This window comes from Epinephelus moara, chromosome 10 (assembly GCF_006386435.1).
Source record: "Epinephelus moara isolate mb chromosome 10, YSFRI_EMoa_1.0, whole genome shotgun sequence".
NCBI lineage: Eukaryota > Metazoa > Chordata > Actinopteri > Perciformes > Serranidae > Epinephelus > Epinephelus moara.
The window spans coordinates 15,484,559-15,621,938 of record NC_065515.1 but is presented as its reverse complement, the minus strand read 5'-3'; the positions used below and the strand labels follow the sequence as shown (position 1 = coordinate 15,621,938).

At 40.9% G+C, this 137,380-nt stretch overlaps 5 protein-coding genes across 17 annotated transcripts in view; all 5 read left to right on the top strand.

Annotated features, from left to right (window-relative positions):
* Positions 1 to 7,450, top strand: part of LOC126396941 (voltage-dependent R-type calcium channel subunit alpha-1E) — a 151,831-nt gene extending 144,381 nt beyond the window's left edge. The window contains exons 42-48 of the mRNA XM_050055329.1: positions 557 to 657; positions 1,067 to 1,173; positions 1,346 to 1,511; positions 2,705 to 2,833; positions 3,059 to 3,206; positions 3,919 to 4,088; positions 4,762 to 7,450. Of these exons, the coding sequence (XP_049911286.1) occupies positions 557 to 657; positions 1,067 to 1,173; positions 1,346 to 1,511; positions 2,705 to 2,833; positions 3,059 to 3,206; positions 3,919 to 4,088; positions 4,762 to 5,316 (1,376 nt within the window). The 3' untranslated portion in view covers positions 5,317 to 7,450. The remainder of the gene's footprint in view (positions 1 to 556; positions 658 to 1,066; positions 1,174 to 1,345; positions 1,512 to 2,704; positions 2,834 to 3,058; positions 3,207 to 3,918; positions 4,089 to 4,761) is intronic.
* An 8,632-nt stretch (positions 7,451 to 16,082) lies between these two features.
* On the top strand, positions 16,083 to 53,166 carry si:dkey-21p1.3 (collagen alpha-1(I) chain). Its single transcript, XM_050055268.1, has 52 exons — positions 16,083 to 16,154; positions 18,578 to 18,679; positions 21,122 to 22,417; positions 23,117 to 23,170; positions 25,311 to 25,430; positions 27,038 to 27,091; positions 27,186 to 27,239; positions 28,562 to 28,669; positions 28,811 to 28,864; positions 29,111 to 29,164; positions 29,715 to 29,768; positions 29,884 to 29,928; positions 30,041 to 30,094; positions 30,318 to 30,371; positions 32,527 to 32,571; positions 32,674 to 32,727; positions 32,830 to 32,874; positions 33,264 to 33,371; positions 33,467 to 33,520; positions 33,621 to 33,674; positions 34,990 to 35,051; positions 37,656 to 37,700; positions 37,810 to 37,854; positions 38,472 to 38,579; positions 39,253 to 39,306; positions 39,422 to 39,467; positions 39,665 to 39,718; positions 40,184 to 40,291; positions 40,572 to 40,625; positions 40,740 to 40,847; positions 41,120 to 41,170; positions 43,138 to 43,193; positions 43,319 to 43,372; positions 43,478 to 43,531; positions 43,664 to 43,771; positions 44,609 to 44,666; positions 44,852 to 44,905; positions 44,990 to 45,043; positions 45,193 to 45,246; positions 45,958 to 46,011; positions 46,113 to 46,166; positions 46,544 to 46,597; positions 46,692 to 46,745; positions 46,821 to 46,874; positions 46,956 to 46,973; positions 47,231 to 47,293; positions 47,860 to 48,045; positions 48,181 to 48,316; positions 48,409 to 48,515; positions 49,421 to 49,501; positions 49,607 to 49,816; positions 52,690 to 53,166. Exons 1-52 carry the CDS (start codon positions 16,116 to 16,118, stop codon positions 52,840 to 52,842), a joined length of 4,953 nt encoding a protein of 1,650 aa, XP_049911225.1. The 5' UTR covers positions 16,083 to 16,115; the 3' UTR covers positions 52,843 to 53,166.
* Positions 53,167 to 57,548: 4,382 nt separating this feature from the next.
* soat1 (sterol O-acyltransferase 1) lies at positions 57,549 to 69,471 on the top strand. Of its 2 annotated transcripts, none has more exons than XM_050054837.1 (16): positions 57,549 to 57,689; positions 58,124 to 58,275; positions 60,092 to 60,150; positions 60,957 to 61,105; positions 61,395 to 61,454; positions 61,593 to 61,700; positions 62,444 to 62,729; positions 62,889 to 62,967; positions 63,151 to 63,235; positions 63,321 to 63,366; positions 63,470 to 63,599; positions 63,724 to 63,821; positions 63,920 to 64,018; positions 66,847 to 66,982; positions 67,172 to 67,317; positions 67,461 to 69,471. In XM_050054837.1, the coding sequence occupies exons 2-16, from the start codon at positions 58,125 to 58,127 to the stop codon at positions 67,533 to 67,535; spliced, it is 1,707 nt and encodes a 568-aa protein (XP_049910794.1). In that variant the 5' UTR covers positions 57,549 to 57,689; position 58,124; the 3' UTR covers positions 67,536 to 69,471. The 2 variants fall into 2 exon arrangements, with proteins under 2 accessions (XP_049910794.1, XP_049910793.1); XM_050054836.1 differs by lacking the exon at positions 57,549 to 57,689 and adding an exon at positions 57,704 to 57,835.
* Positions 69,472 to 69,830: 359 nt separating this feature from the next.
* On the top strand, positions 69,831 to 100,083 carry abl2 (c-abl oncogene 2, non-receptor tyrosine kinase). Of its 4 annotated transcripts, none has more exons than XM_050054803.1 (11): positions 69,831 to 70,603; positions 83,419 to 83,580; positions 87,942 to 88,237; positions 88,379 to 88,651; positions 88,832 to 88,916; positions 89,337 to 89,514; positions 89,658 to 89,842; positions 89,955 to 90,107; positions 90,435 to 90,524; positions 91,707 to 91,889; positions 94,247 to 100,082. In XM_050054803.1, the coding sequence occupies exons 1-11, from the start codon at positions 70,387 to 70,389 to the stop codon at positions 96,079 to 96,081; spliced, it is 3,657 nt and encodes a 1,218-aa protein (XP_049910760.1). In that variant the 5' UTR covers positions 69,831 to 70,386; the 3' UTR covers positions 96,082 to 100,082. The 4 variants fall into 4 exon arrangements, with proteins under 4 accessions (XP_049910760.1, XP_049910759.1, XP_049910762.1 ...); XM_050054802.1 differs by having other exon boundaries at positions 69,832 to 70,603; positions 83,416 to 83,580; XM_050054805.1 differs by lacking the exon at positions 69,831 to 70,603 and adding an exon at positions 82,874 to 83,061 and having other exon boundaries at positions 94,247 to 100,083.
* A 1,968-nt stretch (positions 100,084 to 102,051) lies between these two features.
* Positions 102,052 to 137,380, top strand: part of osbpl9 (oxysterol binding protein-like 9) — a 50,434-nt gene continuing 15,105 nt past the window's right edge. For 2 of the 9 annotated variants that reach the window (XM_050055748.1, XM_050055747.1), the window contains exons 1-11: positions 102,052 to 102,185; positions 104,618 to 104,668; positions 108,827 to 108,905; positions 120,691 to 120,767; positions 125,336 to 125,431; positions 126,732 to 126,779; positions 128,083 to 128,112; positions 128,205 to 128,255; positions 128,802 to 128,840; positions 134,812 to 134,905; positions 136,497 to 136,601. In XM_050055748.1, coding sequence (XP_049911705.1) covers positions 102,075 to 102,185; positions 104,618 to 104,668; positions 108,827 to 108,905; positions 120,691 to 120,767; positions 125,336 to 125,431; positions 126,732 to 126,779; positions 128,083 to 128,112; positions 128,205 to 128,255; positions 128,802 to 128,840; positions 134,812 to 134,905; positions 136,497 to 136,601 — 781 coding nt within the window. In that variant the 5' untranslated portion in view covers positions 102,052 to 102,074. Of the gene's footprint in view, positions 102,186 to 104,617; positions 104,669 to 108,666; positions 108,686 to 108,826; positions 108,906 to 120,690; positions 120,768 to 121,878; positions 122,285 to 124,125; positions 124,362 to 125,335; positions 125,432 to 126,731; positions 126,780 to 128,082; positions 128,113 to 128,204; positions 128,256 to 128,801; positions 128,841 to 134,811; positions 134,906 to 136,496; positions 136,602 to 137,380 lie in introns of those variants that run through there. The other 7 variants (XM_050055749.1, XM_050055750.1, XM_050055755.1 and 4 more) reach the window with 7 other exon arrangements.

Genomic DNA, 137,380 nt, shown 5'->3' with positions numbered 1-137,380 from the left:
ATACTACTCAGAACCATGATATTTTCATTGGTATCATACAGTGGGATCCAATTTTGGTACCGTGACAACACTAATCTGGAGGGGGTTCATCTGCAAAAACTAATGAAAAACTAAACAACAATATTCGGTATTCAGTACTCGGTATTCGGCCAAGCGCTTAATATTATTCGGCTTCGGCTTCGGCCACAAATCTTTATTTCGGTGCATCCCTAGTTCCTGGTAGAACCTTTTTATAAACATCATACCTAGAAGTATCTGTGAAACCTGTACCTAGAACTGTCTTTGGGGGTTTTCTGCCGAACCTTTTCACCTCTGAGGACATCAGAAAAAATCAGAAATCAGAAAAAAATGACTCAGTGTGCAAAGGCCTTTAGTCTTACGTTGAAGATCCCTTTTTTAAAAAAAACGGTTCTTCAGAAGCTGATGGTGCTGGATAAAACTCAGTCCTTCAGAGAGAACCCTTATTTCTAAGAGCATATTAGTGAATGGTGTTTCATTTGATAATGTACTCCTGAAGGGTCATGTGTTTACAGTCTGATGGTTTCACTCTTTTCAGCCAGTGACATGACCATTGGGAAGATCTATGCCGCCATGATGATCATGGACTACTACAAGCAGAGCAAGGCCAAGAAGCTCCGACAGCAACTGGAGGAACAGGTACTCTTCTTTTTAAATTATAGGTGTATTGTGACAAATTTTAAGTCAAAATAAATTCCCATGAAGCACCCAGCAACCACAGATGTGCAGTATATTATTACATAATTCTACTCTTTTCACATTGGTTATTGTTTAACATTTTAGATTATGCATGATTTATCTTTGGTTCAGAATTAAGACTAAATTATTTGTACCAGGAACCAGTCAGATTTAGATTGAACTGAGTACAACTTGTACTAACTTTGTATTAACAAACTGAAGAGACAGCATGTTCATCCAAAATTTGATGTAAACTTGAGAAGCACCTGGCCACTGACAATAATATTGTGTCACTGACATTTAGCTGTATTTACAGGAGACAATTTGTTTTAATTTCCCCTCTCCCCCTTGTGTTTTTCTCTTGCCATAGAAACATGCTCCCATGTTCCAGCGTATGGATGCCTCCTCTCTGCCACAAGAAATCCTATGCAATGCTAAATCCCTTTCATTCCTCAGACACAGTGCCGGATCTGCTCTGTAAATATTCAGCTTTTCCTCACACGGTTATTTATATTGATTTGTGTTTATTTATGTTGGTAGGAACAGAAAAACCTTGTTTTCTGTAGCTGGAATCTTGGTCATTAACAATAATTGATTTTAAGGGTAAGTAATGCAGTTGCCCCGTCTGTGTCTGTTTGGGCTCCTTCAGCACCAGAGGAGGTTTTGTGGCACTCAGCCCCATTTCTCCACAAGAGATGTTCCTGCAGCCACTGTCCCGCTCCAGGGAGGAGAAGGAGGAGGAGGAGGATGATGAATACCGTTCACCCTACCATCCCTATCTCCACCCACATCACCACCATCATTTACACACGCTGGTAATCACATATATCTTTGCATTCAGTCTGCGTAAATGTCAGCAGCAAGTGAATCTGAAGCTGACTGGAGGTGATCATAAGGTCAACAAAACCCAGTCAGTCATACAGTAGCCTAGTGGAAAGTTGCACAGTTATGTAATTTCTCAGCCTGTTATATGCAAGTTTTACTAATAAGATAATACAATTTAAAGTGGAAATAAACAAGTTTTATTGCTTTAACTTACCACGATGAGGTAAATGTTGTTTCAATCCAATGGCTCTAAAATAATGACAACATCAGCGTTCAGACTGGTTCCCTGTAAGCCTCACAATTATTATGTAATTCTGCCTGCCATCGGGTATTATCTCCCAGGAAATTGAGGCCAAAACAGGACGATAATAGCACTTTTGTTTTCAGGTTTGATTTTTTCTTGTAGCTATTGATAGCTATCCCCAGATACCAAATAGTTTCATTTTACTTTTTTCACTTTCCCCAGTAGCAGAAATGGTGTATGGTGAAGAATTGTAGGTACTTGGTACTTGCTGACAGGCTCTGATGAAAATGGAAAGCAATTTGGTTGTCTTCACGAGGGCAACAACAATACCACTTCTAAGCCCTAGTCAAGGCAAAACAGCTTTATTTGTATAGCACATTTCATACACAAGGGCAATTTAAAGTGCTTTACAGAGCAAAAGAATATAAAACATAATAATGGATACAGAAAAGTGTAAAAAGAAAAAAAGATGTGAAAGGTCAATTTAATTACTAAATAATTTACAATACAAGTGCAGACAAGAGGTGCAAAGATAAAAAGATAATTTAAAATGATTTAAAAGTGAGTTTTAAAATAAGGTTGCAGTCATTACAGGGTGGAGTAGGAAGTGTATGTTTTGTTCTGACACTTCGGACGATCAATAGCCCGGCCCCAGATGTCCTCAGTGTCCTAAAAGGTTCATATGTCATAAGCATGTCAGAATTTTATTTGGGCTAAAGGTCAATGGTCTGAAAAGTTGTCTGTTTCCACTTAAAGTGGACACAAGAACTAAATGCAACAGCTGTACTGAGATACACTGTTTAATGGTTTACTTTGTTGTTAAACCATTATCAGAGCATCATTAGAGAGACTCTAATTTGACTCTAGTTTGATTCTTGAAACTCAAATGAAGAAATAAATGAGAAACAAGCAGCCTCCTTTTCTGTGGTATTTGTGTAGGTGTCAGATGTAGTGGAGTACAACAAAGCGATGCAGCAGGCCAGGCAAGATGCAACAGTTATTAAATCACCTCAGCGGACTGCATCAATCAGAGCGTCCTCCATGCCCCGACTGGCTGTTGATCCACAGGTAATAGAGACTGATAACCTTTATTCAAACGCATACTCAGTACCTAACAAATGTTGGATTTGAAAGTGTTTTTAAAATCAATAAACTGTAGACTTTGCTAAGCACATAATGCAAGCACGTCTATATGTTTGTGTGTGTTTGGTTATGAGAGAGAGTGTTTGCTGATTAGGTCTTACTCATAGTTACTTAAGTGATTTCTCCTCTGGTTGTTCAATGTGTTTGTAGCCTGGGATGTCAGCAGACAGTAAGCTGATGAAGCGCTCCTTCTCCACCATCGGAGACCAGTGTGTGAACGGCCTCTGGCAGGAGCAACACTCTCTGGAGAGAGTCAGTCCTGACGACACATACAGGCCTCGCCAAAGGAGCTACAGAGGTCACTGTACACACATCGCAACACTTCTTATAGTCAGATACATATTCATGGTGATGTTTAGAAGTCAGAGAAGTACAATAGAAGCAAAATACATGTACAGTATCTGCTTCGAGCTATTGCGAATAAATTTAGCTGCTTCAGAATCACAGTTGACTTTAATATCAGGATTAACACATTTTAGCTGCAGTGACCTTAAGGACTGGGTGAAAAGTCCTCATTGCAAACTGAATATTGAGGTTTATTTATACTGATTGAACAACCAGTATGAAAAAGTATTATTAATGGAAATTAGATTTTTCCTGCCGCCTGAAGTGCAAATTTTGAATGGATGTGGACAGTTGGTTATGCAAACTGAAATCATTTAATGACACAGAGATGGATCAGTGATGTTAAGTTTTTGATGTGTTCAAGAGGGGCATTGAGATGGACTAATAGTGAACCAATGTACTAGTCTGTTGAATTAAAACTATAATTAAAAATAGACTGAATTCAATATATTTTAACCTATGTGTTAAATTGATAATGCCAAAATAAGTTTCAATTTCCCTAAATTACATCATCACACCTGCAATTTATAGAGTAAGAAAAATACTCATTGAGCCTTTAAACTGGATAATTGGGTGTTGTACGATATGTTTTACTGTTGGACACCCGAGGTGGTTTTATTCCCTTTAAACTTTTTTGGACTAACAGAAATCTCTCCGCCTCTTAGGTCCCAGAATCAACCATAGAGAAGCAAGCAGTCATGAGAGAGGGCGATCTAAGGAACGACGCCACCTACTGTCTCCGGACGTGTCCCGCTGCAACTCTGAGGAGCGCAGCCGCGACCCATCCTGTGAAAGGAGCAAGTCCCGTTCACCTAGCGAAGGACGCACACACCAGGTAGGATGAAAACAGGGACTGTTTTGTACCTGTGATCGGAAATGAACCCAGTAAACCACCTGGAAAAGAAAACCAACAGTAGGTCCCAGTCAGACGGAGCACGGTTTGCAGGTTGCTGTGTCTTTTTTTGTTGTTGTTAGGCAACCACCTAATCACCTTTCCTTAGCTTAACCCCTTTTTTGTTGTGAAGTAAACTCACTGATCTATAGATTAAAGTCTGCATAAAAAATGGGCAGGCAAAGGGCACTTGGGGACTGGACACAGGGAAACAGATCTGTTTGGGTACATGAGACCCTCTGATCACAGAGAGCCCCACCAGCTGGTCCAGGAGCTTCGCCTGATTGATGATCAGTTCAAGGCTTATTGTAGGATGAATCGGGGACAGTTTGACAATCTGCTGTCAGTTGTCAGCCCTGTTTACGGTTGGTAAAACATTACAAAGTAGTTGAGGTTACAGTTTGTTCAGGTATGTCTAGCAGCCTACTGCTATGAGGAAGGTGAGCTAACGTTAGCTTAACACAAGGCCTGCCTCTGAGTTGAAGTTCTTTTTTGATAAAGACGCAAGGCACTCAGTAACTCAGAAGCAGGGAGCAATACGCTTCACTGTAGGAGGCTGTAGCTGAAAGAGTTTACAATGGTACTTTCCTCACTATGGTGCTTGTGTTGTTTGCAGGTGAACACATCAGGCAGCCCCGTCCACTCAGCCTCAGACTCCGGTACTCCTCGTAATCGGCGCCAGCTGCCACAGACACCCTCTCGCCCGCGGCCATACATCTCCTACTCCCCTCTAGTCTGCCAAGCCCAAAACTCTCCTACACCAGCAGCCTCCTCTGAGGGACAGACCCAGCCTCAGGACGGAGGTGGTGGCTCCACGGAGACCTCATGGAGGGCTGACAAGGAGGGCGCCCCCCTAACTGCAGGTCAGGAGTCATCCAGAGGTCAGGTTTCAGGACCGAGTAACCCGTCTCCTCACCGCTACATCTCAGAGCCCTACCTCCCATTCCATGAGGACATCAGCGGTGGAGAGGCAGGCGACGGGCAGGAGACCCTAACTTTTGAGACTGCCATGGCAACCAGCCTGGGACGGGCCAACGCCATAAGCTCCGCCCCTCAGCTCAGACACTCCTGGCAGGTTCCTAACGGGCATTTCCGGAAGCACTTGGGCCAAGCGAGTCCGGCTGGAGCCAGCGAGCTGCTAAGTGATACAGATGAGGATGACCGCTGCTAAAAACCAGAGATGAAGAGGACGCACAGAGCAACTGGGCACCTCGGAGAAGCTCCACGTGGCACTACAAGGCTTTAGCTCCTCTGTGGCTCTGAGAACTTGTACTCTCAGTACCAGTAGCATAACAGACAGGATTGAACTCCACTGCTGTTTGTCTGGATACTTGGGTGTCTGTCCGAGACGTGCTTTTGTGTGTATGTTGTAGCTGGAGGGATGCTGTGTGTTTGTTTGTGTGTGCGTGTGTGTGTGTGTGCTCTCAATAGAGAAAACTTGCCAAATCAAGAGAACAGCAGAGACTCACTATACTATACGTAGATCACTGCAGGCAAACCCAAGCATTGCCAAGGCTTCCCACACAAGTTAATGTATTGATTGTTATTTGAACAAAATACAGTGAGACGTTGATCTAAGGCGTCCGAACCTCTGTTTGAATCCAAGAAAACCGATCTAAGTGCGTTTGTGTAGGTGAACATAGAGGTAGCATGTACAAATGTAATACGATGAATGTATTATAGCTTTTGGTTCTTACGTTCAGGTCATTTGAGAGGGTTGCTGTTCATCTTGACTGTGCATAGTTGTAAGAGTAGCAATGAAACAGGCTGATTCAGTCAGGTTTTGCCGGTTTGTAACTGGCAACCAGCCACTTCACACAGTTCCTGTTTACAACAAGAGTATCCACATGGTTCATGGGCATTATACAGTCATTTATCAATAGGTAGTCAATACAGGTAATCATGTTCCAGACCTTTAAGTGAGCAGAACTTGTAGTAATGGTTATTTTTCTGTCCTTATGTGAAAACAATGACAATGTACCTTCAGCTGGAGCAGCCCCGTGCAGGTTTTGTTGACACTGTGGTGTGAAAATGTTGCTCAAGATGACAGATTACAGAGTAAGAGATGTTTTGTCTCAGGATACTGGACCACTGAATTTGTAATATATTACATTCTGAAATCTCTTGGATCCAAAATGAAGACGTGTGAGGATCCAAAGTGTCTCCTACAGGCCAGTCAGCATGATATCAACATGATGACATCATCGTGAGGACGAGACCAGAGGAGATTTCACACAGGCCCAGTTGTCTGCATCTACTGTCCATGGACTGTAACAGCTTTGGCCTGAGGTACAACCATCTGTCGGACAGACAGCCTGCGTGGAGGCAAATGGATGCTCGTTTTTCACGTCTCTGTGCTGGATAACCGCTGTCAATGTTGAGTCAGAGATGTGACTAAAGCCATTTTCTCTTGGCTCATAGAGCCAGGGACGTGTCTTCTTCAGGATGTGTTGCCTTCTTTCATGTGACGATGCGAAACTAACGTTCTTTCTACATGTGATGCAACATGGATGCTTTTACAAAAGAGGAATCAAAGGCACAGTATGGTTTGTCTGTGTGTTAGTTGCCACTTTGTTTATGTTACATTTGGTTTGGTCGGTAGAAACAAACATTACGGTATTTCCCGTGCTCCAGAGTTATAGTATTTTCCACATGCATGATCATGGTGAGACGTGTAAGAGAGACGTGTCTTAGAGCTGCCTGATTGTTCTTATTTTAATGTGCTCATGATATTAAATAGGATTTTAACCACTTTACCAACAGAGTTATGATGAACAGCAGGCAGAGAAATGTTTTTTTCAGTCGCAGCATCCACTGTCCATATCTTTGAACATTCCAACTATTTGTTGTTTCCCCTAAATAAGATGTATATTTATATCATGTGCTGTTGTGTTAATGTAATATGTTGAGTTTGACATGTTTCTGAAATGTGAACACAGGACTTATCTGGTCTGAGGATCCAAATGCCAGAAGAGGCCCCCTGCTGGAGTCCCAGACAGAAAGTCCTGAACTGAAAAAGATGTATTTTAGCAGAGCAACCTCCTCTGAAGTGTGTCGACTACAAGGCTGGATTCATACAGTACACAGGTTAGGTTAAGGCTTCAGCCTGTAGTTTATAGGACCATGCTTAACATGTACAGTGCAGCCTAGGACTTAACCTTGATGTCCATCTCTGTACAGAACAACCTAATCTGTGCCTGGGGAAGCTCGCACAAAGACTTCCCTATCAAGCCTGGATTTCATAGATAGAGAAGCTTTCTGGTAAATATGTAGTATAAACTGTACAAAATAAATTCATGTTTAATTTATTGCACCGTTTATATTTCATTTGAATCATGATGCCTGTCTATGACTTTAACAAAAGACGTGTTTACATATCTGTTCAAAGGACCATTAAAGAGAGATCACTTGTCTTTTCTGTACTGGCTGATATTACTACCTTTCAGATACTTCAGAATTTAACTATGTATATACACCGATCAGCCAAAACATTAAAACCACTGACAGATGACGTGAATAATAATGACCATCTCGTTACAATGCAATGTTCTGCTGGGAAATCTTTGGTCCTGGCATTCTTGTGGATGCTACTTGAAGCACTTCACTCATCCAAACACCGCTGTGGACCAAGCCCCCCCCACCATGCCACACCACAACAAATGCTCAGAAATGGCCTGAGGAACATGACAAAGAGTGCAAGGCATCGATCTGGCCTCCAAATTCCCCAGATCCCAATCTGATCGAGCATCCGTGGGACATGCCAGTACCCCACCTCACAACAGACAGGTCTCAAAAGATCCACTGCCAACGCCCTAGTGCCACACTCCAAAGCACACCCCCAGATGTCCTGTGTCCATGCCTTGACAGGTCAGAGCCAAGTCCAGTCCAAGGAGCACCCACCATGGATCGGGGTTACCTCTAGTGTACCAGCACGTCCCACAAATGTTCAATTACTTTGTGATCTGGGGTATTTGGAGGCAAATTCCAACACCTTGAGCTCTTTGTCCCATTCCTGGGGTCATTCCTGAGCAGTTTTTGTGGTGTGGGGGCCACTACCATCGACAAGTGCCGTTGCCATGAGGGGGTTTATTTTGTCTGCAATGGTGTTTGGTGGGTGGAGCGCACCAAGAAGCATCCACATGAATGCCAGGTTCAAAGGTCTCCCAGCAGAACATTGCACTGTAACAAGATGATCAATGTTATTCACTTCACCCACCAATGGTTTTAATGTTTTGGCTGATAGGTGTATATATCTTACACTCTGAGACCACCAGATACCATGTTACTACTGTATACTTAAGTCTTTGAACAGAAAATCCCGCACACTGCTCTTGCGCAGCCTCACGATTTATTAGTAACACTAACGTCTCGTTCAACACTCTTGACCAAGGTCCATGAGGGCCAAAACGTTAGTGTTATTATTGTCTTACACACTGGACCTTTTAAAGGTACAATCTTTAGGATTTAGCGGCATCTATTGGCAGAGATGGCATATCATGTTTATTGCTATGTTTTCATTAGTTCTTAGTCACCTGTAGAGTTTGCAGTGTTTTCTACAGTGGCCCAGAATTGACAAACAAAACACTGGCTCAAGATAGGGCCATTCACATTTTTGCACTGTCTACTGTAGTCCTCCTGTTTGGCAGTGTTTTTTGCAGCTTCAGTTCTACAACGTCACCACTAGATGCCACTAAATTCCCAACATTAGACCTTTAAAGCAAATTTTGTTATCAGATGCATACACTCAGTGACATCCTCAAGGGTATAATGGCCTTCAGAAATTTGATACCGACACATTTGTACTGTCTGCAAACATCCTTCCAACTTTGTAGGCTTCAAAAAAATTCAAAAAAGCAATGCATGATGGTCTTTATCTGCAACAATTACAGTTACATCCAGTGCACTTTAGATAAAAGTGTCAGTGTAATTTAATGACGCTAAGGTATAGTCCATGTTTGGATAAATAACACAGGCTGAGTCTGCATATGCACAGAATTTAATGGTACTGTGATATTTCATGGTTTTCACTGAACCTACTGACTCCTCCAGGAACCTGTGTTTTTGCATTGGTGTGTGTATGTTCACATATTCCCAAAATACGCAGGTGCAAAGGTGTCAGTGCCCTGGAAACAGAGTGGAGACATAGGTGAGATATCTAGTTTGCTGTTGAGAGATCAAAACATGAGCTGAGGGTGTTTGTGAGAAGACAGAGATGCCAGTTAGGCCCGGCCCTCTGGTCCATGTGTATCAGCAGCTGAGATGTTCTCCCAGCACCACTTCTCTCTCTGCAGTCTGCTGAGGACATGATGCCGAGCTCATCTGTGCTCTTGGTGCTCTGCTGGGTTCAAGCCTACTTGTTTATAGTGAAACCAGACACGCTGTCTCGGGATGTGAGCACAGCACAGCAGTGTTATCTCCATCCTAAAGCAAAGGATCATGGGAGGAACAGAGGAGATGTGACACTTGCAGATGTGAAAGGTAAGCAAACTTAGGATGAGGCACATTGATGGCTGTGTGTGGGTAAAATGTTACCAAGAAGTTGCCTGTTACTGAGAGCATTACTCATCCACTTCATCCAGCTGTTTAAGAAGTATTTCACTGCTGGGAAGACGATCTTTTGATAAACTAGGCTGTCTGTGCAGTAGAAAGATGTAAACACCTGTGAAATTGATGCTACAAGACCAGAGAAAACAGAGGAAAAGGGCTGTGCTATTCGCTTTTGCTCAAGAGGCAGAAAACCTACAGCTACCAGATTGCACTACGAGACCAACTATGACACCTGACCAATAAACACTCCCGTTGGTAGATGACGTAATGCAAGCTTTCCCATTTTTCCATATGAGACTAATTGGCTGGTGGCTGGTAACAAACAATCTCGAATTACAGTACAACATGTTGCTGAAAACATTTGAGGTGAGAAATGTTGAACTCAGTATCAGAATCTTTGTTCATATTTGATCAGCTCTGCATAGTTTTACCGTTTGACCTCAGTATTTTCAGCCTCTGTTTTACAATACGGGAAAGAGGAAGGTGCCTACTTCCTGTTTACAAATTCTTTTATTACAGCAAAACAGTGCACTAAAATATGTTTCTGAAGAAATTTTACGCAAGAAATAGGCCATACAGTGACATAATCCTGGTTTATATTTGATCAGCACTGCCTAGTTTTAACGCTTGTCTGAGCTTGGTTTGAGTTTGAGCTTCTACACCCTTTGTGTCCCGGGCATACAAAAATGCCTGGGTACAATATGAAATTTGATACTAAAGTTGTTGCCTTCATATAATAGTAATAATAATCTTTATTTAGCTTCAAAGGCGGGCTTGGGGCCCTGACAGCAAATGCTCTGTCCCCTTAAGTTTTCAGCCGGGCCTCTGGAACAGACAACTTATTTACAACGTTCAAATTCCAAGTGAATAAGCATAAAAATTTGTTAGGATTTGTCTGTATGAGGTGTAAAGCATCCACCAAAACTTCCACATCACCCACAGATAGTTTTGTTTAGTGACAAAAGTTTTATATTATTTATTTATTTATTTTATATATCAAAGTTATGAGTTAGAAAATGTTTTATTTGACCTTTATTTTCCTAACCATTGCAATTAAAAATTCTGGCAGTATCAACCTTGTTAGAAATGTAAGTTAGTGTCAATAATCTTTCATTTTGTGTTTGCAGTAGTGGATCTATTACAGCTCTTGGACATGCAGTCAGCCAGTCATTACAACGTCTCAATAACAGAAGATGACCGAGGATGTCCAGCATATCAGATCGGACAGTATGCTACTCTGAATCTACCAACAGTTACAGTTTTTGGCCCTGTGTAAGTATTATTAATTTTGGTTCATCACAGGAGCTGATGTGAAAACTAAGTGCATTATGTCTAAGGTGAAATTTTCAGTTAGTTAAAAAGGGTTTGGTATCATTAAGTCACAACCACAATATAATGAAAGGTCCTAACAGGAAGTCATGTCAAGCCCATTTCACCTATACTCCTCTACTATACTATACTAACACTATTAGTTTTTTACATTACCAGTCTTTCTAACAAACATGATATGTCAGTATTCATTGTTCATTGTCCATTGATATTCTACAATTCTAATTAATATAATATGTTAAAAATCAAAAACACTTTGTAAAATATTTCTAATTTACAAGTTTCTGCTGTAAATCTTTATCCTTTACTACTAAGGATCATTTTTCATTTCCAGAGAGTTGACAAGGTCACACGTGACTGCAGTGAACCTGTTTATCTAGGGCGTTTGTCTTTTTTCCATGGTGTGTAGGTTGAAAGGATTTAGCTGAAGGCTTTGGTGTTAAACTTGACCTTGGCTGTTTACACACACAGGGTGCTAATGCCGTCTGAATCTGTCAGCTTTGTGATACAGTTTACATTCACTTGTGAGGCGGCTCTCTAGGAGGAAAGTCCTTGGTCTCTCTGTGACACCACGTCCATCGGTTTAAAATCTATACAGTCCTGTTTTCTCATCTCACAACGGTCTGTGTCCACTGAATTCAATGTGCATACGAACACGTGTATGAGCGTGTGTGTGAGAGAGAGAGAGAGAGACAGAGACAGTCTGCTGTATGTGTACATTTATTTGTGAATGTGCTAACGTTTACATGACAGTTTTCCAGATGAGCTGAGTGTGCTGATGCGTCTGCATCTGGGTCGACAGTGGTCAGAGGAGACGCCGCTATTGGTTATTTTAGGGCAGGAAGGGGAGGAGCTTTTTCAGCTGAAGGTGGGGCCGAGACTCTTCTCTGTCGTCAGTGCCTGGGAGCAACACTATGAGTGAGGAAACACAAAAACACTCCACAAAACACTCCACTGAAAGTGTAATAGAGAATATAATAGAAAAACTTGATTCTATTAGAAAATATAACATATAAGGTTGAATGTTAGACCCAGCAGAAGTCACCCCAAATTCCCCTAAAGCCAAAAAGTGAAACTCAAGCCAAAGGAATACTTAGCTTCAAGTCTGACCACACCCAGCAGTGATGTCATTGTGTCCTGACAAAGGTTGCACTATGTGTAAAATTTAAAAATAAATATACACATGCAATTATTAAACTGAACATAGGGTGGAGCACCCATGTGTGAGGGGCATATACGTAAGCTCCATGTAATGAGAATCAGGTGTGTGGAATGGGGAGGCAAACAGTTTTTGACCGTGCTGTGGAAGCATGCTGAAAGGCATCAAAGTTGTAGCGTGTTAAAACTGAATTGCTGAATGGAATAATGATATGGACTATGCTGTCACCTTTCTGTGTTATGATAAGCATGTATACATTGTATGGAGAATAAATGGATCGCCAAATCCAAAGAGAAAAGCGCACTGGACAGTGGTTTATTGTTAGCCCAGAACACGTGTCTGGAGTAAATTCACCCATTTGCCCCTCAGTGGCTTGTTTAGACACATTGTTTTGTTAAAAAGTCACTACACATAGTAACTTTAAAGTTAATGAATTCTACACCTGCAAAATGACCATTTGTATATCAGTTACTCTCGGCATGTCATATTGAATTAGTGAAGACGACTTTGTTTTTCTTGTTTGCCTCCACAGTGAACAAAGAATCCAAAAAAGGCGAACCTAAACTATATCAAAACATTCATTTACAAACTCTCACACAACTCGTGCAGTGTAATCCAAGTCTCATTTATCCAGCAGTATGCTCAGTGCTTCCTAAAGACATGTATTTTTGCTAAAACATCATAATTCAAAACACGTCAGTACAAAGTCTCATGCAAGGCCGAGTAGGGTGCCTGGGCATGTGCGTGCATTTTAATTCTGCTCAAGTGGTGCTCATGTGTGCTCAGGCTTTAGCATGAATACTAAGCATACTGCTGGATAAATGAGACTCATACTGCACAAGTTGTGTGAGAGTTTGTAAACTGATGTTTCAATATAGTTTTGCTGTTGTTAAACACAGCTCCTGCTGACTTCAGTTCATAAAGAATGTTCACCTTTATTACCTCCGCCAAGGAGGTTATGTTTTCGCCGGCGTTAGGGTTAGGGTCTATTTGTTTGTCTGCAAAATAACTCAAAAAGTTTTGAACGGATTTTGATGAAATTTTCAGGAAAGGTGGATAATGGAGCAAGGAACAGATGATCAGCAGCAGTTCCAATTTCTAATGAGATGGTGAAAATAGCGCCATCTGGTGGCCGGAAAGCACGTCTTGTTCTACTTGCTAAATATTGTTGTAATTTTAAAGTTGAAATTAATGTTCTGTATTGGAAAAAAAGAAAGTGAAAAATACAAAAAAACATATTATATTCTGTGTTGGTACAAAATAAAAACGAAATAAATACACCAGAGTGTCTCCATGGTGAAGGCATATATAACCTAATAATGATAGTGATGCAAATAACCTAATTGTGATGCAGGCTGCAAAATCTGATGCAGAGGGGGAGGGAATATCACCTACTTGGTGGAGGTCTGCACTCTCTGAGTGCTTTTCTAGTTGGATTCTATGTTCGCCATGGATAGATCCAAGTTTGTTTCATGAATTTAACGTGACACATGGTGAGTAACTGATATACAAATGGCCATTTTGCAGGTGAAGTGTTATTTAACTTTAAATTTACTGTGTGTAGAATGTAAATGTTACTGTCAGCAAGTTTTAAATTGTTCTGATTGCATTAAAGTTTTGTTGAAAAACTGAATATTCACATATGTGGAGCAGGGAAGTTTCTAATTTTACACATAGTGCAACTCACTCCATGACATCACAGTAAAACGCAGCTTATCAGCCCAGTGTTGAGTTACTCTGTGAGGTAGAGATTTAACAGAAGCATTTTTAAAAACATGAAACAAGTAATCGGCCATGTTTGCTGTATGCGACAGTAAAACTCTCACAGATCTGTCTGACAGGTTTCCTGCTGCTCCTCTGTGGGACGGACTGTGGCACAGCCTCTCCCTGTCCATCTCTTCGTCCAGACTGGAGCTGTATCTGGACTGTTGTCTGCAGGAGAGCACCCCCTGGCGTCTGGGCCTGGGACCGCAGATCGACACTTTGGGCCTGACGCTGCTGGGAGGAGCTTCACGTCCTCACCACACACCCTTTACCGTAAGCCCCATCAGACCTCGGGCAGCAGCCCCTCGCTCTTCTAAGCTTCATGTCACATTCCTCACCTGGGCCTTAGTCCTCCCCTCCTGACCCTGGACAGAAAAGATGGAGGGAGGAGGGCTCAGTGTGAAGTTCAATGGCAGAATAGGCATAACAGTCACCAACTGGTTAATTAGCCATGAACTGAGGGAAAAGTCTGCAGTAGTCGGGTTTAGTCACTTAAATAACTGCACAAACAGCACATGCACATCTTTTAAATGGTTCTTACTTAACCCTTGAAACGGCAAATATATAGATGTAGGTCTTTGGTGTGGACTGATGAAGTTGGAGCAGGAATAAGACAAGAATGAAAGGAGCAGACGACACAACTAAGAGTCCGTCGCAGGGCCGGCCCTAGACCTTTGGGGGCCATAAGTAGGATTTGGTTTGGGGGGGCCCCCTCATTGTAACAACTAAACCAACTTGTGTATTGTATATATTAGTTTAACCACATATCATGTACAAATGAACATGTAAAGACTAAAGTGGGACCTGTTAGCAGCAACACTATCTTTATATGGGCTACAGTAAATGCAGCATTTGTCCATTACCCCCTGACACTATTAATGATCCTCTTAAACCGACACCAGCGCATAGCACTGCCTTTTTTCTTTAGGGCCTGCCCTGATTAGATAGAAGCTTTCTTGATTGTCTTGATCTTACTTGACTGTCTTTTTAACGGTTGCTAGGCAGCCACTTAATCATCTCTCCTTAGCTTAACCCTCACTCACGGATCTGAACCTTAAAATCTGCATAAAAAATGGACTGGCAGAGGGCACTCTGGGACAGGACACTGGGAAATGGATATCTGTGTGGGTACATGAGGTCTTCAGAAAGAGAAGTCACAGCAGGAAGTGACAGCAGGTGGTCCAAGAGCTTCGCTTGGATGAAAGTTGCTTCAAGGCTTATTTTAGGATGAGTCCAGGACGGTTTGACAATCTGCTGTCAATCGTCGGGCCTAATTACGGTTGGTAAAACGGTGTTGAGATGACAGTTTACTCAGATGTGTTTGCAGCTTGCCTCGGGCGACATTGAAAGTGAGCTAACGTTAGCTTCACACAAACCATGGATGCCACTACTTGTTGTCATCGCAACCATAGAAGGTCCACCTCTCGATTTATCTGATTGGACAATGGGGAAAAATACCAATGATGACGGGCACTTTTTCTGCTCTGTTTTTTCAACTTGAGGCGTTCAAGGAGCTCCTGCAAAAATGTAAGACGCATAGAGCAGAAAACCACAAGGTGCTCAGCAACTCAAAAGCAGGGAGCAAAACACTTCGCTCTCATCGAAGCCATTTACAAAAAGCCACCCCAGCTCCGTCTGATCGGGGCCTTCGTCTGCCTAAATTGTCCATTTCAACCGTCTCTGAGCTTGTTGTTTTGTCACTATTTTTTGGCAAAAAAGAAAAGAGTTTTTGTTCAGGAAATTCAATTTATATTTCATTATTATCCCTTGTTAAAAAAAAATCTTTTATAGGGAGCAACTAATTATATTGCGTAATGTTTAGGGCCGACTGTGGTGTTTGTTCACACTCTATTCCAACCTGCTGAGATTTTAGAGTTGGACCCTGAGGTGTCTGGCACTGTGCTGCCACAGGAAGCAGAGGGGATATGTACTGTATATATATGTGTGTGTGTGTGGATGTGTGTTTGTATGAGCCTTTGGCTGTACGACTTGGTCTGTTGGTTTCATCATCTCTCCTCCCTGAGCTGTAAACGTGTGGTCAGCCAGGCCAGCGCTGGGCTCAGTCCTCCAGGGAGGGGTATGTGTGTGTGTTTTTCAAGTTCAGCCCCTGAACTTCAGTGTGTAAGGCAGCTACAGTCAGAGGAGTCCAGCAGTTACCTTTATCAGAAGCCATGCAGGGTGCTGTGGTGGTGCTACTGCTTCTGAGCTGCGTAAGTCTGACTGTCCGTATCACTGGTTAAAATGTCACTGATGGATTCAGGTCAGATTTGTCAAACTTTCTGACTACTTGGGGTAAAACGTAGAGACAGGAAGATTAACTGTGTTGGTCTAGATTTTGAATGTCTGTATAAATTATAAGTGGAAAGAGCTAAAAATGTAATTTATTCAGCATTTAATTACATCAAGATGATTTGGAACTGTTGTCTTTGGAGCTTTATTTTTCTTACACTGTGGGAATTTGTGGTGAATTTAGATGCATCATCTTAAAAGCTTTGGAGTCACAGTTGTCTCTCTTATCTTCAACTCTTCTTTTACATTTAATGGGCTTTAAGCGGTTTTCTGTAAATGTAGGCATTACTAATGGCTGTGCACCAGTTTCATATGAGCTACGTGGTGTTACTACCAGAAGCTGAAATGTTTCTGCATCAGGTTTGGGGTTTTCTTACATGTGCATGTGAGAGGATAAGAGGCAGGAGAAGATTTTCACATCGACAAGTAAATCTCATAAAATGCAGAGTAGAAAATGTCACCATGGGAAACTGAAGAAAGAAGTATTTAACCTCAAACACTCATGTATCTGCACTTTAAGGAGTGATGCATGTATTTCCAAAGCAGTGGATAAACTTACCTAACATACTCAGTGCTACATGTTGACCACTTACAGCTTTTTTGTCATGACTGACTCACAGTCTGCTTAATATCTGCACCTGTTGTTATTTAAATTCAGACTTGGTCATTAAATCTTTTTTCATAATTTCATTACAAGCTAATTTATTTAGAATGTTATTTAGTCAGTCAGGAGTGTTCCTCTCGTACATCAGCAATGAGTCACAGTTACAATAGAGCCTGTTGCCTACATTTATTTTCTCCACTTCTTATTTTACCTCCACTTTCTCTGCATTAACAGGGCTAAATGAAATACCAGTTTTGCATGATCCATAGCGTTAAGAGTTGAAGCTAAGGAAAAAAAATTTTTGTAGTGGCGTTGTATGGTCAATGTCTTACATACAATAGATTGCAGTTGACACGCCCCTAGTTTGGAGTGCCATAATGTACTGTTATTGATGGGGGCAGCAAAACATATTTTAGCCATTTAAAAAAGGCACACCTAAAAAAAATCTATCATTGTTTAGGTATACACTATATTTAGGATATTTTCACTGCTTTACCTCTCTGTTAAGAAAGGATGGCAGGAGAAATACCTGCACACCAATTCATCTGAGCTGTACAGCCACAAAAAAAGGTTCACAGGCTGAGATCAATGCCAACTGAAACCTTTGCTGCTGTTTTTAATCACTTCCTATTATTTTTTGCACTTTGAGCACCCTTACTTTTGTGACATTTTTTGGCATTTATCTCAGCCTGTGAACCTTTTTTGTAGCTGTCCAGCTTAGTTGAATTGGTGTGCGGGTATTTCTCCTGCCATCCTTTCTTGGCTGTCCATTGTACGGCGCACCCAAGATAAACTTTTTTGTTGCCCTATGTAGGCACAATTTCACAGCAGCCCTAAGACTTTACCTCTGTGTCAGACAGCTGTTCTGACGGGGAATTGAAGCAGTTCATGGCATCAGTTCTCCATCTATGCTCTCTTCAAAGCCACCAGACTCCATTGACAAAAATAGTAATTTTGGCTTGCTGAGCACAGGAGCTGCTGGTTTACCACTGCCTCAGTCAGTTACTTAGTTTGTGTTATTGTATGACTTTGGTAAATCCAAATGAATTCTTTTAAATGCCAAAATCACACATTAACACAAACACAAAAACTGATCAAGCCAGAGGTAGACCAGCAGCAGCTCCTGTGTTTAGTAATGTTAAATCACTGTTTTTGTCAATGGGGTTTGGCGCTAAAGAGAGTGATATAACAGAAATTGCTGTCTGACTGTAAGGTACAGCAGTGTAAATATTCTAAATACAGCATACACTTAAACCAATATTGATTTTCTGTGATGGCTAAAATGTGTTTTTGTTGCTTACAACAGCAGTACATTGCTTAGCTTCCATGTTAGTCTCATGTCTGCTTTTCTAAACTGGGGGCAAATACACTGACTATGGATAAGTACCCCATACATTCCCTCTTCAAAAGATCTGAACTACTTTATGCTTCGCTTTATCATCATTTGAATTTAAATGTCTGTATTTGCATTCTGCATTTCAAGTTTCTGCATTTCAAGTTCAGTAAAACATTATAGAGATGTTATGCAACCTCTAAAGCTGTATGTGTAAGATTTGAATGTCCTCTGACCTCTGCGCTTCTTAGTGGGAGTATCAACAAAGACCTTTCAGCAGAGACTAATACACACTAACTACAGTCATAGAATTAAAACTCATTTCACTAAAGCTGTAAGCCACATTTTGGGCTAAAACTCTATAAGCTGGTCATGTTCTGTCTCCTGTGTGTCTGTGGTGTGTTCAGGGCACCATCCAGCAGATGATCTTTGTCTTAGGAGATCCTGTAGCAGCAGAGCAGCACTGTCAAGATCACAGCAGCACCTGCTCGGCTCTCACAAACACACAGGTACAAATAACACACTACATCCTGATGGCCTCTGTTTTATTGACATGTTTCCTTCTATGAGAACTTAACAGCCGAGCACAGAGCTACATCGAGCATAACAAACAATAAACAGTCCAATTAGGAATGGCTTGCTGTTGTGCAAATCCCAAATATCCTTTTTGTTGCTTTTAATGCATAATTAATAACCAAATCTACTATATTATAGATAAAGGCCTGGCACTTCCACATATGTGTTTTCAGTAATAATGGCTGATGAGACCTCTGGGGCCAGTGTTAAGATATTTCACATTGGTCTGTCGTGTTAGGTCAGTCTTATTTACTCTTAGTTTAATGCATATTTCACAGTTTCACAAAAGCAAAGGCTGACTTATTTTAAGCCTAACATGTTAGCCACTCTAAGACGAACACGGTTAGCACTGCATTGAGATTTGAGATGCTATGATCTTTTTTTGTGTTACAGTCTTTTGGGGAAATCATTTTCTGTCATGTTTTTTTTATTATGAAAAAGTCCAGGATTTGTGGCAAGTTGATCCTACTTAAAGGGACAGCTCACCCCAAAATCAAAAATACATATGTTTTCTTTTACCTGTAGTACTATTCATCAATCTAGATTGTTTTGGTGTGAGTTGCCAAATGTTGGAGATATCGGCCATTGAGAAGTCTGCCTTCTCTGGAATATGATGGAATTCGATGACACTCAGCTTGTGGTGCTCAAAGTGCCAAAAAACACATTCAAACAAATTCAGTAAACAGTAATGTTTATTTCCAAAAATCATGACCTGGATACTCAGACAATCCACAGACCTTGTTGTGTGGGGTTAACTGTATCTTTAGGGCAGTCAAGAATGAAACAGAATTGTACAACGAGTGAATTCAGACATCTATCTGAAGTCTGACTTTGATTTGAGCCACAGTCAATGTTTGACTTTATGAAACAAGTTAAAGTTAGGTGGAGCTATGGTAGGAATTATGTGAGGTCATCAAATTTCATGCAACAAAGCAAACAGGCAGTGAGGTATCAGTTAAGCTTAGTTTGTACACGCCCACACAGTCTCATTAGAGGAGGTCTAATTAGGCAAAATAAGTGAGTTGGTGAACTGAGTGTGTATAAGGCCTTTGATAATCTCCCAGCCCCACTCCATCACATCCATCATCCACTGTTTGCAGTTCTGAAGAGTAAGTTTGTTCGACCTGAGATGGTAGCGCTACTGTTTATTTATTGATGGCATGTTAGTGTGAATGTATGAGCCTTCAAAGTGTAAATCCACAGTACTGTACTGTACAGTACTGTCTGTCTGTCTGTCTGTCTGACTGTCTGGCTGTCTGTCTGTTTGTGGAAGCCACACAGGGAATGTTTGTCTCAGAGAGGTTTTCCATCATAAAATGTGATTTGCTTTGGACTCTAACTGCATGTTTTACTTGTGTGTGATTCCACCAAGTCTTTTTCTATGGGACTGTTTACGTTTCTGAACAGACTGTTTTCACTCCACCAAAGAGAGCTCAAAACTAAACTGTGCAATGGAAGCAACGGCTTGGTCTTTGTTCTTGTATGCAGTTTGTTTGTATCATATGCTTTGTGCATTAGTTAATATTATTACTTAACAGCTGTGGTTTATTTGTTTACTTATTGTCCAACAATGGACTAATCCATTCTTGCTTCCAGGGGTGTAGAATTTGGTAGGGACGGTAGGGACATGACCACATGAAAATATAACTACTGTTGCCTGTCAGTGTCTGTTCAATCACTGTATTTGCTGCAAAAGAAATGAACAGATCTAGTCCTCTACTATGAGTCCTAACCCAATTTTGCCAATGGGTTTGGCTAATGTGTGAGAGGCTGGAGCTACATCTGGTTGTAAGTGGCGCCAAAGCTCTGTCAACTACATGCATGTAGGATAAGTAAGGAAGACACCATCTTTATACTAACAGTTTACTTCTCGTATTATTTCAGAAAGAGGACGGTGCATTTCATTTTTCAATATGGGTTGATTACACCCCTTTGGCCCACATTTATTTTAAGTCGCATATCAGCATCATGGCTTTTGTGATTATAGCAAGATGGTCTCTTGTTTTATATTTTGAATTGTCACCTGGCGCCTGAATTTAGTGATTTCCTTTACACAAATTAAGACATTTCCACCATAAGTAGATGCAGAAAAGGCCCAAATTTGTGTATACAAGTCATCAGAATGCAGGGAATAAAGTGTTTGACGCTCAAAAATGCCTTAATATGACCTCCCCCTGATGTTTAAATGAAACCTATGCTTTTGCCTGCTTTGAAAGTATTCAGTAATGCTACATAGGAGAATGGAAATTACGGATCGGTGAGCAGGATTTACTGATAAATCTTGAATCTTCCTTCTCTCAGGTTACTGTTATTCTCACTAAAGACTGTAAAACAGAGACACAGGGTAATGTTTTCCTCCTATAAATCTTTTTAAGGATGTTGCAGCTATAGATGAGGTGACCACTCAGCCTGAGATCACAGTATCAGCCAGACCAGAAAATCCCACGCATGACACGACTCTACAGACTGCTCCCACTGAGCTGACATCCAGACTGGATCCAGTGAGCAGCACGTCCCCTCTGAAGTCACATCCTGATCCAGAGGATGCAGACACCAAAGCTGTAGTGAACACTGACACTGACACTCTGACTGTTGCCTCAACCAACAAAGAAAAGGTCAAACCAACAGCTGCGAGTGAGGAAGAAAATCAAGGTGGAGACACTGAGCCACAGCTTCCATCTCTGACTGGAAATGAACAGCTTTCTACTGTACAGCCTGACATATTAGAGACAGTGAAGGAGCCATGGAGCACAGAAGGAAGTATCACACCCTGGACTCCTTTTGTCCACACACTTCAAACCACTCAGTACAAGGAACAAGTTCATCCACCAACTCTTGCGGCAAAGGAGAGCTCCTGGACAAGTGATGCATCTGTCTTGGAAAGTGTTGCAACAGCCACTTCAGGCCTCAATGTTCATCTTGAAACCCCCACAGCTCCAAGTGTTTTATCAAGAGATACAGACACCGCAAGTACACAGGCATCTTTCTCTAATGGGCCACAGTTTGCTACGAGGTCTACTCTTATCTCAGGCCCCATCACAGAACCAGGGTTTGTCACTTCCAGCGTGTACCCTTCGATTGAAGGGGTGACAAAGGCATTGCCACTAGTCATTACACCTCCAGCTTCAGTAGACCCACCTGCTAAACTCTTAAGACAGACAAAAGAAAATGTAACTGAGGACTTTGCTGCACCTGAGAAAGATCCAACCCAAAACCTGACTGTTGCAACTCCCACATTACAAAGCGCAGAAGAACTAAGTACCAAGAAAATGGAGGATGAGATTGTTAATGTTTCAGCCAGTGAGATAAAAGAAAAAGAAGAAATGGATGACAGCTTGCAAACTGTTTCACCCAGAACAGAAACACCACCACAACAACGACTTCCAGGTGGAGTGCAGGAGAGTGGGATAGAGACTGATGAAGATGAGATGGATTTAGAGGAGGAGGAAGTGCACAGCCATGCAGAGATGGAGAAAGAAAGTTATGATGATGACACTGACATTTCTGAGGATTATAATCATTCCTCACCTGATCGGATCTCACATGTTGGCACTGAAGACTCCTCCATCCAATTAGAGACTGTACCTCCACTGCAGACTGTTAAAGCAGCCAATCAGCCGCCTGTATACACAGTCAGACATCACGGGGCAGGATTACGACCTGGGATCAGGGTAAGACTTGTTTACATTTACATGTGTAAATGTTCAAAATCAATAATCAAATCTAGATTTCACATTTGGAGTTATTTTTGTCGGTCAGGTCGTGGTATACTTTAAATGTCAGGGTTATTCAGAGTGATGTTATGAATGCATAAACAAACCGCATAGGAAATTTTTAATCACATTTGTGTGATATTCTCATCTCATCTTCTGTCATGACCTTGGATGAAATTGAGTTTGCGTGGAGCTGATTTGATGACTGAGATGGCAGCATATATCTGTGTCAATTCTAGCACCTAGACAGCCATGCAAGTGTGTGTGTGTGTGTGTGTGTTAGAAGGGAGGGGTTACTCTCTTCCCTGAAAGCCATTGTCACCCTCCTCTGGCTAAACTGGGGTACTGTAACTTTCCTGATATCTCTAAAGACTGTGTGTTTACACCAGAGGTTCAAAATCTCCCCTCAATACCCTCAACCAATACCACAAAAAACGATTAGAATAATCAGAATTCAGATATAATAAATCCTCGATATCTGCATTTCTGCTCTAGTTTCACTGCCCTCTGTCAGGGATAAGTGAAGTTCAAGTTTAACCTAAAACTTTAGCAATAAATCCTGATGGGTTGCTCTTGTATTTAGGTTACAGTAGCCTACATTATTTTTGATAGTGATGATTTTCCATGTCTAACTGCACCTCCTCACTCTTTCATCAGGGGTTGCAGGGTCCACCTGGGCTGACAGGACTACCAGGACCTAAAGGAGACAAAGTATGTGAATCAGGACATTTTTTTTGTATCAACAATTAATCAAAAGACTGTAACTTGAGTTGAATTGCTCATAGTGTTAATCAGATAGTATCCAATATACTGTCCAACCATGCAGCCCTAGTGTGCAGCTAGAAACTACTTTCAGCATGGTCTACATTATGTCATAGCTTTGGTTTACAGACACTTGTCTGCCCTGCAGTAGTGTAGACCAGTGATACAGGGGTGCTTGTACTGCAGGGGGTATTTCTGAAGTTTCAATGAAGATTGTACTATGGGTATCTCATATATGTTATAAACTTATCCAGACAATGCATGCATTTTATAATAATACATCACTCTTGGGTACATGGAAAAAATAGAGATTACAATTTGAACTTACAAATATAGGCTATCCTCATATAGTGTCAGCTACAGTAGCTGAACACTGCACAAAGGGCAGTAGTAGCTCAGTCCACAGGGACTTGGAGGCTTAGAAACTGGAGGTTCACTGGTTCATGTCCTTGTACGGACCAAGCATAGAGCGTGGGCTGGTAGCTGGAGAGGTGCCAGGGCACTGCCTTAGTGCCCCTGAGCACCTCAGGGTGCCTGTCCAAGACAGCCCCCTCACTCTGACATCTCTGCATTCAATGCATTTATAGGTCCAGTTTGTATATTTAGGGTCTGTGTGTATATGACAACAGAGTGAAAAAAATTGAATTTCGCCTCAGGGATTAATAAAGTATATCTTCTTCTTAAAAAACAGATAATTACAAATTTAAATTGTACACTAAGGGTAATGTATAGCTAAATGGTTAAAACAGTTATCTGTCAATAATAGATAAACAGTTGAATTAGCTCAAAGTGATAAATGGTTCACATTAGCTAACAGTAATGGATAATGTTACATGGCTAAAATGGATATCTTAAATTAATGGATAATCAGCTGAAATAATTTGATAAACATATTGGATAAATAGTTGGCAGACCAGCTGTTTGTGTTATAAAATAGCAAAGAAACGATGTTAAACAGTGGCAGTTAAAGAGCAGTAACGAGAAAGCTAAATACCCACACATTTTTTGCAGGAGTTGGTCAGTCAAACCAGATACTGTAAGAATAAAGTAGTAGAAGAAGAATATGGCAGTATGTTTGTGTTGCTCTGTGTCAGCTAGATGTGCATGTCACAAGCTTAACTGAAGTTAAAGGATATGTTACTCTCAGTGTTACTTTCCTGCAGCTTTGTGCTGAGTTCAGTGGGAACTCTACAGTTAACGTTAAACTAAACTGCATTTCAAACAGATTTAGAGACAATGTTTAATTTTTTTTATTTGATACGAATACATTTTTTATTAATAAATGTCACATTTATGCATTTTTATTGTCAATGAATTGAGTAATTAATTTAACTGTCGACCATCTTTCCACTTGCTTTCTTTATTCTATATTTTAGGTGTAATGAAGTAGCAGGTTAATTTTTCCACCCACACTCCCTCCATATCTTTGAGTTTGAGGTGGTGTGTTGTGTTTTGCACATATTAAGCCATTCTTCCATTGTAATTTCAGTGTTCAATTCCCTCTCCCAATTTTTGTCTTGATGTATGTAGCAGAGACAGCTTTACATTCTATTAGATTTTACTTAATTTAAGTTTAAATTGTGTTTCTGCATAACTTATGTCCAGTATCACCAATCACTGGATTACTGTATATGAGCCCTCACCTATCTACTTTGCTTAAACCAAACAAAACCATCAATCCCCTGTTTTCATATACGTGACTTGTGATAGTTTGTCACATAGTCAACAACCTCCACCCCTGATTAAACCTCAGATACAGCAACACCTCTGCAGTTTAATCTTCTGAGGGCATCACAATCAGATTCAATTTATTTCACACAGGTTTAAAGTCATCTTAAACTATCAACCTCAGCTCTAGAAGCTAAATGATGCAACAACAGCCCCAACAGCTTGATAGGCAGTTTATATCTGAAGGCTGTTTTGGTCAGCTCCTCCGGTCGTTCTGATGCCTAGTGATCAAAATTGGTTAAATGCAGCCTCGATTATCAGTTCAGATTTTTATCTCTGTCCATGTTGATCGATGCGTAAACAATATAATCTAGACTCATCCTGTTTTCTACATCAGTCATAGTGTTTTCTGTCCTCTCAGGGTTATCAAGGCGTTATGGGTAGGACCGGACGGACAGGATACAGAGGCCCTGTGGGTCCGCCTGGGATGCCTGCCATTGTTGTATTTAAAACCTCTGAAGAAGAGTGGGAGGTGTTCAAGGTAAACTGCTGTTGAAGCTCTGACCAAGTGACCACTCGCTCATTGGTGGTGCTACACACTAGTTTGGATTTACACTGAAAGTATGAATATGGAGATATGCAGTAAAATAGGTTATATTATGGCTGTTTTACTGGTTTTCACAAAAGTACTGATTTTGTCTGTATATTGAGCTCACAAAATAACAGACTTGTAGTATGAGTATATTATACCAGCATATAAATATCAGTCACAGTGTTACTCATGTAGTCATGTGTATATCGGTATAAATGTTTCGCATCCTTGACTCTTGCCACCTCTACATATTCCATGGTAAAAGATTTAATATACCACAAACCAGACAAAGGTCCTACATAGCAAATATTTTGATTTAGATTCACATTTAATGATAGAGAAATCCTTTTTTTATAAGCAAAATTACATTCCTCATGCTTGGATTATTCAGGATTCTCATGCTCATGGAAAACCTGGAAAAGTCACGGAATTTCACAAGCACATTTTCCAAACCTGGAGAAGTCACGGTAGTAGTAAAAATCATTAAAAGCTTTGGAAAAGTCTTGGACTTTGTTGTATGTACCATGGTCTTCCATTGATAAGTTTCCTCGTAGTGTAGCATAACAGCAAATTTATTTGCTGGAGATATCAATAAGATGTAGCTCTAACGTTTTCATGTGTGACATTTAGTTTACCATCACATACTTGTCTTCAATTTCTCCCTGCATTCTGTCTCTCCCTCCGTGTAACCAGTGAGCTGTCATTATAAATATTGGCAAGTAGGGCAAGTAAAAAAAAAAAAGGGTCCTTGAAAAGTTATAAAAAAGTTTTGAAATTTTGTCCATGAAAATGTGTGGGGACCGTGGTTACTGCTCTGAACGTTTGTTATGTTCAGTGCAGCTTGTTTGAGGACTATTTGTGGGATAAACAGGTTTACATTATAACAGGAATACTTTCTCTGTCATTCTCTTGCAGAAAAACAAGATCTATAAAATGCTGACTTTTTCCTGGCCGGTAGGTTGTTTGTTTACAAAAATTATTGCCCAGAAAATCCATTTTTTCCTTTCACTGATAAAAGTAGAGTTGCAATGGTATGAGATTTTTATGGTACGATAACAGTCTCAGAAAATATTGCGGTTTCATGGTATCATGGTATCTAAGAATTTATTTTATAATCAACCACAATGACCTGTAAAGGGATGAAAATGGAAGGGTTACTCTTGGATCGACAAATGTTTTATCACTACAATTGAAACTTGATACCATTTTGTTAATGGAAGTTTGTGTAAAAAGTCTCCCCTTAGAAAATAACTAAAATAAAGGGGAGATTCTCCATCTAGTTGCTTTTTTTCAGTATCATAGATAAGCAAAATATATACTGTATGATGACCGTCAACTTTTATTGCAGTATACCTTAAAACAAGTGTATCACTGCAACCCTAAATACAAGTTAGTCAAAATCCTGCACAGCAGCTCAGAACTCCAACAACATAATGTATCATAACTTTATTTACAGTGTAAATACAGTTTAGTGTAAAAAAAAATAAAATAAACATGTAGGACATGTTGTGACTGAATTGTAAGACAATGTGTTTTGTTTTTTTTTTAATCTCCAGAAACTTAGGGGGCCTCAGGGGCCTCCTGGACCTCTTGGAGATGACGGACCACTTGTAAGTACACAAAAGTGATTACTCGAGAAGGCAAAATTTAAACAGCTATCTGAAAGATTGTAAAATGACTCCTGTGGCAAATTTTGTATTCCAGGGGCCACCTGGAATACCTGGGAAGCAAGGACGAAAAGGAGTTCAAGGGAAAATCGTAGGTATCTCCACTTGATTTGCATCTTATCAGACTCTTTTTGCTAGTTTATGGGCTCACTTCATCATACACTACATTGATAAGGCTTATTTACACTTCTCTAAGTGTCAGACATTAAGAGAGGTAATGCTACATTACTTAGTCTCTGCTCTTCTTGCCATAAAAACTCTACACTGAACTCATAACTATGACTTTGATTGATATCTTATTGAGTTGCCTGATATATGTAGAACAGTATGGAGCAATATGTACAGGTTGTGATGATGTAATATGAAACTACAAAAGGCCAAAGCTTCTTAATGAACTGTATTTGTACTGTTCTGCTGATTAAGCAAACAGTTACCAAGGGTTGGTTGCTGCAGTGTTGCTAGGCAGTTGCTAGGGTGTTAGGTGTGGTTGCTTAGCATTTCAAGAGAGTTGATGGGATGTATGGAAGGAATCATTGCAGTAAGGACAACAATCACAGCTGGCAATTGATTTCAGTTGGGGAGATAAGCGAATTCGCTAAACTTGTTTTTTTCTGTTTTCATTTTCGGCCCTAACTGCAACATTTAAAGAAATATCATGGTTAATAATTACAGGTTTCCGACCTGCCTGACGTTTCTGCTGTGCTTATTTTATGTATTGTGTTACCTTGCTGGTGTCTTTGATAAACCAAATCTACCAACTAGGGAGCTAAGCAATGTATTACTATGGACAGAGGCAGCAGCAAAATGTATGTTAGCCACCCTAAAAAGACCCACCTTAAAATAATCTATTAGTTTAAGTGCACACTATATGTGGAATTTTTTCACAGCTTTATATACAAACTGATTGAGGCGGCAGTACCTCCCATGTTAGTAGAATCTGGTGGCTGTGAGATAATGGCTTCAACTCCCCATTGGAAATCGATGCCGAAGTAAAGCGGTGGAAAATACTCTAAATATGGTGTACACCTAAACTGATATTGTTTTTTTTTAGATAGGCCTTTTTTTTTAGGTGGCTATAAACCAACAAATTGAGGTAGCATTTGCTTAGTGCCCCTTGATTTCATGTCCATAAAGCGTGTTCTACCTCTACAAAGTTATTGTAAACAAACATTTTAATTCGGTCTATGAAGGTGGTTGTTATGGTGGATTAAGTAACTGCATTTGTGACTTACTGTGAGGTCGTTCCTCAGGTATTGAGGTGTGTTGCCATGTCATAATTAAGTGGTTGCTCAGGATAGTTGCTGGAATACCTGGATGTATTAGCTGGTAATTGTAGGAATTCTGGGTGAGAAGTTTTTCCTCAGTAAAAGTTGTCATGAGACCAGGGCAACTGCATCTTGTGTTGTACCTCAGGGCAAACCTGGACCACAGGGTCTGCCAGGCCCCCAAGGCCGACCTGGGAGAGATGGGACCCCAGGAAAGGACAGTGATCCAGGCCCTCCAGGCTTACCTGGAGAACAGGTAAAACCACTGACAGATATATAAAATATATGTGTATTTTAGTAGTTGTAATGCTGTCAAACAGGCCTTTAATACCTTGTTATATGTAGTTTTCATCCATACGTGTAAGGGCAGTTGCGTTCTTTGTGCTTGTCGCTATAGGGTCCCCAAGGCTACAGAGGAGAGAAGGGCAGCAAAGGGGAGCTGGGTGAGTGGGTAAGAGTGGCCTGGACTTTTAATGTTATGGGGACTGAAATTATGGATACATGCATATCTATGTATCTATCTCGCCTACCATACTATCATACTATTTTAGTTGCTCATACTAACTTGTCAGATTGTTAACAGCGGGTATTTCAGGAGTGTTGGTATTTTTGTTCTTTACTAAATTTGTCACTATGTTGCTGGACTGGAGCATTTTATTTAAATTTGTTTGTCAAACCACTTTCTCTCTGTCTTTAGGGTTATGATGGGGAGGCTGGACCGCAGGGAGACAGAGGACAAAAAGGAGATAAGGTCAGATTCATCATTCACTACATACACACATCTCTGTCAGTAGTAGAGGGCTGCTATATGTGTTTCTGATTTTCCTGTCTTTGCTGTAACCAGGGAAATAAAGGAGTCAGAGGCGTTGTTGGTGTCCCTGGCTATATAGTAAGTATGGATGACTTTATGATTCAAATTGAAACTTAAATTTATACAGCACCTTTGGCACATCATGCCACAATGACACATTCACACACCCATTCATACACTGGTAGTACCATCCAAGGTGCTGCCTGCTCATCAGATAAATGCACCCACTCACAATCACACACTGATAACACAGCAAGATAATGAACCTTGCAGTTATCAGTAGCAGTTTGGGGTTCATTATCTTGCCCAGGGACACTTCGATATGGAGGACTGAGCCTCAGCCGCTGACAAACCCCTCGTGGCATCATCATCATGATAAAATCACTGTAAAGTGCAAATTCAAATACACATTTTTTTTTACTGTGCTAAAAACAATTACTTTTTGTTGTGAGTTTCTGCACTTGACATCTGAACTGTTGCATTTTTACAGGGACTGCCTGGAGCCAGGGGTCCTTCTGGTTTTCCTGGACCATCAGGACCTCTGGTCAGTGTCAATTATCCATATCTATATAAATAACAATCATCTTTATTATCAGTCAGTATTTGGGACTTTTAATTACGCTGATATTCTTGTTTGATACATTGCTGATCATTCTCAGGGAGAGATTGGAGCTCAAGGCTTCAGTGGACCACCAGGCCCACCCGTAAGTTTTCTAACGCTGTCTTCATAAAATGGATAAAATGATGATGTTGGATTAAATACTGAAATAATATTGAATTAAGAAGTGCAAGTATTAAAGTGTGTCCTCTGCTCAGGGCAAAATGGGCCCCAGCGGAGTAAAAGGTGTCTCAGGAGTTAAAGGACCTCCGGTAAGTAAACAACTAGCTGATCAAGTTTCCATCCACATTGACAAAGATATTTATGAAACAATATTTTATGTTATCAGGGTCATCAAGGTGCACATGGTGCCAGAGGAGCGATTGGACCACAGGTGACAAGACATTTACAGACTTTCTCACAGAGACCAAATAATGGTGACCTTTACTTACCTTAATAAAAGTCTAAACTGTACATATACATGTGTTTCTTAAGGGAGAGCCTGGTCCTGATGGAGTGGCTGGGTTTCCTGGTGTCCGTGGACCTCAGGTACAACAAAACCTTTTGAAGTGTTTCGTCCCATAGTGCCACAGAATCAGAACAGAACCAGTTGCTGTGTCTCAAATCCAATACTTCTGTTAGTGCACTTAAATGTAGTACACTGCATTCACTATGTGCCCCCTTGCGTAGTGTGCGCATTTTGACAGGGTAGTGTTGTCTAAGCTTAAACATGGCTGTTGCGCACTAAACGGAAATGAAGTTTGCAAGATTTGGCAGCGTTTCATCTCCTGCTTATTGAATTGCAACCAGGCAGAGTGTCATCAGCAACATTTGTCACCCGCCAAAATATATGCTTGTTTTATCTGCTTGTTTGCTCTCTTTATTTTTTTTCTGTATATATTTATTCATATATTAAAAATAAAAATAAACATGCTTCCATGGCACATTTCTATATCTATGAATATCCATGGCTGATACTGACTGATCTACCAAGTTAATGATAGCTGCCTCATTTTGTAAATATTTACAAGTCAAGCATCTGACCACAAGTACAACAATAAAGTGTTCTGCAGTAAAGACAACAATTTAACATGCATGAACACCAAATGTTATTTCGGCCCATAGATTGTGTAGCTTTAGCCACAACACTGTCAAGCATAAACTAGAGATGGACTCACAAAGCAGACTCTCAGATGCAGATAAAAGTTCAGGGTCTTTAATCCGGCTCAGGTCAGTACAAGGGTGATCAGTACCACAGGCAAAGATATCCAAATCAACAGGCAAAAAGGGTGGTAAAAGGCAAACTCAGTCAAAAACACACTCACAAGAAACACTACCTTTGAGTGAGTGTTCCAGCATTCTCGTAAAGACAATCTGGCAACAGAGGAGGGGAAGACAGGGACTTAAATACTCTAAGACAAGGGAGACAATGAGACGCAGATAAAACACATAAGGACAGGGCATGTCGTCACAAAGGAGGGAAACTTGACAGGTAGTGGGATCTGAAACGAGACGAGACAAGTGACAAATAAATATGAAGTCAGGGAGCTTGACGTGACATGACAAACACATCTATTGTCAATGCCTGATGATGAAATATGCCGCTGTTAGCTAGCTAGCAAGCTAACATTAGCATTTGCATTATTGTTTGCAGTACGAAATTATTACAGAAATAGCCCAACAAACAAACTGATGGCTTCTATCTGACAAAGTATAGTGGTAGTGAAAAATACACATGTATATTTGTACTGTGCTTTGGTGTTCACCGCAATAGTCGGCTGACGATTCACAAGTTTGAAATGTGTTTGTGGTCCCACCCCCTCCACTACGTAGGCAACATGGCAGCCATTGAGAGCGAGAAGTGTTAGTCAAAAGTTGAGTATGGAACATCTATTATGAGTGTGCTATCCTGGTTCTTCTAGTGCACCGCAGTTTGCCATACTTCTCAGTGTAAATGCATGCAAAATAACAAGTATACAGTACATACAGAAGTATCTGAATCCGAGACACAGTAAGTGTTTTATTGTAGGTTGGTTTGCATTTACAGTCACTATGGATTGAACTTTGTAGCTTGGTTATGTGTAGGCCATAAATATGAGACAAATATATAAAGTTGTTCATGAAAAAAGACGTTTGTCCTTTTCAAGGAGAATAATAATAATAAGAAGAAGAAATTAACTTAATTGGCACACAAAACAGATGTTACAAAGTGCTTCACAAGACAAAAAAAAAATAAATGAAGCAAAGACAAGGTGATAAAGGCAAATGCATATACATAAATGTGAACATGCATTCACACAAATGAATATATATAAATATACCCATACACACAAGCTCTGTGCACAAGCTTCACATGAATAAATATATATATATATACATATACAGACAAATAACATTGCAAGCTTATAAAATGCCACCCTAAAAAATGTGTTTTTAAATGTTTTTTCAAAGTGGATACAGAAATAGATGATAGTATCTCAACAGGAAGTGCATTCCAGATGAAGATTATTATTTGACTTTTCCTTAGTTGTGACCAATAATGTGCTTTAGTTTGATGCAAATGTTTGTTTGACCAAGTTGGTTGGAAAAGTAGTGGCTGTCTCTTTGTGAAAAGCTCTCCACATACAGGACTCATACTTAACAATTTTATCACATGAAGACAAAAAATTATGAATAAAGAAAACATCTTGGGGGTTTTTCACAGGGAAGGCCAGGACCAGATGGACCTCCAGGTCCTAAAGGAGACCCTGTGAGTACACTTTATGTAAAAACAACCAGAAACAGTTAAGCAGTAGGTTGCAGCCATCATTTTAAGGTCACTCTGTCATCTGTGGTCTATGTGTTTCACCAGGGAGATCCAGGAGATGAAGGGGACATAGGGGAACCTGGACCACCTGGACTAAATGTAACTCCTCTGCACATGCAACATTAATAACTAGAAAAGATATGAACTCAGATGTGCTGTTGTCAGTTTGTCATGTTGGAGCTTTTTTCCATCTCATTTCAGGGAGCCAATGGGAATCCAGGAAAGCCTGGACCCTCAGGTGATCCAGTAAGATTACTTAAAGCAATTTCAATATTGACTGCAGCTAAAGTGTTTATGTCAATTATAATATATGGCAATATTTAATGATTTTAACCACATCAAGCTGCTATACTGTTACTCTAAGTACTGAGCTAAATGTGTAGATGTTTTTTGTTTGCGTGTGTTTGTTTGTTTGTGTGTGTGTGTGTGTGTGTGTGTGTGTGTGTGTGTGTGTGTGTGTGTGTGTGTGCACTTTCCTCTTCCAGGGGTCTAAAGCCAAGCGAGGTGAGAGGGGGGATTCTGGGTTTAAAGGAGACCTGGTGAGTTTGATCCTTCCTGTCAATCTGTTCAGTTGATTGTTGATCAGTTTATTGACCCGATCACTCAGCTCAACGTCCTGTTGTGTTCATTCACAGGGACTTCCAGGGCCTCCAGGTAAACAAGGGTTAAAGGGGCATCGAGGCCCTTTGGGACTTGAGGGACTTGGAGGACCAACAGGGCCACCAGGACCTCCTGGACCCAGTGTGAGTGAAATAAGTGTAATGAATAAAGACATGTTCACTAACAATATAGCAACTGTAATGATCAAGTTTTTTTATACCTGTCATCATTGTCGTAGGGTTTTGATGGTATCATGGGGGAGCAAGGGAAGCAGGGAAAAGATGGACCGAAGGTCGGTTTTGAGAAAGTTGAACGAATCATGTTTGTAAAATTGTGCATTTGTGTGAATGAATGAGAGTATATACATGTTTGTTTCTTTATTGTTTTTGTAGGGAGATCGAGGACCAAATGGTATTCAAGGAGTTCCTGGCCCTCGGGGCGGCAAGGTAGGACAAAATCGATGCTGGGTACTTTAGTACATGTGGGGTTAGTGTAAAATTGATAAAATATCAATATCACTCACTTTAATATTTGTGCAGAATATATATAGAATACTAGTTTCACATTAACTGGTCACTGATGTTGATGAGAAAGAGGGAATTTTTGTAAAATATGTCAGATAGCGGCAACTTGGCAGAAATAACCCATAAGAAACGTGGTCATATTCCATATATACACAACAGTTTGTAGTAATGTAGTCCAATACTGATACAAATATACACTCAAGTCACCAGAGGTGTCACTAGAGCCATCTTGCAATGGGATCAGCTGCAATACGCCAATCCGCGACTTAAAACAAATGTGGGCCTGGGGTGTAAAGTAGTGGCAGCAATGGTCCCTTCCCTACTTCCAAACCCCCGCCCCCAAACACACACACACACACACACACACACACACACACACTTGCATGGCTGTCTAGGTGCCCACTTTTGACCCCCTTGCTTAGACCACACCCATATTTTAATTTGGCCTTCATTTACACACCTTCAGCTACACACCTGTAAAGTTTCATGACTATATTTTGCATGGTTGTGATGTTATCATGTTAATAAAATCTGTCCACAGACAGACATATAAACATCTGGCAAAATAAACAAAACCATCTCTGTAGTAGTTTCTGCCAAAATAGGTTTCAAAGGACATAATGACACACACAGACTCACAAGCTGAAAACACTACGAGCTGTTGCTACGTTGTGGCAGCTGGTAATGAATGTAGAATCCTGTTTCACTTGATGAAGTAATGCTAGTGTGGATATTGCATTGTAATCAATTCTGATCATTTTTCCTATCAAAGGGTCGAGAAGGTCGAGCTGGATTTTCTGGGTTGCCAGGTCCAATTGTGAGTATGAGTGACTGGAGATTTAAATTTATTCTAGATGCTGATCATTGTGCTAAATCCACACTAATTATGTAATTGTGTTTACCATTTGCAGGGAGAGATGGGAAAATCTGGAGAGAGAGGACGTGAAGGAGAGCCTGGTATTAAGGTTCCTATGTGGCTACGTTTCTTATCCTGTCCTTATGTGACTGTGACGGTGTCCAGTTCAAACATTTAATCCCTATTATATCCCTGTCTTTACAACTGAATTTGTAGATTGACTTCATGTTGATTTATGAAGCCCAGACAAACTAATTTCAACTGTTCATTTTCCATTTATGTGTCTATTTGATAGTCTTTTTTAAACTGTGTCCCTCAAGTTGCTGCTATTGTAGATGTTAATGAGACCTTGTGTTTTATATGTGTAAACCTTTTGTGTAGGGAATGCCTGGAGTCATCGGAGTGACGGGACCTAAAGGCCTGAAGGTGAAGGAGACTGTCAAGTAAAATTATTGAAATTTTGAGGCTGTAATTTTAAGTGTTGGTCAATGAATAGCGTGGCATATATTTCATCCGAAAGGAAAAAACCTTCTTAAAGATGTGTCCTATCTTAGGGACTTCAAGGTCATTTAGGAAACAGGGGACAGGATGGACTTCTTGGAGCCCGGGTAAGACCGACCAGCAATATGTCAACATTTGTATTTCTGACTTTGTCCAATTGCTTGTCAACTCATAGAGTTCATAAACTCCATGGTTATGTAAATGTAGCTATGGCCTCCATATGAGAAAGGGCTCTCTATCATGTTGTGTACGCTGGACTGGTTTTTACAAATTCATAATTAGAGTGTGTGATGCTTTCATCATGGTTTTTGTATTTATGGAGATATACAGCATGAACTTAATAAAAACTGTTGATGAGTTTACCATAATTATGAAGCTCAATCAGCCAGCCACAGTATATGTATGTACTTTAAGTTTAAATTTTTGTTCTCCTTTCAAAGCTAAGGGTCAATATTTGTCAGAAATTACCCTTTAGCTGGACTATTCAAGGGATGACCATGATAGGAACAGTGATAAGATGTGATCTTTCTATCAGGGACCCACTGGTGCAAATGGAATGAATGGGGACACTGGACCTCCAGGACCAAAAGTGAGTTTGATGAAAAACACTGATTAGTAGATTTGCTCGTCTCACAGCGTCACAAATAACTGATACACTACTAAATATCTTCCACAGGGGTTGCCTGGTAAAACAGGAGCTCTTGGCCTCCAAGGACCCGTAGGGAAGAGTGTGAGTGTTAATCACCTTTGTTTCTTGGAGTGAAATGTGATTTTGTTTTAACCCTAATGAAACAAGATCACATTTCTGTTGTTGCTAATAAAGGTGCTAACTAGAACCGTATGGGGTTCTTCGATTTGTCCCTAGAGAATACCCCTTTTAGCTCCCAATAGAACCTTTGAAAAAGGTTTAATAAAGTAACTTTTAACACGCAAACTTTCAAGTCATTAAAGAACTCTTTCTTCTAAAAAGGGGTTTCTCAATGGAACCCTTAAAGCCATGTTTCCACCAAAAACATCCGCCATAGTACTTTTAGTACTGTACGCAACCCAACCCTGATTTATGTAAAACTTGCCTCAGTATGAACAGAGGTTACATAACCTTCAAAACCAGCCAAAACTTACCCCTTAGCAAGAGTGACGGTTCTCCATAGAGTCTGCCAGGAATGAGTCCCTAAAACCCAGAAATTAGCCTTTTACCACTCGTGCATCCCTCGTCAGTGGGTGTTTTGAATGGATTTTTGGTAAGATGCCTGAAATAAGGTCTGTCGTTAACACAAGCTTAAGAGACTTTTACGTTTTGTTCTGTGACATAAAATGAATCCGTATATACTCCACTCGTGAACTTTGAAGCTTAAAAAAAGGTTGTTAACAAGTGGCTAAATGAGACTATAGAACATCATCATGCGTAGCCACGCCGAACACGGCTTTACAGTCTTGTTATGATGCTGATGTCAGGTCATGTGACCGTAGCATAGTTCGCTTATAGCCTCATGTTAGCTTTTTATGTCTGGCAATTGCATTAGGGCTTCAATAATCATGAAAATGCTGTTCATTTGTGAAGATTATCTTGCTGAACAAAACATGCAAGTATCCTAAACGTTCGTTTGTCAGAGAGCTTATTTTCAGCAATAATCCAAAATCCAGTGGAAATATCCCACAGGCTTTTTGATGGGGGAACCAGTGCAATGCTAACTTCTGCGTTGGCCTACAGAAAAACATCGTCCTGGGAGCACTCTATTAACCAATCAATGGACTGCTTTGTCTCTAGCTCAACCTTTTAGTGTTGGATCAGTGTGTTAGGTACCCCAACAGTGGGGTCATGACAAACGGGGATGGTAAACAAAATAACAGTTCACTTGGTACCATCCACAAATTTTCACCACAGAAATGCAAAAATAGCTGTTCTAATGTGTACCGAACCAAACGGAACAGGACTACTTGGTGGAAACAAGGCTTTAGTCTTACTAACAACTGTTGAAGAACTCTTTCTTAAAAACAGGGATCTACAGAAGCAAATGGTTCTAGGTAGAGTCTTAAACCCTCAAGAAGAACTCTTTTGGAAACCTTATTTCTAAGAGTGTAGGTTACTCAGCATTTCAGATTATGTGTGGTGCTGACTGAATATGATGATTTATGTAGCTGTGCATTTGTATCAATCAACAGGGAGAAGGGAGCAGAGGGATGAAGGGGACACCAGGAAAACCAGGAGAGAGAGTGAGTTAGAACATAACCATCTTTAGTTTTAGGAAGTTACATTGCAGACTCTTGGAATAACTGAATGTAGGCATGATGATGTCATGATGGATGCTGTTGGTTTCCTTTAGGGGGTTAAAGGTAAAGAGGGCCCAGTAGGGCTTCCAGGAAGTGAAGGCTTAAAGGTATTCTTCAATTCAAAGTTTGTCAATGCTTGCATTTTATCAAAATATGTCAACATTATAAACTGGATCATTTTGTCACGTTGGACAAATTTGTTCACTTGGTTACTCCATCATGGTTTACATCTTGAAATGTAATGTGGTGTTAACCTTGTTATGTTTGTCATGAAGGGTAAGAGAGGTGAAGAGGGACCAAGGGGGAAACAAGGCCGCCCAGTAAGTGATTGTTTTCCTGTTATTAGTTTCACTGCTGTAGTTTATATAGCATCCTTGCTGCTTTATGTCCTCATATGAATGTTATTAAGTGATTGTTTTCTGTGCTCAGGGTGAGATGGGCATGCCTGGACCACAGGGATACAGAGGATCTCCTGTAAGATGTTTTCATTTATTCGATCCCTCCAGTCCTTTACTTCCTCATTCATTAAGTCAGCTTCTGATTATTATTTAAATATTGTCCTTACAAGTCCTCTAATAAAAAACAGTGTTTGATTTTTTTGTTAAAAAACTAAGCAAATCTGACGGATTTGTGAACAGGAGGTGAATATTCACCAATGTCAATTTCACTCATGTGTCACTGCGCCCTTAGTCTTGAGCATATGCCTGCATCATACTTACTGTTCATAGCATTTACTGAATGTATTTAATTGATCATTGACTGACCACTTTGGCCTTCTTCTAATAGCTTTTTTACAACTACAGCTACACTTCTTAACTCTTCTTTGCAGATGGCACTCATCTGTATGTCAGTCCCACTTGGTACGAAGAACTCTTGAAGCAACAATAAGCGTAGCTTACAAGATTGTTTTTCCCTCTTTTGTGTTGAGGTTTTTCATTGTCCTCCCAGAAAGCTTGGGTTTAGTTGGGAAACATAGCTTATCTGCTGACTGAGATGTTTTGAATGACATACAAACAAAACCTGAAATTTGTCTTGATATACAAAAGATATTTACATATCTTGTTTTACTGAGTACATGTTTTTTCCTCCAGGGTATCCAGGGTAACATTGGACCATGGGGTGAGGTTGGGCCCCGTGGCCTTCCAGGTAACCAGGGGCCACAAGGTCCAGTTGGCCCACTTGGAGTTCCAGGTTACCCAGTAAGTTTATTTTCAAGCTTTTGTTGTCAGTGTGCTTTGCACTGATCCAGGCTTAATATTCTTAATCACACTTTTGTTTGACAAGTCAAAATGTTAGGCATGGAAAAAGGTCAAACACTGAACAAGTGTGAATGAGTTTCTTTCTTTCCAGTTTGGCATGGGGTAAGAGTTTGGGTTAGTCATCAGATCAGGTTGCTCTGTTGTCAAGGTGATGATCCAGGATGTCGTAGATTACTGTGGTAATTCGAGCTCCTCAGTGTCATCCTGATTGCATTAAGATTTTCTAGGAAACTTAATCATGCTACAACACAAGATTCAAGATTCATTTTCATGGTCTGCGCCATTCATCCTCTTTGAAATAGGGGAACTTGTTAGGAGCCTCATCAGAATCACCCAGACATCATGGAATTAGGCTCAGGAGGTACAGTGAGTTGTCCTTTAATCCCAAGGTTGGAGGTTTGGCTTGGCTCTGCCTGTTGAAGTGTCCTAGAGCAAGACACTTGACCCGAAGTTACCCCTGATTATTTGTAAATATACTCAAATGCAAATATATTTTAAGATGCACAAAACTTAGTTCTCCAAGCACCAAGCTCAGCAAGATGAGTTTGTCTTCCTTCGGCACTCGTTGGAAGGCTTTTTTGTGTGACTGTTGCTTTGCTCTCTTTACATCTAGGGTAAAGATGGACCTCAAGGACCACCCGGATCAGCTGGTGTCAAAGGAGATAAGGTAAAGCTTCTTTTACTGCATACAGAGTAGTGAAGTGATGGAGTGGTCTGTGAAACCACTTCAGAAACAATCAGCTTGTTGATCCGTCACTCAGTTGTTTCTGTCATCTTCTCAGGGATCCAGAGGAACTGTTGGGCAGGAGGGAGTTGCTGGTCTCGATGGTGAGGAGGTAGATTGATTAGACTGTGTTTGTCACAGATTTGATTTATATCTTTTCTCATTGAACTGAATGCGAAGGCACTAAAAGGTCTGATTTTCTAAAAACACAGGATAAGAGGCCAATGCAGTCTGTAGGCTTGATTGAGCTTTATGATAAGCTTCATCATGTGTACGTGTGACCCAGTGCTTTTGTGTTTAGGGTCCACCTGGACTGAAGGGACCTGAGGGGCCAGCTGGACAGAAAGGCATTTTTGTGAGTAAATGTCAGTTTGTAAGTGCATCGTTTTATTTTCAAAACGATGGATAAACTAAACAATTTTACCCAGTTTCCATGACTTTATTTAAGTAGTTTAAGCAATACAGCCATACATCATTAAACACCCATTTCCCAGGCATTTTTGGATAAGCAAACTGCTAGCGCTTGCTAACGCTACTCCACAAATTGTGGTACTAGATGTCAAATTAGTAATGAAGGAAAGGTATTTCATGTAACGTTAGACATTTTGGGATTTTTATGAGCATGTTTTATACAATATCCAAAACAATGTACATTTTAAAATATCCAACACATTCTGTTAATTCCAAACAATTTCCAGGCCTGGAAAACAGTTGGTCTAAAGTTTTCAGGAATTTCATGACCACGCAGAACCCTGTATGTAAATGAAACATAGATGCATCAATGAAACTTGGGAAACCATTCGTTTTATGTACATTTCAGGGTGAAAAGGGAAGCACTGGGCCTCCTGGACAGAAAGGGCCAAAAGGAGCTGAGGGCAACAGAGGCAACAAAGGGCCACAGGGTGCAAAGGGCCCACCGGGGAAACAGGTGTGAGGACTGTTTATTAGAATATTGTATATAACCCCTTTTACTTTTGTATAGTGACGCAGGACAATGACATCTGCATTCTGGACTGTTTCTGCTCTGAAAATATACCAGAATAATCCTCAGAATCTAAAAGTCAGGTAGCCTTGCAGCCGCTGATGTCTAAAATATTGATACAGACTTCTGAGACCCACTGTGGTGCACCGAATATATTTGAAGTTTGAATTAAAAAGAAAAATGTGCCCCCTCTGCCCTGTCTTCACCATCATCCCCTCATTTGCAGGGATACAGGGGTTCACCAGGAGACAGAGGAAAACAAGGAGTTACAGGGCTCAAGGTCAGTCGTATTCATCAGTCAGAAGCAATGATGGTCAAAGTTTGCAAAGTGCATGCAGAAAGTTTTGTCAAGAGTCTGAAATGTATGGTGATGATGATGATGATGTTTTCACAGGGTGAGCCAGGCACCAAAGGTCCATCAGGCATGTCTGGACCGTTTGGACCAGGGGGCAACACTGGGGCAGCAGGGGCGAAAGGCCAGAAGGGGCTGCGGGGACACACTGTTAGTAACACATAAAGATTCTTTGATCGTCAGTGATGTCTGAAATGCTGTGGTGATAACTAATAACAGTCATGATCTTCATGTTAGATATATATGTATCATATGCTTGAAGCCATGTTGCCTTTTTTGTGTCAAGTTTCATGTGGTTACTAACACATATATTTGTATTCCATATATAGTTGGGATTCTTTTAAGAGATGCTGTATGTACTTTTGTTTCAATATGACACAGCTAGAAATAAACACTGTGAATTGTATGTCTTCCCTTTCCAGGGCCCTCCTGGCAGAATAGGTCCACCTGGACAAATTGGACCATCGACACCAGTATGTGTTACTAAGCTTATCTTCACTTCACTTCACTTCACTTCACTTCACTTTATTAATTTGTGCCTTGGAGGGCGATTTGGTTTGCAGCAGACAGATTCAACACATTCATTCAACAGTCACATTTAGACATAAAACCTACAATGTGTGAGCAGTGAATTACATCAAATGCACCAAGTGCACCGTTTACAGTGCAAAGAAAGAAAGAATATACAGTATATATATATATATATTATTGCATTAGCATATTTATCACATAATATTCAAGAGAAATTCCACACTTTTTTCCACTCATTTTATTGCATTACAAAACATTAACGTTGACTTCTGTGCACTGAACATTTCCACCTAGTTATGTCCAGGCAACTCTGATCTGGAATGTAATATATGTAACATTGTACTAAAAGTTTCAACCACTAGATGGCAACAAAAGCAGTTTATCAGCATGTGTTTCATTTCACCTCAATGAAAAATCAATGTTAGTGTACATTAAGATTTGTATATACTGTGCATAAAACTGCTTTTCATTAATTGGTTGCCATGAAAAACATGACTTAACTTAAAATAATACTGTACCCACAGCATTACCGGTTGTATATAAATTACTCACATAGTGTTATGTTAGATTTGTGAAGAAAACTGCATCTCTTGCATGCCTACACAGTGAATGAAGAAACATTTTTAATCAAGTGAAGTCAATAGAGATTACGTTTAGCAACAGCAAAACTATGAGACTTGGATTACACTGCAGGAGTTGTGTGAGACTTTGTATAAGGATGTTGTGATACAGTTTTGCTGTTGTTAGACCTGGTCGTTGTTAACTTTAATACATGAAGAATGTTTGCCTTTTGTTGGATTCTCTGTTCACTCTGGAGGCTACAAGAAAAATGTTTTCTTCATGAATTCAAGGTAACATAATAATGAACTGCTATGTAATTGATACACAAATAGTCATTTTGCACGTGAAGTATTCCCTTTAAAGCTACAGTTGGTAACTTTCATAAAAAAAACTTTTTTTATAAATGATAACACTGTCACTAAATTCACGCAGCACTAAATGAGACAGATAATCTGTGAAAAAAAACCCAATCATGCTTCTCTGCCCATTGTTTTGCCTTGTAGCATTTCTGATGGCCTTACTGCATGTGAACAAAAACAACCAATCAGAGATGAGAAATCTCAAACAAAGTTGTCAGTTATGTCAAACACTGCTTGAGAATTTTGATCAAACTGTTAAACTAGGCAGCACTGATCAAATACCAATCAAGATTCTGTTAATGCATTGTGTCTTTCTCGCTTCAACTGTTTTCACTAACAAATTTTAGTGTACTGCTTCACTGTAAAATGAGAAGGTATGTGACTTAGCCCACTTTCTCATTTTACAGCTAAACAGTACACTGAAATATGTTTCTGAAAACATTCTAGGTGAGACAAAGGCAACCGTCAGACAGTGCATCAGAGAGAGTGGAGAGTTACGGCACTCAAGGTTTACGGCACCAGGCATACCAACACAACCGACCACTTTATCCTGTTAAAACAATACTCACAACTTGGATTCATTTTTATTAAAAAAAACCCTTTTGATTCTTTTGATCTGAGGACTTTTATGGACTAAATAAATATGAATAACTTACAGGGTAATCGAGGAATGAACACATTATTTGAGGTAACCAACAACCCTGTTTTATACATCTGAAGAACTTCTACTAAAAAATGAGCAGCTTGGCAACCAGACCAGGCGTCTAATTAAGACAGGTGTTTATTTGTCAAAAAAATGGACTGGGCATTTAATAGAAGTTTTACGGTGTTTGTCTCATGTACTTCTCTCAGAATAAAGTGACAGTTTCAGTAAATATGACACAAATTTATTTTCATAAAAGTTACCAGATGTATCTTTATCTTTAAGCCCTGATCTTGTTTTATTCCTTATTTCTCATTTTTAATTTCTCTTTATTAATTTTTTTCAGGGTTTGCCAGGCAAGAGAGGTGCTGAGGGAAAAACTGGAAAGCCTGGACCAAAGGTGTAATGTACCATTCATTCATTCTGACACAGTGAAATGCTTCAATGCTGAAATTGTAATCTGTCGAACTGAAGGGGTTCACTTAGCTCATTTAATATCATCTTTGTTGTGTGTTTGTGTAATTCAGGGCAGTCAGGGTGAGGCTGGCAAGCCCGGTCTTCAAGGCATCAAAGGACCCATGGTGGGACGTCATTATGTGTTGCATAACTAGTCTGGACAAGCATATGTAGAGATGCGTATAAAAATGTTACCACAATGACGCAGTGTCTCCTTCATTAATCCCCAGGGCATTAGAGGTCAAAGTGGTGCAAGAAGAGAACCTGGGAACAGAGGCGCAACGGTAAAATAACATGTTTGAACTCATTCAGTGTTTCTAAATGTTCTGGTATTTTATCAGTTCCAATAGTCTATGTCTTCAGTAAACAAAGATCATGTTATGATATCATATAAGTGTGTGACTGTATTTTTTTAGGGGACAGCGGGGAAGCTCGGGTTCATCGGCACTTTGGGTGCTAAAGGTCGACCTGGGCCTGCTGGTCCTCCCGGTCTTCCAGGCACTAAAGGAATTCGGGGGGCAAAGGTAAGAGGAAGGCACTGCTCAGCTCAGATGAATATCTACAACAGAATAAAAATGAAACAAAGTTGTCATCATGGAAATAATGTCTTTATAAAGGGAAAAAGAGCCCAGCGTGGAAGGAAAGGAAACAAAGGAGCTCCTGGAAAAACTGTGAGTTGTGTTAAAGTCTAATCTAAAAATAGATTTTCAAATAAAATCAGATATGATTGTTCTGGTCCAGATACCCCAAGACAAATGTTTGTTGTATGAGTTAATATCTACAAACAAGGCAGATACCTCTGTACTAGCATATCTGGATAGATCTAAAATCCACCAAACAATTTCTGAGCAATGCACTGTACGCCACTTAAAGACATACTATGCAGGTTTTCCTAAAAACCAACACAAAGACTCATACTGAAGTAACACTAATCCCTCTCTATCCTCACTTGTGACCTACTTACAGTGTATGGCAGTGTATTTTTCTGCCCTCTGCCGAGATTTTTATTATTTCCCTCTTATTTTCTGTGTTCAGGACGTTTATGGGTCAAGCTTTATAACAAGGTTTCGACCAGGTGCCAGACTGTAAGCAGCAGGCATTCAAGAGACACAGTGCAGAAAAAACACAAATATGGTGAGGCGTAACACCAAACAAGAGTGAATCTGGGGTTAGCTTGTACTTTCAATTTTTACAGGCGAGCTATGTACAAACAGTAACTGACAGTCCTGCATAGTATACCTTTTACTACAAACAATGCAACAATGACTGAATTCTGATTATTCATGATGATTTTGCACAATTAAAGTTTATCCTGGGCCTCACAGTCTTAGTCTGTTGAAGTAATGAAGTGTGTTCTGTAGGGAGCTGAAGGCCCACTGGGTCGACCAGGACCTGCTGGAAGACCTGGAAAACCCGCAAGTATCCCTTTTGACAAATAAAATACACACATGTATCACCCAATCCATCACTGCTACCTGAAATCAACCAAAAATTTGAACATACACTGTTATGAAATAGTTGTATTCTCGCTCACAACAAGGTTAAAGTGAGGACATCTGTTGAAGATTGTTTTTTTGTTTCTTGTCTTGTGATCTTGCTCTCAGGGCCTCAGCGGTTTGGATGGGTTACTAGGGGTTGAGGGTAATGAAGGAGATCCGGTAAGTAAAAATGTACCATACTGCAGTTTAGTCTGTTGTTCAGCCTTTTTACTAAATCAAGTCCTTCCCTTATTTATCCCAAAGGGTGATATTGGTTTCAGAGGAGCTCCTGGAAAACCTGGCAGGGCTGGCAAAATGGTAAGCTCCAAAACAGATGGAGATAATGTGCAACCCTGCACCGTAAAATGGGATTTTTCCTTATTTTTCCCTTATTCATAAATATCTGTGCCAGTTTAGCCTACAGATGCATTTTGTGGTATTAAATACATTTAAAACATGTGTTGTAGGGAAAACATGGACCTCCTGGGATCAGTGGAAACATTGGAGCACCAGGGTTCAAGGTACAATATCATGCCATTTATTTAAATTTAAGATAATCATGTTATTCATTGTGCCAAGAAAAACAGTATTTGAAGGAATATTTCACCTCCCCAAATGATCATTTGTATATCAGTTACTCAACCTGTGTTTTGTCAAATTCGTGAAGAAAACAGTTTGGGGTTTTTTTGCATTCCTCCATGGTGAATGAAGGAACCAAAAAACAGAGAAAAATCTTCATGAATCAAAGTCATATGGGGCCACGTTTAACAGCAGGACTAAGTCAAAGCATCCGTTTAGAAACTTTTACACAACTCTTCCAAATCTCATTTATCCAATTGTACCTCCCAAACATGCATATTCACTAAAAGAATTACTATTTAAAACACGTTTGTATAAGCAGTTGTAGGCAAGTACGAGTAGCAACTCTGCGCTATTTATGCTGTTTAGCGAAAATGCAAGTGCGTGAAAGTACTGAGTATACGATTTGGATTATATTTCACAAACTGTGTGAGAGTTTATCAATGGATATTTTCATATAGTTTTGTTAAGCACAGCCCCCTCTTACTCCAGTTCATCAAGAATTTTCTCTGTTTTTTGTGTTCTTAATTCTACGTGGAGTCATGTGAGAATTCAGCGTAACACAGGGTGAGTAACTGCCATACAAATGATAATTTGGAGGATGAAGTATTCCTTTAGCATGTGTCTTACTGATGTCATCTTGTGTCTCTCAGGGTAAAGCTGGAACAAAAGGAAAACAAGGACCACCTGGGCCAGTGGGACCAAAGGTATTTACGTTTGTTCAGCAGCATAAAAATAAAATCACTTTTATAAATTAACACAACATCTTTCCTGGTAAACATCTGCATCATCACTGGTCTTGATACAGGGTATTCCAGGACTGAGAGGACGGAAGGGCGAGTCTGCCATTACTGGGCTTAAGGTAAACGTCAAACACACAGTGCACCACCTCACCTCACCTGGATAAGATATAAAATATGTTTTTATAACATTTGTAATATGTTAGAATATGTCATGTTCACTGATGTTCATTAATTGAATCCACACTTCGTCCTTTCATGTTTCTGTACTGTATACATTCTGCCCATCATAGTTTACTCATGCTGACTCTGATAGATGAACTGACTATAGAAGACTTTTTCCAAATATTATTACTAATATTATTATGATTTCACAGTGAGTACTGACAAACGTGCAGAAATCAGACAGACCATGTGATTGTGATGTTTAAGAGTCATGTAACTGTTGAAGGAGGAGATCGTTTTAACCTATTCTCATCCTTCTTTTCTTCATGTACAGGGTCTCCCAGGTGATATGGGAATACTGGGACCAATCGGACCACCTGGGTTAAAGGTTGGTTGAAATTATTTGAAATATGAAATAATTTGAATTTAAAAAAAGGGGGGTATTTAAAGCTGATCTACCACATTTCTAACTTTTATCATAGGGGAATCCTGGTTTGCAGGGGCTCAAAGGTCGAAGAGGTCATAAAGGAAAGCAGGTGAGTTGTGTTTTATTTTTGTTTTCATACTGTTAAAAAGTGGCAAATTATTAATCAGCTGTCTGATTTTCACAGGGAGCTACTGGTCCTCGGGGTCCACATGGGCAAAAAGGCTCTCCTGGACTCGCTGTACGTTGCTTTAATATTCTGTTATATAAAGTAGTTTACTGACACATTTTACTGAAGTTTTGTGTTCTTTTTTCATAACAGGGCCAGCGTGGAACTGAGGTGAGTTATTTTCGTTTTTGTTTTTCATGAGTTTGCAGGTTTCTGGGTCGTCCCTGACGTAATGTGGTCACAGTCCTTTTTTAAAATTCCTGTTTTATCTGTAAAGTTTTCAATTTAAGCATTTTGGAAGACAGTAATAGTCAACCTAAAATGATACAGTCTTTCATTTCTTTTAGTCTGATTTATTATTACCTTAATTGCGAATAGTGATATGCATAGTTGTCTTCAGACAGTCTGACTGTGTTTGTGCATTTCAGGGAATGAAAGGTGTCCGAGGGAGGAGAGGACCAAAGGGAGTGAAGGGCAAGCGTGGACCTCCAGTAAGACATTGTAGAGTAGCGCCATAGAAGCTAAACAATGTACTGCTGTGGACGGGGGCAGCAGCAGCAAAATGTATTTTAGCCATCTAAATGAGGTCATATCAGTTTTAAGTGTATGCTATATTTAGAATGTTTTAACCGCTTCATCTTGCTGCCTGACAGCGCTTTCTAACGGGGAAGTGAAGCCGTTATATCCATCTCTTTAAAGCCACCAGACCCCTTTGACAAAAACAATAATTTTACTCTGCAGAACACAGGAGTTGCTGGTGTACCAGTGCCTTGATCGCATAGAAATGGAATCAAGAGAAAAAACATTGAACTGTAAGGTCAATGGTCATTTATATTAGTACAAAAGAAAATGGCGATTGTTGTAAGTCGTTATGGTGACAACAGACGTCAGTGGGGCCATAAAATGTGGCACAGTCACTAGTTCCAGGCCTAGTTTAGCCTATTCTTACACCTATTTCCTTATTATACAGAAAAATACAACTTTGCAATGATCCATGTTTCTCACTTTGCAAAAAAGTTTGCGCCATGCTCTTCAAGCAAAGTTATTTGTTTCACAGGGAAAACCAGGTGCACCAGGCAAGCGCAAGCCAACTCAAAGGCGAGGATCAAAAAACAAGCCAAAACCAGGTCAAAGAAATGAGCTGAGGCCCAAAACAAAACCCAGTCCAAGATCGAAACTGAAAAATGTGCCAAGACCCAGACAAAGACCCGGCCTCCTAAAGCGACAAGGAGGACAACAAAAAGTTGGTACAAGCTTTTTTCTCATTCACGTTACATTACATTTAGTTTTGCTTTGAATTATTCTTCATACTGTGAAGGGGCTGTATAATGATCGATATTTGGCTGATTGAATGTCTGAATGGTGGATTCCTCTGTAGCGGCCCAGGTCGATGTCCAAGAGATGGTCTGAAGTAGATGAGTTGGAGGAATCCTTCAGCTGGCCTCAGGGAACCAAAGATGACCCTGCCACCACCTGCTATGAACTGGGACTCATATACCCACATCTGAATGATGGTGAGGGTCTGAACAGGCTCATATGTAAATCAATTTCTGACAATATATTGTATACCAAATTAGATCGGGCACTCAAGTTGATTATCTTTCAGGTTACTTTTACATGGACCCCAATCAAGGCTGTCCATATGATGCTGTGAGGGTATTCTGTAACTTCACAGCAGGAGGAACAACCTGCATTGACCCTGTGCAGTCTCAGGTACACTCACCTACAGGAGCTAATGTTAGCGAGTGAAGTACTGTGTGAGGAATAGGCGCACTGTGTCACTTGTAGCCAGTAATGATGCCTCTTTCATCAGCTTCAAATCCAAAATTTTGCCATTTTGTTGTAACTGTAGTTTCCTTGAGAGACTAACTCGTCAGTGTCTCCTCTCCTTACCCAAAAAACACATTAACTTTCTAGTAAACAAACACAATGCGCGCCACTCCTCCTCCCTCCTAGCTCTGCTGAAATTTGATCTCTGCCATGTTTCTGGCCTCGACTCAGCAGTAGGTTGCACAAGGCCTGTCAGACACTAGTGGCTCTGTTAGTCCATTTATAGACAAATGCAATATTATGTTGATCACTTTGTCATATTGCCTGTTACTAATGCAGTATGAGCTGCACATAGTGCTGTGACACCATCGGCACAGGTTGCTGATGTAGACAACTACTTCATTTTCCAAAACGTGTCATAATTACCAACACTGGCTCAGCTGGTTTGCATATAATCAAACTGGGTTAAACTTGTACACTGACCAGCAAAATCAACCCAGCTCTAGTGAGGAATGGGTTCACTTTCTTGTGCTGGGCCACGGTTACAAGGAAATAGAAAGTCTCTTGTTTTTAACTGCAACAACATGAGAAGGTTTCCATGTTTTTTTACATTACAATATACTTATATAATATATAGAGTTTGGAATTTTAATTGATTCTTCAGCAGATTTCACGTGTCAGAAGCAGCATACAAAAAGCTGTTTCACCAAAGCTGTGTGGACCTATTAATAAAAATAGCTCTTGGGAAAGAAAGATATTATCAATCATATTTTTTGATCAATGTAAATATCTAAATAAGATGGTACCACTGATGGTTTTAAACATATCACTAATATTCTATCCTTTAGATTAAGTTAAGTTGGGAACCAGAAAAGAAGAAATCAAAAGTGTCCGTCCAGTGGTTCAGCCAGCAGCACGGTGGAAACAAGGTAAGGCTGAGACACATCTGAGGATTGACTGAGGAACATTGAGCACAGGTAACATCAGTGATCCTTTTCCTCAGAGTTAAAATGAATGATTTCTGTTTCTGATAGTTTGAGTACACTGGCGTGGATGTTGTCCAGCTGAGGTTTCTGCGGTTACACAGCCACACATCTTTCCAGCACATGACTGTCAGCTGTACGGCGAACCACTCCACTGTCACTGGCACAGCTAATACAGCCAATAGGATTATTCACTTCCTGGGAGACTCTGGCAAAGAAATCATTTCACACCTTACCACAGTGTCCAGGAAAGGCTGTGAGGTAAGATTGAAATATTTTGTTGTTGTTGTAAAAAAAAAGGAACAAGCAGCTTACAAAGATGTGCAGAGGGCATCACAAGAGAAGAAACAGAAAAACAGATTGGCAGGTACCATAGACCAAACTGGTGTATTTGTGTCAGTTCAAAGCCCTTTCATTTCGGATGAAAGAAAATACCAGATTGCAGATAAGTAGAAATCAGTCAGGTAGAATAATTATGAACCAGAGAGGCACTCAGAGAGCGCAGACTGCCGCCAAAGTATTCTGTGATATGCAAATCTGCAAGCCTAACCACTATATACAGTCTTTCAAACTATGGTCGTGCCTGTCTGTAAACTCATCATGTCAGCTGTGTATTTATGTGCTTCAGAACTGGAAATATTTTCACTCATTGTACAGACATTTGTAAAATCCTGAAAAGACTTTATCATGTACATATGTATGTACAAATATCAAACGCTGAGGCGAAAATAACATTATGAAAATGGCAACTTGTTATCAAAAATAGTTGTTACAAAAAACTGGATGTTTGCAGGGAAGAATTTTTGCCATGAGTCATTGCCATTTAAATTTGCATAATAGAAAAAACTCCCACATGGTGTTACAGTCATACCAGCTCTCCCATGAAAATACTGTCCCTGAGTGCTTCACAACAATTGCTGTCTGAAGACCCTTTAACACTGCCTGTTCAAGGTGGGAACCCCATCATGCCGCCTCGCCGTTCTGTATATAAGGCACGATCAAGGAGAGGGGGGGCAGAGTGGTCTCGCCTTTAATCTGCCACCGGAGGCAGTAACAGTGTCCAAACGGTGTCTGTATGAACAGGACAGCCTACAAGACGAGATCATGAAAGGCATGGGTGTGATGTTTAGGCACAGTGTTATGCATGTGAACCACTGCGGGAGATTGTAAAAGTAGCTGTTAGCAGTTAGTGGCTAGCTTAAAGAGGAAGAACAGTGGCCGTAAATGTCCGCAAATTAGAAAAACTATGAAGTGTGGGAGCTTGTTACCCTCGGAGCAGAGGATGAGATCAGCTGCCATATATCAGGGACAGTAATTTATCATTATTGACACTTCAAGGCAATTATTGTTTAGAAAGCGCTGCCAATGCATATGTTTTGTATCACACTAGATGCTGACTCTCTGGTGTTACATGTTATGCCCATCATGCCTCTTTGATTCCCAAAAGCTGCGATGCAGTGTATAATCACACAGTGGAGCAGCATGATGCCGTCGTTGTTTGGTTCTTCGTAAAAATGCAAAGGAGGCATAAAGACGGGACTTTGCAGCAGCCCTGTAGCACAATCTCTGTGTAAAAAGGGCTTGAATGAAGTGTAAGCTGCCCCAGACGATTACTGGTACCTGTGAATGTGGATTGTGAAATGGAGTCATCCAGTTTCCACAACTGGCTATGTTTCATCACCGTTGAACTTCACTACCATCCACTGGATTTAAAGATGTACGGCATTTACCTCACCAAGGCCAGATACCTTATTTCACAGTGTTACAGAAAGTAATGAAATATTTCATGTTTCCACCCTGTGATTCATATCCATTTCAAAATTTAATGGGCTCTTCTTTGGCCCGTGCCACATCCTTCCACAAAGTTTCAATAAAATCAAGCTAGTAGTTTTTACGCAATTTTGCTAGCAAACAGTCAGACAAACAAACCTCCTTGGCAGACAGTGGCGGACAGTTGATTTCTCACCAGCTCCTGTTCCTGCTTGTATTAAATACAGTAAAGGCACTGACTCCCTATTCATGTTTACAGTGTACATATTTTTATATTACTATTATTATTGTTATTTGCATTCAGATGTTATATTTAATTATTTATAGTATTTCCTTTTTATACGCATGCTTCTAAGTACTGTATATTTTTTATATATTTTATATTCTTTGTTATGCACCAATACACCAAGCCAAACTCCTTGTATGTGAAAACCTACTTGGCAATAAAACCAATTTTGATTGTGACTCACTGTAAAGGTCCACGGTTTGGGCTGGCAGTCTAGAAGGGCATCAGAGGCACTCCGATTGTGGTTCAAAATCCTTTATTCACATGGTTAAACCAACATGTTTCAATTTCAGACAGTCCTCATCAGGGTATAGAAGACTGTCTGAAGTCTAAACGAGTTAGTCTATCCATAATCAGAGTGCCTCGGATGCCTTTTTAGACTGCCAGCCCACACCATGGACCTCTACTCTGAGTAAAGTTGGACAGTCATTGCTTTTTATTCCCATGTGACTATTTATGCTATCCTTAAAGTGCCCTTGATTTTTTATAGTTACCCACACCTAATTAATTAATGTTTTGACCCAGTGCAGCACTCCCCGTTTTTTTCCTAAAAAACAATGCTATAAGTCAAACTTATCTTTAACATTGTTAGTTGTGCATTTTGTCTATTTTTTGACAAATGAATGACACACAGTCAATAGAAAGTGAAAAGACAATCACATTCCTTTGTAAGGGGATACAAACAGAAAGAAACATATGATTTAAGAGGTGCTGGATTATTTAGATGAGTTTTATTAGCACGATATTAATATTTAATTTCTAAATATCATGGATATTGTCAATATCGGTAACCTATATTGCAACCACCTTAAATCAAACACTATCTGAGCATTGCATCTTCTCTTCCGAAATAGGCACTGAATGTTCCCAAGTAAGTCACCAATGTACTATAGATATGTGAACAAAGGGATTTTGTCACTTTACAGGAGATTTTATGTTGTTTGTTGTTTTTTATGAAAATTTTCCACTGTGCCATAAGCTGCCATAAAAGGGCTGGCTCTCAGGAATAAATAATAAATCCAGGAAGAACAAAGGACACACGTTCTCGTCATGTCTCCTCTGTCTGGTCATTTTTCAGGTGGAGGTGGTTGTGATGGTTCGGGGGAGCACAGAGCTACATCGAGGTGATATGGAGTTACTTCCTGTCAGGGATCTGGGCGTAGAGACGACGTTGTTAACTCTCCTTGTTCCTGAGATCACTGTTGTTTTGGGACTCCTCTGCTTCTTGTGACCTATGAGGAGTGTGTGTGTGTGTGTGTGTGTGTGTGTGTGAGAGAGAGAAAGTGACTGTGTCTGTGCATGATGAATCATAAATGTAAATATCTCTTTATATAGAAAGCAGGGATATATGATGTTTTGTTTGGATTATTTGCTCAATGCTGTTTTGTTTTTGTTTGCTTTTTTGTTGTGTATTTATTGAATTGTCATAAGCTGGACTAATAGATTTTATTATGTTAAGCATTATTTACATTGTTATTAAATGTTTATGTAGCACCTAAGTTTATTTCCTTAAATGAAACTGACTTGGATCTTTAAGTGCCTATATCATAACTGTATTTAGTGTCTCATCATCCTCACAGGGGGAGGATGTGCAGCACTATGGAAATAAAATCATAACTTTGAACGTGTGGAATGAAATCGAGCCGTCTGTTGCATTTTTACTGAGCCTGCCTGCACCTTACAGTACATGCTGAACTGAAGTATAATTTAGAATCTAGGTGATAATGTAGATTTCTGCTTCTTCCTCTGTGATTATTAAGCTGTAACAAGATGTTTTATGTAACTACAGCATCTGTGGGATGAGATCTTACACCAGTTGATTTAAAGTTTACGACTGATGCTGCCCTCTTACAGTAGTAACACTATTACCCAGAATTTATGGTGATAGTTAAATGTTTTTATGTCTTCTCCATTCCTTGTAAATGGAGGATGAGTTCTGTTATGCACACAGTGAGAAATGTAAAGCATCTAAGTCTGCTAGAGCACAATACAATTTATTCAAGCCCTCTCTGCTCTGCTGCAGATAAGGGCCTGGTGCCACTCCAAGTTTAAGGGTGTCCAGAAGGCAAGATACTCCTTAGGTGACAGCTCCCAAAGTATTGTATGACTGCCTGTTTCCAAATGCATGTGATGACCGTTAGACTCGCCCCTGCCCCCCTCACACATTTACTCATGATCCATTCATCCTGCACAAGACAGACCAGAGTCAAATCTGTGGTTATACACGCCCTCAGTCGCAAAGGTTATCATTATTTCAAATAGCGTAGTTGTTCATGATTTTTATAAATGCATCCCTGTGTCTTTGCAGTTAACTGTATTTGACACACTCGACTCATGAGACCAGTTCAATTCATGTTTTATGAACCGTCGTGGCCCACTCAGACAGCATTCAGGGTCAGTTTAGAGCACATTTCAAATCAGTAAGCCTTTATTAGAATAACTTTACTCTTGTTGTAGTTATAATCTTGCTGTGTAAATAATCTGTGGTGTAAGGATTGGATATGAGATAGTCATGCACATGATTATTTTTGAGATTGATGAATTTTGAGATGACAGATGTTTTCCTGTGTTTACACATTGCTCATTTTATTCACATTATCCTGTTGTTTGTGACGCATATAAAGTTTGCACAAGTTCATCGCATGTGAGGAAATATTGTATAATATACACCTCTGAAATAAATGCATGAACAAGGCTGAGGCCAGCAACTGCCACAAAGCCTCAGACCTAAAGGGGGTAACTTGGTAAACTTTGGACTTTACTATGGAGGTATGCTCTGGTAAAGTACAATATCAGTGGACATGGAAAGGATGGTCCTGTCTAAAACCTGGATCAAGATCAAATTTTGAGGTCTTAATTATTTCACCTGGAAGTGTACCTGCATGAGGAAATTAGTTCTTAAATAGACTACAATCTTTTATTTCTGTTGATCAATAAGCATTTGTCCCCATGAAATAAACCATTAAAATAATAAAATAGTTAGTGTTTATTCATATGACCACACAGAAAACTAGAAAAGCACTCAGAGAGTGCAGACCTCCGCCAATTAGGTGATATTCCCTCCCCCTCTGCATCAGATTTTGCAGCCTGCATCACAATTAGGTTATTTGCACAGCCTGCATCACAATTAGGTTATTTGCATCACTATCATTATTAGGTTATATATACCTTCACCATGTGGCATCATTACAATACACTGTGGTGTATTTATTTCGTTTTTATTTTGTACCAACACAGAATATAATATGTTTTGTATTTTTCACTTTCTTTTTTTCCAACACAGTACATTAATTTCAACTTTAGAATTACAACAATATTTAGCACGTAGAACTAGACATGCTTTCCGGGCACCAGATGGCGCTATTTTCACCCTCTCATTAGAAATTGGAACTGCTGCTGAGGCTGTCAGACGATAGACTTTATTTATTATTTTATCCACTTTGCTTCAACCGATCACCACCAAAATTTTATTATCTGTTCCTTGTCCCATTATCCACCTTTCATCAAAATCTGTTCATAACTTTTTGAGTTATTTTGCAGACAGACAAACAGACCAACGCCGGCGAAAACATACAGTAACCTCCTTGGCGGAGGTAACTAGAGGCCATGACTTGTCCAGCATACAGTGAGAATCCTGTACACACTGCAAGTGGGAGTAAATGCATCTGTTTTTCTATTTCATGTTGTGTATGTGGAGAGATTTGTGTTTTTTTATATCCATTAATCGTTACCAGCTATTGAGTTGTGACAAATAGTTATGTCTAGACACTTTTAGCTTTTCAGTCAGTGTCTAGTTTAATTTGAGGTTTCGGGGGGACGTTACCACCACCACCACCACCAAGAAATAAATGTTGTTCTATGAAAGGGTGGGGGTTTTCAAACCCCAGGGTGGGGGAGCCCTTGTCAGTCTGTGTCAGCGTGGGTCTTCTCTGGGTACTCCGGCTTCCTCCCACAGTCAAAGACATGCAGGTTAATTGGGGACTCTAAAGTGGCCATGGGTGTGAATGTGAGTGTGAACGGTTGTCTGTCTCCTGCAACCTGTCCAGGGTTTACCTGGCCTCTTACCCAGTGTCAGCTATAATAGGCTCCAGCCCACTGCAACCCTTAACAGGATAAGCGGTTACAGAAAATGACTGAATGAGTGTTCTAAGAAAGGCAAACAGGCACTACTGTCCAAAATAATTATTATTAAATGTAATCATAATCATAAATAAACTTAACAAACTGACATTATAATTGATATCAGTTCTGCAGTTTTGCATGTGGTTTGTCAAAGTGGTGTTGCCGTACCCAAAGAGAAGCCATTGCTCGACTTCTGTGGGTACAATCAGTGTCAAACACTGTACTTTCTCTCTGTCTCATTACTTTTAAATGTATGAAAAAGCAGAAAACTAGAATGTAAAATGAGTGTTACATGCAGTAGGAAATGTCATTTTTAGCTGTAATAGCTTTTGTAAAGTTTAGCATGTCATAAAATATGTCCAAAAAAAAAAAAGGTCATAAAAAAGTCATAGTGTGTGCTCCTCCTGTGTGGCTTCAATCATACGCTGGCTCCCCAAAATGGCACTCAGTCATCAAAACTTTGGAATCCCTGAACTGAGATTGTGGATTTAAAATGCTCTAAAATGGCCAGTTTAGTTGTTAAGTTTTTAAAACGCCTCTCCTGGGGCAAATACACCCCAGACCCATGGATGGATTACTGAATGGACCTAACAGGCACAGGCCCAGAGATCCAGAGCGTCAGGGGGCCTGACTGGACTACACCTGCACAATATGACTCAAATTAACATGTACTGACCAGGACAAGACACAAAATGACCACAAAAAGATGCAGAGGAACTGAACTCGTACAAAGAGACACAAAATAACTACAAAAAGGGAAAAACAAATGTAAAGACATAAAAAATAATTACAAAGAGACACAAAATGACCAAATAAAAGACAAAAATCAATTCAAAGAGACACAAAACTACTATAGAGAGACACAAAACAACAAAAAGATTCCTACCAGGCACAGGCCCCCACTGGACTTCACCTGCAAAACATCACTCAAAATAACATGTCCTGACCAGTAAAAGACACAAAAGACCCCAGCGAGATGCAAAGGAACTGCAAAGAGACACAAAATAACTACAAAAAGGGCCAAACAAATATAAAGACATACAAAATGAGACACAAAACACACAGACGACAACGTTTTAATAACAATCGTCGTGCACACAGATCCGCAAAAATGACGCTGTAGTATACGTGCTAGGCCAGTAGTTGGCAGTGTGACTTTGGAATGAAACAACATGTGCCTGCGTATATGCCCTTCCCTCTAGTGGTGATGGCAACCACACGAACGTTTGTCTGGACGGACGACGAGGTGGAGTTGCTACAGTAAATCTACACTTTGCTGGAGAAGCGTTGATAAATTAAGTAGGGTGAGCAGCACAAGCAGAGCTCAGGAGCGTGACTGAAACCGTAATGTGCATGTGCAACAAGTCTCCATTTTCAGAGGAACTGAACTTGGATTAACCAAATATTATTATGCTTTCTATCTGCTCTATTTGGAAATTTTGAATAAACAGATTTGAGGGGGGAGGGGGGGAGGCAAAACCACCACAAAGTCTGTGTGTGTTGCTCCTGTGTAGAGGAGGTGGTGGGGCCTTTTGCATGGCTGTGCCCAGGGACCCATTGTTTCATAATCCACCCATGCCCAACCAGACCCCCTGGCAGCAGGTGTAAATTTAAAACTGTCATCCCAATGTTAAATAATTAATTGATAAATGATGTTATTATTTATTTGCATGGCATGGTTTCTAAGCAATCATAAAGCATACAGATGAGTTATAGCCAAATGACGGCAGTGGTCAACATTGTGGGCGCTAGTGACGTCAAAAGGAGGAGAGACTTTCAGCCAATCAGCGTCGGCTGCCCTGCTCATCCTCTCCTGTGTTTATACAATGGGGAAGGTGAGCAGCAGCAGCAGCAGCAGCAGCACAGACTGTTGTGACTGAAGGAGTCACACGACTCACTTTGAGCTCGCGACGCCGGAGGTCGGTTTCACAGCACGAGAGCACCCGGCGCTTTGAGGTGAGACTCTGTCCAGGAAGTCGGTGGACAGCATTTACATATTTCCTTTATCGTCTCTGTCACCTGCTAACGATAGACGTCAACAAGTGGGCTGATTTGACTAGAGCTGAGAGCTAGCTGCCGCTGAGCTTTACGGGAAGTGAAAGGTTTGTGTTAACATTTAACCGGCAGGCTAATTAGCTCCTGCCGCCTGCCATACTGGATGTTAGTCTGAGCTGATGGGAGCTAACTGCACTGCTAGCCGTCTGTCTGCTGTGTGTCCGCGTCATGTGAGACTGATTTGATTGTCAACTGGGTTTGTTTGTCAAAAATCCTCTGCATTCCCATCCATGTGATGGTGGCGTGAGCTGCCTCATGTGTCCTCAATGCATGACACCTTTCACTGTGCTAACACTGCCACAGATTTGTTTATTTAAACTTACCTGTTTCTGTAGGATGGAGGGTGAGGATGACACTGTCCTCAGGTCTCGCTGCAGAGCCATTCCCAAGCTGCCCACCTTCCCTGACCTGGATAGCTCTCTGGATGGGGACTGTGACCAGGAGCAACACCAGCAAGGCGGTGGAGACAACCACATCACCAGCAATGGTAAGAATATCTCAGCTCCCTCATCAGCAGGGCCAAGAGAGAGGACACTAACCTCTTATTACAGTCACATCTGTGGTGCAATGTGCATGTTGATTCAGCCCCTAGCTCCCTGTTTAATGTCAGTGAATTTCCCTGGATGTGTTAGTCACTGAAGTCATGCAGTGTGACGTGACCTGTGGCACATTTGGTGTGGTTAACCAGGATAATCACCAGGAAGGGTCAATGAACTGTAAAACAATGATCTGACACATCTTTGGATGCCTTTGTTTGACCTAAACTGTAAAGGGGGGGGGGGGGATGACATGCAGCAAAGGCAAAATGGATATCATTTTAGTGGATGAGAGCAGGACAGTAAAATTAGGAGAGGTGGGCAGACAATACCAGCAACAGTAAATGGCATTGCTGTTCAAAGTTGAAATATTTTAACTTTTTACCATCCGTGATGGAATCTACGACTGGATGCTGCATAGCTCTTCCAAACATGGCGAAAACACGTGTCATCACCAGAGAAACTACATGATATTACGGACGTATATGTTCAAGAAGTCCTTCATCCCAAGTGCCATCAATATTCTTAACTCAACAAAGTGACTGATGAGTTTTAAACCACACACAGACACCAATGTAAACGGATTTAGTGTGTTTCTAATGACCTCGTATGTTTGTTTTACCGTTTGTCTGCTTTTTATTATGTTGTCTCTTGTGTCCAGTGGGCCGAAGACAAATTTGCTATACTACTACTCTTCTATTCCATTTTATAAATGAAAAACAAGAAATAATATAATTCATAGTAGTAAATAAGGCTTAGCATCCTACCATTCTGTTGGACTGTTTGTGCCAAGCGTGTATGTGAACCACAGTGGCTCACACGCAAACGTGAATGGCCCTATCTAGAGTTAGGGTTGTTATGGGCTACTGTAGAACAACATGGCAGACTCCGTGGAAGAGGACCCACAACATATGTAGTTAGAAACGGCTCATTCTAAGGTAGCAAAAACACAACTTTTTTTATTATCAGAACCGATTTCTGCCAATACATGCCCCTAAATCCTACACACTGGACCTTTTAAATGTTTTGGAAGGTTGAAACAAAAGAGTTCAGATAACAAAATATGATGTATTGGCTGTCTTTGCTGTTGTGTCACGTACAGTGTAAATTTTTTTGCTCTATTGTTTGTAGACAGGGTGGAGCGCTACTGCTGATTGTTTGTGTGATTGACCTCACTAACTGTGTGAACTTGTTCATCATCAGACAGCTGTCAAGTCTAATAACCTAAAGTAACCTTTACCACAAGCAGTCAAAGAGATGACATAGGTGTGTCTCATTTTTTGCAACACTGGATATAAAGACTGGTGTCACTTGACTTCTGCTTTTTCCCAGACTGCAACACTTCTGAAAAACAACGACTAAACTCAACAGCACTCAACTATTAGCAACAGATATTTAAATCACTGTCGACTGTTTAAATCTCAAAATACAAAGTTCATCGTATTGTTGACACAGATTTAAAATCTCTGTGAGCAATGAAACTAGTGTCTTTTTATACACTGTCCCTTTAAATGCCCCACAGATAACCTCTTGCAGATTATTAAATGGTCATTTTTCGAAATATTTGACATGGCATGAATTGATGTGTAAATGTACCAGGTCAAAGTTCTGTTGGGTAACCTGGCAACTGTTGGCTCTGTTGTTAATTTAGGTGTGTCCAGAGCACTTAGCCTTATAATGATATTTGAAGATTACAAAGGAGCATGTTGACATATATTTTTTACTGTATAATACACACGGACGTGTGTGTTCTTCTTTCGATTTCAGGAAAAATTGAAGTGGAACATGTGATCAGCAAAAAGCTACAACTGAAACGGAAAGCAGAGGTCAGTAAGTCAGTTATCTGAGTTAAGGAAAGGCTCAGTCTACGTGTTGTAATGGGCCACTATTACACAAGTTGTCTAGAATTTCCTCCAGTTGATATCTTCAGTTTGTCATCCTGCTGTTAATGACTAATTTAGCTTAGACTGACACCGTGACCGTGACAGTCAAAAATAGGGTACTTTTTTATAAGTTTGTGCGGTATTTCCGTCTGTGGTAGTCTTTTATTTGTCACTTTAATGACAGGGTTTATTCATGATTTAATGGGCTCTCTGTTACAATCAGATAGACATTGTTTGAGATATTTTTGTAAAGCCAAATCCCCACCAGACTGATCTGAGCGTTTCTCAATCCTCTATGAGCTGTATCATTAAATCTGTAGAAATATGGATTATCTGTGAACTTCTGCAGGTGGTTTGACGACACGAAGAAAGAGCAGAATTACAGTTTATATGAAAATGAATTGATACAATGAAGTGAAATTTATGGTGACAATTTTTTATGGTCTTCTACATAGTCGAACAAAATTCCACCTCAAGAAAATGTGCTTGACATTTCTATATTAATATTTTACCTGTTTAGTTAATGCTCTTACTCTGAGCAATGCTGATTACTGTGTAGGTGTTCGTTGCTCGAGGACACTTGAGAAATTCATTTTTTCAAACCACTTCTCCTCTCTCTTGAGTCGGAAAATGAAAAGCATGAATGTGACTGTAACTACGAAACTTCTCACCTTTAACACCAAAATATTCCACATTTGTTCAGGTGTTTGCAGACTATGAATGATAATGTGTTTTGCTCTATTGCTCAGTTCCTGAAGAGCGACCTGATGCGTCAGTTTGACAGTCAGGTGAACGACTTCATGGACAGTCTCATTGAAGAGTCGGCGAGCCTGGAGCCCGCGCCTGTACCTGCTGTCTTCTCACCTCCGCTATCAGACAAGGAGAGGAGCAAACTCAGGTGCTGCCTTTCAACTTTTTCCAGCCTTGTAAGGCAAATTTTGTTTGAAGGCTCAGACACACCAAACTGACTAGCGGTGATGAAAGCCGGCTGTTGCATAGTCATAGTCATAGTCAGCTGTTGGCCCAACATTGCCCAATGGCTGATTGGCAGCTTGGTGTGTCAGGGCCTTTAAGTTGCAAAACATACCAGATGTGTGGGGCTTCAACACAAACTTTCCTTACTTCTCTCTTGGTCATACACACACTTTTTATTAGCTGGTCACTGATGTCATTCTGTTTTCCTTTAGGCATTTCCGTCCTCCTCATGGCCAGGGCAAGCAATTTGTCAGTCGCAGATCCCTCTTAGAGTAAGTTTACACATTGATGTGAGGAAAAATGTAAATGTCACCTATCTGAAGACTTACATGCATTGCCACATTTGTTCATCACATATACATCAGTGTAGCTTTCCAGAGTCTAATCGCCTGCTGTCTGTTTCTCTGCAGCGAGCTGTTTGAGGTGAACCACATCAGGACTATCTACCACATGTTTATTGCCCTGCTCATTCTCTTTATCCTCAGTACACTGGTGGTAGATTTCATTGATGAAGGCAGGTAATGTAGAATACTGCGATTATATAATGCCTTAAGTTTTTGTTGAAGTAATGAATTCTTTAAAGGAATATTTCACCCACACAATGTTAATTTGCATATCAGTTACTCACCCTGTGTTGCGTTAATTTCATAAAGAAATCTTTGTTTTTCTCGCATGACTTCGTGGTTAATGAAGAATCCAAAAATGCAAAAAGCAATCTTGACGAATTGGAGTAAAATGGAGCCGCTTTTAAAGACAGCAAAATTACAGCAAAGCATCTATTTACAAACTCTTACACAACTCATGCAGTGTAATCCAAGTCTCATTTATTCAGTCTTATGTTCAGTGCTTCCCAAACACTGTATATTCACTAAAACCTCTGCATTTTAAACATTTCCACATATGAGTAATGCGCCTGGGCAAGCGTGTGCGTTTCAGCTCTGCTACTTGTCTGTGAGGCTGTTGAAGTCTTATAATTAGTAGGGTTTTAGCAAATATGCATGTGTTTGGAGAGAGTTGTGTGAGAGCTTTTTTGATATAGCATTGCAATACTTCTTCTCGGTTTTTGGATTCTCCATTCACTGTGGAGGCATGCAAGAAAAACAAAGTTTTCTTCACAAATTCAACATAAGACAGGGTGAGTAACTGATACACAAATGAACATTTTGTGGGTGAATATTCCTTTAAATCGCTTTTGATCTTGTAAGATCTGTCACAAGCTAAGCCTTCAAGTTTCCTCTCTACTTTATCTCTCTTGCCTCAGACTGGTGCTGCACTTTGACCTGCTGGTTTACGCATTTGGACAGCTCCCTCTGGTGGTGTGCACGTGGATCTGCATGTTCCTGTCTGTGTTGCTGGTCCCCTACACCCTGTTCCACCTGTGGTCACAGACCCAGTCTGGGTCTAACAGACACCCCAAGTTGTGCAGTTTGCTGTTTGGCTCTGTGTTCCTGCTCTACCAAGCTCTGGGTGTGGGATTCCTGCCGACATATGTGGTGGTGACCAACAGTTTTCCACCTGCGTCATGTTTCATCATCATCCTGGAACAGGTAAGATGATCAGTCAGTGTGGACCAAATCTGCAATTAGTGTGTCCTGTCTTGCCATATTTCTTGCCTTGCACCTTCATATGCCTTTTGAAATATGCTATGTAAATTCACCTTCCCTTCTTGAATTGAGTGTCAGTTTTAATTATCTGTCTAATTCCAGGTGCGTCTAATGATGAAAGCTCACTCCTTTGTCAGGGAGAATGTACCAAGAGTCCTGACCTGGGCTAAAGACAAGACAAGTATGTCACTTTCCAGCTACAGCATGTTTCCTTTTCCCAATAAGATACGATAAAACTTTATTTATCCTGACGAAAAGTGATGATTATTTGCAAAGTCATACAATGTCTTTTATTCTCATTGCTACTGTGTTCCCTTTCCCTTATGCCCTTATGTTGATAAGCAGTCTTTCCTTTCATCTGTAGGTCCCAGCCCAGTGGTCCCTCAGGTCTCTCAGTATCTCTACTTTCTGTTTGCACCCACACTCATCTACAGAGACAAGTACCCCAGGTGAACAGGCCCTCTAATTTCTGTAATTTCTTTCCATGCAATAGCTCATGTTTTTGCTAAAGACTTTGTTTCTCACTTAATTCAGAAACCCAGTGATCAGATGGGGCTACGTGGCCACAAAGTTACTTCAGGTACAAACCTCTGTCACATTTCAAGGCTGACTTTGTTTAAAACTGCAAGCAAAACATATTAGCTCTTTTTTTTCTGATAATTTCATTCATTTCCACCCCACAGGTACTAGGCTGTATGTTTTATGCCTATTACGTGTTTGTGCGGCTGTGCATCCCTCAGTTCCACAGCATCAGCCTGCAGCTGTTTGACCTGAGGGCCATGGTCCTCTGTGTCTTTAACTCCATCCTGCCCGGTAAGATGACCCAACCTCATCAGCAAATACCCATTTATACACCCCTTAGTCTCTCTCAGTCTCAAGGGATGCAGTAGTAATACATCAGTCATATCAGTCAATGTTTCGTGTTTTTCATTTGCAGGCGTGTTGGTTCTCTTCCTGGGGTTCTTTGCCTTCCTTCACTGTTGGCTTAATGCTTTTGCCGAGATGCTCCGCTTTGCTGACAGGATGTTTTACAAGGTTAATTCCACTGTTACTGCCAGCTATAGCAACATTTAAATTAAGTTCCTATGTTGTGCTTTATATTTGACATAATTACTTTTGATTACACATCACAGGATTGGTGGAACTCAACCTCTTTTGCTAATTACTATCGCACTTGGAACGTGGTGGTCCATGACTGGCTGTACTACTACGTGTACCGGGACTTACTGTGGGTGAGTGGTTTTGCCATTGATGCAGTATTCTTTTTTTAAAGAACAGCAGCTGCATTCTGTGTTAGGTCAGATGTAGATGATGTTTATTGCTAATGTAAAAATGCATGGATCAAATTAAAGCTGAAGTCAAGGACTTTCACGTTTAAATGAATATTTGTAACTGTTATGAACCGCAGAGAAGCTCATTACAAAGAGGTCTAACACAGGGGTCCTCAATGTTTGTTGGGCCAAGGACCCCTTAGTTGAAAGAGAGATGGAGCAGGGACCTCCTGCTACATTTAAAGGTTGAAATTGTACTGCATATTAAACTGGGCAGATTGAGGATGACAGGCAGAGGGCCATATCAGCCTCCAGCTGCAGTCTTGAGCTTGTTTGCTTTCCAGTTGTTGCGAAAGGCAAAATATGCTGGATTTATGTTCATGTATATTTTCAGATATATTTTAATTTTTGAAAAGAAGGTTCCTGGGACCACCTGTTTAAGACGCAGGGTCCATCATAATCACAAAAAGGCAAGAAGTAGCAGCAAACAACATTTAATTTTTTTGAAGACAGTATGGCTAACCTCCAAACAAACCAAGGATGACAAAAGCAAAAGTTTAAATTATTTCAGTCACCACCACACTGCTGCTGTCAGGGCTGGAGGATGGAAGAGAGTGAGCCAAAGTCACAGTTTAGTGCTTTGCTAACTTGAATGGGGATAAAATGAGTTAAACTTGCAGGTCTTCTAGACTTCTGAAATGTTATCGGACCGAATGGATCATATCCTGATAGTGAAAAAAGTCATTTCGTGAGGGTTGTGTCGCTCAAAAGAATTTATCCATTGACTTACAGGCATGTCTTTCCCAATATAAGTCAGTGGGAAAAAGTTGGGCTGCAGGTTGTCACGTGACAGGCCCTGGTAATTGCAGTACCACTATTTGGCCAGTACAAAAATTGCCTTCCTGTGGCTACTTTTTAGCGTTGGTGCACCAGAAGTGATGCATTTTACATCAACCAGCCAGAGCTAAAAGGATTAGGTAGAGGGGAGGGACCGGAGTGACGTAGCAGCAGTTAGGAATATGGCGGAAGCTATGGCAGAAAATGCTAAGAAGCATAAAAAAAAAGGTTCCTAGAGTGGATGCTAGATAAAAAAGAAACTCAGAAGAGAAGACATGAATAACCCACTCATGAGGCTTATCCCAATTATGATCATATTCGGGATATAGTGTTTACATGAGCACAGAGAAGGATTTTTTGCAGCTGGTTTTTCATATTCCCAGTATAGATAAAAAGTAGTAATAGGTAGAGCTGGGTTGAAAAAATCGATTCGAATCGATTTTCCTTTAAATGGCACAAAATCGATTCATTAATTAAAAAATCGATCTTTTACTATAACTATTTTCCTCTGTGGACGTGTTGTACAGCCGGTAGCAGACTGCAGCAGCCTGCAGTAGTATCAACCCAGGTAGTCTCACGAGATCAGCTTTTAGCACCTGAGGTCATGGTGAGAGATCTCGCGAGACGGCTGGACACTGAATGAAGACAGAGCAGCAAACAGTGGTGGGAGCGCGTCCACTGAAGGCATGGGTCTACGGTGCGAGTATTTTCACTCGCATTTTCCCCTAAAAATATAACGCTAATAATGTACGCATGTTTATTAAATGCACATCAGTTTCACAGAAAAGATTAAGAAATACCACTAAGCACCAGCACACTGCTAACTGTCGCCTCAGTTTGTACCTCATACAGATCTGCTGGTAAAGTTAACTTAGCGTTAGCAAGCGTGATAAAAGACGGCAGAGAGGCGACGTTGTGCAAATAAACCAAAGATTTATTAATTCTCTGTAGCAGTAAACACATGGGCTGATAACAAATGTGTTAACCAACTATGCTAAAGCTTTACAAGCTATTCAGGGCTGCCGATGATAGCTAAAGCTTTACAAGCTATTCAGGGCTGCCGATGATAACGTTAACATGACAAACAGCAAGGCTAATATTACGGCTAACAAGCTAACGTACTGACGCTCCTCAGACACTCAGACACACACACACACACACACAATAGGCCAGTTACTGATTGCTGCAGCAGTCTATCTGCGCAGGGACTGTGATGTTTACAGACACTAACAATGGGAGATGAGAGTGACGGGAAATATTAAACACTGCACTCTACCTTTACTACCACTTTACAACTCAACAGCTAATTTCTTCTCTGCTCCAATTACCAGTAGCTGTCTGCTCTGAGCACATCCACTGTCACTCTCTCTCTCTCTGTCTCAGCCACACACACACGCACACAACATAATAGCTACTCACCTAATGTTATTCCTGAAAGGAGCTATGCTGCTCTTACAACACTGTCCTCCACGTTGACTGGTGCATGTGTTACTGTCACTTCCACCAAGTAGTATAGGGGAGCAGTGGAAGAAGATCTGCAGACGCTTTCATCACCGAAAGACAAAACTCAATTTCTTCATAGCTCCTGAAATGAGACATTAGTGCTGCTGCCATTGTTTGTATTTCTGTAAAATCACTTGGCTGAAGCTGCACCTGTATAAGTAGTCAGCGGCTCTCAGTAACCAGGATAAGATGTATACATGCAACAGTTCCCCACTATTTTGGAGTACTCCAGGTAAGATGAACTGGATATGGTGTACACATGCTAAAATGAAACAGGGTCGTACTAAAACTCGATCATGAACAGGTCACTCATGTCCATGTAAATGCTCTGTGTTTGTATAATTACTCTCACTGCCAGAGGGGGGAGACAAAAGTTCCACACTCGAGCTTTAAAGCTGCGTGCCACCGTTGTTTTAACTTGACTGTTCTCTCCACTGTTGTCGTTCCAGATGTCTCAGAAGCGCTGTAGACCAGCAGCCATGCTGTTTGTGTTTACGGTGTCTGCAGTGGTGCACGAGTACATCCTTGCAGTCTGCTTCGGCTTCTTCTATCCTGTGCTCTTCTGCCTCTTCATGTGCTTTGGAAGTAAGAAAAAAAGACCTCGGTGCTCCTCACAATTCTCACACCACTCTGCTTTTATTGCAGTCACGGAGACTTTTCAGCTATCCAGCTAAATCTAATAAATATCGCTCTGCCTGTGTTATGACAAACACAATACCGTCGTCAAGTTATGTCTCTCTTAATTAGGCTTCCACCCTTGTCTTTATGTTACAGTGATGTTCAACTTTATTCTGCATGACCAAAGGAAAGGTCCCATCTGGAATATAATCATGTGGACGTCACTCTTCCTGGGTCAGGGAGTCATTATCTGTCTGTACTCCCAGGAGTGGTATGCCCAGCGCTACTGCCCGCTGAAGGAGGTAATACCTGCACCATTGCTTTGTGTTGCCCTATAGACACTGATATATGGTTTACGTAGCTACAGTAATTCAGCTGGCTGTTAGTTATTGCTTTGCCAACCAATCACAGAAACAAATTCATCTTCATGTCTTTTCTTTTTTAGCCTTCCTTTCTGGAGTTAATGAAGCCCCGCTCCTGGAGCTGCCAGAAACTGATGTCAGACTCTGACAGGCTGTGATCTACATTCGAACTACTGCAAAGCACCATCACTGATCAGTTTAAATTTGACTAGCCTTTCTGTTACTGTCATAACTTGTGGTCTTTCCAGTTTGTTTTATTTTATTGCACTAAGGTCATGACTGAGTCGGTGTATGAATGTGTGGAAGAGGTCCACTTAGTATGTGCCAAAATGTTCTTTACTCTGAAAGCAAAGTCACAGTGATGCCTTACTTACCCGTTTTATGTTTTCAAAAACAAACCACACAAAAATACAAGTTCACATATAATCACATGTGAACTCTTTTATTTTTAAGCACTATTTATTTTTTTCCATTCATTTTGCCTTGATCAACTGTGAAACCACTCCTTGTGCCATTATGATGGTGACAAACATGATACAGCAGCAGAATACAAATACACTATACAAATATGATTCACATATGCAGTAATGGTTAATACTTAACAGAGTGTGCAATTACTACTCTATTATAGATAACATTCAGTATGTTTGGGAAGCCTTCCAATGTTATTTATTTTCACTGCCAATAAGATTTATTTTGAAAAATGGCCACTGTTTGGTGATTTGTATAAATCTATATGGAACTGTGGCATCTGTATTATAGCTTCAAGATTGCAGTCAGTTTTCTGAAGAGGAAAATGAAGGTGTTAAACATGTTGGTCGCAGTTGGGGACGTATGTTGTGTGTTAATATATTCTGACTGCTGAATGTATTCTTGATTAATCAAATACTTTCAGCTGAAATGGTTCGAACATACATCTAATGTCAGTTTCATGTGAACCTAAAGTTTGTTTTTCCATGACCATTGTTGAGAGTTATGTGGAGGTGAAATTGCTAAAGAATAACTTACTACTGTAACTGTTGCAGCTGGCTGCTAAAATGTCTTAACATTGAAACAGTGATGATACTTGATTAGCACTAAGGGCTACAGATTGCTTTGTCAGATACTGAGTACACGAAATAAGACAGTGTTTTCTTATTTAAATCATCATATACATTTTACACAACAGTGATTTCCATGTCAAACTAATGGAATGGACAGAATCTATATGCTCAGTGTGCTTTTAGTTCCTGTGGTCTTGAAATAATGTCTTTACACATTTGTATTATTTTGAGGAAATCACAAAGTTAATGCAGGGAGACTGTATTTACACTTGTGAATAATGAGATGCACAATATGAAGTAAAAACCAGCAATGGAAAAACTCAGCACTTCCAAGAACTGTATGACCACCACAAGGTGGCACTGTATTAAAAGCTTTTACTTTGGATCCTTCCTCTGCTCAATTTGGCTGTGATTTGTGGTCAGGAGCAAGAGTCCCTTACAAATTTTATATTAACACACACAAGTACCAGCAACTTATTTTTATAATATGTACATATAATAACAGAAACACTGGAATACGCTGTGGTACTTAACTCTTGAGAGCTCCACATGTGGCTGAAGCTTAAATCTTGCTTTATGCCTTTTGATAATTTTGTTAACGATGGTAGTGAAAAGAGTCAGGCTGCAAAGATGCCATTTATTTGAATTATATCTTTATTTTTGTTGGAGCAGAGCTTATGTCTGCTAACTTAACTGTCATATTTGTGTTCATTGTGATCTTTTTTTCTGGCCTTGATAGTTTTTTTTGTGTCAGGTGACAGTTTTATGAATCAGTATGTTGTTTGCTATTTCCTGATGTAGACAAATGTCTCAAAAGACTCATCAAAGTATAAGAACTGTTAAGAATAAAAACCTGAAATATGTTCCCTAACCTTTTTTAATCAACTTCATCTTTTATGTATGTATTGAATATAGTAATGTTGCATATAAAGGTGAATGTGCCAGTTAGATAATGGGCTTGTTGTATTTATTAAGAGTTTATGTGCACATAATCAGGTATTACACATGACTTAAGCACTGTTAAGCACTTCAATGGCTGTATACAAGTTTATTCTGTCTATTGACATCTGTGTTGAATTAAGAAATGGCAAGGATTTTATTTATTAGGGTATGTTTTGCTCTTATGAGTCTAGTCTTACTGCCATCACTATTTTAACAGTGCTTCCTCAGCTACTGATGCCTGTTTGTCATTTGGATTTTTGAATTTTATCTTTATAAAGGACTTTAATACATTTCTGTCGTTTTATATTTTTAAATTGAACACAAACACAGGTCATATTATGGTAGTTAGTGCAGAGAATTTCAATTAACCTGAAGCACTCATTGCATTCAACACTCTGCATTTGCCTGACAAACAATAGCTGATAGTGGTGTTTTAAGCTTTTCTGCATTTCTCTCAAGGACGCCGGGATCAGACAGCCCACCTCGGCCCACCACCCGCTGGGTCTGGTGCCCAAGATTGTTGGGACCCGGTTGGTGTTGGTGCTGGAGAGGTGGAGGATCACGGTGACAGGGGATCGCGGCGAACCCCCCGCCTTGTGCAACACATCTCCTATTCTGCGGTAAAGATGGCGGCGTCAGAGGGGGCGCGTAGCGGCCGGACAACGGCAAAACGATTCTGAAAAGCTCCGGATTTGACCGAATCTCTCTCGCCAGGTACCGTTAATTTCTGCTCGGACACCATCTGGATCACCGGAATAGAGACAATAGCTGTCACACGCCGGGGTTGGGGTTTTATTGTTAAAGTCAGGGTGGGTGGGTTTCACTGATAGCTGCTAACGTTAGCTAACGGGCTAGCTGAGCGAGCTAATACGGGCTAGTTAACGTTAGCTCGGCGAAGAAGAGCGGGGAGGGGATTGAGGAAGACTATTCGGGCCAGGCCGCTCCAGCTTGGGGGAATGTGAACCAGAGGTGCACGGGGGGTTTGCTTGCTTCGTCCCAGACGTCCTTACACCAAACTACCGGGATGGGACAGCAGGTAGGCCGCGTCGGTGAGAGCACATCGACCGGACTCCAGCCACCACAGCCCCACGCGTCCCAACCGCACCAAGGGAAGGGGAACCGGGGGAGCGGCGCCGGGAGGAGACCCCGAGAACCCGGCAGTAGCACCGGGACACCGCCAGGCAGGGCTGCTGCAGTCAACGTGCCCGACCCAGGGATCAATATCTTCACACAGCATTCAGGTAACAAGAGAGCCATGTTAATAACGGATGTGTGGGTGACGGTGAATACTTTGATATTTGTTTGCTGCTCATTAGCGTTTGCTAGCCGAATCCATGCTAGTTTGACAACGAAGCGTTAGCGGAAATAGCCATGCCAACCAACCTTAGCTTTCCATGTCTCATCCATTTTACTGTGTGACTGTTAATTTACCCATTGTCTGTGTATACAGACAGGATGCTGTTAAGTCAGAGGATGGGCAACTAAAGTGCTCGGATCTGACACAGATAAAGCAGTGTGTTGCATGTGCTGCATGTGATCTAATGTTCCCTAAAGGAGAGCCAATGTTTCTGAAAAGAGGAAGAGTCCTCTGTGCTCAGCCTCAGGGGTCATGACTGGAGGTTAGCTGGTTATGTTTTCCTCTAAGGCCCCTTTTGTGAGATACTTGCTTTGGTAAACAGTGATTCTTGCCTCCGGAGGTTGTGTAGCAATTCCACCCCATTAACTCACTATAGTAGCTACCACAGGCTCACATTACAATACCTAGTGGTTTTCACATGCTCACTTACATCCTCTGTCTGATAATGTCTACGGTTACAACACTCAGCAAGCTGACTGTACAGTTTGATCCAGTGGGAAATGCATGTGAATTATTTAAGTCACCTTCTGTCATTGTATGATTGCACTCATGCAAACACGCACGTTTAAAGCTACTCCTATGTGATTATAGTTTAATATCCTGCTGTCTGTCGTGATGAGTGCATTCATGAGGTAACTCCTGTGTTGCATGACTAGTGTGGGTTAACAGTCATGTATAAAAAGCCACAAAACAGAAGTGTGGCAGCACCTCCCCTCACCCGTGTTCCTGCATCTAAGCAACAGCTATACACTGATATTGTTATCTGCTCTGTTAGTCATGGAGAACAGTGCTGATCTACAGTATCTCCTATTTGAACTGTGAAGAAATATCCCAGCAGTAACTCCTCCATGCCCTTGATGGTCTGCCTCCTTCCTCCTAGCCGTTTCCCCTCAGGCAGGGTCTCGTAGTGGCTCATCCTGGGTTATGAGTAATGGTGGTGACAGGATGCCTACTTGGTGGCGTGCGTAATATCATCATCATCATAATGAACTTTATGCTTTTTATTCATGTAGGGCTTTTCTTAATATTCCAATGTGTTTGTGACATCCTCTACTCAACTTGATTGCACATTGTTAGTGTAAACTTTGTTAGATGTTTGATGTCTGTCCACCTGGAGCTGGCTTTGCTTCTCACTCCTATGTGTCCTCCGATGGATGGTCACTTCACATGTGCTGCATAGATGTAAAACTACTGGCGTAACTTTCCCAGTTTCCGCTGATTGCCACAGCCCAACGTCCACAAGGACACACAGAAAACGCAAGCTTTTGGGAATGGAACACATTTCCAGTTCCTGGCTTGCGCATCTTAAAAGTAACCCTCCTCACCGTGAAGTACATACACAGACAGACAGACCTACTAAGTGCAGCACCACTCAGTGTCGGCACTGCTCTGTTCTCTGCGATGTTGGGGCAGGAGTGGCCTTTTTATAGCAGCCAGGATGCAGTCACACAGCCACTCTGCAGAGAGACTGCTACTCTTCAAAGTACACAATAATAGAACAAAGACTCTTAAGCAAGGAAGCTTGGGACTGTGCACTCTGTCCTACACTGACTATCAAAGTGTCTTTTTTCTGGTTGTCTATTTATGTGATAATGATGCAGCATTGTCTTGGACATCTTTGTGGTTGAAATGTGGACTTGTTCTTTTAAGGAGGCTATTTTGGTTGTAAGAATGTCAGTTTTCGTTAAGGATAAATCAAAAAATATTGTCATTATTTGTCATTTAGTTATTTTTTGTAAAGTACTTCATTTAGTTTGTGAAATTGAAAACAAAAATCAAAATACTCACAAGTTACAAGCCCATATTGATGTGCTGCACATGCTAATTTAGTATGACCAGAAGCCACAAAACAAGCGTGATATTTTTTTGTAATGTACTGTATGATATATGACAACAAAATATACAAGCAAGCAGCCCCTAGAATTTATAGTCATCCCCAGTCATTTATGGGATAAATTACTCAATAGAATCAACCACTTTTCTTTTGTTTGATGAATCTTTTCAACAGTATTGACTAAACTGATGAGGCAGCCGGATTTGATTTCTGTGAATCTGACAATGACATCATATGACCAGGTCTCGTCAAGAGGAAGTTAAGATAAGATAAACTTTATTGATCCCATGCAGGGAAGTTAAAGTGCCACGGCAGCAAAAGGAAGTACAGGAACAGATAATATCGTTGTGAGTCAACAAGTCGGATAATGTGTTTGTTTGACTGATGATCTAATTCGGTGTTCATGTATGTTTTAGTATCTATATCTGTTTTCTTAGGCAGAATGGCTCCAGAGTCTTCCCGACTGAAGATCAACATGTTGAAGTGGTTTTATTAATCTAGCTTCATACCACTTTATAACAGACTAGCACACTTCAGAGGGTAAATGATGCCCTCCCAGGATATAATTGAAAGGTGCCAGTCTATGAGGAATGCATTTTTGTCTGTTGAACTCATGCCTGTGTGTCGCTGCCTTTTTAGTGAGTATCTTTGGGTGTCATATGGTGCACATGCTTCCACTAGAGTTTCTATCAGTATGCCTGAAACCACTGAGTCATTTTAGGGGGATAAACGCGAGGCTGGAGGCTGTTGGTGTAAATTGGCTGTTAATATGCCTGGCCCAGTGGCCCCTACCTTCCCTTTCCTTTCATGTTTCTCTCCTCGGTAGAGGTGAAATTTTTCAACATCAGTGTCTTTCTTGTTCTTCACTTTAGACAAGGCGAGTCAGCTCCTGTACCCTGCTCAGGTGTGCAGCAGTTCTCTGCAGCACATCACTAATTGAGCATCCCTGTCTCCCGACAAGACGATGTTTACCCCACTGGACAGACAGGCCAGCTATAAAACACTGAGCTAAACAAGGACAGACAGGGAGCAGACCGCCTCTGTGCTGATTCAAGGGGAGCTGGCCAGACAGCCACCTCTATGAGTATTGGTTGAAGGGCAGTATTGGTGAATCAGTGGCTGCAACATATCGACGGTTCCAGCCCTTTAGCCTTGTCAGGAGTTCAGGGATCTCTATCTCTGCAGTGGGTTCATCTGATACACACTGCAGTGGGGAGAGTCCTTTGAACTGACACAGAGGGGTGAATCCGCTTAAAAAAGGTTGCACTGCAGCTTATTGCTTTTCAGTATTAGTCACTTTCACATCTTTTATTTGCAAGAAATATCTGGAGGAATCGAAGCGATTGGTGCATTGACTGTGTTCTTTTTATAAAATCAACAAAGCGGTAGGCTAATCTATTTTTACTCCAAACAGATCATAGAAATTGGGGCAGATGAGTGGATTGGAATATTTTTTTGGCAGCAGTGCTGATAGTGAATGTAGAGCTGGCTGTACCTAAAGTGCGGCACTGTTTAAGCTGCCCAGAGGAGAAGAGAGATGCCTGGATCCAGGATCCAAAGACGTAAGCTGATTTGCATCACGGGTGAAATTAGATTAGAGACAAATCCACTTTTCTGTGGACTCTATGTGCTAAACCCCCAACAACCGGGATAAGTCACACAGCAGCCACTGTAATATCTGGGGAAAATCAAGTTTGAGACGCTCCAGCAGCTATGGGTGAGATTATAATAGGCTTTAAAAGATAATATCCTAGAGTATAGATGATTTGTTGATAAAAACTAGTTAGTCAGTCCTAGTGACTGCCATTAACCACTAGGAGGAGCCATGGCCACACCTCCTCTGGCTGGAACTGGCAAGAAATTAGGGCAAAACTGATGAGTCTGATTGTCTGAGAGCTGGGATTAAGTGTGTTTAGTGGATGTGTCTGAAGCATAGTGTTCCTGTGCAAATCATTTTAACACAATCAAACATGGTTTACGTCTGAAGACTGCATGTACCATTGTGCACTCTGTAATGGTTGTGTGTTAAATAATGTATGCCTCTCTGTGCCTTCGTCCTCATCCCACGCCTGCCCTGTAGTACGACTAGCAGCTGAGCCTGTGCTGTTAGTCCCTGCAGTTGACCAGCTCTGCCTGTCTGTAACCCTCGTCTCTGCTCGCTCAGGCTGTTGCAGGCTTCTTCCCAAATCTATCTAAGAAGAGTTATCCCATTAAAAACACTAATTAATTCATAATGCTTCACAACAGAATGTGCCATAATCCAATTTTACCACACTGAAACACAATTAGTTTATCTAATTTATCATATTTCGAGAAACTAAACAAATATTTACTGAAGATTTAAAAAAGTTTAACTGAGCTGAGTGTTTTTTTCCTCCACAAAGTTTTTTGTGTCATTGTGACTGCATGCTTCTGTGCCCAAACTCCCAGTTGTAGCCTTGAGCCTTTGCATCTGCTACCAGTCAACCCGCTGTAGTTCCCAAAACCACAGTCCTAGTTTCTATTCCTTGGCCTCGGCTCTCTGCAGCTTATATCATTAAAGAGTGAGGATTAATCAGAACAGTGAGTGATTGGCTGTGCAGATGGTGAAACCATCCCTTGCGTCTGTCAGCTTAGAAACACCAAATGTTTTAAACTTGCGCAGAGGTCTAGCCAAATTGTTGTAGTGGCTCCTGGTTAAATCGCAGTTTTCACTTTTAAGCTGCAATGGTGTAGCAGGGAAAAAATTAGATATGGGGTAGGAAAAGGGGGACAGTCCCTGTGCCAAGTCTGCTGAGCATTGATTCGCTTCCAGGATCGGTCCTCTGTAGCTGGCATTATCACTGCTGCTTATCTTCTGGGTTGCAGGCTGGGGACTTGGCTAGAAATGCACACTTGCGCACACTTATAGTAAACACCCACACATGCATACACATTCTCACACACACTCTCTTTCTGTCTGTCCTTGTGAGGGAAGTTGTAACGTGGTGCAGCTCTTTCTGAGGATTATCCAATATGTCCTACTCCTTCAGTGTAATCGCCCACCAGCTGACCAGTCAGTCAGAAATCCTTAATATGGGCACTCTGCGGCACTGCTGTCCTCAAATATCCTGTCTGACTGATGGCATGTGATTATTCTGAAAAGAGACTGCTAAAAGTTGTTGATTTGACATGGCTCAGTGAAAGATTGCAGGGGACTTTTTAGTCTCAGGTAATTCATTGCAAAGGCTGCTCCATTGTCAAGGTATGTATTATCATTGCATTCAGCCAATAATGCTGTAGTTTGATTAATATGAGAAGGGAAGCCATAAAAGTGAGGCATGGCATGGCTTATATGTTGAATGTGGATGCTCACCTGGGCTGGTTTAGCAGCCTGAGGCATCTCTGCTATCTGATTGAGAGTGCAGGGGAAGTAAAATCTTCCCTTCTGGCTTTGGTCAGTTCATTAAATTGCGTCATTGTAAAGCAGCTTAAAGCTACACCCTATCACAGCTTAACCACACCACACACAGATTAGCTGTTCAGACATTAAGATTAGTCCTCGGGTGCTTCTGTAAACCCTCGCCACAAAAAAAAAAAGGAGGAGGCAGCAAAGAGAATGTACTTTTTAAAGCTTTGGAGAGATGTGCTGTGATGAACACACCTTTCTACCTGTAAGGAGTTGAGAATATAAACACACACCCCAGCCAGACAGTTTACATCACCCACATACATTGCACAATAAATTGGACAAGAGCAGGCAGATCTGCAGTGAGAACAGAGCTCTGACACCAGTTGTAGTCATGTCAGCTTAAGATTTCCATTCAGTGGACTTTGTGTGAATTTATGGCTTCTGCTGGACAAAGGAACACGCTCTCTTTTTTAGCGAGGCTAAAGTAGAAATGCTTGTTAACAATCCAAAGGCATGTTTTAGCTTTTTTAAATTTTACATCACGAGGACTGAATAATGTTTTTAAGCCCAGACAGCCTGTAGTCTGCACCAGACGGGTCAGAGAACCTTGGTGACTTCAGGTTAACTCTTAATTGTGTTTGTATTAACATGCAGTTCATTTAGAATATATATAATTGACTTAAGCAGGTCAAGCTGTATCTGCCATATTTGTGCTATATATGAAGCAGGCCGGTCTAGTTTGGACGAGGAGTTTGTTTCGAGTCATCATATGCCACCCATCCTCTCCGCTGTCACATAAAGAAGCACTTAGCTTTGTTGCCAGCACACCTAGAAGGGAGCACTTAGAGCCCATTATTAACCCATAACAAGCCCTGAGAGGGGTAGGGCAGGGCAGGGTGAGCCGTGGGTTAAGACTCCATTCTTCTCTATTCCAGGATGATCCACTGGCCCTAAGGCCCAGGCTGGTGTTTGTCCACTCCCCTAATTGATGTATCTCTATGTAGACCGCCGATGTGGTGGCTGAGCTCAATAGAGAGCATTCACAGGCCTTCCCGGTAGCGGTCGGCCTGTATGTGCATGTGTAATTACTTACTCAGCGAGGTTTGCAACACCAGGATGTGCTAAAGGTGGGGGTCTGATTGAGTGATTGAGGGAGACATCCAAATCTGCCAGTGTGGACGTGCGTGGAGTGAAGGCATCAGACGAGTGCATACATGTATGTGAGAAGTGAGAACTACACACCAGTTGATGAACTGGTGGAGTGTCTTAGGCTGATATCAACCAACAGAAGTGTTGTGTTTTCACATGATGAATTTCAATTTCTCATAAACAAGGGAGCCAGTAAACACACACACACACACACACACTTGTGATGTAGCATTAATGAGGCTATTGTCCTTTGTCCAGTCCTCATGAACAACAACTGACTCTCCTCTTCTCTCCAGCTATGGACTGCCTCTCAAACTGTAGATAGATGCCAAAAAGCTCAATATTTTCAACATAAATTGTGTTGCACATAGATTGGTGGTGATTTTGAATAGTGTTATTATACAAATATGGTATTAAAAATGAAAAAAAGTATTGCTGTGTTTGTTTGATTGGCTGGCATCTCAGCCCTGATGCAGCAGCCCTCTGTTTATTGTTGTCTGTTTCAAGCTCTTGTATTTACTTCGCAGTTATTGGTCTAGCATTGATAACTTGTTTTTCCTGGTTGAATATTATGTAGGGCTGCAACTACTGATTAATTTCATAATTCATTTTTATGTTAATTACTTAATGAACGATAGTGTTTGGCTTATGTTTTGGTCTACAAAACATAGACATAAAATATATTCTAGGCTACTCAGCCCATGTGTCACCATTTGTATTTGTGCCCAGGAAGATGCTTGTTGGTCTTCCTTAAGTTTCTCCTATTTTTTCCCCTTAGATTTTAAGTGGAGTTTTTGCTTCTCTGATTCGGGAGTTAGAGGGTGTCTTAAGATGTCCAGACTGTAAAGCCACAAGCCATCAGACATAGAGTAATTAGGAGCTGCTACATTACAGAGATAGTCCAGATCTTTTGAAGTGGGGTTGGATGAGGTACGTATCCAGAGTCGGTGTATTACGTACAGTAGATGGCAGTTGGCACGGCCCCGGTTTGGAGAAGCAGGCAGGCCACAGAAGCTAAGCAACGTGCTGTTGTGGACAGGGACAGCAGGAAAACATATTTTAGTTGCTTAAAAAATCAGTTTCAGTTTAAGTGTACGCTATATTTAGAATATTTTCACTGCTTTACGTTGCCGGGAAATTGAAGCCGTTGGAACTCTCTCTTCAAAGCTAGACTCCATCGAGGAAGAACAGTGTTTTAACGCCACTGAACACAGAAGCTGCTGGTCTTATTGCTGCCTCTATCAGTCAGTAGACCAGCAGCTCCCATGCTCTGTGAAGTAAAATTACTGTTTTGTAAAAGGAGTCTGGTGTCTTTGGCGAGAGGATAGACGGACTGAAGTGGTGACAGCATCCCCATCAGAAAGGGCTGTCTGTGTCAAGGTCAAGCGCTGAAAATATACTAAAATATACCATACACTTACATTGTTAATAATTTTTTTAGGTGGTACTGTTTTAAGTTGGATAAAATACGATTTGCTGCTGACCCCATCAACAGCTGTACATTGCTTAGCTTCCATGGTGGTACTGCTTCTCCAAACTAGAGGTGTCCCATTTGACAGGTACTGTAGATAAGTACCCTATACAACCCTATTTTAAAGATGCAAACTATCGCTTTAGTATGCTTGACTTGACATAAGTACTTGCCTTTGCCCGACATTGGAATTTTATTTAAAATCTCCTTTGGTGGTATCGCAAACGGTATGTCCATGTTTTTGTGTTAATGAGACAGTTTGAACCAAAAAAAGAGCTGTTCAATTAATCAGTAAATATCAGAAGACAGACAGATGCTGGTTCTAGATTACATACACTACATTACTGTAACCCAGTCTTTCTGGCTCCAACCCTCCTTTTCTGTCGATATCTGTGACTCTCCTGTATTGTTCAACTTTTCTGTCTGAGCCTGCCACAGGATCTGATCTCGCCTGTCCTATAAGCTTATGTAATGTCTTGTGTACGTGGGTCTCATCCGCGGTATTGTCTCAGGATTTAGTCAGGGCTTCCTGCAGGCAGCCAGCCGTCTATCTCCGCACCACCATCACTATGTGCTCTGCAGAGTTATTTCTGGATGTCATGCTGCTATGTTTTGTTCTCCAGCTGCTAAAAATACACCCTTACCTCGCTGGTCATGGGCTCCAGATACGAGCTGTATTGTTTTTGATTTGGCTGTGTGAGTGACGTTATTGTGCTGTTTAATACTTTGGCACAAAGTGGTGGGTTTGTGAAGTGAAAGCTTTATAGACACATGGAGGCACAGTCTCTCACACAAACAGCTGCAGGGGAAGCAGCAGGGTTGTGGGGGACAGCCAAGGAGATAGTCCCACCATTGATGTGTCTCTACGTGTTATGTGTGTGTGCGTATGAGTGCCTCAGGACCAGGGTCACCTCTGTCCCAGCTGTCTTAGGGGGCGCAGGCTTGGCATGCCCCTCAGTCTTGCAAATACCCTTTCTGCTCTGCTCAACACAAAGCCGTCGTTTCTTCAGAACGCACATGTGCTACACTTCACAGCACACACACACATTGAGGCACCCGGACGGGCACACGACATACCCCACGCAGACCAACTGCTCCTTCAATCAAACACTCCAGCACATGAGGTTTGTACTCAGCCAAGTGGAACAGCATCTTGCTTTTTGTCTGGCATAAGAAGGATTTAGAAGCCATTTAAGAAATATGATCGACTTAATGAATCTGGATCATGCTGAGAAAACAATTTTAGGTAATTAGTTTATTTGATTTGCGCCTTGGAGTGCGTGACTAATCAATGATTGAGTTTTGTGTCCTACTGTTTGTCTCGGATGACTGGAATAACGATTCCTCGAATGGAGATCTTTGACAAATGTGTGGCGTAATATCACTATTTCATTAAAAACATTCCTGACAAGAGTGATGTGATATGTCGCTATGTAAGAAGAGCAGGTCTGACAGTTGGCTCAGCCTGGCCACAGCAGTTGCAGTCATGCACATTTACACATACACACAGAAGAAAAGCGTGGGTCAATAGGACCCCCCCTCCCCTCCTCGAGGGCAACAAGACCAGCCATCTGCCGTTGGCCACAGCGCTGGTACAGGCCTCACACACTCCCACACCACACATTATACACACACATGCACACATGTCACATTCAACTTTCCTCCATACCATACACCCTGCCCTACCCCCCAACCTCTGTATATACATGCCCCCCCTTTACCACACGCTTTCCTCGCTCCCCCCTCTGCCACGTTTTGCCATCCCTTACAGTGCGTTAAACCGCAGAGCACATCAGTCATGGATGTCTGTGCTCTCCAGATGGACCTTGGAAATCTTGACTCCCCTAGGCCACATCAAAGCTCGTAGGGAGTTCCCAGCAGGAGGCTGCTAGTCACTACTGTAACTTCAGAAGTTTAGGTGGTTTGATTCAAGGACAGCGTGGGTAAATACTTTGTCTGGGGGGTCTCCATCTCTCCCTGATTGCTTCGCGCACAGCATTTGCGCTCCCGCGGTGAAGGAGATGGTTTAGAGGAGTAGCTCATGCTCCAGGAGAATGTACACTTGTGCTTTTCAGTCTACATAGACACAGTCAGGATTTAAAACAACTGTTCAGAGTCAGCACAGCGGATCAAGGAAACCACCGTGTTTCTTTGGATACTGGCACTGGTGGCTGACCAGACCAGGGGAGAAGATGTACTGGGAGCTGTGGCTAAGCCAGGTCACGGCCAGTGCCGCGCTGCAGTGCATGCTGGTCCAGAACAAAGGTGGGCAAGCTTTGTGTGTAGATTTGGAGACAGACTGGACAATACATAGCTAAATTGTTTGGCAAGGGAGAAAGATATCAAGTGCTGATTTGAACACAACTCAGAAAATCTCTGTGCTCTCAACCGCATGCATGGCATGTGCCTGCCACATGGTGTAGACTAACAATGGATAATGCTTAATTTCTTGATGAATTTCTGCCAACTTTGCAAGATTAGAGCACTGACACACAGATTTCACTCAATACTTGGAGTTTGCATGGGCCAACCTAACGTGGTCTAAGGAAAACTGAAGTATTTAACATGGTTAAACCACAGAGAGTGTCTCGAAAGCTTAGAGTGAAAAGCCTACATTATTCTCAGTGACTCACTCACTATGGTCTGATGATACAGAGTGGTCTGGCATCTAACATTTATCAAGCTTGCATTCTCAATTCTCAAATTAAAAGCTATATTTGAATGAAATGTTAGCTGAGTGAGTTTTTGTTCATTGCAGTCATGGTTTTACATCAGTTTCCTTTTAGCTTTGCTTCCATGACTTTCTCATTTGTTGTTTGGTTAGCTGTTCTATTGCTAAACCTACGACATATATCTACATCATTATGAAACAAAATTTCCGGTCATGTTGTCTCAAATTTAGTTTCTTCTGCTCTAAAAGAAAGAAACCATCTGAATCAACTAGTTCTTTGGTGAACCGCTGCCTGAATGTGGAGGTGGTAGCGTGTTGTGACAAGCAGATGTTGAAAACCGGAAGATGACCTTTAGCTCTCGTCATAAATGCCTTGCTGTCTCTTTCTGTTCTCTAAATCATAGACATGTGATTATTTTCTTAATCTTAGACTTTTTTAACTGTTTGGTTGCATTTTGACTGAAATAAAATTCAGTGCATTGGATTCAAGACCAAACTATTATAAAGAAATAATGACAAGCCTGTGCTGATGTAGTTCACTGCTAGTCCACGCTTTATTTTGGACTGTAGAAATCATATAGCTGCTGTTTAAAAATAATGCAGCACTGGTTATGATTTTGACATTATTTTGGGGTCTGGATTGGTTTCTCAGTTAAATACTGTGCTCACATGGACAGAATATAACCACTCTGTATGCTACTGTTCCTTGAACTACAGCCCCCAAAACAACCATAGAGTGATATGAACACCTCTCTTACAGTCTCAACAAAAACAGAACCCCATTAAAGCTGTTGTTTTGGATTACACTAAATTGTGTGTACATTTAAAGGAGCACTGTGTAGGATTCAGTGGCATCTAGCGTTGAGTATTGCAGATTGCAACCAGCTGGAATGTCTCCCATGTGCCAAGTGTGATCTCCCAGTTAGGATTCCTTCAGTGCTGATTGTTCAGGAGGTTTTTGCTGTGAGCTAAACCATCCACAGAGGTCCCTTCCTCTCCAAAAAACAAAAGATCAGGTGATTTAAACTGGTAAAAACACTGAATAAAGCAGTGTCACATTAAAATCAGTGTTTTTCCAACACTGTTTGGCTCGTCGCAGAGGGGCTGCTAACTACGGTGGCCATTGCAAAAAACATGAGTGGCTTATCTAGAGCCAGTGTTCGGTTTGTCCATTCTGGGCTACTGTAGAAACATGAATAAGGACTTGCACCCTATGTAGATATATTTTCAGGTGAGTATACACTAAAGAAAACAATCTACATACAAATAAGTCATCACTAGGTTAATGTTTGAGTCACTGCTTTCACCTTCTTTTGAAGCAAGAAAAAACATGCTACGTAATAAGAGCTTTTTCATTTGTAAGTTGCTTTTATTACAGTACTTTGTCTCCATTCTCCGTCCCTCCATTTCACCACTCTTCTCTTCCACTCGCTCAGCAGCTGTCCAGACATGCAGTGACTTTGGCAGCAGCTGTTGAGTGTAGTGTGTGTAGGCTCACATGTACTAGATCATCATTGTGTGGCTGTGGGTGTGTGTTAGGTAGCTATGGTAATCACTGCATCTTGTACAGAGAGTCTTTCCAACCCCGGTGTCATAGCTCCACCCCGTTGCTCACCGTATATACACACCTACGAAAACACTCCCACCTCAAATCATACCTGACTCGGGCTAGACACGACAGGCCTCTGTGTGTAGCCAGCAATAATAGTGTTCTTCAGAGAGTGGATTGGTTAAAGTGATGCTTTTGAGGTGTCTGCAGGCAAGCAGCAGTTTTGACGACGAGTGGGCTGCTCTGGGTAGTGATCGTCTTCACACAGGGCTCAGACAGGGGAAACCTGGACAGACAGGTAGACTACCTGTGAAATGGACTTTTAGGATTATGGAGAATTCAGTCTGTATCATTTGGTTAGAGGACATCAGTCTTGCATCTCAGCTACCCTGCTTACAAAATACTTTGTGCCTCAAGACAGTGTTGGAATAGGACTGCTTTTGTTATCTGTTCGTGGCGAGGGTGATTATTAGACACAAAACTTGCTGGGATTTTGATGTGTTCGACTGTATACTCCACATTATTTCCTGTCTGTGATTATGGCTATGATTTTGTCCGTGTAAATGATATTGCATTCTCAGTCACATTTTGTTTCACCAGTCTAATAGTTTACCTCCTCTCTCCCTGACCCTTGCTCCCTGTTTTCCTTCAGAAGCTCTTCACCGGCCGTTCGGCCTGGACTCTGCAGCGCTGACGGAGGCGGTACGTTGGAGCTCCAAGGAGAACCTACTGGGGGCGGCTGAGAGCGACCCTAACCTGTTCGTTGCACTTTATGACTTTGTCGCCAGCGGAGACAACACGCTAAGCATCACTAAAGGTAAACAATGCAGCGGTATTGTCATTTCTTTTTCTGAGTCACCTTAAAGTGATTGCAACAACTCATTATGTTGGTGTTCTTTGCCTCAAGACTTAAAATTCTGGTCTCACAAAAACAATTTCGTCACGTCATGTGCTGAAACAAGTCTTGAAAGACTTGTCCCTCATGCATCATCACTTGCTACGTGATGTTAGTCCCTGTACAGATTTCTACATGTCATCGATCATTCTCAACCACGCCCTCTAGGCAACACTGTTGACATTGGTTGCTACAGGACTGAGGGATTACCTTACATAACGCAGCAAGGAGTCACCAGTAATATCCTCGAGGCAGTGCCTGTGATTGGCAGGTCATCAACTCCTAGAAAGGATATTTGATGAGTAAAAGTGTACTTATGGCAGAGGAATGTTGTGTGTCAAAGGAGCTTTCCCAACCGTCCCTATAATTTTGCTGTCGTGACATCAGCTGGTATGTGACCCTTAGCCTATAGCTTTCCTCGTCACCCACCCACACACCCCACGTCACCTGTTACTCTTTTACACCACCTGTGAGCTTAACGTTTTTATGTTTTGTCATCCACTAGTCCAGACGCTGAAAAATAGTATTAGTTTGTAACAAGAAAATGTTATCTGAGACCTGTGCAGACAGCATGACTGAAATACCAGCGATACTTGTCCTATGTCTTAATCTCGTCACTATTTCATACTCCTCTCTCCATTACACACACACACACTCCTCAATCCAAACCTCCTCTTTGTCAACCAGCAGCAGTTAACCGGTCAACCAGCTCTCCCCCGAGTAATGAGCTTAAAATACACTCATAATATTATCCAGAGACAGCCAGGCTTGTGTCCCCAACCGATTTAAAGCATTAAACGTGGCAGAGTGTGTTAATTATCCATCGTTTTAAGACTTCCACAGCAGCTGCCTGGGATGGAAATGATGTTTAGACCCTGACTCATGGAGTGAATCTGAGATTCCTGCCCACATGCGAGCACATGTGCACTCCCGGGCTCCACTGCACTTTTCCTATCTGTCCCGCTCTTTGCTCTGTCACATGGAAACACCCTCAGCATGCCTCTAATGCTGCGCTAATATGGAATACTTTCAACTGTAATAATAACAGGTGGATGAGCACAGTGGGGCAGAGGCTGATCAGAGAGAGGGACTTAGCAGGCCCATGTCTGGGGCTAATCTTTGTCTCTTGTCTGTGCCAGGTCAAACCAGGCTAGGCCAGACCAGGGCCCGGCTTCAGGCACACATGGCTCCCAGTGTGAGGCAGGGAGGCAGTCAGTGTTTCCACTCCCACAAAACTTACAGACACAGAGGACAGACACAGAGGAGACTGGTGGATTGGTGGGCTGGATGTGGATAACCATCTCTGTTTAATGTAGTTCAGTGGATTGCGAGCGCAGTGTCTAGCTTTAAAGGCTAGACCTGCAGCTTTGGTCAGTGGTTACAAGTGAGTGAGCCATGGTTGTTGTACTGACTAGACTTACTGTAGTTAAATGTCTGCTATTTCTCACAGTTTAAGGCATTGTGCATCCATCGTCATGATAGCCTGAAGCTGCATTCAGATCAATTCCAGCGCTGCATGAAATGGTGGTTAACTTTTTTAATTTCAATGGCTTATTTCTGCTGTTTAACTCGCAATGAAAGGAAAAAAATAGTTGCTGCTGTGATTACTTTTAAGAGTATCAAGAACTGCTGTGCAGTGTATTGGCATCGACAAGCCTTCAAATGCATTGATTTGTTACACGACCTGGACCTCCTGGATCAGATTTCTTTGTCTCACCAGTAGGCTTGTACTGTATAACTGTTTTAAAGTTTACCAGGGTATTTAGAAATCCCAACTGTATTATTTTTAATACTGTCAAAAATATGTAGTGCACAGAATGCTGCAAAATTAACTGAAGTATTTCGGAAAGCACAATATGGCCAAGTGCAATATCCAAATTGCAGGAGCTACAATTTTTTTGATTAAGATAAAGTGTGTCATAATATTATAAATGAGGTGTTGTGGTGCTACAAAGATGCCCCGGCTTAAAAATCACATTCCAGGCGTAAGGGAAAAATGCTTGTTTGGTACAAAATCGTGACTCATTGCAATCCCAATATTTGTCAAAATAATTGCAGTATGATTTGTTTTGTGTATCGTGTAGCCCCAGCCTCCAGAGGTCAGTGTCTACTCATTGAACAGGCAGCTGAGCTGAGAAAGATGGCGACTGTGAGAATGGTGGGGATAACATTACAGGACTAGTACAAAGACATCCAGCAACAGCAGAAAAGTCGCAGGAAAAAAAACAGCATGTGCCAGCATTACTTGACGTCTTACATGGGTTTATTTCCACCAAACCAGAGTTGGTGATTATATAACAGTGACTAACCAAGATGGTTTTGGTGAGTTATATGTTGTTCCTGTTGATGAAGTGTGTTTTTCAATGAGTTAAAAATGTAATTAAGCTAGTCTTAGTTTGGTGAAAGAGAGAAACTTGAATTCAGCAGGTGTACATAGGTTAACAATTTCTTTTTTGCCTTTCTTGTTTGGCGAGTTTGACGAACTTGCAATCGGCTGAGATAGTATTACACAAATACCATCATCTACTGTATACCCTGGTGAAATATTAGGAAGGTATGAAGGTATGACAAAATAGATACTTCCCAACCCTACTCACTGGTGTCTGAAGCAACACACACACCCCCACTGCAACCCCTGTGTTGTTTTAACACACACAGCTGTTTCGGTCTGAAAGCCCACTGAAAGGTAACATTCCATGTCATCAGAGATGAAAGACGACCATGGTTAAAGGACACTTTGTGTGTAAAACTTCAGAGTGGTGGGAGAGATAAAGACGGATGTGGACAGGAAGAAAGGCAGTGTAGAGGGTGTGTGGTAGAAGTGCAGAGGTAGTTAGACTGATACTTTCTCCTCCCTCCCCAGGCTGGCAAGTCACTGCCCTCCTCCTTGTCTTTCCCCAATCCTACATCAGACTAACAGGTCTGATCACTGCTTCATTCTGTGTTGTTTGTTTTACTGATGATAGGACCCCCCCTTCCTCATGTCTCCAGCACATCAGCCGCTCTGCTCATGTCTCCCACATTGACGTCAGAGACAGATGGAGATGGAGACAACAGACCAAGTCTCTACATGCCTGGTTTTGCCTAGCCCTCTATGACAGATATGCAGTTCACCCAACCCTGTCATTGTTCCATAGCTTTTGATGTAATTTCAATGGGAGGCACTTTGTATCCATGACTCCTCTATCCTGTGTGACCTGTTATCAAGGCGTGATAATGAACTTTGTGACCTGAAGAGATATTCCATCATATGTTGTATCTCTATAAGGAATTTAAAATTTAAAGGGATAGTTCAAATTTTTTGAAGTAGGGTTGTGTGGGGTATATATCCATAGTCAGTGTATTACGTGCAGTAGATGTCTGTCGGCATGCCCCCAGCTTGGACAAGCGGTAGGGGCACTGCCATCAGTTTAAATGTATGCTATACTGAGAGTATTTTCTCTACCTTACCTGTCAGTCAAACAGTCGTCCTATGGATAAGCCATAAACGGCTTCAGTTCCCCATCTATGCTCTTGTCGAAGCCACCAGACTCCATTCACAAAATTGGCTTGCTGAAAACAGAATCTGCTGGTCTACCGCTGCCTTGATCTGTTGGTTTGTTTGTGTTTGTGTGACTTCGGTGAATCCGAACTAACCCTTTACATACCAAAGTCACACAAAAACACAAACAAACTAACAGATTAAGGCAGCGGTACACCAGCAGCTCCTTTGTTCAGCGATGTAGATCACTGTTTTTCTTCATGGAGTCTGGCTTTGAAGAGAGTGATGTAACAGCTTCAGTTCCTCATCGGAAATCATCTGATGGCAAGTTAAAGCAGTGAAAATATTTCAAATATAGTGTGTACACTTAAACTGATAATTAGGACCATTTTTAGGTGTCATAAATATATTTTGTTGCTGCCCCCGTCCACAGCAGTACATTGCTTAACTTCCGCATCGGACTCCTGCCTGCTTGTCCAAACTGAGGGCAGGCTGACCGACATCTACAGCAAGCAATACACTAACTGTGGCTCATATAACCCCACTTCAAAAAATCTGAACTATCCCTTTAAACTCATGATCAGAGAATTTTTATCTTTTTCTTTTTTCAAAATGACTTGCAAAGTTTATTCAAGCAGTGATCAGCCGTAGTCTCTTGGTAAAGGGCACTTGAGCATGTGTGAGATAAAAGCCATGAATATGGGGCTTTTTTACTGTATCAATTTTCTAACCACCAGTCCACGCTACTCCTGATTATGTCACCATGAGATCAAGTGTGACACATTTCCCCTCCTGTGTCCAGGTGAGAAGCTGCGTGTGCTGGGCTACAACCAAAATGGAGAGTGGAGTGAAGTGCGCTCTAAGAACGGCCAAGGTTGGGTACCCTCCAACTACATCACACCAGTCAACAGTCTGGAGAAGCACAGCTGGTACCACGGGCCCGTGTCACGCAGCGCAGCAGAGTACCTGCTCTCGTCTCTCATCAATGGCAGTTTCCTGGTCCGGGAAAGTGAGAGCAGCCCCGGACAGCTGTCCATTTCTCTCCGCTATGAGGGGAGAGTCTACCACTACCGGATCAACACCGCATCTGATGGAAAGGTAGAGTTTAGTAGATTGAAATTAAATAAAAGATTATAACTTCCAGTTGTGTGGCTGTGTGCTGTAAATGGTGTGAGGACTTTGACAGCATTTATTAATCCTGTCTCCCTCCTCATCCTTTCCTTATTCCTCCCCCCTCAGGTGTATGTGACGTCTGAGAGCCGTTTCGCCACCCTGGCCGAGCTGGTCCACCATCACTCCACTGTCGCCGATGGCCTGGTCACCACCCTGCACTACCCCGCACCCAAATGTAACAAGCCCACAGTGTACGGTGTGTCACCCATCCACGACAAGTGGGAGATGGAGCGCACAGATATCACCATGAAGCACAAGCTGGGGGGAGGCCAGTACGGAGAGGTGTACGTGGGAGTGTGGAAGAAGTACAACCTCACAGTGGCTGTCAAAACGCTCAAGGTAAGAAGGCCCCCTTATCATTTAATTTCACTGAACTTCATTGTGAAATGCTGAATCGTGAAAGTGGATATAGATCGCCTCCTGCAGGTGAACTGTGGTATTACATGTGATTGCAACATAAATGTAGTATGTCTGGCTACCCACTTATAAAAGTTTTTTTTCTCTTTTCTGTGATGACAGGAGGACACCATGGAAGTTGAAGAATTTTTAAAAGAAGCCGCCGTTATGAAGGAGGTTAAACACCCAAACCTTGTTCAGCTACTTGGTGAGTATTTATGAATACCACTGATTCTACAAATAAGTAACTGCGCCTCTACAGAACCAAATCAGTTTTAATATGTATCTCAATACATCCTGACCTCCTGAAATTACTCTTGAGGTAGCTTCGGCAGACATACACTTTTAGGGTGCTTTCACAGCAGGGACTTTGCTCTGACAGTCCCCATTGATGGCGGTCACTGGGGCAACAGTGTCCATCTGCAGTGCCCTTTCCTACACTGTAGTACAACAGAAATGTCATGTAGATGATGACACAAGTGTACATGCGTACAGAACAACATCACTAATGTGAAAGCTGAGAGGGTGCAATTGTACTCAGGCATGGTCCAAATCAATCGTACCTAATATGAAAAGGCCTTTAGTGGTTGTTGCCATCTGTATTCTAACTGCTGCCTCTCTCCCACAGGTGTGTGTACATTGGAGCCTCCGTTCTACATCGTGACTGAGTACATGCCACACGGCAACCTACTGGACTACTTGAGAGATTGTGACAAGGAGGAGGTGAACGCTGTGGTGCTGCTGTACATGGCCACGCAGATCTCCTCTGCCATGGAATACCTGGAGAAGAAGAACTTTATACACAGGTGAGGGGATACTCTAGACTCGCACATGTGTGTGTGTATATGCATGTCTTGCATATTTATCTACCTCGTATATCAAAGTGGTCTAATTTCTGTCTCTTTCCTCCTCTTCCTCTCTTCTCCTTACTTCATTATCCCTCCCTCAGGGATCTTGCAGCGAGGAACTGTCTGGTCGGGGAGAATCATGTTGTGAAGGTCGCAGACTTCGGCCTGAGCAGGTTAATGACTGGTGACACCTACACGGCACATGCAGGCGCCAAGTTCCCCATCAAATGGACTGCACCAGAGAGCCTTGCGTACAACACCTTCTCCATCAAGTCTGATGTCTGGGGTGAGCAACACATGTGCATACATTCATAATATCGAAGTATTAAGTGTTTTTCTTTTGTAGCTTATTTCCAGTGTGCTAATGTTTGATTCTCTAAAAATGGTCCTCCTTACAGCATTCGGGGTGCTGCTATGGGAAATTGCCACCTATGGCATGTCTCCATATCCTGGCATCGATCTGTCTCAGGTCTATGACCTCCTGGAGAAAGGTTACCGTATGGAACAGCCCGAAGGATGTCCACCTAAAGTCTATGAACTCATGAGAGCATGTGAGTAGTAGCTATCTTACCTTTGTCTCACGTATTCATCCAGTGGTTGCACTCCAGTGGGAAGACATGAATAGAGGCTGACAGCTTTGAAAAAGTTAGCTCGCCCATTACTCTTTCCTCGATTTTTGTCAAGCGGTTGTCATCTCACAGTTCACTGCATCTTATTTCATACTGTCTGAAAACACATCATCCTGTCATCAGAAAGAACTTTAGTCTGGAGTCACAGTTTCTGTGAAAGACCACATTTCTTCAAAACAATTTGAAGTCATATATAGTTGTCAAATACTTTCTAGTAGTAACAAGCACTTTTGTCTGTCTCTGTGATAGGCTGGCAGTGGAGCCCAATGGACCGACCTTCGTTCGCAGAGATCCACCAAGCCTTCGAAACAATGTTCCATGACTCCAGCATCTCTGAAGGTACGGTAGCTCATCCTCAGCTGGCAGTTCAACTGTCACTTTTTGTGCAGCTTCAATAAAGCTTCTAAAATCACCGCACCGATTAAGTTAAACAGACGATCTCTCATTCTCATTCAGAAGGCTGACTTTTACTTGGCTCAGCTGAGTTACCCGTTCAATTCAGCTTCTCTGAGAGACGACTCGAAATTCTTATTTCAGATAAAACTATTATTGCCTGTTACTCAGCATAGTCACGGCATCCTCAGCTGACAATACTGTGATTCAAAGACTGGAGCAGGCTGAGTTTTAAAGCTGGATATACTGGTATCATATAAAACTAGAATACCGAAGGAATCTATTGGTACCAACAATGTTATGCTAGCTTAGTGGGAGGGGGTTCAAATAACACTTCAAAGTTTGGCTAAATTTTGGCGAGGGAAAAACTTACATGACCATTTTCACAGGGATCCCTTGAACTCTCACCTTAAGATATCTGAATGAAGATGGGTTCTGTTCGTACCCACAAGTCTCCCCTTTACAGACATACCCACTTTCTGCTAGTCCCATGCACTTTTGGGCAAAAACCATTTAGCTTTTTTAACAAAAGGAGGTTTCTCAGCAGTTTTTAGACGAGAAGTGCTCACCATTCAATCGCCAAAAAATACAATTCTTAGAGAAATCTCCAAATGTAATAAGTTTTTGATACCAATTGACAGCATGGATTTTAATGTGGTGTTACTGAAGGTCTTGGTGCCTTAATGTGGTATTTTGGAGGGATTTTTGACTGTTTTTATCCAGTCTTGAGTGATCACAAATGCTTAAACTTAGTACCAAATCTGTGTAACAAATGGTGTTAACCCAAACTTGCTATAACAACTTCTGAGACATAAGTGAGCATTGGAATGACCTTATACACTCTAAACATCACTTAAAGTTTAAAATTAATCTTCAGGTTCCCCGCTTTCAGATGATGTATGGAAAAGGTTAAAAAACAATGTCTTTCAAGCAGCAAAGTGTAAAATTAGAAAATAAAAAGTTTTTACCTCACCACTTAATGTAAGATTTGGACTAATCATTTGATGAGGGTTAAAACATTGTGAATTAACACAGGCGTATTTGGTCAGCAAATGTTTGTATGTTGCTTTGAATTTGGATCATGACTGCCTTCTAATTATGCTTGTTATCTTTTTTTGTACATTGCAGAGGTAGCAGAGGAGCTCTGTAAGACGGCCTCCTCTGGTCACTGCGGACCACTTCACCCTTTCAGTCACGACATGCCCCTGTTGCCTTCCAAATCCCGCACACTCCTAAAGCACACAGAAAACAAGGAAAACATTGAGGGCGGACTCGACGGGCGATCTGACCACGGCACGCACGGTCACTCAGGTACAGCCAGACACGCCTGCCTCACTACCAACCAGTCAGATGCACCATGTTATGATTCTGCAGGTACGCCAGAGAGATCCGGTTCCCCAAGTCGACTGCAGCGCCGCGAAGCCCGACGCCTGAAAAGAAGGGCCGTCATATTCCTCAACGACTGATCACTGGTGCAAGCATGTGTCCGGCATACGGTTGATCTCAAAGCAGATCTGCAAGCACAGCCTGACATAGTCCCCTCACACTGCCCTCAAATTACAACTATGTCAGCACTCTGAAGTATTTGATTTCTAAAGTTCAAGGTTTCATTTATTCAGCCATGAAACTTCAGTGCTCATGTGCATGTCATCCAACACCAATTAAAGAATGTGAAAGATAAACACAACTGTAAAAGAACCATAATATACAAATACATACAGAGAATAAATATTAATTCCAAAACACCAAACTAATTCTTCTGCAGAAACAATAAAATAACTGTAGAAATACTGCAGTCGTTAAGTGCCATCTTTACCACATCATGTATCGCTGAGGTCTAGAGAAGCACAGCTGATACCATGGGCCTGTGTCACGCAGCGCCGCAGAGTACATGCTCTCGTCCTTCATCAGTGACCAGTTTCCTGGTCCGGGAAAGCGAGAGCAGCCCTGGACAGCTGAGGGAAGAGTCTACCACTACTGACTCACTATTTTGCTCACGGCCAATTACCACAGGTGTTCTCCGATTAAATGCCACGTGCAAATGGCCCACTACTGCCGTAGCTATGACCCATACAGGCTGTGGTGTGGTGATGCCGCGCGCAGTGTACATAACAGAGTTGGCAGTTCAGCGTGCCTAAATTCCCCCACAACATTTTTAAGTAATTAAAGTAGCTAACTGAATGCTTACATGCATGTAATTGGTATTGAATGTAGCAGAAAAATATGTTATAAATAAAAAGGTATCAATTAAGTTTTTTTATTGGTGTCGGTATGACTTAAAGTGCACTGGTATCATGATATTTAAACAATTCCCAGGATACACCAGTTCCTGCATAGTATTTTTAAAAGACTTTTATCATTAACCTTAAAAGATTTCAGTTTGTTCAAGCATTATATTTGTAGTTTCAGCTTATCTATAATGTGATACCAAATATACTGAGTGTTCTACAAGTTCAACACAACCATTCTTCCTCATCTCTGACAAATTGTATAGTGGAATGAAGATCTTGCTCATGTTCTGTCTCGTCTCAGTCGTTGCATGACTCTTATTCTCATATCCCAATCAATACTTGGCAACAAATCATGTATTAATTTGCTAACCCAACTATTAAATTTCCACAATATATGTTGTCTTTTGTTTGTCTTGTCTCGTTTAAGTTATTGCTTATTTATTGGTTTTATATTATAAATAAATTTTTGTTTTGTTTGTGTGTTTACCTGATGTGTGAATAAGACAGCCTGTCTTTGTCTTTCACTTCCTTTGCCCCCATTTTCACCTATTTTCCCACTGTCACCATATTGTTCAGCTTTTATGTTTCACTCTGTACATATTTATTTACCAATAAAGTGAACAGTGTGTTCATTAAATCATAAATCTGATAAAACTGGAACAAGCAGAACATTTCACAATGTCATTAAGCACAAGACACTACTCATAAAACACCCCCAAGTGTACATATGACATTAATGACACCACAAAGACTGCAACTGTAATTTCTACTTTATGTTAATGTCATATGTGTTGTGTTAATGTTGCTTATTTGTATGCATTTATATTTACATGCAAATGCAAAATAAGGAACAGAGACTGAATTATTAGTGCCTGTATTTACTTGAGATAACTTTTGAAGTTATAACAAGTCACAGTTTGCCGTTCTCTTCTCCATAAGTCCCAATTTATTGCCTGTTTAGAGGAGACTGTGCACTACTCTGTATTGATTTAAAGGCCGGCAGAACTGAGAAAATGTGTTTCCCTCTTTGAGCGAAGTTACGCAACGCTCCTCCTGCTAACAGAGACAGGGAGGAATCTGTTTGGCATGTGTTTTCATCACTTCCTGGAAGTGTATTCATCATCCCATCTTTTACAAGAGCACCTTGTAAATCATTGAATCAGTGTCTGCATGTGCATGACTGGCATGGCCTGAAAACTTTCCATCCCTTTTCCTGAAATGCTTTTTCCTTACTCATGACTCCCCAAGGATGAAATAACAGCTTTTAGAAAGAGTGAGTGACATTAATGTATAGGCAGCCATATTGAGAGACTAAGGGAATTCAGAGCAGCGTTCATTACCTGTTTCTTGCAACGTATTAAGTAACCTTTTAACAAAGATAGATGTGTGTGCTGCTTTGTTGCGTAGTTTTAATCCAGCTCTCTCTTCTCTTTCCAGGCTGGGCGTCGTCTTTGTTAGGAGGGGATGGCCGATCAGGCAGCTCCCCAGCTCTGCCCAGAAAACAGCAACCAAGAGACAAATCTCCCGGCAACCTTTTAGACGATGCACAGGATATGGGCACATTTACAAGAGACCGTAAGACTGGCTTCTTTAGCTCCTTCATAAAGAAGAAGTCTTCCTCTTCTTCCTCCTCACCATCCTCTCAGCTACAACACAATCTCCCGACGCCACCCAAGAGGAGCAGTTCTTTCCGGGAGATGGAAACTCAGCCTCACAAGAAATACGAGCCAACCGCTGATTTCAGCGCTCCTCCTCCCCTTCCCCAGTCGGACAGTCTCGGTGGCTTCTCTGCCTCTCCGTCTCACTCCCATGGAGAGCCAACTCAGGCGCAGTCACGCTGCTGTGGGGCTGCTTTTGGACAGAAGCCCTCTGGTGGGGGACTTGCCTCACAGGTTACAAGCGGCAGCAGTTGGAGCGGGTTGGCTGGTTTTTTTACCCCTAGACTCATCAAAAAGACCCTGGGATTACGGACAGGAAAGACAACCTCTTCAGAGGAGGGTGGAAGTATAGCTGGAGGGCCTAAACCCTTCCCTAGGTCCAATTCTACCTCCTCGATGTCAGCTGGGTTGCCAGACCTGGAGCGCATGGCTCTGACTTTACCCAGGAATCGCAGTGCAAAACCCCCTCTAGAGCGGACTGCATCCACAACCTCGCAGCCAGAGAATGGGGCTGCGCGGCCCTCAGAAACTCTGCTGAGGAGGATGGATGAGGGGACAGCACAGATCAGGGAAAGGCCCAAAGCCAAGCTATTACCCCGAGGTGCTTCTGTAGGAGTGAGGGCACCAGGGGTTGGGGGGGAGGTGGGGGAATCGGACAGTCTGTCTCGGGTGAGGGAGGGGAGAGAGGAGAGTGGGGGAGGACTGGACAGGCAGCAGAGTTGGCCATCTCCGTCTAAGACTTCTAGTTCGAGTGCTTCATCAGCTGCAGCAGGCGCACCAACTCACAACCACAAAGTTCCAGTCCTAATCTCCCCCACGCTGAAGCACAGCCCAGCTGATGTGCACCTGGTCGGGCTAGACTCTCAGGGGAACCGCTTCAAACTGCTGTCTGAGCACCAAGCAGATCGGGACAGGCCGCGACTTGTAAAACCCAAGTGTGCTCCTCCTCCCCCTCCCACCCTGCGCAGCCTGCAACACTCCTACAGTGGCGACGGAGAGGAGCAGGTAGGAGGAGCACCTGTGGAAGTAAACGGAGACACGTTGAAAGGTCACAGGTCAGGGCGAATGTCAGGAGGAGCGGCGACGGGCAGACCGTCAGTGCCACCACCACAAGTGCCTCCTGCATCTTCCTCCTCCGTTCCCTCATCTTGCTCTGCCACCACCAACACAACTCCCACCAAAATGGCCAACGGAGCCGCCACCACTGCCTCCTCCTCACACACAGCACCATCTGCCGGTTCCAAAGTGGCACTGCGGCGAACCAGGCAGCAGGCAGAGAGGGTGCCCCTGGAGCGAGTTAGTCGCGAGGCCCTGCTGGAGTGCGCTGAGTGCCTGAGCAGCGCCCTCCACGCCAGCTCCGAAAGCCCCTCCAGCAGCCAGGTGCTGGACGCTGGCCACCAGCTGCTAGACTACTGCTCAGGTTACGTGGACTGCATCCCTCAGATGAGGAACAAATTTGCCTTCCGAGAGGCGGTGGGGAAGCTGGAGCTCAGCCTGCATGAACTGAGGGCCTCGTCCTCAGGAGGTGGAGGGCTGAGCGGCGTGGGGCCCAACACTGTACTGGACAACCTGCACAGCTGTATTAAAGAGATTAGTGACGTAGTACAGAGGTAGCCACTGTGACAACACCAACCGTCACCCCTAACTACCCGACAGACTGCTTATATTCCCTTTTTTTATGTTTCTGGTTCTTTTGACAGCTTTTTGGGGGACGAAACGAGATGAATCTCTAAAGTACCTCAGAGAAATCACTACAAAATCTATTCTTTTTACTGTTTACAAACAACCGTTTCATAAAATGCCAGTGTGGACACTAATTTTGCTCTGACCTGTACATATTCAGAAATCTTTATACCAAACTAAATGTGGTTCAAGTCACACAATGAAATGTTTAGCCCCACATCTCCACCTGGCCGTGATAAAAGGCCTTCTTGTTAAATGAATGTCAAGTGTATCAGCTGTGTGTAGCCAGGCCAGCGAGTCGGCCAAGTCTAAGCTCACTCTGCTTATCTGTCAGTCTGTCACGTACTGAGCGCGAATGACGGTGGTTGTGCCCAGCCTTACTGAGAATACTAGACAACTGTTTTCACTGACTAAGCTCGAACAGTGCTTTGCAAACGAGTGAATCATCAGTTGGGTGTACTGTGTTTCGCAGTAGAGTATTTTGCTCAGTGTCTGGGGAACTGAGTGACCATAAGCCATTTTTTAAAGCCATTGTATTCTAAAGGATTGGAAGCAACATGAGGATTCAGTATGATTTAAGGTTTTGGGGTCTCAATTTGACACTCTTGTTTTCTGTGCAGATGTTTTTTTAGTATTTTTATTTCATTTTTATGATAGTATTTTTTAAGTAGATGGACAAATGTGATAAAATTATAAATCTCCCTATAATTAAAGGTGCAGTGTGTAAGATTTAGGGGGACATATTGGCAGAAATTGATTGTTTTCTTCAGTTATATAGTTTTCGTTACCTTAAAATGAACTGTTTATATCTTCATAGGGAGCGGGTCCTCGTCCATAGAGTCAGCCATGTTGCGCCACCATGTTTTTCACAGAAGCCCAGACGAGACAAGCCAAACACAAACTTGAGATAGGGCCAATTTATGTTTTCACGTCGGCCACCGTAGTTAGTAGCTCTTCCGCGATGAGCAGCATTGGAAAAGTTATTTTGAACATGAAACTGCTTTATTCAGTGTTTAAATCACATGGGTTCTTATTTATAAACATTGCGTGAGCATAAAACAAGGCCTGAAAGAGGCGTACGCCACCTCCCACACAAAAGTTGTGATCTATAAAAGCAGACTGTTTTTTTTTTTTTGTTTTTTTATTAATAAAGATATATATAAGATATTCTTTGGGGCATTTTTGGACTTCTGTGGATAATTCGGCTCCTGGTAAAAACCTCCTGAACAATGAACACTGAAGAAAATCTAACTGGTAAAAGTTTCAGCTGGTTGCAATCTGCATTCCTCAGCGTTTCATGCCACTATATCCCCTTATATCTTACACACTGCTTCTTTAAAGCCTTGTTTTTTAAGAATCATCTTTAGAGAATAATCAACTGTTTTGACGCCGACATTCCCACGTGTCCTCACAAGACTGAAGGGATCACTTACATCGTTGAAAGTTGTGTGCATTTGACAAGCATGTAAATAAGCTCAGATGAAACGTCAAGTGTACGTTTCAGTATTACCAAATACAGGCTTATCAAATCTAAAAAAGAAAAGATTTAAAAAAAAAAAAAGATTTTTATGAATCTATTTTGTTTATTTCCCACAATACTAAAACATGATGAATGATGGTGGGGTGTCTTATCATATGCACAGCATTTGTCTTCGCTTCAGTGACGTGACTCATGTTCACACCTTAACACAGTGCCACAAATATGGGGAGAAAAATAAATCCTCAGTCTCCTAAAGCATTTCAATATTTATGTCCAGTAATCCTTGCACACTACATTTCTTCCTTGTATGACGGAGCAGAAGAGAGTAGAGAGAGTAGAGGGAGGAGGGGGGGGAGAGCACAGGGTAGCGCATGAGCAGGTGAATTGGGACAGTATTTCTATAAGTGTCCTTCCGAGTATGGACAGTGCTGGATTCCCTGTAGCCTTGTCGTGTCCTCAGTGCCTCAAATTCTTCCATGTATGAACACTGCGAAACGCAGAGACCTACTTCACACTAATCACACAGTACTGATCTCTCAACAAACAAAAAACTGCAGTATGTCTTCAGCACATGAGCAATTTGTACATTATTTGGTTCAAAGAAAAAAATGCTTTTTAGAATGTCTATGTATGAACTTGAATTTTAAATTATTCCTTTTTTTTTTTATTAAAAGCACAGACCTATTTTGAGAGAAAAGTTATGTAAATATTTGATTTATTTCATATCCAGGAAACAAAAGATTTATGTGTGGTTACAGCATAAAGAGCAATGTTTTTGACTGAAGAGATGTATTACAAGACTGAGGCTCATCCACCCAGATCTGAATATCTGCTTTATGAATGTATTATTCTTCCGTTCTGAACCCGGGCGAATGTTCATCTGCATGACTCTTTAATCTCTTACGGTGCCATTTTATTTTATTTATTATAATTCTTTTTATTGGCCTGTACTCCTAATTTCAGTCACACTAATAAGTCCAGAAACAGCTGCTCTGTTTTTTGAGCACAAACAAAACTGTACAGCGCACACAAAACTCAAGATACTTTTATTTTCTTTGCTTTGGCTCACATCTTTACGTACACTGGATAAGGCCTCAGACACATTGGTTCGTCCACACATGTTGCATACCGCAAAACCTAATCACTGCAGGTCCATAACACTTTCAAAATGCCTGTTAATGACACTTGATGGATTGCCAAGTAAACGTTTATGTCAACTTGTGTTGTGGTGCGTTTTATATCATCATTTCACGTCGTCGTGTGTCGGTGTTAATGTCCAACTTCTTGCCAAACAGGATCCTACGAGACAAACTGATGATTGGTTTCTATTCACTGTGAGTTTCTGAATAACATGGACGGAAATATCATCTTTTCTTTCATGATTCTTGGTGCCTTTTTGTGAACAAAATAATTTATGTACAGTACACTATCACTGCAAGATATCACAGCTATGGCAGCGTTAAAGTACATCTTTACAACAATGTGTTTTCTTTCCTTTGCCATGAGATTGTGATAAGCATATCACTACAGCATGCATTTCTGTCATATGGAGGTTAACAGTCAGATGCAAACTTGAAACCGAAAGGTGCACTTTGTCTATGAAGATTATGTATTTAGATACTCGGTTACAGAGGCCGTTCATTAGCGGCCTTTAACACTGTTAGTGCAGCCACATCTGGTTGTGTTTCCTCTCTGACAAATGAAACATGGCACTAAAATGAAGCTGCTCTGGTGTCTCAGACTCCGACCACATCAAAGGTTTTGTCTAAAATATCTCTTTTGAATTGCCTAGCAAACTTAATTAAGTTTCTGTTTAGTTGTAGTGCATTTCTGCAGAGTAGTTTCCCCAAAAAAAGCCTTATCTAGAAAAAAAAATAACCTTCTAGAAACACACTCAAAGTCTGGACTGTTGTTAAGAAATAAAGCATATCTAATCAATGATTACAGAATCAGTAAATTGATTTGGTGCCCATGTTTTCTCCTCAAATTTCTGCTCATTCTCATTATCAGTCTCCTGCATTGTCTTTATTTATGTCGCCTGCATTTATCCTGTATATCTGTTTTTTTTATTTCCTCCTGTCTCTGTTTTGGAGATCAGCTCTGGAGAACGTGTGTACACATCATTATACCAAAGGCCACTTCTTCAGTTGTACGAGTGCAATGTAAACCAACACACAAAATAATGGAATATGTGAATCTAAACAGGGATTAAAAAAAATGGCAGAGATGTTAACATTAACTTTTTTATTGTACAAAATATATATTTTGTGTTTTGTTTTTTTGTTTTTTGTTTTTTATTTAAAGCTCACGTTATATTACTGTGAAGTTTTGCTTATCAGTGTTAAGCCTATTGTAAATAATAAAGATATTGATGAATACTGTTTTGTTCTTGGTTGTTCATCTGCCTCCGTGCATGACATTTTATTGTCTGTGGCTTAAGAGCAAAGGCGCAGTAGCCTCATGGTGTCTCTTTAAATGCAAGAAATCTGCAAAATGTAAATATTAAAGCAGGAAAATGTCAGATGTAATATAATAAGCAGAAGTGTAATTAAATAGATAAAAAAAAGAAAAAAGCCTTTCTAAGGTTCATTTCATGAACTCCATACGTTCAAACCCAGTGAACTTTATCACAGTCAACCCTAATAGTACTCTATTATTCTACGTCTCTACATTTCAAAGGGAAATATTGTACTTTTTAACTTCACTACCTTTGTTTGTAGCTGTAGTCACTTGTTGCTTTTCAGATTAATAATATACATACAAAACATTGTCATGTATTAAAATATGATGCACATTTATAGATTAATTATCATCATGGACTCTCACGTTACATTAAGGTCTTCATCTGTCTTTATGTGTGATATTAACACATATCTCATGGACTGTTGATAAATTGTACACATTCTTTTTTTTGGCGATCAACTTTTTATTAACACCATTTGTTCAGCACTGGAATTGGAGTACAGAGAAGGTAACAAATGGTGTGAGTATTCCCTCTCCTACCCTCAACACATACCCACTCAAAAACACCCAACCACATAATGACTTTATGAACACCCCTACGGTCTCTATTCAACTTAACATCTAACACGTTATCACTGGAGCACTGGTACTTGAGGCACTGAGATCATTAGGTTGAAAATCTGCAATGCCGCGTCTTTCCAAAGGCTGACAGTCGAGGACTTTGCTTTGTCGATCCTTGCTGTGGATAGTTCAAGCATCACTATATCACGACAATAAGCTAACCACTGATAAATGCTGAGTGAGTGAGGAAGGAGCCAGCACTGGGCAATCATTTTCTTGCAGTGGACCCAGTAAGACAAATTTTCCTCAGTTCAGTTTAGAGTCATCATTAACTTAGAGAACAATTGGGTCTTAAGGGATTCGGTGACCAATCATGTCAGATATCACTGTAGTCATTTGAGACCAAAATTCATACCCAAACTTTATGAAAAAAAAAATCCAATTTGTTCAGGCTGGCAAAAAGTGCAGTAAGGATTAGGAATAGCTTTGGTGATGTATTTCCTCTTGGAAGTCAAATATGTCCTTATGGCATGTGCTGAAATGGATCAAGTGATGATTTGGTTTCTATGAACATCTGAAAATATTGCTCCAAACTGCACTCCAATCAGTTGCAGTTTCTTCAGAGGTCAAATCGTACACATTATTTTTACACTTCATACTAGGACTGCAACTCACAATTATTTTCACTGTCGATTATCTTCTCAATCAATTCATCAGCTGTTCAGTCCATAACATGTCAGAAAATGGTGAAAACGGTTGATCAGTGTTTCCCAAAGCCCTTTATGACATTCTCAATTGTCTTGATTCGTCCACAACTCAAAGATATTCAGTTTACTGTCACAGAGGAGTAAAGGAAAATTATTCACATTTAAGATGCAGGAATTAGACCATTTTGATTACTTTCTTTAAAAAACAAACAAACAAAAAAGAAAAAAACTCAGATTGATGGATTATCAAATTAGTTGCCAATTGATTTAACTAATGTATTATTCATTGCAGCTCTACTTCATTTTGTGAACTTTTGGACGTTCCCTGAACATTCTGCACATTTCTTCACATAAGTACCACTTCTAAAAACGACATGGCACTTTCATTTGTATTCAGATATGCTATACATATTTTTAGATAAAGAAGTATTTTTTCATGATTTTATTGTACTCTACATAAATGTCTCTTGATTTTGGAATACTTGCTTTTACTGTTAAGTTAATTTTCTCGTAATGTTTAAATGTTGTGTAATAACATTCCAAAGCCAATTCCTTGTGTGTGAACACCTGCTTGTCAATAAACCGGATTCTGATTATTATTCAGATGATCATCTTCATCATCAGCAGCATCATCATCTTCATCAGCAGCATCCTGCCGGTGACGCCTGCCCACACCTTATCCGACTCCTCCCCAACCACAGCCTATTGTAAAGATGGCGTCCATCATGGAAGGGCCGCTCAGCAAGTGGACTAACGTTATGAAGGGATGGCAGTACCGCTGGTTCGTTTTGGACTACAATGCCGGCTTGCTGTCATACTACACGGTACGTTCATTTCCACAGTTTGAACATGCTGAAGCGATCCGCTCAGGAGGTTTGATTGTAGAAGTTGTCGCTGCTTGTCAAAGTGGGATAAGGGCCTTGTGTTTGTCAGGAGTCTCAGCTGGCACGGGGAGGCGGGTCTACATGATGTCGGAACCACACGTTAGCCAATAGGAACAGTCCTGGAAGACCAACTGACGAATCGCGTGACAGAATATTTTCCACACTTCCGCTAATTTAGCTAGCTAGCTAGCGAAGCTAAAAGCTGAGATACACCGAGTCGGCGAAACATTATTATGACTTGTAAACAGCATTAGGCGAGGTAGAGACTTGATTATGTGAGTTAGCGAGACGAAATGTATCTCTGGTAGGTAGAAGAGAGTCCGACAGTCGCTGGTTTGCCAGCTAAATAGCTACCAAGACACCGCGGGAATAGACCGTGGCTGCTAACGCTAACGTCAGTTAACGTTAGATATTTAATATTTCAGCGTCGATTAATACTCTGATTAGTCATGTCGAGGTCACAGCAGACAAGAAGATGTAAGTGTAACTGTTTGTGAAGTTGTAAGGAAGATGACAACTGAGATTAAGTGCGGCTCACTCCCCTCAGCAAGTTCACTGGGTCTGTAAGTATTGATTTATATTGTGACAACGCTAGGTGACGTTAGCTAAGTTTGATAGATAGGTGACGTAAGGTAGATAGGCAGGTAACTGTCAGGTAAAGTAATGCAGTACTTAGCCATATTCAGTGCTTATGGACAGTACCTTAAATAATGAGAGTATTGTTGCTGAACATACTGTACATACATGCCAGTAGTGATATAGTGCAAGTAGTGCAAATTAAATGCAGTGTTTATCTATCGTGCACTTACTGATCAGATAGTTGAGAGGAGATGTGCGAGTCCAGAGTGAGTGTTTGCATTAGTGTTAACACCGTTAGGCTTCACCTGTCGACCCTCCTGCACTGACACAGGAGAACGCAGTCCGTTATTTGACTAGGAGATTGTTATGAGATGTTATCTATGGTGCACAACAACCTGTTCTCCAAGGTAGTTTACAGATCAGAGACAGCCTGTCTGATGAGATTGTTTAGTTTGTTTTGTTGACAGAACATTACTAGTTTTGTTTGGGTAGCTGCATGAAAGTAATCATTGTGATGGTGGAGATATGTTGCCTAGTGAGGTGTGAGAACAAACCTGAAGTTACTTTACATTTCAGGGCAAAGTCACTCTGATCCAGAGGTTTGAACTAATCAGTTGTTGCTTGAGTTCAAAGTCAGACTGAAGTCAAAGCAGAATAAGTGTCTCGCAGGAATTTTGTAGCACCTTTCATGCAAGAAATGCAGCACAAAGTCCTTTACAATAAGGGCAGTATAAGCACTGAGTGCTTCACATGAAAATAGACACAATGGACATAAAACAGACAAGGCAAATCGATATAAAAGGACATTTAAAACAGTTTAAAGCATGGATTAACTGATTCATAAAACCATAGAGTTGTGTGACTATAAATCATGAAATCAAATAAGATTTAAAAGCACTGCAGCAGCAAGAAGCATAAATAGAAAGTAAAAGCGGAAAAGAAGGAGTTTCAGATGTGTGTGAGTGAAGTCAGAGCTAGTTAAAGGCTAAAGTGAACAAATCCGTTTTTAGCTTTCTTTTATAAATATTTAGCGAGCTAGCTTCCCTGATATCTATAAGTAGTGTGTTCCATAACTTTGGGGCGTAAATGACAAAGGCTGCATCCGGGATCTTCTTCCTGCTGTTGCTGGGAAACTCCAAGTGTAAATATTTTTGATAAAATTTGCCAGTTTCAGCTTCCCAAATTGCTGCTTTTACTTTTTCTTTTATGATGAAAAAAGGAGTATTGTTGAGTTTTGGACTGTTAGACAAAACAAGCAGTCCAATATGCCACATTTGGTTCTGAGATATTGTGATAGACAGAATGATTATCTGAGAAAATAATCTGCAGATTAACTGATAATAAAATGTTAGATGCAGCTCTGATCTACTGTATAATAAAATGTGTATATGTTTTAAATAAGTGATTAAAACATAAAACATGCAGTAATAATAGATTAAATTGTAGCTTTAGTCAGACCTACGTCCAAGTGATATGACTTCACTGACCTCCTCTGTCCTCATCCACTGTTTGATTATTGTCTAAATTTCCTCTGTTTTCTTAAGCATTATTTTGTATTATCATTTTTAAAAAACTCTGTTACATTGAAATACAAAGCACGAGTTCAGAGTGGAGAGTCTTCTCTCTTCGCTCTTATTTAGAGCGGAGACTCTTAGACTATACTTGGATCAAATTGCTCATGGATATTAATAGCCTAAAGACGCACAGCACAATGCAACCTGTCTGTGCTGTTAGCCATAGCCCTGTATTACTGACTGTATTAATTTCTGATTTGTTCTGTTGTTGATTTACAGTCAAAGGACAAGATGATGCGAGGATCCAGAAGAGGCTGTGTGCGACTCAGGGTAAGATTCTCTGGCCTATCTCAAGGCCGTCCTCTTCCTGACACAGTTGTCTTTTGATAAACTAAATAAATACCCTGCATGCTTGGCTGAGTTGCTGCCCTCGTTTACAAGGTATTTGGAAAGAGTTTCCACAAGTTCACTGTTGTCCTGGGTAGGGATGCGCAATAGTATTGGCACGGCATGGGTATCCATCTAAGTCGGCCAACATGCTTTTTCTTAAGTTGCACAATGATTGAGTATTACACACATTAAAAGGATTGTATTTCATGTCTCCATCTACTGGTGGGTCTTAATGATAAGGCTATGCATGCATAATATGATGTTAATTCCACTACATAAGAGACTTGATGATCACTAAATTTAGGTGGGGAAAAAAGTGGATATATCGATATCAGTTATGGGTCAAATGAGTTGTTATATATCGGCAAAAAATCCAATATTGTGCATCCCTAGTCCTGAGTGCAGTGCAACACATCCCATGTGTGACTTTGTAGTATTGCTGTATGCAGTGTCATGCAGTTTACATCTGATATATAATAATTGCTTGATTTATTGGCCTTGTTTAACAGGTATCAGTACCTCTTAGCTCCATCACTCGACTTTTTTTGGCTCTCCTAGTAGATGTTTGCCCTCATAATGTGTTTTAAGTATTCAGCTATGTCCACTAGATGGCAGCAACTGCCCTGCTACAATACCTGCTTTACTTATCGAGAGAGGAAGAGAAGATTCCTAATGCAGTAGGATTTTTAAGGCACTGAGCCTACATTAGTGCTGAAAGAATGAGCTCTTATTTCTTGAAAATACAGGGTTGTTGTATTTGTCAGTGGGGGTTAGGGCTTTTATTGAAAGAAGCCAACAGAGGGACAGACCTAAAAGCTAGGATTACATATATTGGCGTATAAAACACTCAGCGTGATCTCTCTTTTATTAAGATAGTTACGACCTTAATGAAAGGTGAAGTTAGGCCAGGCTTTGCTTCCTCATCCAAATTCTGTAGACCCCAAGTGGCATTTATTTGGCATTTACAAGCCAGAGCCCGTACCTGGCAGCCACATATTGAGCACTCTCATGTTATTTTCCACATGTTTCATTATAAAATCAAAGAGGCAAAATTTCTCTTGAGTTTTCACAGAAGCAGTGGCAAAACCCATATTTAATGCCACCACATTTTGGGACAAAAACCACTGCTAAGAACCCTGAAAATGTTTCCAGTGAACTGTATGAAGGGAGGAAGTATCTCCTGAAACTACCTGAAAAGAGGATCCAGTGTCATTTATGGGCACATGGTCATAAGTCAGAAGTTTCAGTTAGGAGTGGATCAGTGTGACACAGTGTATTGTGATACAGTCATTTGAGGATGTGCATAATAGAGCTGTAAAAATCCTGTCAACAGCTAGAGTTGTTATAAAAAAATTCTCTTTCCTAAGACTTCTAATTTGTCACTATACAACTTTGAATCGGGATGTAAGTTGAATTTTTGTTAATACATTCTTAAACTTTTTATGCCTTGAAAGAAAAATAACTTTGCCTATGTTTACTTTATAAAAAAAAACTTTGCTTCTATCAAACCCTGAGTCTTGTTTATTGTGCCAAACCCTTAGCTGATGTTAGTTTCGGTTTGTTAAGTATCTTTCCCAAAGGCTTTATCTGTTGTCTCACTAAACCAGGCATGCATAGTCTTGTTTTGAATAACCGTGTAGCCATGACCTCTAATGTAGTGTTAAACTGGTTGTTGAATTATTTTAGGTGCCACAGGGCAACTGAATTTTTAATTGTGTCATGTTAATCATAAAATATAGAGTGAAACTTTCTCCATGTCCAAAAGAAATAAAAATTTAGAGCTTTAGAAAACAAAGTACAGTCCACTTACAATACTTTTCAATAAATCTGTACCTTTGTGTGTTGGTTTTTGGTGACACTGTGTGTCACAGAACTAAACTCGGAGATACTACTCTACCGTATTACATACTTGTACTGTATAGACATTACAATTAATGAAAACATTATTCCATCAAAGAACGAAATGACAACAGATATAGGTTATCACAGCGATTTCAAACTTTGTAAATGATGACTTTACAGATCAGATCATGCAGTATAATGCATCTCCATTATGAGGTACAACAAAGAACTATTTATAGAGAGAAATCTGTTTCTTTATGGAGACTGTGGTATATGTGATAAATTTGAAAATCCAATAGATTTCCTTTTCATTCTACAATGGTGACTGTCCTGTGGAGGACTGTTTGTGTACTCCACATCTTCCACAACCAAAAGACTGTCATTATGTCAACTTAGTCAGTTGTGACAACTCCTTATTTTGCATCACTATGGACCACCAAGTAGTCTCTGATAGTAGGGGGACTTTGTTATAAGATTTTTTGGGATGTTCAGGGGAAAAAAAAAAAAACCCAACTGCATTGGGTTATTTCTGAAATCACGTGGTAAATAATTTGTTTAGCTTCAATAATACACACATTGTACATACCAAACCTCTTGTTGGTTTGTCTTCAAAGTTTTTTTTTCTTTATAAAGTTTACTGACTATGCTCTATGGACTTTGGAACGGTTCACCCCGAATCAAAAATACTTTTTTTTTTTTTACGTGTAGGACTGTTTGTCATTCTAGATTGTTTTGCTGTGAGGTGCTGAGTGTTGGAGGTATCGGCCGTTGAGATGTCTGCCTTCTCTCCAATATAATGTAACTAGATGGCACTCAGCTTGTGGTGCTCAAAGCGCCAAAAAAAACTTAATTTAAAAAACTCAACAGCAATGTGTCTTTCCAAAGAACATGACGGCAGTTACCCAAGATAATCCACAGACCTTATTGTGAGCTGTTTCATGTAGGAACCTTTTTTTCTACTGAACTACACCCACCAACCCTATCTCCACCCAGAAGGAAGTGTGCATCTACTCATAGACGAGAGGCTCATTCTCAACAGCGTGAGATGTAAACGTTAATTGCATCCTCCTCAGCTCAGTTAGCTAGCTCAGTGGTGCTAGATGAGTCAGCAGATGTATGATTCCGTCTGTGTGATGATACAGTTGGTAGGTGTGTAGTCCGGTAGAAAGAAAGTAGTTCCTCCCTGAAACTGCTCACAACAAGGTCTGTGGATTATCTTGAGTAACCGAGTCATGCTTTCTAAAAAGAGACATTGCTGTTAAGGTTTCACTTTTTTTTTTGGGCACTTGGCGCACCAGAAATGGAGAGCCATCTAGTTCCATTATATTAGAGAGAAGGCAGACATCTCTATGGCTGATATTTCCAACACTTGGCAGCTCACACCAAAGCAATCTAGACTGAAAAATAGCACTACAGGTAAGAGGAAAAACATGTATTTTTTTTTTTTTGATTTAGGGGTGAACTGTTCTTTTAAGAGCGGCCTTGCTCATGTGTTGTGACTTTATCTACTTAAATAAACAAAGACAATGCTGTAACCCAGTGGAATTGACATTATGTCTTTGTAAAGAGTGAGTGTATGAGGTTAGGTGAGGTTGGGGTGTTAATTGCTCTGAGAGTCTAAAACTAAGTATCAGTTAAAAATTGTTTGTTTCTTAAAGGTGGTATTTATGGAGCACTATTGTACTGGACTGTAAAAAATTTTTTTACAGCTGTTCCTATGTCTTATCCACCCCCTGTAGTAGTGGTATTTTTATTACTTTCAGGTTTGCTGTGTAAGGAAGCTCTGAGTCACACACCCTGTTTCGGTTGCTAGGAGCTAATGTCCCAGCTAGCCAGCAGGCCGTTTCTCTGCAGTTCTGCTGGCTGCTAGCTGCTGGTCCCCGGTGCCTGTCTCTCTCCACCCTTCTCTGCCTTTCTCCTCCTTCACTCTCCCAAATCCCACCTCCTCCTCCCCTCCCTTCTTCTCTGCTATGTTCCAAAAGGCTGCACTCGCATGTGTGTGTGTGTGTGTGTATGAGAGAGAGGAGCACAGAATGATTGTGAGAAAAAGACGATAATGCAAGAAGAGATGGAGCTTTAGAAGGGGAAAGAGTGAGGTACCAAGACAGACCAAGGGTAATATATAATAGAGAGCCCGTCAGGGGCTGCTGGAACATGTGGAGGGCATGAGGATAGAAATGGAAAGTGGAGTATGACGTGTCCCGCTGCCTGACTGCCTGCTTTTTTTCCTCTCTCTCTCCCTCTCTGTTTGCCCAGGGAGCTGTGATCGGCATTGATGACGAGGACGACAGCACATTCACCATCACTGTGGACCAGAAGACTTTCCATTTCCAAGGTGAGATGTCCACCTTTTTATTTGTGTTGTTCTCTTTATGCCCCCTCCTCTCTGCTTGTCATCACCGGCTTTCTTTCTCCGGCTTCTTATATTTTTTTTTGCATCCATCCCTGCTGTTCATTTGCTCCCTCTATCTCACTCTCCCTCTCTCTTGCTCACTCCTCTCTCCCTCCCCGTCTTTTAAAGACTTGGATTGATCGGCTCTAATGCCAGGAAACACATGCACATAGGCATCTACACAATGTCAAAGCGTGCTGCGTGCACTTGAGCTTTTTCTCCCTTCCTGTGGAACGTCAAGCTCTGCGAAGTTGGACTGACTCGTATTTCTGTAAATAAACAAGATTTGTTCCACTGCGAGCTAGGCAGATTCCTCTGGAAAAATACAAGCAAGTAAGACTTCTTTTTTTTCCCTTGGCCCTCCTGACTGTGGCTGAGGAGGAAGATTGCTGCTTGTGTGTCTCTGCAGTTGAGCCTCTGGGAATATTAAGGGAGTACTGCTGAGCTGGAAGCTGAGCTCAGGTCTCTTCTGGTTGCTGCCGCTGCTCGCCCTTCGCTGCACCGCTGCCGCCGCTCGCTATCTCCCCACCAGTCATTCCATAGGGACAGGATTGGCTCTCAGCTACAGCATCGCCCCCCTCCCGTCCTGCCAACCCTTCCCTCTTTTTTGACAGGGAGCTGTCCAGTCCAGTACACCGCAGACACCCTTTTTTATTCTATCACTCCACCAAGGTCTCTAACTAACCTTCTCCACCTTTCCTTCATCTCTGTCCTTCCATCTGTTCATTTGTATTCAGCCCCCCCCCTCGAACCAACACCTAACCCCTCACACTTCACCTCCAGTACCCCACCCCCCTACCCCTTTCCACCTCCTTTTTGAGGGTCACCAGCCACAGTCCATGGGCTCCCCGCCCCTCTCACCTCCTCCATGCCCTCTCCCATGTCTGTGTTCCGAAGCTGTATGCTGTGGTTCTACAAACGGAAGGGTAAGGAGAAAACCGTGCACGTCTCATGGTCCATATGCATGCCAGTCCTGGGCAAAAGGATCGAGAGGAGGCGTTGTTTGTTTGTCTTCTGGGATGTGCAGTCAGGGTGGAGCAGAATGTTCCGGAGAGCTCAGGTGTATTGGTTTGTTATCGAGGTTCAAGGACAGTTCAGAGCGGCGTAAAGTAGCCTGTTTAGTGGCTGTTGCCCGTGAGGACTTATTAGGGACTTATTAGGGAGAGAAGAGTGTGTGCAGTGTCCTGTGTCAGTCCAGTGTTTGTACAGACTAGGTGTGTTATGTAGAACAGGATGTTTGTTGTTTCTGGTGTTTGTTCTGCTCATCATTGATTTGGCTGGTTTGGCGAAACAATGATGTAATACTTCACCGTCGGTATGGTAATTATCGTATGCACTTTCTCATAGAGACTTGTTTGTCAGTGAATAATAGCTCAGATGTCATTGTCTTAATTTCTTCTGGAACTTTCTGTGCCACAGTTAATCTGAGTCTTTCGCATCAGCTATAACGCTTCATTATCTGAATAATTAGTCTGAGAGACTTCTACATCAGAGAGCGGGCAAACGGCAGCAATGTATGCAAATTACGTTCTAATTTTAAGAGCATTATTCAAAAACCTTCATTAACTGAGTCAAAGAGGGGAATTAATTTGTGGCAGGGTGTATAGCTGGCATGAAAAGGCAGCAGTCAACAAAGATGATACAATATGTGTAGTAAATATGACAATGCAATACTATAAGACATTAGCATATTTGTGAAATCATATTATATTTGTACGTGTCTTTACCAATTAGACAGTTTGTTTGAAAGCAGCATATTCTTTTGCAGGACAATCTGAGTTCTCGCAGCTTATTGTGACCCTTCATGATCGTCTTGTATGAGAGAAAGCATGAAATGTCTCTAAGACACATCTGTTTTCCAGACACCTAGAGGAGCTTAATCCGAATGCCCTGAGGAAGACCCAATGTGGGTTGAAAGCGGTCGATGTTCTCCTTTGTAACTTTTATATGCCCTAAACTAATAAAGCCATCTTAACTATACATCCTTGGCTCAATGCTAGTGTGCCTCAAGTGACCCCAGCGGCTTTCCTTTTACCTAGACGTGTGCTGTACCATCTCACAAATCACCGCTGGAGAGAAGTAGTGCTAACTGTTTTTATTTTATTTATTAGTTTATCTGTCAAGGTAACAGATTACAATAAAATTAAACACATGTATTGTATGTAGGATTTCTAGCCAGAGATAATTAGCGACCTATCTCTGGTTAGGATTTCTGCTTAAAACAATCATTATAGTCGGTTTTCTTTCTTATATGTTTTTGCGTCTTATCACTTGTTTAATTTTACCTCAATTCCTGGCTTGCTTTTGTCCAGCACTGTTGTTTGGCTCTAATTATTATATTGACTCTTGGGTATTTTGCTTCTGCTTTGCATTGTTTGTTAAAGCACTTTGTAAACTCTGTTTTCAAAGGTGCTTCCTTATTATTATTTTAACATATCATCATAAGCATGAGTACATTAGTTGAATTGGGCACGTAATCAATAGTGACATTCTCATACATGTGGCACAATTAGAGATGTTTGGATACCATTTTTTCTTTCCCAGTACTAATTCCAATACCTGAACTTATGTAGCAGCGAGTACAAACTACTGATCTCATACCATTGCATTAAAAAAACAGCTGTGTACTACTAATTCTGTATGGATGTGAAATGATTGCTATCATTGTTGTGTGGCATTGCTTTATAAGAGTGGTTCCTATCTAGTCCAACCACAGGGTCCAGATTTCTCCTTAGTCATTAGTTCAAGGTCCACACAGTTTAATATATTCAGTATCATACTTGTGTTTGGCAGGTTGTTAAGCTAGTTTGCTGTCTCTGTTAAGTAGCTGGCCACTATTCACTCACTATACAGCAGTAAATGGCTCTTTAAAATAAAAGCTCTCTGCCAGAAATTCACTGTACTTCAAAATAAAGTGTGTTTTCTACAAACTTGACACGTTCACAAGTCACTTGCGGTCCATTCAAAATGGACCCGTGAGCAACTTTTGGACCGTGACCCACCAGTTGGGAACCACTGCTTTGTAAGATTGATAGTGTTGACTTTGGCAGCACTGGTGCCACCCCTAAAGAGTAAAACCGTGCATACTGTACAAGCTGCCTTTATACTGGTGGGACTTGTCAGTGTAATATATTGTCCAATTGCTGACAATTTGTTAATGGGTGAGATTATGCTATTGCGATCAATTATTTTATGCCGCTCGAAAAGAGTAGTTGCCAGTGGCCGCACAGTGCAACTTTCTTTATAGGCTACTGTTTTAGAGCGGTGACAGTAAAAGCATTGGATCAGTACATAGACTTGTGTACTTGCTGCTACCCGATCCAGCATTTTAGGCAGTATCAGAGGTATTTCCGATACTAATAAAGGTATTGGAACGGCTCTAGACACAATAATATAAAAATGGCAAAACCACTTGTGTTGTGAGTATGAGATTCTGGATACATCAGATTAGCTTGGATATCAAGAGATGCACAGGATGTTGGGCAGGAGGAGATTTCTCTGTTGCTGTAAAACGATCCTTGTCCGAGTGTGTTATGTAGTCAGTCTCCCAGGATTCACAGCGGGATCTGATGTGTCCGTCTATATATATATATGTATATATATATATATATATATATATATATATATATATATATATATATATATATATATATATATATATATATATATATATGTGCTTGTGTGCCATTTTGTATTGGCTGCGTGGGTAAGGTATGGACTGTGTCTGTGTGATGTGTAGAGCCTTACTGCTAAGGTTAAGACAGGTAAAAAAGAAAAAAGAAAGAGCTAGGCTGATACTATTTACAGGAATTTAAATTCCTAGTGACCAATACATCTGCTGATACACAGCCACAAGTGTGTCTCATGGTATGGTTTAAGAGAAACCCAGGATTGAGCCATGATACTTCCTCTTATGGGACAGTTCAGCTCTCAGGTTTAAGTGTGGTTCTGAGCTGGCCGGCCTCTGTGTTAGCCCCGAGTGCAGCTCTGTGCTGTCTTTCTATTTAGAGAAGCATCCATTATTCATTGGCCCCTCTCCCCCGGCGGTGCATCAGAGTTGCCTGAGAGCCCTTTAGCTTTCCCTTTTCCTCTTTCCCCCTCTCTGCTCTCACACGCCTCCTCTTATCTACAGCAGTTATCAATCTCTTGTCTTTCCCTCCCTCTCTGTCAGGCCGCACTGACGGCCCTGACCATCAGTCCAGGATGAGAGACCTCTCATGCTCTCTCCCTTGTCTCAAGGGACCTGGATATCACCTGCTCTGTATGCTGTTATCTCTTTTTAAGTAAACCACCTTGGTCATCATTTTTTACCACTGTGCTCTTTCAGGACTGCATCTGGACTGTATTTAATCAGAAAGTTGTCCCACAGTGCAGATAACATATGACTCAGTCAGTCCAGAGTGATGTGATGAGTTCATTTCACATTTTTACCACACAATTGAGGCAAAATCATAGATGACATTAACAAAAAAACTGAAAAGATAGCACCAAGACTGTTTCTTCGTTGACCTCTGAAACTGTGCATTCTCTTAGCACCACATTTTGGTAGCTGCCACGTTACTGACAAGTCGCAGTCCTGTGCATCAGACCCTTCGTCCTCCCGCTGGAGCATGTGCTGAAATATTTCATCAGCTTGTCTGAAGATGGCAGGAGGAGAGAGAAGAGGGGAGGGATGAATAATTCACAGAGGCCTTATGAGAAAGGAGGAGCAGCATTATTGGGGAGAGACTGAGCATTGTAAAGGGAAATCTTTGTTTGGATACCCTGACCACTTAGATGGAAGAAAAATCCTTGGGTTAAGGACGTCACTGGGGCCGATAGTGTGTTAAATTGTCTGTTTGTCTAAACATGGTGTGTGTGTGTGTGTGTGTGTGTGTGTGTGTGTGTGTGTGTGTGTGTGTGTGTGTGTGTGTGTGTTAATTGTACACACTGAATGTAGATATTAGAGACCTCTGTCTTTGTTTACCCGTCTTTGATGCCATTTTTATGTAGTCTAGGTAGCTGTAACTCCCAGTAACTTCATTTATGTACATTCAGTTTCCAATCACAAGCTGAATACAGTCTGGAAGATGTCAGTTACGAATAGAAGAGTATGTGGAGGCACATATGATGAGTAAAAATTGGAGCACGAGATGGTCGTCAGGTTTTCAAGCATGTACATGTTAAGCTGGTTTAAGAGACTGATCGTTTTGTTCTCTGACTAATTTGGCAGAGGTATGGCATGACTAACTCTAGGAAAAAATGATCACAGAAGTACTTGCTTTACAATTGGCCAGGTATACGGGACCAGTATAATGTTACTTTTAATGTGGGTATAAGCTAACACCGTCAGTGTGCCCACATAATAGTGTATATGTAATAACAGTGCAGTAAAAGCAGTTGGTAACTTTAAAAAAAAAAAAAAAAAAAATATATATATATATATATAAGATTATAATCTGCCTACTTTATTGCCTTGTAGCATTCCTAATGGCCTTACTGCATGTGAACAAAAACAACCAATCAGAGCAGATGAGTCTTTAAAGCAGCGGTCAGTCATGTCAGTCATGCCTTGTGAACTACGGTCAAACTGTCAAACTAGGCAGCACTGATCAAATATGAGTCAAGATTCTGTGAATGCATTGCCTATTTCTCACCTCAGATGTTTCAGAAACATATTTTAGTGTACTGTTTAGCTGTAAAATGAGAATGTTTGTGACCCGGCTGCCATGTTGGGTACAGTTTAACAGGAGGACTGAGCACCTCACACTCATTTTACAGCTAAAGAGTACACTAAAATATGTTTCTGAAAACATTTAAGGTGAGAAACAGGCAATGCAGCAACAAAGTCTTGATTCTTATTTGATCAGCAGTGCCTAGTTTGAAAATGTGACCGCAGTTCACAAGCATGACTGACGTAATTGTCAGTTGATTGGTCGTTTTTGGTGCAGCGCGGTCTGATTTTAGACACCAAAAAACGCCACTAGAAACAGTAGGAAGAGAAGAAGGGACATGATTTTCTTTTTCACAGACTATCCGTCTAATGTACTTTTTTCGTAATATATTGACAGTTTCAGCAGATACGACACAAAGTTAATTTCTTAAAAGTTACCAGCTGTGGCTTTAAATATGTAAACACACAATGTAAGAAGTGTTGTGCCAGTGTAGGGGTCGATGGAGGTAGATGTCCTTGGTTCAAGCTCAGCGAAGGACCTTGCATGTTCGCTCCAACTCCCCTGTTTTCCATTCAGCTCCTTACTTTAGTTTACTCTATGCAAAAAAGCTAAAAATGGCAAATACTTGAAACTGTATGAAAATCAAGTAGACAGAATAAAGGGCATGCACATATTACTGTACGTGGAAGTTGGTCACTTCCCCTTGATTAGCAAATAGTCCGCATCTGCTGGTGCATTCACAGGGGAAAATGCATTGACAAAACAGCAGTGCTGTGGAGCCACTGACTGCATAAATAGTTTGAGAAACAATTCAGGCTTAACTTTTTACCAACTTCTGATTGCTACAGAGAGGAGGATCATTATATTTCAGTGAGACACTTGAAATCCTGGTTCCAAAACGTGGATATGTGAGTGTGGTTTTCTTCAGTTTGGTACAGCACAGAGATAATTTTTGATTCTGATGATGTTCACAGTTTATTGTTTGTGATAATAGTTTGTTTATGTGGAAACTCAGTGTTTCATTTGGCATCAGTATTTTCTTTTCAGGCACAACAACAACTCGCTGTGTCTGTCTGTATCTATCATGGGTCTTGATCCAATATCTGCCAGGGTCTGACAGTGATTATTAGGAAGGCGTGTGTGTAGGTGGATAGGTTGGAGTTTATTGGTGTGAGTTACAGTTTCCTGTGTGTGCTTGATCTTCTAATAGCCTTACCGTGCCTCTCTGCTTTCTTCTAGCGGGGAAGCATCAGAGCCTACGGTAATAGGGTTTAGTCAGCACACCTTCCTCTGTTGTGACGCTACTTAGCAGCTGGGCTTTGAGGCTGTGTTACACTGTTGCAGTGGTGAAACAGCATTATGACAGTCGAGTGTGTTGTTAATGTCAGCTTTGTGTAGTGAAAGGAAAAACGTGAACTTGGTCACTGTTGGCAGCGGTATCAAGGTATTGTGGTATACTGGGTATTTAGAAATCCTGAATGTATGATTTTCAATACCGTCAAAAATACAGATGCTCCTTTTTCTGATGAACTGATACAGAGATGCTGTATTGAGAGCACTTACTCTCCTATCTATTCATTTTTCTGTGGGCCATAAGTACTTAAATCCATCAAGACTTGTCTAAGTAAGCAACTTCCATATTAGAAACACAGCATTTTAGGCAACACAATACATGTTGTAATGACTTCTGTCACCAGTCGCTCAGTTTTTAAGTTGTCCCTTTTTCTTTTTTTACACAAATATCGTCATATGTCATACCCTGGTGAAATGTCAGGAGGGTATGAAGTAACAAGCCTAGTGACTGTTAGACTTTTGCCCCTTTTGCTCCTCTATAAAATTTGATAATTGCTTTAGAAGAGCACGTAACAAGCCCTTTACACCCCTTACACTGCGTAGGACCTTAAAGTATTCTCACTGTCAACTCAGAAACCAGGAAAATCTCCTCATTTCTTATCTTCTGATAGGGAAAAAAAAGAAAGACACTGGTCACAGATATCTTTAACCCTTATTAAACATTGTCCATTCATTTTGGGTCTGTTGGCACCACCAACTTCTGAGCAACTCTCCCCAGGTAGCAGGCTACCTTCTCTATTACACTGTGGTCAAAGAGTTGTAAGTTGTACCTTAATCTTGTTCTATCTTGTCTATTCGTCTAACTCTGGCTTGTCCCTTTCCCCTTTGTCTGTATCAAGACAGGTAAATGTTTAAAAGAACAAGTAACATGCTGTTGTTTTTTTTTGGTTTTTAATATGTAACTGCAGATTAACAAAGAAGGTTCATGTCAGATGACGGGCACTGTCATGACTTGCAGTATGCCTCATGTGACTGGCCAACTGGCTGTCTGGCAAACACTGGAGATGTGCTGAGTCGACTAACTGCTCATACCTAACTAATCTAAATCACGGCTGGAGATTGGACTTGCAACACAGTTCATACAGTTAGAGTATTTGTTTTTGTTGAATGGTCCTGCTACTACCTCTCCTCTGTCATGAATAGAGCTAAACAACATTAGCCGCAGTAATCTGTTCCTCTGGAGAGTCTGTTTGGCTGAGGGGGAAAGTGAGAGGCCAGTGAGGCGCTGTCTGAGTGGATTGGCCTGAGCCTTGGCTGCCTTTTAATGTCTTTAAAAGCTTTTCTGCTGTAGCAAAGCTCAGCCTCTGTGCTAGCACAGGCATTCATCTGCCGAGCTGTCTTGTTTCCAGCTCAATGAAATATGACTTTTACATAGGATATAGTTTGCCAGCTAATTCAGTGGCATATATCTAATTAAGTCTTTCTTTCACAGCTTTTAGAGATGTAGTTTGACTGTGGTGGCTGCCATCCACAAACACAAAGCAGGAGTAAACCTGCTGAAAATCTTTAATAACTTGAAATACAATCTGTAAATACATAGGTTACTGTTACTGTTTGTAAACACGATCACCGGTGAAAATAAAAGTAAGAGCCAACCCCAGATTTACTCTCACTATGTTGGTGTTTTTCGGTGCTGTGTCTCATGGATGCCCGCTGTTTACGGTCTGGCACCTGATCACTACCGGCCTCACCTGAGCGCAGTGGGGATACACGCCCATAAACATCCCAAACAGAAAATACAGGCAGATGGAGGAATCTCTGCAGAAAAATACACCACCACAAACTTCTAGTGGGTCTTAAGTGATGAATCTGTAAGAGTCTATGCATTGTTTTTTTAGTAAAATCCTTCCTAGTACATCTTTACATCCTAGCTGTCTGTTTGTAGAGGACAAGATATTGTATCTCTGTATGCCACTGGCACCAAAAACTGTGCATGTGCCTTCTGCAGTCAGTGTGTGTATGTGTGTTTGCACGTGGTGTCCTGTAATGGGTCACTGTTTAATGTCACTGGTGGACTGTTTGTTCTCTGTCTTTGCTCTGAGGGTGCTGCCTCACCCAGCTCCATTTCACTCTTCGAACCCAAAGGCTCCATGTTAAAAAAAAATAGGCAAGAATCCATACTGCCTCACCACTCGGAGCGAGCTTTATCTCTTCATCTTTACCATGATCATAGGAGTATTGACATTTTAATTTGTCAGTACTCCTAATATAAGCGCCCAGTCAAGATTTTGAGTGTTAGTGTATTTGATCTGATACTGGTACTGATATTTGAAATTTAGTCTGGCTCACAGGATGCAGACTGAGGGTATAAGACGGAATTTATACTTGGGAGTGTAGGGTCTGGGTTGACATGGAGCCTACGCCGTAACCTACGCAGACCTCCTGTCTATTTCTGTGGGCTGAAACCATTTCCCTCAGTGGAAACAAAGCTTTTATTTACATTTCACAGATAAGAAACAATAAATTGTGAAGACAATAAAGCCTCCACAAAAATAGCAATTTAAGTCTTGTGTATAATTTATCCTTCAGGGATTTATACTCAGGGATTTATCCCTGCTTCATATGGGCACAGGAAATCTCTGCTCGTTGTTAGGCTAATTTATACAATGTAAAATGCCATAGGCTTGTGTTAATAACATTAGCATGTTGTATTTGTTTGTAGAACATGTGTAGTATAAGAGTTGTTTTGTCAGTGAACCTTGTGAGTTGTAATGGAGCCAAATTATGTAACCTTTGTTAAACATTGCTGTTGTCCTTGGTTTTATGAGAAGAGGAAAAGATTGCCGGCCACTTGGCTAATGTATACAATGTAAAATGCCATAGGCTTGAGCTAAAAACATTAGCATATTGTATTTGTGGGGAAATTTGTGTCCAGATAAACACAAGTGTCTGTGAATGCTGCGAGTTACAGTGAAGCCGATTTGTGTACTTATGTTTGAAATTGTCTCTATTAAGCCATGTTTAATGTGTGTTGTGGTTGTGTTTTGAATCAGCTAAACTTTGCAGCACTTAAAAGAAACCCTGCTGCAAACTAGTATTTTGAAGGTGTATAATTGCAAATTCCTCATAGTTAAATGAAACTAATCTCAGATAGCCAGACCTATCTACACCCTTTGTTTTAGCGCCTCTGAGCTAGCAACATCCACGCTAAAACATCTTTTAACGTATTACGTGGCATTTTCTTTTGCAGGGATTTAGCCACTATAATGCCTAGGCTCGCCTTTCCACCAAACCAAGTTCATCCCGACACTGTTTTGCAAGGGAAGCAATCCTGCATCCTGGGCTTAGCCCCACCCAAAGCCCAAGGCAATTGTTATTGGTTTAAAGAAATACGAACAGCCCAGAGATTTTTTTCCCTTAGCGTGGAATTATGATGGGACCTTTTTCCAGCACTGGCACATTACAAGATAGGTCTGGCTACACGATACCACTTTAAATCATACATTATTACTATATTAATGCACAGCCCTTTCTAGCTTCACTTCGAGATTCTCTTTTTTAAGTGTTTACTGAGATATGTCATATGAAAGCGAATTTTCCTTAGATTTGTTTAGTACAGTAGCACAGCTAGACAGCTGTTACATTTTAAGCTGCTGTTCAGGTACAGGCAGTGCCAGAAATAATCAGAGGCAAAGGGCAAAAATCTTCCTAAATTCAAGGTATTTGATTTGCCCCAAGGGGGTAAAAAATGTGTTCCTACCCTGTGTACAGGCCTAACTAGCCTTTTTGATGACTAATTTAAAGGAACAGTTTGACATTTTGAGCAACACTTTTTGCTTTCTTGCTGAAAGTTAGATACCCCCCATATAACAAGGAAAATATCTTCCTGGAAATCTGAAAACTGTTTCTCGACAAATGGTCTACAACCCAGCAGAAGTGAATTGACTCCTAGCTTATGTTCTTGACGTTAGTTAACTAGGGCCTATCCATGGTACATCACATCCTCATTTTTGTGACATTTTGGTTGCCAAGGTGTGTGTTGTTGTTTTTTGTTTTTTCTCCTCAACTTTATTTATTTTTTGTATTGTTTATTACTTTCTTGTTCTCTGTATTTGTCTCAACTGGACATTACTTTATCTTGCCTTTGTGTGGCATTTAAGTTGCTGCCTTTGCAATGCACATATTATCTGTCCTTAAAAAACTCAATAAAGAGACTTGGAAGAAAAGATACCTCCCTTATGTCCTTAAATATCAAGCTAGTCAGAAAATTATCAGCTTAGTTTATCATAAAGACTAAAAACAGGGGTAAACAGTTAGCCTGGCTCTGTCCAGGACTATGTGCTGGACTATTTCTTGGTCGAGTACAGTCACTTAAAATGCTGGTCTGTTCCTTTTAAGGACATTTATGGCCGTCTGCCATATGAAATCTCTGGACATGTTTCCATCAAAATCTGTTTCTTTTTATTGCCCTCTCTGTTTATTTTGATATCTTTTATTTACTTCAGCTGTAAATCACATTGTTTGCCTCTCTAATATAAAAAGTATATGGTTATTACTGTCTTATTTGTGAAACTACATATACATATGATTATAGACTGTTCAGCCCTGAACATTAAGGTATTTTAGATAAACACAGCGTCCATCACTGCGTCACCAGTACTCATGTCATTTCAGTGTTGTGTCTCAGTGTCATTAATGTGTAACATGAGTGTAATGGTTACTGACGGTGTCTGTATGGAAAACGTGGCTCACTGGGTGTGTCTGTGTGCTTCTGCCCTCAGCCCGTGATGCAGACGAGCGGGAGAAGTGGATCCACGCCTTAGAGGGAACTATCCTCCGTCACACCCTCCAACTCCGAGTATGTAACCATGCACTTTTTTGTATATATGTGTGTGAGTTTCTGTGTGTCTGCGTGTCCGATCCATCCACTACAGTTCCGAGACAACTGTGTTGTGTGTTGTTTTGCCTGTTCATACCAAATCCTGTGTCAGAATTTACGTTTTTATTTTACATGACATATTTGCCTAATCATGCTAATCTTTACCCGAAGAGAATACAGCTATAGATGTAGTGAAAAAGCTACAGGTGAGCATAAAATGAAGCTAAATGTGTTACCTTGATATCAAAGCTTTAAATGTGGGATTTTTATTGCACCTCAGATAGCATGCATTTGCATACTCTGTAAATCATGTACTGTGCTACGCAACAACACCTATATGACGACCTTGAAAGGGACTTTGCATTTTAGGTTTTGTTATCAGCACTTTTTCTTGCTCATACCTGATTTCATTGCTCAACAGATCAGTTGAGAGTCAGTGATGAGTCTTGTCAGTATAAATGGAAAATAATAGTGGCATTCATGTCAGCATAGAAGGACAATGTTTGGCAATATGTGGCTGCTTTGCACTGTATCGTGACCAGGCGTAGTTTTAAGGAAAGACTGTTGCATCACTGCTGGTGGCATGTTTTGTCTGGTTATTTTTTTTGTTTGTTTATTTTAAGTGTTGAGACATAGCGTGTCTTATCTAGTTCTTTTTCCTGTTCTTCTTGCCCTCTAGTTGTTTCTTTGGCCAACCTTATTTCCTCCTCTCCTTCCCTTAGCCAAACCTTCCCCGTTGTTCCCCTCCCACCGTCATGTACGTGCAGCTCTTTCCATCCATCTCCTCCTTTTTCCCCTCATGACCAACCTTTTCATTCGCTCCCCCTCCCTCCTTCCTTTTTTTTTCTGCCTTCCCTCCCTCCGTGGCAAATCCTTCTGATGTGCTACGTGTGCCTGCTTGCTCAGTGCGCACACACACATACACACACTAATGCAGTGATGGTGAGCTGCTGTCATAGCGTCATGTGACGCAGCAGTGACCAATCCGGGTCCTGCTTGCTGCCAAACATCTGCCTCTGCTGCCTCAGCCAATCAGAGTGGCTGTTAGTGCCTGTCCCTGTCAGCACTTGCTGCTGCTGCTTTGTGTGTTTTCTCTTCTGCCTGCGTGAGAGGAAGTGTGCCTTTCCTGCCAGGGGAGGGTCCTGGATTAACTCAGCTCTGTCTGCCCTCATACCAAACGCTCAGCTGATAACTGCTGCCGAAGGATATACTGTAGCCAGACTGACTGCACTGCTAACTGCTGCTGTGGTTTATATTGGCAGACTGCAGTGGAGAGCAAGAGGAGGAGATTGTTTTCAGTTTCTGTGTGGAGGAGGGAGGAGGGAGAAAGAAAGAACGCTAACTTCACCAGAGCTGGTGGTTTTGCTGCTGTAGGGAGAGGAAAAACAGAATAACGGAGGCAGAGAAAGAGAAAACGATCTTGTGTCAGGCTTAATGGCCTGATGGGGGAGATGTCCAAGGTTTAACGCAGCATGTCCATTGGAGCGAGGCACCCAGTAAGTAAAACACACACACACACACACACACACAAAAACACAAACGCCACTGCACCAGAGCAAGGAGAACTTCAACGGCTGCAGTGCGCTGCCGGGACAGCAGCATTTTAAAGTGGGTCACACTGCGTGGAAAGACAAACAGAAACAGAAGGGAGGGGGGAGGGTGTGAGGGTGTTGTTTGTAGAGTCTGGGGTAGTAGGGTGGGTTTGTGTGTGTGTGTGTTTATGTGTGAGACTTTGCGGGCTGCTCTAAAATATTCCCACTATGTCACAGTCACACAGACAGGATGCACGGCGTGTGTGTGTTAGGAATGAGTGGGAGTGGAGGTGCAGACGTCTGGGAAGATTTCAGGAACAGTGGAGAAGTGGGCACTGTGACGTGGTTGTACGGTGGCTGTTAATAAACCGACCACCTGCCTCTGACTGTCCGCTTCCATACTTATCTGCTCTGTTAAAAAAAAAAAAAGGAACACTTCCCCTCCATCGTATGTGTTGACAGAACATGAGATATTAACTAGGTAATGATAGGGGCTCTGTCTTATTTTTTGTTTGTTTTCACCATGTACGGTTTATTTCCCTGATCCTATTGAGTTTCTTTTTACAAGGATTTAGGCCTATAATGCAAACATGACCAGTTGTAGTGTATGGTACACCTGTACACTTAAATGCTGTCTAGAAGCCCTGTGGTAAATTGTACCTTTAAGATACATGTATTGAACTCTATTTACATTGAATTGTGGTTGTATGCTATTGTTTTAAGTAGGACAATTAGTCGACTAGTTGATTGCTACCATTGCTAGCCGGCACCAAAAATAGTACACAGTCAAACTTAGTTACACTTATGATTTATTGTGTTTGTTGATGTGCACATTTAAATGACATATTGACATAATTTGCACTGAAATGTCATGTATTCCTAGTCAAGAGTTGGTTTATAAAAAAACAAGTATCTGTTAGCTGCTAATGCTAACAGCAGTGGATTAAAAGAAAATGAGGGAAAGACGAAAAAACACACTGGTCGCTTCACCCTGTCCCGCAAGAAGTGAAGTGGTAAGTAGGACAAAGACGAAATCTCGTGAAACCAGTGCGGTTTGGCAGTAATTTGATTTTATTTAGTGGCTTTTAAAATACAATTTGGTGATTAAAAAATGTGATTAAAGATTTGTAATGGCTCTTAGGATACACACAGTCATTTTCTGGACAATGTTTAACCTTACATATTATATTTAGCTTAATTATGTCTGTCTTCTAAATGTTTTTTTACTTTCAGACTAATTGGCTAGTCTAAATCAAACTTCTGTTTAAACGTCTGGGAAACTAGTCGTTAGGAAAATCCCTAGTTGTAATGTGTTTGTGTTATTTTGTAAATACTATAATGTCAGAGTGGATGGAGTTAATCCTCACTGTAAATAGAGGAGGGATGCCAAAATGAATGGCAACACTTCACATTACTAGATTACAGGATTTGCAAAGGTAGTCCACTCCCTGTATTTACACAAGAACCTGTACAGGTTTTGACATTGCTCTGAAGTCTGTGTAGTTTTGTCAGCAGCTTGGGGTAGAAATGATGATGATGTAATGCCTTCCCATATAGGTGGCAGCTGTTTTTCTGATAAACTGGAGTGATTTTTCCAGTGTAGTGTAAGCAAGCAGACAGAGGAGGGGTTGCTCGCACTGGAATGCCAATCCATGCACCTGTGTCCACACACTGATGCAGTATATAGACATTCACATCTGCAGCAGAGTTGTTTTGGTTTGCATTTTTGCTCAGGCCCTCATGTGGCCAGCTATATTCTGCAGTCACACTGACACTGAAGCAACCTTTGATCCTTTGAGGAAGTGAGGCTTGTTGACTGCAGACTTCATGACTGCAGAGTTAACATTTCGTTCTCTTTAAAGTATGTCTTTACCGTTAAAACTGCAGCGGCTCTCAGGCTGCTAAAAGCATTTTGCTGTTGATGGCTTTTCTTCACTTTCCTGTGAGGTCGTCTGTAACACGCAGAAAAGCCGCCACGCACACAGGACACACCAGGACTCTGCAACTCGGCGAGTCCAAAGCAGCGGTAGCGTCCAGCATGGTTTGATAAGAGCTTGATTTACTAACATGACTTCTGTCTGACTCTAACAGTCGTCATCAGCTTTACTATTACTTGCTTTGCTTTTTCATGCAAGAGGTGTTGTTCTGTGTGGAGTAACTGCTGACACACACTGTGTTAGTTATCTTACTGACTCGTCTGGTGTGGCATAGAGGTGTTATTGTGTTGGCATTGCTGCAGAGTGTCCTTGCAGTTGACAGAATCCAGCAGTTTGTTATTTTTTGAAGGACATCTCGTCTGTGCGTACATTTATCTGCTCATTTTCCTGTCTCTGGTTTTGTGGCACAGCCAGCTGGATTGTTCTTGGTTGGTTGAGCTCAGACAGATAGAGACAGATGCCCGGTCACGTCTGTCCTGCCAATAGTCTAGTAATTACCTTTTAATGGATATTATGTAATGAAATTGTCTGTGCCTATGTCTCTGTATGTGTGTGTGTGGAGACTGTGTTTCTGATTCTGATGTGCCTATTAAGGCAGGCTAATTAACAAACAATGAATTTGAGTGCACCTCAACCCATTTACACACATGCTTCTGTGTCGGTAACTAAATTCCCTCCAGCCACGAGTTCCTTGATTCAGTTTTGTTGAAGCCTGAAATTCGCTGGCGTCCAGTCAGTCAGGCAGGCAGACAGACCTGCTGGCCTTTTATGCTGGCTAGCCTTTAAACAATAGTATTCATATCTCCCCCAGTACAGTACGCTGCTGGAAGATTCTCCTGAACTGTTGATGTTTCTGTCCACCATTTTGTGCAACAGCTTACAAAGCCTACCTGGCCAGGAGGTGACACAGACAAGCTCTTTTTTTTTATGAATGGATAAAAAGTAAATCTGTTGCTTATATTATTAGTAGTGTGGCTGTGTATTTTACTTTGAATATGCAAATACCAGCATGGCGTTTGACACAGATTTGGTTTGTGGCTGCACTGTAATGCTTCACTGTGCTTGTCTCCATCCTCAGGAGGCCGAGACAGGATTTGTTCCTAGTGTTCAAGACTTTGATAAGAAGCTAGCTGAAGCTGACGCCTACCTGCAGATTCTGATTGACCAGTTAAAGGTAGGACTCGACAGAGCAACACCAAACTGACATCATCATTTCATCTTTCATGTAGGTTTGAGAAATGTAGGATATCTGACACTCACTTTGGCATATATTGTTGGACATTAATAGGTAATATAGTCTATTTAGAAGAGTTTCCACATAGATCAAATAATGTATTGCCAGTGTTGAGTGTAACAACACACACAGTAACAATTATCTGCATAATGGGCAGATAGCAAAAAAATAAACATGCAGACAAAAGTGATGAGGTCCAGTGTGCCCGTGCAGAGGCTCTTTATCCTGGGCAGTCCTGTGCTGACTCCGAGAAGGATCAGTTTGTCTGATAAACAGTTTAAGGATCTCCTACTCACGAGGTATAACTACTGTTTTCACAATAAACACGACCAGTTTACTATAAAGCTATGGTTTGGTGAGTGTGTGACTCAAGTGTGTTTGTTTAAATGTGTTGGCCTGCTAAATATAGTTCATATCCCAAGCAACATGTTATTTCCTTTTAAGCCTGTCATCATTTAATGGTGTTAGGAAGGCCAGTCTTTTATATTATTTCATGTGTGCCTATTATTTTGAGGCAATTAATATTTGTGCTATGCAGTATAAGAAGGTAAACCTCATTTATGTATTTATATAGTTTTATTTTGAGGCAGTTGTTGTCCACTTCAGTGCCTTCTTGATTCTCCTTGTCCTTGTTGTGTGCCCATATGTGAGCATATGTAAGCTAATCAATGTATTGGTGTTAACTTGCAAACCTGTGACTGCGCCTCAGGCAATGTTATGGAGTAAACGCACAAGTAATGTAATGGTTAGTAAAACAAGTTATTTTCTACAGGGAGTAATTAAGTAAAGTATTGCATAACTGTCTTCAAAAGTAACACTGTTTATTCCATATTGCAACCCAAAATTGACCCTATATCTGTAAATACATCATATACATAAACGGCATGACTTGCATTTGAATCTGCGTCATTACCCTCCTTTTATTTTGCATTTCCTTGCTGACCTCACTCTTCTTTATCAAAGCAGAAGTTATAGTAAGATTTGTGGTAGCATGGTGATAAAGCAGAGAATCATGTTTTTAAAGAAGCGGTAGCATCTTCTCACAGGCAGAAAATCTTAATGAAAACACTACGCGTAAGAGAAGAGCTTGCTACTCCTCACCACAATATCTCAAGCCACAACACCCTTACAGTCACCTTCTTATAATCACATTACTCATTTGACTGTGTACCCATCTGAGCTCATGTTCCATCTCCCGTTTAGCCCTTTTCATCTCTTGTTCTCTGTCAACCTCACACAGCTGTTTGATGAGAAGATCAAGGACTGCAAAGAGGATGAATCACGCAGAGTAAGTACCAGCAGTGCTACTCTGTCCTCATGTCTCTGCTCTCTGGTCCGTTGTTCTCACTGTCATTAGTGCCAAGGCTAACAGCAGGAGATGCAGGCTCACGTATAGCGCCGGGGAATGAAAAATGATGGCTGTCAGTGTGAAGCAGACATTTGATATGTGTCACTTATCAGGTTTAAGCTGTCAGAATATATTGCAGTGGTTTAAAAATGACTATACATTACAACCTGTTTCTCATCATTTGTATTAAGAAAGTAATTAAATTGTGGCTTTTTATTTGAAAGGCTAGCAAAACAGATTAAAACAGTTGAAACTGAGGCTTATCTTCATTACTGATTAATCCTTTTCTTCTGCTTAATGTCCCAAAATTGTGAAAATGCCCATTATAATTCCCCATAACCCAAATATGATGTCTTGGTTTTGTCTCATCAACTGTCTCAAACCCAAAGATATTTGATTTACAATAACATAAATCATAAAAGCAGCAAATCCTCACATTTAAGATGCAAGAACCAGAACAGGTTGACAGTTTTTACTTAAAAAATGTAACCTGTCGATAATCTGAGTAGTTGCTGATTACTTGTCATTTGATTAATCAACTAATATTTGATTTGTTTTGATGCATTTCCAATATGGGAAACACAACATAAAATGAACGGTAATCCTAAAGCATATTCTCAGTATACAACTTCTCATAAACAACATAAATAAGTAGTAGTATACACTTATATTGCCATGGCCCTTCTCCATAAATCAAAGATTTACTCAAAATTTAACATGTAAACAACTCACAATTTTTGTTTCTTAATTATTACGATCACTATTATCATATATTTTGGAGTTGCAGCTGTAACAGACTGGCACAGGTAGCTCTTCAGCTAAATATGGAACATTGAGGGTTTGCATGGTGGCTGATGAACAAGAGACCATGCTTGTGTATTAAAGTTAAAACACATGCTATTGAGGGACAGTTATCTATTAGAGGTGTTGGAGGAAGCAGTTCAGTTTCAGAGCATATGTGTTTTTTTTCCCAGCAGCTGTGTGATTCAGTTCCTCCCTTAGATTAATGCTTGGTCACTTTGACTTGTTTGTCACTGAGACTCCACCAGTCTCTAAAGTATGGCAAACAGTCTTGTAGATTTCCAAAGAACCAAAAAGTTGCTGCTGTAAGTTAGACCCGTGACCTCAGTGTTGTGCTTTGTTTGCTGTCAAACTGGTTGCATCAGCTTCTGTTTTTTAACATTGCACAAGTTTTTTTTTTTAAATGACTGGTTTTACAGACGGTTGTCTTTTCTTTTTGCAGAAAATCGAAAATTTGAAGGAGACTACTTGTGTAAGTCAGGACTTAACACACTTTCCTTCCTGCCGTTGAGTTTACAAGCTAGTTCCTAGTTACTGAATTCCTTTTCTGTTTTTTTCTTTCAGAGCATGGTAGAGTCCATCAAGCACTGTATTGTACTGCTGCAAATCGCCAAGGTAAACACAATTCGTCTCTCCGTAGCTTGGCCTGCTACTTCACCAGTCATTGTCCTTGTGAGACTGCATCAGTGTGCACTGTGTGTTACCTTACATGTGTCTCTGGGGTAGTTCCCTGCTATCTGGGTCGGTGGTTGATGAGGGTGTAGCTCAGTACTCGTTTCATCACATGTTCCATTCAGCCCTCTGAAAGGAAGTAGAGCACTCATTTCTGCTTCATGTGGTTGTAAGGTGACAGTTGAAACTTTTTTTAACACCCAGAAATCTTTTACTCATGATGAATAACATCTAAGAAACTTGTAGATTACAGATTGGCATGGTAGAGAAACCCTGTCCTTATTGATGGGAAAAGAAATGACGGAGGATTTTAACCATGTGATGAAAGGATTACTGCATGTGGCAAGTTGGTGAATATTATGAAGCTCCATGTGATGAGAGGGATGGATCTCATTGCTCTCTACACGGCAGATGCTCAGGATGCTTTATGAAATGACTCTTCAACCTTCCTATACAAGTAGTCTAACATTGTCTTCTCAAAATTTTAAGGACCAAAGTAACGAACAGCAACACGCAAACGGACTTATAGTAAGTTTGACATTCTCTGTCCATGACAAGAATTTAAATCAAACAAACTGCTAACTTTCTTTTCTTGCTTAATTCACTCTCCACTGTAGAAAATCAGATAAATCAGATCTCTGTAGTGCATGCCGGCTAATTTGGAGATACGTTCTATCTCAGGCTCTTTCCCTCATGTCTTCCACCACTATCCTGCTGATTTAGTTAAGAACTTTCTGATTTCATCTGAGATTTCTTCTAGCAATGGTTGGGGAACTATTCTTTTCTTCATCAGTGTACAAAGTGTTAATATGTGTGCAAACTTTAAATGCAGAAAATGCACATTGTTGCAGAATATGTATGTGTACATAGACTGCACATGTGTATATGCATGCCTGTGTAAAAGAGAATGTTGCACTTCACTGCACCCACTAATTAGAGTCCACCAATTCACTATTGATTTAACATGTACACACTGCCTGCTTATTGAACCATCGAGCCCTGGCTTCATGTCAGGGGCCACACTGGGTGTTTTGCATGTTTTTACTACAAATCACTGGCACTAAATTACGGAGTTATTTTCCAAAGCATTCATTTTAAGTATTTAGATTGATTTCTGGGAGCAACTGGTTTCCATTCCTTTTAGTATGTGAATTGAAGCATGCATTAGATTGACAGTCCATCACAGTAAACACTGTAGTCTTCTCTACTTCTAAATAACACTCTGACCTCTGTGATTCGAGAGTGGGCTGCCAAACAGCAAACTTTGTCAGTGAGTGGAACAAACAACCACCAAGCAGTGCATTATCCATCAACTTTTGACTTGCGGGTTTGATTTCCAGACAGCACAGCTCTTTGAATGCTGTCACCAAGGAAAATTTTCCAAAGAGTCCTGGCTCGCAGCGGTAATGCCGTGCAGTCTAACGACTATTCGACTGTTTATTTTCCGGGACAATTAAAAGTAAGCACAATTTAAAGTAATTGCAGCTAATTTGCATCTGTTGTCCCCGGGCAGGTCCACAATAGAAACAACACAGAGCAGCAGAAAGACAATACACAATACATAACAGTCCATCAGTGTGAGATAAATAGTATCAGTATAATAAATACAAGGCAATAATTTGTGATAACATTTTTGTGCTGACTTTAGCCAAAGCTTGAGGCTGGTTTTAAACACTGCAAAGCTTCCTGAGTCTCTAATGTTTGTGGGTATGGAATTCCACTCTAACCAAGAAACCAGAATGAAGGCTGTCTTTCTGGCTTTTGGTACTATATTAAAATAAAGTTAACAAAACTGTGGAAATTATATATATTTTTTCAGTATATTACAGTGATGATGGTCTTGCCACCCATAATGTAAATGGAGTGGAGTAGAGTGTGGTATAGCTATACTGTGGAACGTTTTGGTGACGTCCTGGCACGTGAACTGCCAACTCTATCAATATGTTGGTGAGGATAAGATTCAAAGTTATCCAGGTCATGGTAATTCTAAGTGCAACTGGACTTGCATGAGTTTCTTGAAGACGTTGAAAAGTAAAGTCTAAGTTGGATCTAAAGAAGCTTCTTGGATGAGAGGTGAAACATCTTCAATAACTCAAGCAATTCCAGTCGCCTACGATATAACAACTCTATCAATAGACTGCACTGGACCTCACCACAACACAGACTGTAATTGCTTGAAGCTGCTGCTGAGGGAGTGTTAGCTCTGCGCCAGAGACAGTTGGTGAGATTCCGCCTGCACACACACTTAGTGACAGGGCTAACTGTTAGCATCTAATGGCTAACATTATCGTACAGGTTATCTAACGACATAGTCGAATAATAAACTTTATTTATACAGCGCCTTTCAAAACACAGTTACAAAGTGCCATATAATAAAACTAAACACTGGACACTGAACTCTGGGACAAGCAGAAGACCTCTGTCCGAGGATCTCAAACTACGTGAAGGTTCATAAGGGACTGACAGGTCTGAAATGTAATTTGGGGCCAGGCCATGAAGAGCCTTAAAAGTAAGATTTTAAAGTCAATCCTAAAACAAACAGGGAGCCAATGTAAAGAGCCTAAAACTGGTGTGATGTGGTCGTGCTTGGTTTTTTGATTAAGACAGGAATAAAGACTGTTGCAATAATCAAGACGTGAAGAGATAAAAGCATGTGAAATTGTTTCTGTATCTCTAAAAGGTAGAATAGATCTTATTTTAGCAATATTTCTGAGGTGATACAAGCATGATTGAACGAGTTAAGTGACATGTTCAAAACATAAATAACTATCAAACATGACGCCAAGATTTCTTGTAACAGGCTTTATGTGTTGAGACAGGTAACCAGTGGATGGCAGTATTTGCTTCGTGATACGCTGTGATCCAATTACAAGGATTTATCTGTTCTTTTGAACAGATAAATCCTTGTAATTGGTAACCGCTAACAGGTAACCAGTGGATGACAGTATTTGCTTCGTGATAAGCTGTGACCCAATTACAAGGATTTATCTGTTCTTTTGAACCGTTTTGGTCGTGGTGTGAGTTTGTTGGGATGGTTTAACTGCTTAGTGTTGGATGTTAGCTGCTGCTGCTGTGTGAGCTTATGCTAACCAAGTAGACATTAAACTGACTGCTTACCGGAGAAGGCAGCAACAGAAAGTTTGCTCATTGGTAGGAAGTCGGGGTGGATCAGGATCAGACTCTAGGTGCAAAAAGGAGCAAATGCAGGTAATGTTTGACTGGAGAAGTTTCGATACTACTTGGTTATTTTGGTCAATACTTTAAAGGTATCGCTTACCGATACCCAGCCCTGTCCCTTAAATGTGATGGGATTCATATCTGTGTGAAGTTTTTGTACAATAAAAAACAGAGGTTGCGGAGGTGGTCAGATAGAAAGGAAAGAGGGAGGAAAAAAAGTGAGGACTTAACTCCAAATTCAATTTACCAAGAGCTTAGCCCACCCTATGAATGAACAAAACTCAGTGGGTAGCTGTAAGGTTTAAAATCTACCTAAAAGCTTGTGGTATGCTTTGGAAATGGTCGGTAATGTGATGTGAACGGTTTGTAGGTAATGAACTAACACAAGGAAAAATCCCAGTGTGGTCCTCAAAGCAGGAATCTCACAGGGGCTCGTACGCCTGCACTGCTCTCATAGCTGACTTAATCTCACAGTCATTAAGTACAGTATTACATAGTATAAATAGCATAAGCTCCGTCTATATGCCCAACTGCACATTTTTTATGCCATACTAAGCTTTGTGCTAAAGATATCTTTGCAGAACGTCTAACCGTCTGTCACGTTGCCCATACGCCTATAATGTGAGTAAATAGTAAGTGCACTGTAGACCTTCGTTTAAAAAGCTTGAAACACTAGCAGCATGTCTGATTGACCTTGTCTAGCACTGCTGCGCCAGGGGAATAGCCGTAAAGTGCAGGAATCTTTTAAACCAAGCACACCAGAAGCCTGTTCAGCATTTTATCTATCAAAATAATTGATGTGCTGTGATTGGTTTAGGTTTTCTCTGCTGCTCAAGCTTCCTGCTGCATTAATATTACATTCACTGAGGAAAATATATATTTATATATCGATCATGACAGTGCTTAAAGTCATTTTTAGCTGTAACTCTTTCTCTCTGCCTGCTTTTGCTTCAAGTCCTGCTTGCAAAGCCACAAGCTGGTCCCACCATGACCGACCAATATTTCTGTAATTGGCTATAATTAGTAGCCCTCGCCTTACTTTCATGGAGACACGTGGACTAGGCGTGCATCGGGCAGTGCAGAGGGGAGGTAGAAAGGAGGGAGCAGAGGTAGGAAGCTTGAAGATAAAAGAGAGGAGTTGAGAGAGATGTCACACCAAGCTTTTCATGACATTGTCTTCTTCTGATCATGACTTGCCTTTTGTTGCCATTAAAATGTCTGGTGGGACATATTTAGACACAAGGAAAAGCAAGATCAGAGAGTAATTTGGAGGTCCATAGGGTAGTATTCAGACGTGTGGTCTGAATAGTCACAAATTTGATGACTTTAGACATGACAAAATCAAAAAAATTCAACTTCAACTTCGTCACCAGTGACTTGTGACTTCACTTGAGCTTGAGCCTTTTGACTTGAAAATACTTGATACCTTCCCCCAGGCCAAAAATTCAAGCATATTTTATTTAAAAAGTGCACCATGAATCAACTCATTTACCTCCATTTCCTGAAACGGCTATCATAACACCATTCATTCCCAGCAAGTCACACTTCCAACTCACAAGATCCACTTTGTGTGAATCAATTTTACAGTGTCCAATCAAGTTTGGAGAACCAGGAAGAGTTAATGTTACGTTACTGAGGGCCAGTTGGAAAAAAATATACCAAAGATAATTTTGTTGGCACACAAAAACTATGCTGTGATCAACAAAACTAATAAATACCAATATTTTTAAAAAGCATTCAAGATTTGTTTCAATGTAATTTATGCTTACTGTGTTGTTGAAACAGCGTTACATTTGGGTAAGAACACATTGTGACTTGTTTAGGACACGAAACTCAAAGTTTCAGACTCGGGGCTCGACCAAGAACTTGTCAGCTTTGTCTTGCGATTTGACCCAAGACTTGCTTGTCTTGACTTGGGACTTAGTGCCAAGACTTGAGACTTACTCGTGACTTGCAAAACAGTGACTTGACTGCACTTATGGCAGCATTTATTGGAGAATTCCCATTTAAGAAAAACAACCATGACTTCACACCACAGCTCTTCTTCCTTAGAAGTCAGTATCTTCTATGTAACATGCTCAGTGTTGCATCATGGGATTGTGGAGGCCTGTTGTCTACTTCCTGGTATTCTAGCCCAACTGTGGTACTTACACCATTTACTGTACTGTACTCATGTTATGACTCAGTGGGCCTGTTCCTGTTGATCTCAAATGACTTAATCAAAACTTCCCGAGAAAAAATCTCTTTTAAAAAAAATCACACATTACAGGTCAAGATTGAGTAACAGGATACACATCACATTGACCGGATCTAATTTTAGTGCCACCCAGAGCCCTGAGGGTAAGTTGTTTGGGAAGGAGGGGTCGATACGGGTTTGCTTTAGCTCGTGTTGTCATCAGTGTTCCTATCAGTTGGGTCGTTGGTGCCAGTGACCTCATTGCAACGAGCCAACTGGCTGCTTTTTATGTGTATGTTTGTGCCTGTATTCAAATGCATGGACACATGATGTTGAGGTGTCACTGATGAGGGCAGGCCACTGCAGGTAACTGGTTCTGACCACAGGGAAATTAAGAGCCAGACAGTTAAAACATGTTACAGATTTAGTCTGCAGCCCAGTGGAGTTAATTAACTCCTTTTTAGACTGGAAGGTTGCTCAGAGGTCCAGAGGCACCGTTGGTTATTGGGTAAAACTTTATTCTTTATTTGGGTCCCCGTTAGCTGCCACTAAGGTAGCAGCTACTCTTCCTGGGGTCTATATACAGCATAACATAAGAAGCCGCTGCTGGTGTTTGGATTTGAAGCAGTGTCGTTGGTTTCATATTGATCAGAATAATGAAACCTGGAAACTCTCTTTCCAGGAAATGAAGTGAGAGGAAATTGATCCGCCAGGCTGGGTGGTGGGTATTTTATGTCACTGCTTCTGTCGTGGTATATATCAGCTTAATACCATTAAGCTGATATATAACCAATACACAATTTGTAAAGTTGGTGTCCAGTGGAAGGTGAGAGCTTACATTGACCTCTGGCTTGATTGTTAAAGGAAATGGTTTCATTGTGGTGAGAATGTAGGTACATTTTGTTATAGATGTTAAAATAGGTTAGTTGTGTTCCAGGATATTACAAAATAAGTTGAGGTTTCCTGTAGCCAGAACTGTGCTCTCTTTTGCAGTATTGGATTTTAATCTCAAGGGTTATTGTCTGTTAGGCAACATTTTAGATTAGTAAGCAGGCAGTGGCGTGGGTGTGCTATTGTTGCAGCAAGTGTCTGATGTAGTGTTGCTTTTTTTGTTGTTGATGGCAATGTTGTTTGTGTTTCCTCCAGAGCACCATAAACCCAGTGGATGGGATCTACCAACCCCCTCTGGACACTCCTGTAGTCAACACCACGATGCCAACACAGACCACACTACCCACAGGTACTAGACGACTGCTTTCTCAACGTTTCTTGTACAAATTCAGACACCTGTGGTTATGTGCTTCATGTGTCAACACTCGCATAGTCATAGACTTCACAGACCGAACATCATCCAGGGAGGTTGACAACAGCTCCCCCTGTTGTTCACACCTTAACCTCCTTCAGCTGATGGAGCCACAGTGTTAAACACATGTGTTGTCACAGAAATGTCTGAAGTGCTTGCTGACATGTATTTATTTTATTTTTTTTTACAATTTTATCAAAGAACAAAGACTATAATGAGTCAGTACTCTGTCGCATTTTAAAATTCCAATGTTTCACTGTGGTGTTGAAGACAGTAGCTTAAAACTGGGAGCAAGTTCTAGTCGGCCAACATTGATATCATTCAGGGTTCGTGATTAATGTACAAAATGTTCCTTTGTTGTTTGAAAGTAAATGGACAATTTATTTTTTCTGACTGTTGAGGATCTACAGCAGAGTCCAGCTGCATGATATCCATGGTTATTACCAGTGTTAGTGGACATGTAATTAAACTGGTAGTTTAACTATGCTTTGCAGTAGTTTGCTTGAAGTTGATCTACATTCATATTTCCATATTAATTCAAGAATCATTTGCGTAGTTAACTACTGAATCTGCAGTTAATTTTGGGCCATAAAAAGGAATTATAGTTTTATTTTATTTTACCATTCATTCTCTACTGTAATTGAACCCCCCTGTGACCACAATTAGTCATGAGTATTGTTTATTGTTATCTATTAACAGACGTTGCATGCTAATTTAGAAGTTACCTGGCTAACTGAGTAATCATGTTTGGTGCAGTACCCCCACATAAAACCAAAACTGACACTCCTGCACTTTCCCATGAATTGTGGGGTGCTTCATTATTTTAGTTTATGAATGACCTGTGAAAAAGTGAGCACTTGAGTGGCATTTTTTGCTGGCATGTAACTTGTTTGTACTATATTTTGTTAATTATATAATAACTATGATTTCGTATCACATGCACATTGTCAATTTGATCATTTTCACAAAGTAGTTTAAGCTACTTTTCCAGGTAGCTTTAGTTAAACATTCTAGATTTCTCCGTAGGGTAGCTTTGCTGCACTTCAGCGTTGACCACTATGAAGTATATGATGCTTTAAAGTAGGTTTCCCGACGCTGGTTACACATTAATGTGATTAATTATATTTCACTTTTCAGACATAATTCTCTCTGAAAATTAATTCATTAATCTGTTTTGAAGCAGATTGCTGTCCTTCAGTTTCACTATATTTTAGGTCAATTAATTTCAGTCAATAAATAAATGACAACATTTATTTGCATGGCATGACTAAGCTCTGACTAACATTTTGGGCTATTTTGGTCAGATGACTATGACTAGACCGCTGTGAAAATGAACCATGCAAAGTAGGCCATTCTAATTTCAGTCTCTTAATAGACTGTGTAATCCCCCTCACAGCTGAAGCTTCTGTCTGCAGCGTCTCAGATAATTTCCTCAGCCTCCTGGATTTCGGGCTGCTGTTTTTAATGTCATTTGGCTTTATCTTTGAGGCGTCAGTGCTAAAGCATCGACTTTCTCTTTTTGGTAAAGACGCTTCTCAGGTGTGTAAATCAGACCAACGACCCTCCACGTTACCTGTTGGTCCCGTCGTCACAGTGATGGGCAGTCTGCAGACCCCAACTCCCAACAGCACAGGTGAAACTTCACTTCACTTATATCACAGAATCAGGAGTCATGATAAAAAAGATAATTTGTTGATGCAGTTATTAATATAAATCATACATTGACATATTAGGAGCTACAGTTGTGTTCCTGGTTTGGTGCTTTGGTACGACTTTTGGTGGCATATTTATTATAGTTACCAAACAGAACAATCCCAACTCAAGGTTCGTTTATTTATTAGCTGGTCTGGTGTTTTCAGTAATATCAGATTATCTTCATTAACAGAGTTTTAATGGACTTGTAGATGTTCAGTTTTCTATTTTTTCTTAGCACTTAAAGGACTTTGCAACCATGTTGACTTAAGTGTTAAGGTTCAAAGTTCACTATTGACCTTGGAAACAGCAGCTGACAAAAACAAATTACCTCAAGGTCCTGTTCTCGAGCCTTTGATTATATCACATGAGCTTCACAAGCAGGTGAGATTGTTTCTGCTTCTGTTTCCAAGTTGAAAATTAACTTTAAAATAAGGCTGCAGGTAGCGATTTCTTTCATTGTCAATTAATCTGTCTGATTTTCAATTAAGTGATTAGATATTTGGTCTATAAAATGTCAGAAAATTATGAAAAATCACAATCAGTGTTTCCTGAAGCCCAAAATTAAGTCCTCAAATTTCTTGTTTTGTCCACAACCCAAATATATTCTGTTATTTTCCTTTTCATAGAGGAGTAAAGAAATCAGAAAATATGGTATTTTATTATTAGAAAACTAAAATTATTTAATTTAAGAAGAAGAAGAATCAGAGGATGACTTTT

Bases quoted from the DNA above. Each gene is read 5' to 3' on its own strand.
- si:dkey-21p1.3 (XM_050055268.1), top strand. From the start codon at position 16,116: ATGCAGGGTGCTGTGGTGGTGCTACTGCTTCTGAGCTGC. The intron at 29,165-29,714 runs GTCAGATTCATC...GCATTTTTACAG, and splicing joins GAGGACAAAAAGGAGATAAG to GGACTGCCTGGAGCCAGGGG. The intron at 39,719-40,183 runs GTGAGTAAATGT...TGTACATTTCAG, and splicing joins CTGGACAGAAAGGCATTTTT to GGTGAAAAGGGAAGCACTGG.
- soat1 (XM_050054837.1), top strand. From the start codon at position 58,125: ATGGAGGGTGAGGATGACACTGTCCTCAGGTCTCGCTGCAGAGCCATT. The intron at 58,276-60,091 runs GTAAGAATATCT...TTTCGATTTCAG, and splicing joins CAACCACATCACCAGCAATG to GAAAAATTGAAGTGGAACAT. The intron at 67,318-67,460 runs GTAATACCTGCA...TTTCTTTTTTAG, and splicing joins GCTACTGCCCGCTGAAGGAG to CCTTCCTTTCTGGAGTTAAT.
- abl2 (XM_050054802.1), top strand. From the start codon at position 70,387: ATGGGACAGCAGGTAGGCCGCGTCGGTGAGAGCACATCGACCGGACTC. The intron at 70,604-83,415 runs GTAACAAGAGAG...GTTTTCCTTCAG, and splicing joins TATCTTCACACAGCATTCAG to AAGCTCTTCACCGGCCGTTC. The intron at 88,238-88,378 runs GTAGAGTTTAGT...CTCCCCCCTCAG, and splicing joins ACACCGCATCTGATGGAAAG to GTGTATGTGACGTCTGAGAG.